Below are 144,179 nucleotides of genomic sequence, written 5' to 3'. Positions count from 1 at the left end.
GAGGGACATCCCCCTCCAAGTGGACTCCCCTAAGTTGATGGACAGGTTCATCGGACCCTTCAAAATCCTCAAGATCCTCAGCCCTGCCGCAGTGAAGCTCCAACTCCCAGCTTCACTGCGGATCCATCCTGTTTTCCACGTGTCCAGATTGAAACCACACCACACCTCACCCCTCTGTGCTCCCGGACCGGCGCCGCCTACTTCCCGGATCGTTGACGGGGAGCCGGCCTAGACAGTACGCCGGCTCCTGGACGTCCGTCAAATGGGCCGGGGGTTCCAGTATTTGGTGGACTGGGAGGGGTATGGACCTGAAGAACGCTCCTGGGTGAAGAGGAGCTTCATCCTGGATCCTGGCCAATTTCTACCGCCAACACCCCGATAAACCTGGTCGGGCCCCCTCAACGTTGAAAAGCCTCTCACCCAGCTGCTGTGTGCTGCAAACAACCATGGCAAAAATAAATCCCATGTGATAATCCAACCAACACTGTGGTGCACACAGTTGCGTTGTGCTGCTGAAGTGAGCAAAAAGAAATTAAAGTTTGCTGGAAAGGCTGCGTCTGACGAATAGTGTGAAAGCCTGGCCCACTGCCAGCAAACTTTCAGCAAAGGTGTCCAGTGGCTGGCAGCAGTGCGCATGTGCGCCCCACGTGCACACATAGTGGCTCATTCAGCCATTGTGAACACACACACACACACACACACACACACACACACACACACACACACACACACACACACACACACACACACACACACACACACACACACAGCGGGTGGGATCATCACGACGAAGTGTGCGAGAGTGTGGAGCCAAAATGTGTACAAGTGTCAGGGCACCTTAAGAATGTGTTTTGAACCCACTCTGTGTGTATTAGCTTTCAAATGCAGGTCAAATGTAGTTAGAACACAGCAGGAATACCTAGAATGCTGTTAGAACGCAGTAAGAATATTAAGAATGCACTATGAGCGCGGGTCGATTGTCACACGAAGTAATGAAAAGTTACCGTAGCGGAAGCTAAGTGGTCCGCTGATGGTTTTCAGAGTTATCTGAAAAGATAATCTGCTAATGAAAAAGCATGCCTTAGTCCATCACTCCATCCTGTTATTCATCTGGGTTCCATCACGCATCATCAAGTTTTTAATCTCGTAAAGTCCACTAAATGCACAACCTGTCTTTTCAATCCCACACCAACTAAACTGTTTAAGGACCTGTGGCCTTCACTCGGGCCTACAGTACTGGAAAATACTAACCTATTACAAACGTCAGGATCTGTTCCTAAATGTTTTAAGTCTGAAGTGTTTGAACCAGTACTTAAGAAATGTAACCTAATCTGATCTATGGAAAAACTAGACTGATATCGAACCTAAATTTTTTTCTAAAATTCTTGAAAGTGTTTTCACAGCAGCTCGTGAACCACCTTAATGGGAATAACCTCTCTGAGCCACCGCAGTCTGCATTTAGAACGCACCATTCCATGGAGACGCCGCTCACCAAAGTGGTAAACGATCTCCTACTTGCAATGGATTTGGACACCAGTATGGTTCTGTTACTGTTAGATTTAAGTGCTGCGTTCGATACGGTGCATCGTCATATCGTACTCGATAGGCTGGAATCACTTTAGGATTGCTGGGAATGTCCTTGTGTGTTTAAAAACCTAGCGAACCAGCCATTCTCACTGTGTCCTGTACAATAACATCAACTTAAACCTTGTTCTCATGAAACATGGAGTTCCACAGGGGTGTATTTTAGGCCCCCTGCTTTTCTCCCTTGTATATAGCACCCCGTGGGCACATACTGTGACAGTATGGGATTACTTGTCACTGTGATGCTGATGATACTCAGCTGTACATGTCAATAATTGCTGGTAATTTAATACACATCAAGACTTTAGAGGACTGCCTTGCTATGGATGTCGAGCAATTTCTTACTTTTAAATTCAAAGAAGACTTAAATGATGGTCCTTGGTCCAGCGAGATAGACACTAGATTGACAAAGGTCTGTCCAACATCCAGGGCACACGCATGTACCAATGTGGTTAACTCATGGGCCCCACATCCTGAAGAGGGTAAAGCTGTGAGCCCATTCATGTGAGCGCTTTACTGCTCTGGACAGGGGGGCGTGTTGCTGAAAAGAAAAAAGACAGAGAGGGCGCTGTGTGATACTGTGATTACAGAATCTGCTTCACCTGTCCTCTGGATTATGTCTTTGATCCACTATACAAGGTCTGTTAGAAAAGTATCGGACCTTTTTATTTTTTCAAAAACCTGATGGATTTGAATCACGTGTGCTTGCATGAGCCAACCTTGAACCTTTGTGCGCATGCGTGAGTTTTTTCACACCTGTCGATTGCGTCATTTGCTTGTAAGCAGCCTTTGTGTGAGGATGGGTGTTGTCTCTCATTGTTTTTTCTTTGCAAGGAAATGGCGGAACAACTGGAGCAGCGCGACTGCATCAAATTTTGCCAGAAACTGGGCGACAGCCAGGTGGAAACCATTCGGATTATTCAGGCGGCTTTCGGTGACGATCCTCTGGTCATCACACAGATTAAGGAGCGGTACAACCGGTTTAAAGACGGCCGCACAACAGTGGAGAGCGCGCCGCGCTCCGGGCGGCCATCGACATGCTGAAATGACCAGATCATTTCCAAAGTGAACGCTGTGGTGATGTGGGACCGTCGTGTGACTATCCGAAAATTGCGGAAGAGGTGGACATCAGCACTTTTTCGGCACATTCCACTGTGAAAGAAGATTTGGCCATGAAAAGATGTGAAATTCATTGGCATGAAGCTGATGGCGCAGCAAAAGCGCCTTCGTGTTGAAGCCTCACAGGACATGTTGTGACTGCCCACCTCTTCCACCATTCGGAAGATTCAGACGGCTTTCCGTGGCTTTTCAGTCGTGTGACTATCCGAGAAATTGTGGAAGAGCTGGGCATGTCACAACATGTCCTGTGAGGCTTCAACACGAAGGCGCTTTTGCTCCGCCGTCAGAAGCAGCATGAATTTCACAGCCACTCTTTTCATGGCCAAATCTTCTGTCACAGTGGAATGTGCCGAAAAAGTGCTGATGTCCACCTCTTCTGCAATTTCTCGGATAGTCACATGATGGTCACGCATCACCACAGCGTTCACTTTGGAAATGATCTGGTCATTTCAGCATGTTGATGGCCGGCCGGAGTGCGGCTTGCTCATCACCGTTGTGCGGACATCTTTAAACCGATTGTACCACTCCTTAATCTGTGTGATGCCCATAGCATCGTCACCGAAAGCCGTCTGAATCTTCCGAATGGTTTCCACCTGGCTGTCGCCCAGTTTCTGGCAAAATTTGATGCGGTCGCGCTGCTCCAGTCGTTCCGCCATTTCCTTGCAAAGAAAAAACGACGAGAGACTCCACCCATCCTCACACAAAGGCTGCTTACAAGCAAATGACGCAACCGACAGGTGTGAAAAAAATTCACGCATGCGCACGAAGGTTCAAGGTTTGCTCATGCAAGCACACGTGATTCAAATCCATCAGGTTTTTGAAAAAAATAAAAAGGTCAGATACTTTTCTAACAGACCTCGTATAACTTTAATGGATAGATTTTATGTTGCTTAAACCAGAAGAAGGGTCATTGTCACTGTACATAGATGAATACTAACAACAAAATGTGTCCTGTTCATTTAACCACCCAAATTAAAGTTAGACACAATCCAACCACTTGGAGCAGTGGGCAGCCACAGTCTGGCACCCAGGGACCAAAGCCAGCTTTGGAGAAGATGCCTTGGTCAGGGGCAGAGAAAGACCCTAATAAACTTGTTTCTGATATCAATACCAAGGAATGTGTTCAAGGCGAGGTGCATTTTATGCAGAAAGTCCTTCAAACAACAGAAATCAAGCCAGCGCACTCTCACATGCAAAGTGAAAAACATAACTCTGTAAAATCAGTGTGCCAATGATATGTTTCAGTTCTGCCCTTGACTTTTCTCTATGTCTTCCTCCATCCCACAGACAGGCACCAGTGCGAGCAGGTCTTCAAACCACACTTGGCTGTACACCCACCTTACTGTGATGGTGGTCTTAAATTTCATGCCAACTGGCAGTTAAAAAGTCTTAGATCAGTCTTTCTTTGAGCTGTAGGAGACCCACTCAAGGTCACGCACAGCATAAAGTGACACTATGAGTATTACGACTAATCAGCTTTATTAAAGAAAAAATACAAACATGCAAATCAGTCTCAAAATGAACTTCTTGGGCATCAGGGTCAAGAAGGCGTTTGTGTTCTGTATCTGTTTCCTCATGTTTTAGGTTCACACAGTGAGCCCACAAAGACGCGTCGCTACATCAGAACATGCACTGGTGCCATGCTTTGCCACATCTACAACACCACAGGACCACATTCAATCGGATATGGCAACCACCCAGACAGACAACCGGCCCATCCTCACCTCATCTCATCTCATCTTCAACCGCTTATCCAAGATCAGGTCGCGGGGCAACAGCTCCAGCAGGGGACACCAGACTTCCCTTTCCCGGGCCACACTGACCACCTCTGACTGGGGAATCCCAAGGTGTTCTAAGGCCAGTGTGTAGATATAATCTCTCCACCTAGTCCTGGGTCTTCCCTGGGGTCTCCTCCCAGATGGATGTGCCTGGAACACCTCCCTATGGAGGCACCCAGGAGGCATCCTTACCAGATGCCCGAACCACCTCAGCTGGCTCCTTTCAATGGAAGGAGCAGCAGCTCTACTCCGAGCTCCCCAAGGATGACCAAACTTCTCACCCTAAAAATTTTCACCTCTCAAAAATAATCATCTATCTGCTGCAGCCAGGTGAAAGGTGGGTGTGTTCTTCTCCAGCCTCTGTGGTCCTCAACACTAAGGCACATGTGCTGCTGTAACACTGTGAATTTCCCCATGTGGGACTAATAACTGAATAACTGACCTGGAAGCTAACCATCCACAGCCTGACCTGCTCCCAGTGCTTCTGACTCCTCACGAGCCTCATCCCTGGTTCCACATTTCAATAAACACATTTGCTGTTTTTATTCCTTTTCTGCCTCATTGCGTTTGAGTCAAATTATTTGTCCCTGGTTGCACCTAACAGAGACAGAGGCAAAGCGACCAGCTGTCTTTCATTTTCAACCAGAGTGGGTGTTTTACAGCAACAAGAGACAAGCGGTTGCCACGCCGTCAGCTAGGATGGCCCAAAACAGACTTACAAGACATCTTACAGAGATGTTAGAATGCTACCTCGCAATACAGGAATGTCACTGTGAAAAGATGTTTGAATGAAGCAAATCAAGCGAACTTTGGTTATATCAACCAGTTTAGCGCGGAATAAAATTTCCGAGTGACAGTGTCTAGTTTCCCTGTTTTATAATCTACTAGCTGGGGTACCCGGGCGCTGCCCGGGTTAACCTGTTTTAGACATAAGCCAACTGCCAATCATTTTAATCAAAACAATTGACCAACATTTGTTTTTGTAATGCTGTCTTATAAATATAATATTTAACGGGCTAAAGTTTGTCCAGTAGAACTATAAGAAGTGGACTCCCCAAACTAAGTGGAAATACTTGGTTAAAAGACAAACACATTTAAATTCTTCATGCAGACTTTGTTTTGCAATCAAATTTATAACAAAATTACATACAAAAGGTAGGTAACAGTAAATGTAAATATCAATGAATCAAAATTGAGGTAGTGGTGTATTTCACTGTTTTTACATTGCAATTTTACAAACATAAAATGAATGTATTTAGACAGGAAAGTAAACTGGGTTGTACCGGACAGTCAGGTGCTTAACAGTTGAGAACGTAAAGTAGCTGAAGGAAGGGATTAAATAAACAGAGATGGCCAACACTGAATGAAGCAGTGCACTCTTATGTCCACATCTGCTGGCCCAGTGCGTCCAGCTGGCGTATCCAGCCGGACGAATATCTGGCCAAACACGTGTGTCCTGTGATGGTGCGCAGCAGGACAGACACCGTATCATATGGAACAGAGCTTATGTGGGTGACGTGGCATTCAGACTGCCCTCTGCGTGTTACGATCTGACAGTCCGTTTCACCTGGGACAGCCTAACAATGTGCGTGCTGTGCACTCGCTCACTGCAGCTCATCGCAACAGCAATATATGTTTTTATTTATGTCTGCGTGAGGACAGCAAGCAGACACATGTGGACAGTTGTCAGTTCATGTCCGTCAAAGCACAGCTGGGATGTCCAGAACCAGATCTCAACAGGAGTTGCTGTCGGCGGACACACCCCAGTGCATACACCAACGTGTCACTCTGTTTCTGTGTTATGTGATCTTTTTTTATAGTTATTTGTTATGTAATTGTGTATGTCGGTAGTGTAGTACTTATTAATATACCTGTTCTGGCTGTGGTCTTTGTTTACAATGTGACACGTCGTGTGCACTGAGCCGTCATCCAGCTGTCAGTGTGCTATGAACAGCTGACAGACACCTCCTCATGCTGTGTGCGCTCAGACATGGCTGTTCACTTCAAGTGTGCTCCTCCCGCATGCCACATGTGTAGGGGGGTGCGGGGAGCATGAAACACCCATACGTCACATGTGTTTTGTGGGGCACGACACACGCGCACACTTGCGAGACACATGCACCATGTGTGTTGCTTTCTGCAGCACCACACTTGTGGGGGCACTTAGACAAATTTCATATCCAGCTCGAAAGTGATCATCTGCTCATTGTTTTCGGGCTAACAGTGTGAACACACATTTTCCAAGTGTCAAGCAAGTGATGTTGGATGTTTGTGTACGTCACCTAGAATTTGGCTGACACCTGTTACGAGAGGGATCGACCGAGCTCTCACAGAGCACTCTTTCAGCCGTAGGTGTGTGCGAATAGTTGTAGCAACAGCTTGTACGAAGCGTTGGAGGCAGCTACGATTTTTCAGGAATGGCATGCAATTCCTCCTTCATGTGCTAGTCGGCTTAAATCGTGCTATGTGTGAAGGGGCCCTAAAGTAAAATGGAACCACTTTTGTCTTAACATATGAGAGGTGATTAAGAAGCTCTCAGACTGACCCAGAAAAAGTACCGTGTGGTTCTCCATCTTTTGCATTTGGAGAAACCAACATTTCTTAAGACTCAAGAATGCAATACATGAAGAACCACACCCTACTTTTTCTGGGTCAGGCTCAGAACTTCCCAATCGCCCCTCGTAGCATAATCAAAGTGAAACTTTATGACTTAACAGGGTCCGCTACACAAAAAGGCAGTCCAAATCCTGACAAACAAAGATGAACCAGTTGAGAAAGTCCTGGAGGACATCGTTCACTAAGTCATGGAAAATGGCGGAAGTGTTAATGAAACTAAGGGCATGACAAAGTATCCAAAATGTCCTAACAGTGTGTTGAAAGAAGTCTTCCACTCATCTCCCTCCATGATGCAAAGCAGGTGATATGCAGTGCAGAGATCGAGTTTGGTGAAGATTCCATCCATCCATCCATCCATTTGCTTCTGCTTTATCCGGAGTCGGGTCACGGGGGCAGCAGCTCAAGCAAAGCCGCCCAGACCTCCCGATCCACACACACCTCCCCCAGCACCTCCGGGGGAACCCCAAGGCGTTCCCAAGCCAGCCGAGAGATGTAGTCCTGTAGTCTGTAGACCGCATCACTGCAGATGCTGCACCAATCCGTCTATCGATCTCACGCTCCATCCGTCCCTCACTCGTGAACAAGACCCCGAGATACTTAAACTCCTCCACTTGAGGCAAGGACACTCCACTGACCTGAAGAGGGCAAAGCACCTTTTTCCAGTCGAGAACCATGGCCTCAGATTTGGAGGTGCTGATTTTCATCCCGGACGCTTCACACTCGGCTGCAAACCGCCCCAGTGCATGCTGAAGGTCCTGATTTGACGAAGCCAACAGAACTACATCGTCCGCAAACAGCAGAGACGAGATTCTGTGGTTCCCAAACCAGACCCCCTCTACACCCTGGCTGCACCTAGAAATTCTGTCCATAAAATAATGAACAGAACCGGTGACAAAGGGCAGCCCTGGCGGAGGCCAACGTGCACTGGAAACAGGTTTGACTTACTACCAGCAATGTGAACCAAGCTCCTGCTGCGGTCGTACAGGGACCAGATAGCCCTTAGCAAAGGAACCCAGACCCCATACTCCTGGAGCACTCCCCACAGGGTGCCCCGAGGGACACGGTCGAACGCCTTCTCCAGATCCACAAAACACATGTGGACTGGTTGGTCGAACTCCCACGAACCCTCGAGGACCCGATGGAGCGTGTAGAGCTGGTCCAGTATGCCGCGACCAGTACGAAAACCACACTGCTCATCCTGAATCCGAGGTTCGACTATCGGTCGAATTCTCCTCTCCAGTACTGTGGAATAGACCTTACCAGGGAGGCTGAGGAGTGTGATCCCCCTATAGTTGGAACACACCCTCTGGTCCCCCTTCTTAAACAGAGGGACCACCACCCCGGTCTGCCAATCCAGAGGCACTGTCCCCGATCGCCACGCGATGTTGCACAGGCGTGTCAGCCAAGACAGTCCCACAACATCCAGAGACTTAAGGTACATCCACCCCAGGAGTCTTGCCACCGAGGAGCTTTCTAACCACCTCGGTGACTTTGGCCTGGGTAATGGATGAGTCCGCCTCTGAGTCCCCAGTCTCTGCTCCCTCTTTGGAAGACGTGATGATGGGATTGAGGAGATCCTCGAAGTACTCCTTCCACCGCCCAACAAGATCCCCAGTCAGGGTCAACAGCTCCCCACCCTCACCGTAAACAGTGCTGGTGGAGAGCTGCTTCTGCCTCCTGAGGCGTTGGATGGTTTACCAGAATCTCTTCGAGGCTGACCGATAGTCCTCCTCCATGGCCTCCCCGAAGTCCTCCCAGACCTGAGTTTTTGCCTCTGCGACCGCACGGGCTGCGGCATGCTTGGCCTGCTGGTACCTGTCAGCTGCCTCTGCGGTCCCACCTACCAACAAAGATAAGTAGGACTCCTTCTTCAGCTTGACGGCATCCCTTCCTTCCGGTGTCCACCACCGGGTTCGGGGATTGCCGCCGCAACAGGCACCAGAGACCTTGTGACCACAGCTACGAGCGGCTGCATCGACAATGGAGGTGGAGAACATGGTCCACTCGGACTCCATGTCTCCAACCTCTCCCGGGATGTGGGAGAAGCTCTCCCGGAGGTGGGAGTTGAAGACCTCGCTGACAGAGGGTTCCGCCAGTCGTTCCCAGCAGACCCTCACGATACGTTTGGGCCTGCCAGGTCTGACCGGCTTCCTCCCCTCCCAGCGGATCCAACTCACCAACAGGTGGTGATCGGTCGACAGCTCTGCCCCTCTCTTCACTCGAGTGTCCGAGACATGTGGCTGAAGGTCAGATGATACGACTACAAAGTTGATCATCGACCTCCGACTCAGGGTGTCCTGGTGCCATGTGCACTTATGGACACCCTTGTGCTCGAACATGGTGTTCGTGATGGACAAACTGTGACTAGCACAGAAGTCCAACAACTGAACACCACTCGGGTTCAGATCGGGGAGGCCATGCTTCCCGATCACCTCACTCCAGGTCTCACTGTCGCCGCCCATGTGGGCGTTGAAATCCCCCAAGAGAACAATGGAGTCCCCAGTCGGAGCGCTATCTAGTACCCCTCCCAGGGACTCCAGGAAGGTCGGGTACTCTGCACTGCCGCTCAGCCAGTAGGCCGAGACAATGGTGAGAGACCTGTCCCCGACCCGAAGGCTTAGGGACACAACCCTCTCATTCACCGGAGTGAACTCCAACACATGGCGACTGAGCTGGGAAGCAATAAGCAATGTGATCCCAGCACTCCGCCTCTCCCCGTGGGTAACGCCAGAAAAATGAAGCATCCAGCCCCTCTCCAGGAGTTGGGTACCAGAGCCCAAGCTGTGCATGGAGGTGAGCCCAACTATCTCTAGTCGGTATCTCTCAACCTCCCGCACAAGCTCAGGCTCCTTCCCTCCCAGCGAGGTGACATTCCACGTCTCAACAGCCAGGGGCTGTGAGCATGGACCGGGCCGCCGGGCCACCCGCCCTTGACCGCCACCTAATCCTCTCTGCACCCGACCCCCATGGCCCCCTCTGCAGGTGGTGAACCCACAGGAGGGCGGGCCCACTTCGCTATTTCGGGCTGAGCCCGGCCGGGCCCCATGGGCTAAGGCCCGACAACCAGGCGCTCGCTCGCGAGCCCCAACCCCAGGCCTGGCTCCAGGGTGGGGCCCCAGCTCCGCGATACTGGGCGACGTCTCGGTCCTTGGTTTTTTACTGGTCATGGAGGTTCTGAACTGCCCTTAGTCTGACCCGTCACCTAGGACCTGTTTGCCTTGGGAGACCCTACAGGGAGCACAAAGCCCCTGACAACATAGCTCTTAGGATCATCCAGGTACGCAAACTCCCCCACCACGATAAGGTGGCAGCTAGAGGGGGAGTTGGTGAAGATTGATGTGTTTAATTGTTCAAATGCAGAATTTAGGAGTGGGAGCGAAGAATTGTTTGTTGTAGTTATTTCAGTGAAGCCCCTGAAGTCAATACACGGCCGCAAGGTCCCATCCTTCTTGCCAATAAAAAAACCTAATGGAGATGATGAGGGACGTATAATGCCTGCTGCCAGGGAATCCTCGATGCACTGTTCCATCGATTCCCTTTCCGGGCATGACAGGTTTAACAACTGACTAAGTGGAAGAGAAGTGCCCAGAAGCAAATAAATGGAACAATCATATTATTGATGAGATGGAAGCGACAGAGCTTGGTCCTTGCTAAAAATCTCCACTACATCGTGTTATTCGATGGGGATGATGGACAGGTTTGAAGGTTTGAACTCTGGCTCCTTGGCACTGTCAGTGTTGGGAATGGCTGCATTTAAGATGGCAGGTCTCACTAAAACTGGGTGGTTGTGCTGTTCAGTCAGTCACAGACGGAGTTTGATGATGAAGCCAAATATGATCGCTCATTTTTCCAGAGGGCCGTCACCCAGGCCCCTGTGTCGCCCCAGAGCAGGTGAATAAGGTAAGCGACTTTGGACTGGTCTGTGGAGTAAATGAACGGGTGCTGAGAAAAAACAAGGAAACACTGTAGGAGGAATGATCAACATGTATCTTTGGCACCAGAGTAAGGTTCAGGACTGCATATAAATGGTTCGTGAGCAGATTGTGGCTTTGACAGCTGTGGTGCTGTGGGGTGAAATGACAAAGTTTATTGAATCGATGGTTGATTGAAATTGGATTGATTGGACTGGTTAGAACTAAGCAATAAGACTGGAAGCACCAGGACCCAGAAGACTTGGACCTTCATTCTCCTCCAAAGGTAGTGCATCACCAAACACATCTGTCTTACAACCACATGACAGAAACGGCCTTGTGACTGGAAAAGTGTCAGAGAAACAAGCACACACAGCACTGGAACATGGACAGTCCCCAGGACAAACCTCCAGGGGACCACGATGGTATAGAGTGAAGAAGGAGGGACATCACTGTACAGAGAGACGGAGGAGTGTCTGGATGAAGGGAACTTCAGAAAGAGATAAATCAGCTGTGTGACTGAGTTTCGGTCAGAAAGCTGCCAGAGCTCAGCAGCTTCTCCTCTCTGATGATGGAGACTCAGGACAGAGCAGAGCTCTGCTTTCCACAACTCCTCAACACCTCCTGCAGGAAGCTGAGTCACCCTCGGACTGAAGTCCTGCTGATACAGATTCTGATGTCCTCCGTCTCTGTGCTCACTGTGACTCTCAACCTGCTGGTCATCATCTCAGTCTCACACTTCAGGTACAAACTCTTTGTTTTAGAGCTGGATTTACTGTATTTAAATATGTAGATGGTGAGATTAGTCGACTCAGCACTGTTTTATTGTTAGTTGAAAGATTGAATTCTAATGTTTTCAGTTTATAATAACACTATACGAGCAGGATTTATGGTGTCGTGTTCTGATGCTCTTTTCTCTGCAGGCAGCTTCACGTTCCCTCTAACCTCCTCCTCCTCTCTCTGGCCGTTGCAGACTTCCTCGTGGGCCTCGTTGTGATGCCTTTTGAAACTCTACGGCATTCAGAGTGCTGGTTTCTTGGTCCGTTAATGTGTTCTTTCAGTTTGTTTGTCACCATCACTGCAACCTCTGCTTCAATAGGAGACATGGTCCTCATAGCAGTGGACCGTTATGTGGCTGTTTGTCATCCTCTGCATTACTCCACCAGAGTCACTGTGAGAAGAGTTCAAATTTGTATTTTTCTGTGTTGGATCTGTTCAGTTTTATACAACACTCTGTTTTTAGGTGCTGGTTTGGTTCAAACGAGCAGCCACGATTCCTGTCAGGGTCAGTGTGAGATCAACACCTTCATTGTAGGAATAGTTGATATTGTAATTTCCTTGTTTCTTCCTATTGCCGTCATTGTGGTTCTGTACGTGAGAGTGTTTGTGGTGGCTGTGTCTCAGGCTCGCGCCATACGCTCTCACGTTCAAGCTCTCACACAGAAACCATCCGTGAACGTAAGAACCATGAAATCTGAGCTGAAAGCAGCCAGAGCTCTGGGTGTGGTTGTAATCGTGTTTATCATGTGCCTGTTTCCGTTTTACGGTGTTGTTCTTTCAGGAAATAACTTCTTGAATACACCATCTGGCTTCATCGTTCACTTTATGTACTTTTTTTAACTCCTGTCTAAACCCTGTGATTTATGCTTTATTCTACCCCTGGTTTAGAAAAACCATTAAATTCATTGTTACCCTTCAGATCCTGAAGCCTGGATCCTCTGGAGCAAACATCCTGTGAGGGGACTGTGTCATGACATTACACCTGCTTTTATGATCACAGCAGACAGGCTTTAGTTCCAAATACATCCCATTTGAAAAATAATGACTGGCACAGTTTAATTGCTGTTGTGCATTAAATACCATATAATTAAAATCATGTGTGCTTTGAAGTCGACGGGTCAAAAGCCATGATGTAACAAATAGTTTTTTCAAATATTGTTCCAATGCAATGATTTTCCTCATATGTGGTGATCGATCAGTCAGAAACAGGCTGTCCACAAATTAAAGAGCTGCTGCTTCTGTTCTGGACTGTGGATGACTGACTGTATGAGTAAAAACTTTGAAGCTGTTCAGTCTTGTGGCATATTTTCTCAGTCAGTGTGGAGTCATGATGGGGAGTCAGAGGAAGTGTTACCTCACAAGAACTGCACCGACAAAGTAAATAATGCAACTTGTAAAATATAAGCAACAATTTCTATACCTGCTTATTCTGACTAAGGGTCACAGATATGTGACCTACTGTATCCCAGCGGTCATTGGGAGAGAGGTGAGACACACCCTGGACAGAACGCCAGTCTGTCACAGGGTCATACACAGACAGACACATTCAGACCCAATTTAAAGTGTCCACTTCAACTAACCTGCATGTCTCTGGAAATGGGAGGAAGCCGGCTCACCTGGAGGGAACCCACACAAACACGGGGACACATCCAAACTCCACACAGAAAGGCCACAGGTGGGAATCGATCCCAAAACATTCTTGCTGTGAGGCAACAGTGCTAACCACAAGTCCACCATGCCACAGAAGGATAATTCCAAACAAATTTATTAATTTTGTCCAAGGACATAAAACCATCAGCATTCATTTATTTGTCTGCCTGTTAGCAGGATTACATCAAAACTACTGCACTGATTTTGATGAAATTTTTACCACAGATGCATATTAGGTCATGGAAGACTCCATTAAATTTTGGAGGTGATCCAGACTTGGATTCTGGAACAAGATTTCACTTTATATAGGCTTTGAATGATTATGTCAAAACTACTTTATGGAATCTCACCAAATTTGCACCACAGATAGATATTAGGCCGTGGAAGACTCCACTGAATTTTGGAGGTGATCCAGATGTGGATTAGCAGACGTCATTGCTCTTGTTTATATCGCACTGAATCACAACACAGGTCACCTCAAGGTGCTTTACAAAGGTAAAGTCTGACCTTACCCACCCCCAGAGCAAGCACATTGAGAAATGTGGAAAAGGGGGAAAAACTGTCTCAGGCTCTTTTTGATTGCAGGAAGAAACCTCAAGCAGACCAGACTCTGTAGGGTGGACCATCTGCTCTGGCCATACTACCAACAATAACAATTAAAGTACAACAAAGAATTGTCAAACATGCGGGACAGAAAAGCTACAGCTCATCATCCAGTGACTCATAAAGGGTACGGTGCTGGCCCCTCTTCTCTTCACCCTCTACACCTCTGACAAACAAGAGGTGACACTAGATAAGAGACTAAATATATATAAAAGTTGAAGTAATATTATCTATGTTAAAATGTGTTAGTTATGTCAAATAGTAAAAAACACACTGAAATGTTTAAATGAGATGAGATATACTTTATTGATCTCACAGTGGAGAAATTATGTTTACACTCCAGTTACCTCAGACAGCAATTAGTCCACAATTATTACTTGTTTACCGTAATAATGGCACACATCAGAATTAAAGGCAACACATACACATTTGACATTGTTTATGTGCACTAAGTTTAAAGAAGTCCGTTATCCAAATTGAGGCAAGTGGGTGAAGGCCACGCAGCAACTCTGAGATGCGCCGCCGTCAGCTTGGGGGGAAGAACGGGGGCTGCAGCTAAAACTGCACCGCCCCCACCGAAGGGGAAAGGAGTGACATTAGCAGTCACCAGAGAGGGGGGTGTTGATGAGAGATAGGAGGTGGGTGGGGGGAGGTAATGGAGCATGCTTCAGTCCTGTGAAAAGCAGTTTATTGTCTTTGTGAGTAGAGATAAGAAACAGCCAATGTTCCCCAGGCCGAAAAAATTCCTCTGGAGGAAAACAGTCGGACAATTTGACCTTCAGGCTTGATAAGCCTGTAATGTTATGGTTTGAGCAGTGGAAAACACTTTTTAACAGTTCCACTTGCACAACCAAATCCCAATTATGAATTAAGAATATTCACCGGCCTCTGAAATCTTCAACTTCAACTGTAAGGCACGCATCTGCTCCAAGATGTCATCCAATTTGCGTCTGAGTTCAAGAGTCATCGCAGTCTGAGAATGCACTGCCTTGCCAACCTCGTTAATCATGATGGATAAGCGAGGGGCCGTTGTTCTTGATGCTGCGGTCTTGCCAATTTTCCGATAGATCAGGGCAGCACATAAGCCAAACAGTACCAGCCCTGCTACCATAAGACCAAAAATGAATAAATCCTTGACGTCCTCAACGGAGTAAGGCACCAAGCATGCAACACGTCAGGAACTCCAGGAGTCGAGAACATAGCCCGCAGGATACGTTCCATCTGGGCAGGTAGGATCCCCCGGTCCTGACCTTCTTGTAGAAAAAATGGTGTCAATAGCGTTCAGAGACCAGCTGATCAAATCCATGGTTAATCCAATAGTAGTCCAATAGATCCAGAATCCAATATAATTTGAGGAATTCACAGTCTGGTGAAGTAGGGACTTGAAGGTTAAAGGCAGAGAACAGAGATAAGGGAGAGTGGAGGAGATGCAGCTTTGTGCCGAAGCCATTGGCATGATTTTCATCGCCTCTCTTTTCATGGCCAAATCTTCTGTCACAGTGGAATGTACCGAAAATGTGCTGCTGTCCACCTCTTCCGCAATTTCTCGGACAGTCACACTATGGCCCCACATCACCACAGCGTTCACTTTGGAAATGATCTGGTCATTTCACCGTGTTGATGGCCGACCGGAGCATAGCGCGCTTCCCACCATTGTGCGGACTTCTTTAAACCAGTTGTACCACTCCTTAATCTATGTGATGCCCAGAGGATCGTCACCGAAAGCCGTCTGAATCATCCGAATGGTTTCCACCTGGCTGTCACCCAGTTTCTGGCAAAATTTGATGTGGCGCTGCTCCAGTCGTTCCGTCTTTTTCCTTGGAATGAAAAAACGCCGAGCGCACGACACACACCTCACACAAAGGCTGCTTACCAGCAAATGATGCAATCAACAGGCGTGAAAAAGTTCACACATGTGCATGAAGGTTCAAGGTTTGCTCATGCAATCACACGTGATTCAAATCCATCAGGTTTTTATAAAAAATAAAAAGGTCTGATACTTTTCTAACAGACCTCGTATAATGTAAAAGAAAGATGTTTAAAATATGACAAAAAAAATTAGAAGAATGGAAAGTTTTTTAAAAACATGTTTAAAATGTTTGAAAAGGGTGTAAAATGTGTGAAAGAATAGAAAGTTTTTAACAAATATATTTAAAATGTTTATAAAGGCTGTAAAATGTGTAAATGCATAGACAGTTCCTTAAAAATGCAAATACTTTTAAAATGTGTTTAATGTGTAAAAGAATAAAAACAAACCCACGAAGATGTTGAAATTGTGTGTATGTGTGTCGGTTGGGGGGAGCGGCGATTCATTTGGTCTCTGGGGGGGGGGGCTCACTCTCCCACACTTTGAAAACCCCGGCTTTAAATAATTTGTCTGTGAAATGTCGTCCACGGTAGGTGGGTACCTGGAACATCATTTCCCTGAGTAAAGATGACCATTTTCTCATTTTCTCACAACATTTTACCATTTTCTTAGTGGCTTAGTGGTTAGCACTGTTGTCTCACAGTAAGAAGGTCGTGGAATCACTTCCCACCCTTTCTGTGTGGAGTTTATATGTTCTCCCGGTGTCTGCATGGACTTCATCTGGTTACTCCAGTTTCCTCCCACAATCAAAAGCATGCTTATTTACGGTCTCCTCCTTTCTCTACCCCTGACCAAGGCAGCATCTCCACATCTGGAGTTGGTCCACGGGCACCAGAATCAGGTTTGATGGACAGAGACGTATGGACACAAATGCAGGACTCAATAAAGCAGCTCTGGTTTTTAGGATTGTTTACTGATGGAATCAGCAGGGTGTGGTACACAAAAAGGCAGTCCAAAATCAGCAAACAAATCCAGAACATCAGGCAAAAGGTGTGGTCAAAAAACAGGCAGTAGGTCAAAAACACTAGGAAGCAGGCAAGGCGAGAAAAATACAAGGAATAGAGCTGGAAGTGATGGCACAAGGCCAAATGATCTGGTGTGGAACTAGTGCAACCACTCAAGCTTATATACACCCTGGTGATGAGCTACAGATTAGAAACAGGTGTGTGGACAGCTCCAGAAGAGGGTGTGGCCCAGACAGTGTGCCCCACCCACCACCAAGAGAGAGACAAGAGAGATAGGGAAAGACAAAGCCCAAGCAGGAAAACCACAAGAGAAATCACACATAGAAAAACAAACTAAACTAAAACAGAACAAAGCATAATGACAGCCAGTGTAGTAGGTGTACAGTTCTATCCTTTGCAGACAAAGCAGAGCTAGTTTCAGGAGAAACCACTCTATCCTCTACAGACAAAGGAGAACTAGTGACAGAAGAGAAAGAAAGCAAGAGAACAAAAAAAACAAAAAAAACAAAAAAAAATTATTTTGACACTTTACTGACTTGCTGGCAATACCACCCAAGTCATCCAGTTTTAACATGGTTAAAATTTTAACCAAACTACTTTCGGACAAGTTATTTAAATTAACACCACATCTGAAGTTTTATAAAGTGAAAATATCAGCTATATGTTTTATTGTTAAAGTAATGCACAAATTTTGAAGGTTTTAGTGTGGACATGCTGGCTCCACAGTGCATTATGGGTAAAAGTTCACGACAGGAGAAATGCATTTGAGACGCTCTGATGAGGCTCCACACAGACAACAGCATTAAACCCTTTGTATATTGTGCCTAAAACTCTCGTGAATATATTCTCTGGGTTTATATACATTGTTATTGTGTTGATGTAAAAATGCCAGAAGAAGATGAGGTTGCTTCTCCATTATTGTCAGTTGGAATCACTGTGAGCTGCAGTCGCTTCCTGTTTGCTCTTTAACATCCTGCTTATGTCAAACACTGTTTGTCCTCTTTGTTCCAGAGTAATATACTATATTCCACACAGATTATATATTATTTCCATGCAGATTAAATGTAGCAGACACGGATTACTTATTTGGAAAATTTGTTTTAGCAAATTTTCAGGGTCTCTACTGCCAGCTCCTGGCCAGCAGTGTTCATGGCAGTATTTGCCATAAGTACTGAGATATCCCATAATCCTTTGCATGCCAGAGATTGCTGCAGCCTCTTGCTGCAGTGGATGACAAGCATACAAATGTATATTTTGGTTGTATAATGTTCATTTACAATTGTCGTCGTGTGGATTCTCTCTGTACTGTTTAAACTGCAGCAACTTTCTGGTGTCAATCAATTCAATCAATTTTATTTATATAGCGCCAAATCACAACAAACAGTTGCCCCAAGGTGCTTTATATTATAAGGCAAGGCCATACAATAATTACGTAAAAACCCCAATGGTCAAAACGACCCCCTGTGAGCAAGCACTTGGCGACAGTGGGAAGGAAAAACTCCCTTTTAACAGGAAGAAACCTCCAGCAGAACCAGGCTCAGGGAGGGGCAGTCTTCTGCTGGGACTGGTTGGGGCTGAGGGAGAGAACCAGGAAAAAGACATGCTGTGGAGGGGAGCAGAGACCAATCACTAATGATTAAATGCAGAGTGGTGCATACAGAGCAAAAAGAGAAAGAAACACTCCTAATCTTAAAGTAGAGAGGGTGTCTGTCTCCCTGATCTGAATTGGGAGCTGGTTCCACAGGAGAGGAGCCTGAAAGCTGAAGGCTCTGCCTCCCATTCTACTCTTACAAACCCTAGGAAATACAAGTAAGCCTGCAGTCTGAGAGCGAAGCGCTCTATTGGGGTGATATGGTACTATGAGGTCCCTAAGATATGAAGGGACCTGATTATTCAAAACCTTATAAGTAAGAAGAAGAATTTTAAATTCTATTCTAGAATTAACAGGAAGCCAATGAAGAGAGGCCAATATGGGTGAGATATGCTCTCTCCTTCTAGTCCCCGTCAGTACTCTAGCTGCAGCATTTTGAATTAACTGAAGGCTTTTTAGGGAACTTTTAGGGCAACCTGATAATAATGAATTACAATAGTCCAGCCTAGAGGAAATAAATGCATGAATTAGTTTTTCAGCATCACTCTGAGACAAGACCTTTCTAATTTTAGAGATATTGCGTAAATGCAAAAAAGCAGTCTTACATATTTCTTTAATATGCACTTTGAATGACATATCCTGATCAAAAATGACTCCAAGATTTCTCACAGTATTACTAGAGGTCAGGGTAATGCCATCCAGAGTAAGGATCTGGTTAGACACCATGTTTCTAAGATTTGTGGGGCCAAGTACTATAACTTCAGTTTTAACTGAGTTTAAAAGCAGGAAATTAGAGGTCATCCATGTCCTTATGTCTGTAAGACAATCCTGCAGTTTAGCTAATTGGTGTGTGACCTCTGGCTTCATGGATAGATAAAGCTGGGTATCATCTGTGTAACAATGAAAATTTAAGCAATGCCGTCTAATAATACTGCCTAAGGGAAGCATGTATAAAGTGAATAAAATTGGTCCTAGCACAGAACCTTGTGGAACTCCATAATTAACCTTAGTCTGTGAAGAAGATTCCCCATTTACATGAACAAATTGTAATCTATTAGATAAATATGATTCAAACCACCGCAGCGCAGTGCCTTTAATACCTATGGCATGCTCTAATTTCTGTAATAAAATTTTAGGGTCAACTTTATCAAAAGCAGCACTGAGGTCTAACAGAACAAGCACAGAGATGAGTCCACTGTCTGAGGCCATAAGAAGATCATTTGTAACCTTCACTAATGCTGTTTCTGTACTATGATGAATTCTAAAACCTGACTGAAACTCTTCAAATAGGCCATTCCTCTGCAGATGATCAGTTAGCTGCTTTACAACTACCCTTTCAAGAATTTTTGAGAGAAAAGGAAGGTTGGAGATTGGCCTATAATTAGCTAAGATAGCTGGGTCAAGTGATGGCTTTTTAAGTAATGGTTTAATTACTGCCACCTTAAAAGCCTGTGGTACATAGCCAACTAATAAAGATAGATTGATCATATTTAAGATCGAAGCATTAAATAATGGTAGGGCTTCCTTGAGCAGCCTGGTAGGAATGGGGTCTAATAGACATGTTGATGGTTTGGATGAAGTAACTAATGAAAATAACTCAGACAGAACAATCTGAGAGATAGTTAAAATTTTATTAGCAAAGAAAGTCATGAAGTCATTACTAGTTAAAGTTAAAGAAATACTCGGCTCAATAGAGCTCTGACTCTTTGTCAGCCTGGCTACAGTGCTGAAAAGAAACCTGGGGTTGTTCTTATTTTCTTCAATTAGTGATGAGTAGTAAGATGTCCTAGCTTTACGGAGGGCTTTTTTTTATAGAGACTCTTTTTCCAGGCTAAGTGAAGATCTTCTAAATTAGTGAGACGCCATTTCCTCTCCAACTTACGGGTTATCTGCTTTAAGCTGCGGGTTTGTGAGTTATACCACGGAGTCAGGCACTTCTGATTTAAAGCTCTCTTTTTCAGAGGAGCTACAGCAGCCAAAGTTGTCTTCAATGAGGATGTAAAACTATTGACGAGATACTCTATCTCACTTACAGAGTTTAGGTAGCTACTCTGCACTGTGTTGGTATATGGCATTAGGGAACATAAAGAAGGAAACATATCCTTAAACCTAGTTACAGCACTTTCTGAAAGACTTCTAGTGTAATGAAACTTATTCCCCACTGCTGGGTAGTCCATCAGAGTAAATGTAAATGTTATTAAGAAATGATCAGACAGAAGGGAGTTTTCAGGGAATACTGTTAAGTCTTCAATTTCCATACCATAAGTCAGAACAAGATCTAAGATATGATTAAAGTGGTGGGTGGACTCATTTACATTTTGAGCAAAGCCAATTGAGTCTAATAATAGATTAAATGCAGTGTTGAGGCTGTCATTCTCAGCATCTGTGTGGATGTTAAAATCGCCCACTATAATTATCTTATCTGAGCTAAGCACTAAGTCAGACAAAAGTTCTGAAAATTCACAGAGAAACTCACAGTAACGACCAGGAGGACGATAGATAACAACAAATAAAACTGGTTTTTGGGACTTCCAATTTGGATGGACAAGACTAAGAGTCAAGCTTTCAAATGAATTAAAGCTCTGTCTGGGTTTTTGATTAATTAATAAGCTGGAATGGAAGATTGCTGCTAATCCTCCGCCTCGGCCCATGCTACGAGCGTTCTGGCAGTTAGTGTGACTCGGGGGTGTTGACTCATTTAAACTAACATATTCATCCTGCTGTAACCAGGTTTCTGTAAGGCAGAATAAATCAATATGTTGATCAATTATTATATCATTTACTAACAGGGACTTAGAAGAGAGAGACCTAATGTTTAATAGACCACATTTAACTGTTTTAGTCTGTGGTGCAGTTGAAGGTGCTATATTATTTTTTCTTTTTGAATTTTTATGCTTAAATATATTTTTGCTGGTTATTGGTGGTCTGGGAGCAGGCACCGTCTCTACGGGGATGGGGTAATGAGGGGATGGCAGGGGGAGAGAAGCTGCAGAGAGGTGTGTAAGACTACAACTCTGCTTCCTGGTCCCAACCCTGGATAGTCAGTTTGGAGGGTTTAATAAAATTGGCCAGATTTCTAGAAATGAGAGCTGCTCCATCCAAAGTGGGATGGATGCCGTCTCTCCTAACAAGACCAGGTTTTCCCCAGAAGCTTTGCCAATTATCTATGAAGCCCACCTCATTTTGTGGACACCACTCAGACAGCCAGCAATTCAAGGAGAACATGCGGCTAAACATGTCACTCCCGGTCCGATTGGGGAGGGGCCCAGAGAAAACTCCAGAGTTCGACATTGTTTTTGCAAAGTTACACACCGATTCAATGTTAATTTTAGTGACCTCCGATTGGCGTAACCGGGTGTCATTACTGCCGGCGTGAATTACAATCTTACCAAATTTACGCTTAGCCTTAGCCAGCAGTTTCAAATTTCCTTCAATGTCGCCTGCTCTGGCCCCCGGAAAACAATTGACTATGGTTGCTGGTGTCGCTAACTTCACATTTCTCAAAACAGAGTCGCCAATAACCAGAGTTTGATCCTCGGCGGGTGTGTCGCTGAGTGGGGAAAAACGGTTAGAAATGTGAACGGGATGGCGGTGTACATGGGGCTTCTGTTTAGGGCTACGCTTCCTCCTCACAGTCACCCAGTCGGGCTGCTTTCCCGGCTGCTCGGGATCTGCCAGAGGGAAACTAACGTCGGCTAAGCTACCTTGGTCCGCACCGACTACAGGGGCCTGGCTAGCTGTAGAATTTTCCACGGTGCGGAGCCGAGTCTCCAATTCGCCCAGCCTGGCCTCCAAAGCTACGAATAAGCTACACTTATTACAAGTACCATTACTGCTAAAGGAGGCCGAGGAATAACTAAACATTTCACACCCAGAGCAGAAAAGTGCAGGAGAGACAGGAGAAGCCGCCATGCTAAACCGGCTAAGAGCTAGTAGCTGCGCTAAGCTAGCGGATTCCTAAAAACACGCAAAGTGAATAACGTATAAATAATTTAGAGGTGATTCAGCAGAGGGAGTGCTTTAGTTAAGGCACGTGAAGATAACACTGTAAAACAAATCGTTATCTAGGTAACTAGCTCAATCTAACTGCGCAGATTAAACAGCTAACAGATACAGCAAAACACCGCTGTGCTCCGGAACAGGAAGTGATACAATACCGCAGTGAGAGCCAACCACCAGTAGAGGCAAGCAAGAGCTTTGGTGTGCGAAGGATTATGGGTTAGGGTCTGAGGGTCTGGGCGCCAGTAGATGGCAGTGTTCTATGCATTTTGACCCCGGTTATATCAGACGGTTGTCTAATCATAACTTGACTTTTGGCTTTTGCAAATGGCTTTTTTCTTACAAATGAAAAAAACGGCATATTTTACAAAAGCACATTTATATGTAAACATCAACACACATGACATCACATTAACGTGTTGGTTTTTACATAGAATGAATGACTCAATCAGTGTTAGCGAAGGCTCATTTTACCCATAATCCCTTTGGCATCTGTGTGTGCTTGTTATAAAACTTCAGAATTAGTGCATTATTTAAAATGAAAAGATATGTATTATATTTTAACTTTCTATTAATGGCAGAATTGACATTAATGGAGTTATTGTATCCAGATTAATTTGATTTATAAATCAAAACCATAAGTCAAAACTGCTTCATTTTCCAAGACCTCACGGTGGGACAGCTGTATGCTGTTAAGGAAGAATGACTTTGTGTGTGTGTGTGTGTGTGTGTGTGTGTGTCAGCCTGGGGGTCAGTCTTCTTTTGCTGGGGTAGAGTTGATCTTAGCACCTCTCAACTGCTTCACTGCTGCAAAATACGGAGCAAACCGGAGCTTCCAGCAGTCGGCAGGGCCGACAAAGACAGAAGTGCTGACTCATTGTTTGGGCTTGTGATTACCTTTGACTCTAATCAGCTTGTTAGTAGTTGCAAGTGTACCGGAGACAATACTGAAAGTTATCGGTTAGCTGTAGCTTCTGATAAATGTTTAGGTGGTTTATCGGTTTAGCTTTATAAAAGATAACTTTTCAGTTAGCTGATTAGCTGTTACCAAAGCTAACTTTTTGGTTAGCTGTGCCCACCACTGGTTACTGGTTTGTTTTTAATTAAAAGTTAAAAAATAGTATGGAGCGTGAAAGACTGTTCAGCTCAGTGTTGTAGATAAGAACAGAAACAGGCTCACAGCTGATAAGACAGAGAAGCTTCTTTTCATCAAAAAAGAATCAGCCCCTCACATTTTCAAAAAAGGCTTTTAGTCCTCAGAGAGACAAACTTATTGATGGACAGTTTCAGTTCTGTTGCTGGTGTTGTAGATTTTGTAGTGCTGAAGTTCACAGGTTACATTTCAGTGAGATGTCTGTCAGTGTGACGTTTGTTAAGAAACACACAATTAATGTTAAAAGACAATTTGATGTAGTGAAGAAGTGAAGTTACATGATTTAAGTGAAATGTTTGAAAATAAAAACAAAGCTAATTATTTTGGTAGCAGTTACGGTCAAAAAGTAATGAACAACTGATGAATAAAACATGTTTTCAAAGTCATCATAAAACTGTAATGTATCATTAAGTATTCGTATCAGTACTCTGTATCGACAAGTACTCAAATGTAGGTACTTGTACTTGTGCTCAGTCTGGAAAAAGTGGTACAACCCCTGGCAAAAATTATGGAATCACCGACCTCGGAGGATGTTCATTCAGTTGTTTAATTTTGTAGAAAAAAAGCAGATCACAGACATGACACAAAACTAAAGTCATTTCAAATGGCAACTTTCTGGCTTTAAGAAACACTATAAGAAATCAGGAAAAAAAATTGTGGCAGTCAGTAACGGTTACTTTTTTAGACCAAGCAGAGGGAAAAAATATGGACTCAATTCTGAGGAATAAATTATAGAATCATGAAAAACAAAAGAATGCTCCAACACATCACTAGTATTTTGTTGCACCACCTCTGGCTTTTATAACAGCTTGCAGTCTCTGAGGCATGGACTTAATGAGTGACAAACAGTACTCTTCATCAATCTGGCTCCAACTTTCTCTGATTGCTGTTGCCAGATCAGCTTTGCAGGTTGGAGCCTTGTCATGGACCATTTTCTTCAACTTCCACCAAAGATTTTCAATTGGATTAAGATCCGGACTATTTGCAGGCCATGACATTGACCCTATGTGTCTTTTTGCAAGGAATGTTTTCACAGTTTTTGCTCTATGGCAAGATGCATTATCATCTTGAAAAATGATTTCATCATCCTCAAACATCCTTTCAATTGATGGGTAAGAAAAGTGTCCAAAATATCAATGTAAACTTGTGCATTTATTGATGATGTAATGACAGCCATCTCCCCAGTGCCTTTACCTGACATGCAGCACCATATCATCAATGACTGTGGAAATTTACATGTTCTCTTCAGGCAGTCATCTTTATAAATCTCATTGGAACGGCACCAAACAAACGTTCCAGCATCATCACCTTGCCCAATGCAGATTTGAGATTCATCACTGAATATGACTTTCATCCAGTCATCCACAGTCCACGATTGCTTTTCCTTAGCCCATTGTAACCTTGTTTTTTCTGTTTAGGTGTTAATGATGGCTTTTGTTTAGCTTTTCTGTATGTAAATCCCATTTCCTTTAGGCCGTTTCTTACAGTTCGGTCACAGACGTTGACTCCAGTTTCCTCCCATTCGTTCCTCATTTGTTTTGTTGTGCATTTTCGATTTTTGAGACATATTGCTTTAAATTTTCTGTCTTGACGCTTTGATGTCTTCCTTGGTCTACCAGTATGTTTGCCTTTAACAACCTTCCCATGTTGTTTGTATTTGGTCCTGACTGTGAACAACCAACATCTTTTGCAACATTGCGTGATGATTTACCCTCTTTTAAGAGTTTGATAATCCTCTCCTTTGTTTCAATTGACATCTCTCGTGTTGGAGCCATGATTCATGTCAGTCCACTTGGTGCCACAGTTCTCCTAGGTGTGATCACTCCTTTTTAGATGCAGACTAACGAGCAGATCTGATTTGATGCAGGTGTTAGTTTTGGGGATGAAAATTTACAGGGTGATTCCATAATTTATTCCTCAGAACTGAGTGAGTCCATATTTTTTTCCCTCTGCTTGGTCTAAAAAAGTAACCGTTACTGACTGCCACAATTTTTTTTCCTGATTTCTTATAGTGTTTCTTAAAGCCAGAAAGTTGCCATTTGAAATGACTTTAGTTTTGTGTCATGTCTATGATCTGCTTTTTTTCTACAAAATTAAACAACTGAATGAACATCCTCCGAGGCTGGTGATTCCATAATTTTTGCCAGGGGTTGTATCAGTGCATCCCTAGTGTCTAACTGTCATTAGGATGAGTTAAATGCAGAGGAAAAATATTGTTGTATGTACAATGACAAATCCACTCTATTCTATTCTATTGTATAAGATTTTCTATAGAGGAACCCGGAACAGCTGACAAGAAGCCCATATCTGGGCGATGCCATGTCGACAGCAGCGGCAGCGCTGATTCTGCTTATGTCAGGATGAACTCATTAATACATAAAGGGACGGAGCATGGGTGGCGCAGTGTGTGATGAAAGACGTCTAAACATGCCCCCTCTTTGAGTCCAAACCAGCAAAGCGAACATCTTAAGCTGGGTTCGGGTGTTTATTAAATCATATGTTTGGTGAATGTGCAGTGGTTCTCCTAACAGTTTGGTTTGGTGAGGACATTCAAAGTTATGAGCCGCTTATTTTCTCACTAAATGTGCATTAAATGGACCTGCCTGGATCAGGCGACTGATAGTTGTTAAAGTGTAAATAACATAAGTATTGTTGAGGGAAAATTTCTGTTCCCTCATGTCTGCAGGAACAAAGCGTACTCAGCCAGGGTCACCCCTGCTGGCCTTCATCTTTGTTGATATAACACGTTGTGTTTCTACAATTTCATGACTAAACATCTCATCGTGGCCCAGACTAGCCAAAGGCCATGTTTTTATCATGAATTATGTTTACATTATTGGAGGGGGCCTGAACATGGCTCTCTGTATGTGGAGGGCAGAAGGCTCTGTGGATATGTTAGCATGCAGTATCCAGGGGGGTCTCCTACAGGTGCACCTGTTTTCTGCTTCAACTGTAAATAAATATCTCTGTGCATCGTGTCTCTGAATCCTGGTGGTCCTTGCTCGCCAGTCTCATTTTCAGCTGACGTCAACTTGAAAAAAAATTCCACAACAAGTGTACAACAATAAATACAAGGAGAATTTCACTCAGCATTTGCTCAGACATTTCACCACAAAACAAGCCAGATCATTCCAGGTGTCTGTAATAAAACACTCAAAACAACAGACACAGGAACAACACAACAGAGAGCAACCACATCTATCGAGCAGACACTGAGGTTACAGACACAGTGAGTCAGGATTGGCTAAGCCATGGTCACTCAAAGCAACTGGCAACTGACACTTTGGCTATTTGGCCCGTTCCTCTGTGCATGATTCAGCACACCGATGCCTGAGTGTTGAGGACCCCAGTATTTGGAGATGGCCAAGGAGACGATCATGTCTCACCTGACTGCAGAAGATAGAGGTTATCTTAGATATGTGGGAATGGACTAGATGTCTGTCTGTCTTAACCCCATACTGATACGCGGGCAATATCACCCAAGTCATCCAGAGGCATACATTTTTAACTTATGGTTCAATTTTTAACCAAATTAATGTCAGACAAGTTATTTAAATTAATGTCATTTACCATTTGTACAGATCAGTGGTTTCTGCCACTAGTCTTCCGTGTTTTGGCCCGACACGTCGTTCCTATTGGACAGCGCGAAGCTACGTCACAGCTCAGAGTGCCGAAAGTTCAAAAGTCAACTTGAAAAGTAAAAGGAAAAAAAAAAAAAAACAACTGACAGTCCTCAGTGACCCTCTTACAATTCCATCTCTTTTTCCCAAATTCACTGCGCAACTCTTGTTCCCTTTTCTCCTCTGGAATCGGTTTCAGCTGCACGCGTATGCAAGAATGTCTGGTTCAACTTATGTTTTTTTTGTTCAATTAAAAAAAAAAAAAAAAAAAAAAACACTGGGTTGAGCTTTGACTGCGTCAGCCTGCCGACAAGCGGCAATGCGTGCTCCCGTCCTCTAAAAAGCTACGTGTCTCATGCCTCTGATGCTTCCGACGTGTGAAAGGCCCATTAATCTGCAATAATGAGCTTGAAATAGCAAGGATCAAAATAATGAGGATAAAATCTATATCTAATTCCTGATCGGGATGCAACGTCCGATTTCGATCAAGTTTCGATCGGATCGGGACATCCCTAGTTTATAGACGTTGTTATTGTGTCTGTGTTTATTAAATTCCATGCATCTTAAATGTAGCAGACACGGATTATCTGGAATTTTGTTTTGGCAAGTTTTCAAGGTCTCCACTGCCATCTATTGGCCAGTAGTGTTCATTCGCCCTATTGAAGTATCCCATAATCCCTTGCATGCCAGAGTGTCGCTGCAGTCAAACAATATAGAGAATCAACACGATGACAGTTGTAAATGAATATTATACTACAAAAATGTATTTTTTAATGCTTTTCGTCACGTTAATAAGACTGCAGCATAATACCCTGAAAACTTGCTAAAACAATTATAACAAATAATCCGTGTCTGCTACATTTAATCTGGGTGGAATTTAATAAACGCAAACCGAATTTCAGACATATTATATATATTAGTCTGGAACAAAGAGGACCAACAGTGTTGTAAAGAACAATAATCAAGACGTTAAAGAACAAACTTCACTTTCTCCCACAACGACATGATCAGGAAGTGAGCGAAGCTCACAGCAGCTCCCATTGAAAATAATGGAGAGACAGCCTGTGATTCTCACGTTTACATAAAATAAACAATAACAATGTCTATAAACCCAGAGAATATATTCACAAGAGTTTTAGGCACAATATAAAAGTAGTTTTATGTTGCGATGTTAATGGTGTTGTCTGTGTGCAGCGGTTAAAGTGCAGCGTGATCAGAGAGTCTCAATGCAGTTCTCAATGTTACTGAGATCTTGCAGCGTGGCGACCTCTCCGAGGTTTTGTGGGATTTGAAATGTCAACAGGGCGGCCAACATTTATGTGTCAAGACAATATTGAGTGCACGTTTTACAATATAATAAAACGTGTGCACAACATCATAAAATGAGCACACAACATCATAAAATGAGTGCACATTCTCTCCACATGCATTTTGCGATGACACTTCCAGGGCTCCGTAAAAATGCCTGATTTTACAAATAAAAAAATGGAATATTTTACAAAAGCACATTTATCTGTAAACACCAACACACGTCACATTAATGTGTTGGTTTACATAATGAATGACTGAACCAATCAGTGTTTAGAAGAGGCACATTTTACCCAGAATCCTTTGCAATCTGTCTGTTTGTTACAAAACCTTAGAATTAGTGCATTATTCAACATTAAAAGATATATGTTATACTTTAACTTATCCATAACTTGTACAAATGACAGAATTGACATTAATGGAGTTATTGTATCGGTATTAATGTAATTATAAATCAAAACCATAAGTCAGCACTGCTTTATTGGATTTCTTGCTTGCCTCTACTGGTGGTTGACTCTCACTGCGGTATTGTATCACTTCCTGTTCCGGAGCTACAGCAGTGTTTTGCTGTATCTGTTAGCTGTTTAATCTGCGTAGTTAGATTGATCTAGATAACTAGATAACGATTTGTTTCACAGTGTAATCTTCACGTGTCTTAACTAAAGCACTCCCTCTGCTGAATCAAATCAAATCAATTTTATTTATATAGCGCCAAATCACAACAAACAGTTGCCCCAAGGCGCTTTATATTATAAGGCAAAGCCATACAATAATTACGGAAAAACCCCAACGGTCAAAACGACCCCCTGTGAGCAAGCACTTGGCGATAGTGGGAAGGAAAAACTCCCTTTTAACAGGAAGAAACCTCCAGCAGAACCAGACTCAGGGAGGGGCAGTCTTCTGCTGGGACTGGTTGGGGCTGAGGGAGAGAATCAGGAAAAAGACATGCTGTGGAGGGGAGCAGAGATCAATCACTAATGATTAAATGCAGAGTGGTGCATACAGAGCAAAAAGAGAAAGAAACACACAGTGCATCATGGGAACCCCCCAGCAGTCTAAGTCTATAGCAGCATAACTAAGGAATGGTTCAGGGTCACCTGATCCAGCCCTAAGCTGAATCACCTCTAAATTATTTACATATTATTCACTTTGTGTGTTTTTAGGAATCCGCTAGCTTAGCGCAGCTACTAGCTCTTAGCCGGTTTAGCATGGCGGCTTCTCCTGTCTCTCCCGCACTTTTCTGCTCTGGGTGTGAAATGTTTAGTTATTCCTCTGCCTCCTTTAGCAGTAATGGTACTTGTAATAAGTGTAGCTTATTCGTAGCTTTGGAGGCCAGGCTGGGTGAATTGGAGATTCGGCTCCGCACCTTGGAAAATCCTACAGCTAGCCAGGCCCCTGTAGTTGGTGTGGACCAAGGTAGCTTAGCCACCGTTAGCTGTCCCCCAGCAGATCCCGAGCAGCCGGGAAAGCAGGCCGGCTGGGTGACTGTGAGAAGGAAGCGTAGTTCTAAACAGAAGCCCCCTGTACACCACCAACCCGTTCACATCTCTAACCGTTTTTCCCCACTCAGCGACACACCCGCCGAGGATCAAACTCTGGTTATTGGCAACTCTGTTTTGAGAAATGTGAAGTTAGCGACACCAGCAACCATAGTCGATTGTCTTCTGGGGGCCAGAGCAGGCGACACTGAAGGAAATTTGAAACTGCTGGCTAAGGCTAAGCGTAAATTTGGTAAGATTGTAATTCACGCTGGCAGTAATGACACCCGGTTACGCCAATCAGAGGTCACTAAAATTAACATTGAATCGGTGTGTAACTTTGCAAAAACAATGTCAGACTCTGGAGTTTTCTCTGGGCCCCTCCCCAATCGGACCGGGAGTGACATGTTTAGCCGCATGCTCTCCTTGAATTGCTGGCTGTCTGAGTGGTGTCCAAAAAATGAGGTGAGCTTCATAGATAATTGGCAAAGCTTCTGGGGAAAACCTGGTCTTGTTAGGAGAGACGGCATCCATCCCACTTTGGATGGAGCAGCTCTCATTTCTAGAAATCTGGCCAATTTTATTAAACCCTCCAAACTGACTATCCAGGGTTGGGACCAGGAAGCAGAGTTGTAGTCTTACACAGCTCTCTGCAGCTTCTCTCCCCCTGCCATCCCCCCAATACCCATCCCCATAGAGACGGTGCTTGCTCCCAGACCACCAATAACCAGTAAAAATCTATTTAAGTTAAAAATTCAAAAAGAAAAAATAATATAGCACCTTCAACTGCACCACAGACTAAAACAGTTAAATGCGGTTTATTAAACATTAGGTCTCTCTCTTTTAAGTCCCTGTTAGTAAATGATATAATAATTGATCAACATATTGATTTATTCTGCCTTACAGAAACCTGGTTACAGCAGGATGAATGTTAGTTTAAATGAGTCAACACCCCCGAGTCACACTAACTGTCAGAATGCTCGTAGCACGGGCCGAGGCAGAGGATTAGCAGCAATCTTCCACTCCAGCTTATTAATTAATCAAAAACCCAGACAGAGCTTTAATTCATTTGAAAGCTTGACTCTTAGTCTTGTTCATCCAAACTGGAAGTCCCAAAAACCAGTTTTATTTGTTGTTATCTATCGTCCACCTGGTCGCTGCTGTGAGTTTCTCTGTGAATTTTCAGACCTTTTGTCTGACTTAGTGCTTAGCTCAGATAAAATAATTATAGTGGGCGATTTTAACATCCACATAGATGCTGAGAATGACAGCCTCAACACTGCATTTAATCTATTATTAGACACAATTGGCTTCGCTCAAAATGTAAATGAGTCCACCCACCACTTTAACCATACTTTAGATCTTGTTCTGACTTATGGTATGGAAATTGAAGACTTAACAGTAATCCCTGAAAACCCCCTTCTGTCTGATCATTTCTTAATAACATTTACATTTACTTTAATGGACTACCCAGCAGTGGGGAATAAGTTTCATTACAGTAGAAGTCTTTCGGAAAACGCTGTAACTAGGTTTAAGGATATGATTCCTTCTTTATGTTCTCCAATGCCATATACCAACACAGTGCAGAGTAGCTACCTAAACTCTGTGAGATAGATTATCTCGTCAATAGTTTTACAACCTCATTGAGCACAACTTTGGATGCTGTAGCTCCTCTGAAAGAGAGAGCCTTAAATCAGAAGTGCCTGACTCCGTGGTATAACTAACAAACTCGCAGCTTAAAGCAGATAACCCGTAAGTTGGAGAGGGAATGGCATCTCACTAATTTAGAAGATCTTCACTTAGCCTGGAAAAAGAGTCTGTTGCTCTATAAAAAAGCCCTCCGTAAAGCTAGGACATCTTACTACTCATCACTAATTGAAGAAAATAAGAACAACCCCAGGTTTCTTTTCAGCACTGTAGCCAGGCTGACAGAGTCAGAGTACTACTGAGCCGAGTATTCCTTTAACTTTAACTAGTAATGACTTCATGACTTTCTTTGCTCATACAATTTTAACTATTAGAGAAAAAATTACTCATAACCATCCCAAAGACATATCGTTATCTTTGGCTGCTTTCAGTAAAGCTGGTATTTGGTTAGACTCTTTCTCTCCGATTGTTCTGTCTGAGTTATTTTCATTAGTTACTCCTCCAAACCATCAACATGTCTATTAGACCCCAATCCTACCAGGCTGCTCAAGGAAGCCCTACCATTAATTAATGCTTCAATCTTAAATATGATCAATCTATCTTTATTAGTTGGCTATGTACCACAGGCTTTTAAGGTGGCAGTAATTAAACCATTACTTAAAAAGCCATCACTTGACCCAGCTATCTTAGCTAATTATAGGCCAATCTCCAACCTTCCTTTTCTCTCAAAAATTCTTGAAAGGGTAGTTGCAAAACAGCTAACTGATCATCTGCAGAGGAATGGTCTATTTGAAGAGTTTCAGTCAGGTTTTAGAATTCATCATAGTACAGAAACAGCATTAGTGAAGGTTATAAATGATCTTCTTATGGCCTCAGACAGTGAACTCATCTCTGTGCTTGTCCTGTTAGACCTCAGTGCTGCTTTTGATACTGTTGACCATAAAATTTTATTACAGAGATTAGAGCATGCCATAGGTATTAAAGGCACTGCGCGGTGATGGTTTGAATCATATTTATCAAATAAATTACAATTTGTTCATGTAAATGGGGAGTCTTCTTCACAGACTAACACTCGGAGGTCCAAGCTTTTCTCTTCTACCTGTAAAGCCCACGGAGAGTCAAATGACCCTGGCTAGCTGACTTGGCTAGCCACATTCTTGTGTTTGCATATTTGCTGTCGGTGTGTTCTGAGATTTCCTTGTTTACAAAACAGAAGTAGCTCTCCACAGGGGATCTTGGAGTCACTTCCCTGCTTAGCTGAAAGGGCTGCGTATGAAGCAGGAGTTGTGTGCAAAACGTGTAAAATTACAGCTGCCTAGTACACCTATTGCTACAACTATTTGTGCACCACAGCGGCTGAAAGATCTGTCATTCCTGATGTCCCAACTGGACAACATGTACTGTGTTTGGATAGACATGGACTAACAACTGCCCACTGTGACGCATGTGTGTCTGCTTGCTGTCATCATGTGGACATAATGACATAATAACAGTGTGGGGACTGTTAGTCATTGTGAGTGACTGTAACCTGTACCTATTGTATATATTTTGGTTTTCTGGTGTGTTTTTTGGTACATTTTGATACATTTCAATAAAATCGAGAAAACAAAGTTTTCTTTTGGTGTGTTTTTTGGTACATTTCAATACAATTCAGAAAACAAAATTTCATCTCTCCCCCAGGGTAAAGTTATTTATCCACCTAAGCACAAATCAGCAGCCCTTTCAGCTAAGCAGGCACACAGACAGCAAATACAACCCCTGGCAAAAATTATGGAATCACCGGCCTCGGAGGATGTTCATTCAGTTGTTTAATTTTGTAGAAAAAAAGCAGATCACAGACATGACACAAAACTAAAGTCATTTCAAATGGCAACTTTCTGGCTTTAAGAAACACTATAAGAAATCAAGAAAAAAAGATTGTGGCAGTCAGTAACGGTTACTTTTTTAGACCAAGCAGAGGAAAAAAATATGGAATCACTCAATTCTGAGGAATAAATTGTGGAATCACCCTGTAAATTTTCATCCCCCAAACTAACACCTGCATCAAATCAGATCTGCTCATTGACATTGACCCTATGCCATGACATTGACCCTATGTGTCTTTTTGCAAGGAATGTTTTCACAGTTTTTGCTCTATGGCAAGATGCATTATCATCTTGAAAAATGATTTCATCATCCCCAAACATCCTTTCAATTGTCCAAAATATCAACGTAAACTTGTGCATTTATTGATGATGTAATGACAGCCATCTCCCCAGTGCCTTTACCTGACATGCAGCCCCATATCATCAATGACTGTGGAAATTTACATCTTCTCTTCAGGCAGTCATCTTTATAAATCTCATTGGAACGCCACCAAACAAAAGTTCCAGCATCATCACCTTGCCCAATGCAGATTTGAGATTCATCACTGAATATGCCTTTCATCCAGTCATCCACAGTACACAATTGCTTTTCCTTAGCCCATTGTAACCTTGTTTTTTTCTGTTTAGGTGTTAATGATGGCTTTCGTTTAGCTTTTCTGTATGTAAATCCCATTTCCTTTAGGCGGTTTCTTACAGTTCGGTCACAGACGTTGACTCCAGTTTCCTCCCATTCGTTCCTCATTTGTTTTGTTGTGCATTTTCGATTTTTGAGACATATTGCTTTAGGTTTTCTGTCTTGACGCTTGGATGTCTTCCTTGGTCTACCAGTATGTTTGCCTTTAACAACCTTCCCATGTTGTTTGTATTTGGTCCTGACTGTGAACAACCAACATCTTTTGCAACATTGCGTGATGATTTACCCTCTTAAGAGTTTGATAATCTTCTCCTTTGTTTCAATTGACATCTCTCGTGTTGGAGCCATGATTCATGTCAGTCCACTTGGTGCAACAGCTCTCCAAGGTGTGATCACTCCTTTTTAGATGCAGACTAACGAGCAGATCTGATATGATGCAGGTGTTAGTTTTGGGGATGAAAATTTACAGGGTGATTCCATAATTTTTTCCTCAGAATTGAGTGATTCCATATTTTTTCCCTCTGCTTGGTCTAAAAAAGTAACCGTTACTGACTGCCACAATCTTTTTTTTCTTGATTTCTTATAGTGTTTCTTAAAGCCAGAAAGTTGCCATTTGAAATGACTTTAGTTTTGTGTCGTCTGTGATCTGCTTTTTTTCTACAAAATTAAACAACTGAATGAACATCCTCCGAGGCCGGTGATTCCATAATTTTTGCCAGGGGTTGTATGCAAACACAAGAATGTGGCTAGCCAAGTCAGCCCCTCCCCTGAGGTGTTCTGAGACTTCCTTTTTTACATAACAGAAGTAGCTCTCCACAGGGGATCTTGGAGTCATTTGACTTTCCCTGGACTTTAGAGGTAGACTGGTCATTTGACCAGACCTTGGCCTTCTCTGTGCTAAGGTTAATTATGGAGTTCCACAAGGTTCTGTGCTAGGACCAATTTTATTCACTTTATACATGCTTCCCTTAGGCAGTATTATTAGAAAGCATTGCTTAAATTTTCATTGTTACGCAGATGATACCCAGCTTTATCTATCCATGAAGCCAGAGGACACACACCAATTAGTTAAACTGCAGGAATGTCTTACAGACATAAAGACATGGATGACCTCTAATTTCCTGCTTTTAAATTCAGATAAAACTGAAGTTATTATACTAGGCCCCACAAATCTTAGAAACATGGTGTCTAACCAGATCCTTACTCTGGATGGCATTACCCTGACCTCTAGTAATACTGTGACAAATCTTGGAGTCATTTTTGATCAGGATATGTCCTTCAATGCGCATATTAAGCAAATATGTAGGACTGCTTTTTTGGATTTGCGCAATATCTCTAAAATTAGAAAGGTCTTGTCTCAGAGTGATGTTGAAAAACTAATTCATGCATTTATTTCCTCTAGGCTGGACTATTGTAATTCATTATTATCAGGTTGTCCTAAAAGTTCCCTGAAAAGCCTTCAGTTAATTCAAAATGCTGCAGCTAGAGTACTAACGGGGACTAGAAGGAGAGAGCATATCTCACCCATATTGGCCTCTCTTCATTGGCTTCCTGTTAATTCTAGAATAGAATTTAAAATTCTTCTTCTTACTTATAAGGTTTTGAATAATCAGGTCCCATCTTATCTTAGGGACCTCATAGTACCATATCACCCCAGTAGAGCGCTTCGCTCTCAGACTGCAGGCTTACTTGTAGTTCCTAGGGTTTGTAAGAGTAGAATGGGAGGCAGAGCCTTCAGCTTTCAGGCTCCTCTCCTGTGGAACCAGCTCCCAATTCAGATCAGGGAGACAGACACCCTCTCTACTTTTAAGATTAGGCTTAAAACTTTCCTTTTTGCTAAAGCTTATAGTTAGGGTTGAATCAGGTGACCCTGAACCATCCCTTAGTTATGCTGCTATAGACTTAGACTGCTGGGGGGTTCCCATGATGCACCCAGTGTTTCTTTTTATTCACCTCTTTTTGCTCTGTATGCACCACTCTGCATTTAATCATTAGTGATTGATCTCTGCTCTCTTCCACAGCATGTCTTTTTCCTGACTCAGCCCCAACCAGTCCCAGCAGAAAACTGCCCCTCCCTGAGCCTGGTTCTGCTGGAGGTTTCTTCCTGTTGAAAGGGAGTTTTTCCTTCCCACTGTAGCCAAGTGCTTGCTCACAGGGGGCTGTTTTGACAGTTGGGGTTTTTCTGTAATTATTGTATGGCTTTTGCCTTACAATATAAAGCGCCTTGGGGCAACTGTTTGTTGTGATTTGGCACTATATAAATAAAATTGATTTGATTTATTTTCCAAGACCTCCGTCTGACCGGAGTGTTGTGATTGGGTAGAGAGCTGGGCTTTGTGGCTGCGCTTAGCTTGCTTCTGTGCTGGAAGCCATGTCGTAAACAAGAGCTTCCAGCAGGGGGCATGATGTTCAAAGACAGAAGCATGGGTTTATTGTTTGGGTCTGTTGTCGCTTTTGATGCTACCAGAAGCAATCATGGCATTAAAACTCAAACTCAGTTTCTTAGTAGCTGCAAATGTACCAGAGACGATACTGGAATTTATTGGTTATCAGTTATCTGTAAATTCTGAAACATTTTTGGGTGGTTTATTGTTTTATCTTTATCAAAGATAACTTTTCAGTTTTCTGATTATCTGTTATCTAAGTTTAATTTTTGGTTATCTGTGGCCACCAGTGTCCAAAATGGATTAAATTAATTTTTTTTCCCCTCAAAATTCTACACATAATACCCCATAATGACAATGAGAAAAAGTTTTTTTTTTTGTAAATTTATTAAAAATAAAAAAAATGCTAAGAAATCACATGTACATAAGAATTCGCAGCCATGAAGCTAAAAATTGAGCTCAGGTGTCTTCTATTTCCACTGATCATCCTTGAGATGTTTCTGCAGCTTAATTGGAGTCCACCTGGGCTAAACTCCGTTGATTGGACATGATTTCGAAAGACACAAACCTGTCTACATATAAGGTCCCATAGTTGACAGTCAGAGTACAAACCAAGCATGAAGTCAAAGGAATTGTCTGTAGACCTCAGAGACAGGATTGTCTCAAGGCACAAATCTGGGGAAGGGTACAGAAACATTTCTGCTGGTTTCAAGGTCCCAATGAGCACAGTGGCTTCCATCATCTGTAAATGGAAGACGTTCGGATGCACCAGGACTCTTCCTAGAGCTGGTCGCCTGTCTAAACTAAGCTATCGGGGGAGAAAAACCTTAGTCAGGGATGTGATCAAGAACCCGATGGTCACTCTGTCAGAGCTCCAGCATTTCTCTGTGGAGAGAGGAGAACCTTCTGCAGCAATCCACCAATCAGGCCTGTATGGTACAGTGGCCAGACAGAAGCCACTCCTTAGTAAAAGACACATGGCAGCCCGCCTGGTGTTTGACAAAAGGCACCTGAAGGACTATCAGACCAGGAGAAACAAAATTCTCTGGTCTGATGAGACAAAGATTGAACTCTTTAGTGTCATGTTTGGAAGAAACCAGGCACCATCCCTACAGTGAAGCATGGTGGTGGCAGCATCATGCTGTGGGGATGTTTTTCAGCAGCAGGAACTGGGAGACTAGTCAGGACTGAGGGAAAGATGAATGCAGCAATGTACAGAGACATCCTGGATGAAAACCTGCTCCAGAGCGCTCTTGACCTCAGACTAGGGCAACGATTCATCTTTCAGCAGGACAATGACCCTAAGCACACAGTGGTCAGGGGAGGAGAGTTTCAAGATTTGGTGGGCTCAGGGTCTCATCACTGCTTTTTGCAGATGATGTGGTCCTGTTGCCTTCATTGGCCTGTGACCTCCAACACTCACTGGATCGTTTCGCAGCCGAGTGTGAAGCGGCTGGGATGAGGATCAGCACCTCTAAATCTGAGGCCATGGTTCTCAGCAGGAATCCGATGGATTGCCTACTTTGGGTAGGGAATGGGGTCTCACCCCAACTGAAGGAGTTCAAGTACCTCTGGGTTTTGTTTATGAGTGAGGAGACAATGGAGCATGAGACTGGCCAGAGAATCGGCACAGCAGGTGCGGTGTTGCATTCACTCTAACGTACTGTTGTGACGAAAAGGGAGCTGAGCCAAAAGGCGAAGGTCTTGATCTACTGGTCAATCTTCATTCCTACTCTCACCAATGGTCATGAGGGTTGGGTCATGACCAAAAGAACTAGATCGTGGGTACAAGCGGGTGAAATGGGCTTCCACACCGGGCGCGACCAGACACCACAAATTCGCATTGGTCGCATGGCGATGGACACGCCACCATTGCCCGGTGTGTCGCTCTGCTATCACTGCAAAAATTCACTCCAGTGCGTCATCAAATAGGAGGAGCTTCCATTCCGCTCGCCGGCTCCGGCTGTCAGTCAAGTTAACATGACGGACCTTGATCACACGGAGCGAGTTGTTGTGGAAAGCTGACAAACGTCATGAGACGTTCCCAATTCGGGGAGTATCATTATTTGCTGCAGGAGCAGCGTCTGGATAACGGCCGCTTTCAGCAGTCCTTCCGCCTCTGCAGGACCCAGTTTGAGGACCTCCTGTACCGTTCACGCGCGCACATGTAAACAATTAAAAAAACCCTCCGCTCCCCCTGCTGTGGGGCTGCTGCTCACTCTAAAAACTGTCATAATTGTGTTTAGAAACCAGTCACCATTTATTTTATTATACATCTGTGTAGTTAATTAATAAAATAATCTTCAGGGACGATTCGCTCACGCGCACACGTAGAAGAAAAAAAACCTCTGCTGCTTGCTGTGGGGCTGCTCTCGCTCTTCCCCCAAAAAACTCTGTCATAATTGTGTTTAGAAACCAGTCACCATTTGTTTTATTATACATCTGTGTAGTTAATAAAATAATCTTCACGGACAATTCGCTCGCGCGAGTACGTAAAAAAAAAAAGAGAAAAAAAAAAAACTCAGCTCCTGTTGGGAAAGTGTAAGTACACGGACCCACAACAGGGGGCGCAAATGAACGGACAATGGAATAGGTCAAATAACAACACTTTACTGTTGCGAACGTGCACAACAAATACAACAAATTACAACAATGGACAAAATTCAATTCACAATGGTGTCGTGTGGGCAGGCTCGAAGATAGGAGACGCCTCTCCAAAGTAGAACCGGAACCATACGGTTTCCTCCGCCACAGGACCCCGGGAATACTGGAGCCGCCAAGTTCCGAACGCCCAGGTGGCCACTGCCTCCGCGTGTCGGACCTGGTACTGCTGGCGAGGAACAAGAACACAATTAAACGTGGGCGCATCTGCACCCAGCAACCTGCACGGCAGGGAAGCTACCTCCACCTCTCGGAGAAAAAAGTCTGCAATCACTCACAAAAATCACAAAGGTTACTGTCAAGCAGTCAGCTGAGATTATTACCTTCCAGGTAGAACGATATCTCGGCAAAGAGGTGGAGACGTCGTCCTGCTGATATACCCCTGCCGATCAGATGATTGGTAACAGCTGTTGCCGGTGATGTGTGACAGCTGTCACCCTGGCTGCTCCTGTGAGGCGGCTGCGCCCTCTGGTGCCTGGAGCCCGCACTCCAGACAGGGCGCCCTCTGGTGGTGGGCCAGCAGTACCTCCTCTTCTGGCGGCCCACACAACAGCTCCCCCTGCTGTGGGGCTGCTGCTCGCTCCAAAAATTCTGTCATAATTGTGAAATAAAGGACAAAAGGCACATAAGTCCTGCTCACAGGCTGCTACCAAATACAGGACATGTTCACATCCAACTCAGTCAAACTCCAGACATCTCCACGTCACTACATATTCAGTCTCTGATTAGTTATCGCGGCGTGACAAGATGAAAAAGTTCAGATTTTTCAACTTGGGGAGGAGGGCAACGAGATGTGACGTGACGCAATATCGTGCCACAAATGCGCCAGTCGCTCAAAATCGCTTCACTTGCGTCGCTTCATTCACGTCCATCGCATCATGCTGCACAGCTTGGTGCCAAAACGTGTCCTTCCATAGGGATCACATGGCAACCTGTTGCTGCTGTTGCTCGCGTTGCGCCCGGTATGAACGCGGCATTAGAGATAGGGTGAGAAGCTCAGTCATCTGTGAGGTGCTCAGAGTAGAGCCGCTGCTTCTTCACGTTGAAAGGAGCCAGCTGAGGTGGTTTGAGCATCTGGTAAGGATGCCTCCTGGGTGCCTCCCTAGGGAGGTGTTCCAGGCACATCAATCTGGGAGGAGACCCCGGGGAAGACCCAGGACGAGGTGGAGAGATTATATCTCCACACTGGCCTAGGAACGCCTTGGGATCCTCCAGTCAGAGGGAAGTCTGGGGTCCCCTGCTGGAGCTGTTGCCCCCATGACCCAATCCCAGATAAGCGGTTGAAGATGAGATGAGATGAGACTGGGTTCAGGATGGGGACAAAAAAGTTAACCAAGACATCCTCAATTATTATTTTTGTTCCTCTTATGACTGAGAAAAGGTAAAAGTTCAGACTGCAAAGAGAGGATGATGAAGCCGATGATGCAAGAATAATGAAGGAAGAGGACACCAGTGTCCATAGAGGAGTGTCAGGATGAAGGGGACGTCAGAAAGAGATAAAGCAGCTGTGACTGAGTTTTGGTCTGAAAGCTGCCAGAGCTCAGCAGCTTCTCCTCTCTGATGATGGAGACCCAGGATGGAGCAGAGCTCTGCTTTCCACAACTTCTCAACACCTTCTGGTTCTGAAGCCGTGCTCCTGCCCATCCTGATGTCCTCCGTCTCTGTGCTCACTGTGACTCTCAACCTGCTGGTCATCATCTCAGTCTCACACTTCAGGTACAAACTCAAACTACAGCTTTTGGCTGTAAAATACAGTCAGTAAACATACTGCGAGACGTGTTGGGTTTATATTCAGCACTTTAATTATGTTCACATTAAAATGCAAATTATAACCAGCTGTTTCTAATGAGCTTGCTGTTAATTATGATCTGATCTTACGTTTAGTGATTGTGCGTTCTGCTTTTCTCTCCAGGCAGCTTCACTTTCCCTCAAACCTCCTCCTCTCTCTGGCCGTCTCAGACGTCCTCGTGGGCCTCGTTGTGTTGCCCGGTGACATTTTACAACATTCAGACTGCTGGTTTTTTGGTGACCTCATGTGTTCTGTGTATAATTTTGTGTCCTTAATCATTATCTGTGCCTCAGTAGGAGACATGGTCCTCATATCAGTGGACCGTTACATTGCCGTTTGTCATCCTCTGCAATACTCTGCCAGAGTCACTGTGAGAAGAACCTCACTGTGCATTTGTCTGTGCTGGTTTTATTCTCTTTTCTACACCAGTTTGGTTACCAAAGCTGAGCTGAGTCAACACGACAGCTATCATTCCTGCCGTGGGCAGTGTTTCATTCCCTTTAACAAGACCACCGGACTTGTTGACCTCGTTGTGAACTTTATCGGTCCCGTCTCTGTCATCATGGTTCTGTACGTGAGAGTGTTTGTGGTGGCTGTGTCTCAGGCTCGTGCCATGCGCTCTCACGTTACAGCGCTCACACACAAACCATCAGGGAACGTAAAAACCAAGAAATCAGAGCTGAAAGCAGCCAGGACTCTGGGTGTCGTTGTCGTCGTGTATCTAATGTGTTTCTGTCCATTTTATTGTTTCTCTCTTGCAGTTGACCTTGCTCTCAGTTCTCCGGTGGGGGCGTTCATGAGCTATCTCTTCTGTTTTAACTCCTTTCTGAACCCTCTGATCTATGCTTTGTTCTACCCCTGGTTCAGAAAATCCATTAAACTCATTGTTACAGGTCAGATCCTGAAGCCTGGATCCTCTGAGGACAACGTACGGTGAATAGAAGTGACGTATATATCAAAATATTTAAATAGAATGCTGACAGAGGACGAGTACAGTTCTAATTTAAGACAACACTGCAGAAAGCAAATACAAAGCACCTGCTGCATCAGTTCAACTGGTAACTACATTACAAATGTTCACAAACACAGACAACACAAATATCTGCAGCACATACGACAATTTCATTTCATAATGTGACTGTTGTAAATTCACACAAAAACATAACACACTGTAAACAGGTCAAACATGACAAAAGTACGAAGAACAGAAAAAGACGTTTCTGCCCAGAGGACTTTAATGCTGCATTTGGATGTCGGGCCGGACACCTGGGACTCTACACTATGAAGACAAAAGGAAAATATCAATGAGAAGTTGATGGATAAATTGTGCCACCTCGGGCAGTGCGTGCAGCAACCCCGCACTGCAACAGCACTTGCCAACAAAAGTTACAAATTTTCAACTTTTGCCTCTCAGTCCAGCAACAAGGACAAGCCCAACTTTATCTTCACTGAGGAGGAAGAATGGACAGTCAGGAGATGGATTATTTAACAGGCATTACTCAGTCAACACTACATGTTGCAAATTTTTATACCAGATTATAAATCATTTCTGCAAGTTCTTTAACTTGCCCTAATACAAGTGAAGCGCCACGCAGTGGCACGAAGCTCGATGGTACACTGAGCCCCAAACAGGAAGTGCCAAACTTTGATTCCACAGTGAAGCAGGAAATGTCAAATGTTGAACAGTTCCTGCATCGACAGTACGAGGTCTGTCCATAAAGTATAGGTCCTTTTTATTTTTTTCAAAAACTATATGGATTTCATTCATATGTTTTTACGTCAGACATGCTTGAACCCTCATGCGCATGCGTGAGTTTTTCCATGCCTGTCGGTGACGTCATTCGCCTGTGAGCACTCCTTGTGGGAGGAGTCGTCCAGCCCCTCGTCGGAATTCCTTTATGAGAAGTTGCTGAGAGACTGGCGCTTTGTTTGATCAAAATTTTTTCTAAACCTGTGAGACACATCGAAGTGGACATGGTTCAAAAAATTAAGCTGGTCTTCAGTGAAAATTTTAACAGCTGATGAGAGATTTTGAGGTGATACTGTCGCTTTAAGGACTTCCCACAGTGCGAGACGCAGGACTAGAAGCAGAAACGTGTCAAATCACAGCCTTTTGTGTCTGATTTACAGGTGCACGTCAGGCTTCAGGTCCCAGTCTGAACATGGTTTGAAGAAAGAAAAAAAAAAAAAAAAAAAAAAAAGAAACTGTCGGACTTTTAATCACAGAAATGACTCCGATCCCACTTTCCACAAATCAGGGCGTGTCAGAGCTGAACTTTAATCGGTACCTCTGCACCTCCAGACTGACTGCTTGGGGTTTTTAATGGAAATACAATGTGATCGGACGGGACATTTATCCGATGTGACATATGTATGTAACATTAGTTACAGTCAGGAGGCACCGAACATCTACAGTGAATCCTGCACCTCATCAATGACCGGGTCAAATTTCATCTTCCTTTTTTTTTCTGCCAAACGTATTTGATCCATTATCAAAATGTTATCTGCATGCGCACTGTAAAAACTATAAAACTAATAACTATTGATGAGTGGTGTCTCTTCGTAGACCAAGTTATCACCGTCACAGCAGCAAAAACTGACGAGCGGTGTCTCTTCGTAGACCAAGTTATCACCGTCACAGCAGCGAAAACTGACGAGCGGTGTCTCTTCGTAGATCAAGTTATCACCGTCACAGCAGCGAAAACTGACGAGCGGTGTCTCTTCGTAGATCAAGTTATCACGGTCATCGCAACAAAAACTGATGAGCGGTGTCTCTTCGTAGATCAAGTTATCACGGTCATCGCAGCGAAAAGTGATGAGCGGTGTCTCTTCGTAGATCAAGTTATCACGGTCATCGCAGCGAAAAGTGATGAGCGGCGTCTCTTCGTAGATCAAATTATCACGGTCATCGCAACAAAAACTGATGAGTGGTGTCTCTTCGTAGATCAAGTTATCACGGTCATCGCAACGAAAACTGATGAGTGGTGTCTCTTCGTAGATCAAGTTATCACCGTCATCGCAGCGAAAACTGACGAGTGGTGTCTCTTCGTAGACGAAGTTATCACGGTCATCGCAGCGAAAACTGACGAGTGGTGTCTCTTCGTAGACGAAGTTATCACCATCATCGCAGCGAAAACTGATGAGTGGTGTCTCTTCGTAGATCACGTTATCACGGTCATCGCAACAAAAACTGATGAGTGGTGTCTCTTCATAGATCAAGTTATCACGGTCATCGCAACGAAAAATGATGAGCGGTGTCTCTTGGTAGATCAAGTTATCACGGTCATCGCAACAAAAACTGATGAGTGGTGTCTCTTGGTAGATCAAGTTATCACGTTAATCACAACAAAAACTGTTGAGTGGTGTCTTTTCGTAGATCAAATTATCACAGTCATCACAACAAAAACTGTTGAGTGGTGTCTTTTCGTAGATCAAATTATCACGGTCATCGCAACAAAAACTGTTGAGTGGTGTCTTTTCGTAGATCAAGTTATCACGTTAATCACAACAAAAACTGATGAGTGGTGTCTTTTCGTAGATCAAATTATCACGGTCATCGCAACAAAAACTGATGAGTGGTGTCTCTTGGTACATCAAGTTATCACGTTAATCACAACAAAAACTGATGAGTGGTGTCTTTTCGTAGATCAAATTATCACGGTCATCGCAACAAAAACTGATGAGTGGTGTCTCTTGGTACATCAAGTTATCACGTTAATCACAACAAAAACTGTTGAGTGGTGTCTTTTCGTAGATCAAGTTACATGTATCATGGTAAATAATTCACAAATAGGAAAACAAGTTGTTTTAAAGAAATCATTTTATTTAAATTACAAGTTTTATTCTGTGAAAATGTGATTCATCAGAGCAGTACATGTACTAGAACAAGTAAATATACTGTAGTTAAATGATGCATGTGAAAGTCAACGCAAGTCCAGATTTCTTGTTTCGGTTTGGCTTCAGTGTCCTTCATTAGTGCCATGTGACCGGGGCTTTAGATCGATATTCAGACCACGGCAGCACTCCTCATTCCTTGTGGGTTAACAACAATGACAACAAAATTACTTTCCGATATGGCGTGGAATTTGCCTCCAGTGGCCATTTCACTCCGTGGAAATCTGACAGCTGAGTTTCTAATGATGCCAAACGCAAGCGAGAGGCTCACGAACTGGAAGTCTTGGTTTCAAGATGGCGGCGCATCTTGAAAATTGTCCATTATAATGGACAAAATTTGGTCATCCACATGAATCCATTATTTTAAAATATTACATACAATTTGGTGCAATCTGGTGAAATGAATAAAGTACATGAGAGCTATTTCTCAAGCCCATTTTCTTGCTCATGTTAGTCATAACAGCATATTTTCCCATATTGGCAAGATGGCAGAACTATAATACACAGTCTGTCACATGGATTAGAATACAGTGTTATTACTATTTCATGAAACCACATATTTGCATTGGACTGGAACTGTTCCATCTCTACATTTATCTAAACATTTGACTACAGCAATTTGTGCTTTTATAACAATTAATAGTGTCTTAAAATGAACAAAAATAAAATTTGATACAAGTAAAGCTGCACTTACTGTTCATCAAGTAACCAATAAATAAATATATACAGTTTGCATGGAGACAGTTTGAAGTAAGAGGTCTGTTAGAAAAGTAACGGACCTTTTTATTTTTTGCAAAAACTATATGGATTTGAATCATGTGTGATTGCATCAGCCAAGCTTGAACCTTCGTGCGCATGCGTGAGTTTTTTCACGCCTGTCGGTTGCGTCATTCGCCTGTGAGCACACCTTGTGGGAGGAGTGGTCCAGCCCCCTCGGCGGATTTTCATTGTCAGGAAATTGGCTGATCGACTGCCGCTTTGCTTCATCAAAATTTTTTCGGAAAGTGTGATAGACAGCCAGGTGGAAACCATTTGGAAGATTCAGATGGCTTTCGGTGAAGATCTAATGGGGATCACAGAGATTAAGGACAATTACAACTGGATTAAAGACGGCCCACAGCGGCTGAGGGCGCGCCGCGCACCGAGCGGCGATTGACAGGCTCAAAAGACCAGATCATTTCCAAAGTGAACGCTTTGTTGATCCGGGACGTCATCTGACTACCAGAGAAATGGCAAGACAGCTGGACATAGCACTTTTTCGGCACATTCCACTGTTACAGGAGTTTTTGTAATGGAAAGAGGAGCGGAGAAATTCACCATGGAGCCGCTCATGGTGTGGGACAAAAGCACCTCCGTGTTGGTCTCATAGGACAAGCCCTAACATGCCCAGCTCTTGCACCATTCAGAAGATTCAGACGGCTTTCGGTGGCTTTTCAGTCGTGTGACTATCCAAGAAATTGTGGACGAGCTGGACATGCCACAACATGTCCTGTGAGGCTTCATCACGGCGTTGCTTTTTGTTCTGTGCCCTGCGCCTCCGTCCCGACGTGCGAATTCCTCCACGTCTTTTCATGACAAAAAACTCCTGTTAACAGTGGAATGTGCCGTTCATTTCCAAAGTAAACGCTTTGTTGATCGGGACGTCGTCTGACTACCAGAGAAATGGCAGGAGAGTTTGACATCAGCACTTTTTTGTCATGAACAGAAGTGCAGAGGACTTCGCGCGTTGGTATGGAGCCGCACTGCACAGAAAAAAAGCAACGCCGTGATGAAGCCTCACAGGACATGTTGTGGTATGTCCAGCTCGTCCACAATTTCTCGGATAGTCACACGACTGAAAAGCCACCAAAAGCCATCTGAATCTTCTGAATGGTGCAAGAGCTGGGCATGTTGGGGCTTGTCCTGTGAGACCAACACGGAGGTGCTTTCGTCCCGCGCCATGAGCGGCTCCATGGCGAATTTCTCCACTCCTCTTTCCATTACAAAAACTCCTGTAACAGTGGAATGTGCCGAAAAAGTGCTATGTCCAGCTGTCTTGCCATTTCTCTGGTAGTCAGATGACGTCCCGGATCAACAAAGCGTTCACTTTGGAAATGATCTGGTCTTTTGAGCCTGTCAATCGCCGCTCGGTGCGCCCTCAGCCGCTGTGGGCCATCTTTAATCCAGTTGTAATTGTCCTTAATCTGTGTGATCCCCATTAGATCTTCACCGAAAGCCATCTGAATCTTCCAAATGGTTTCCACCTGGCTGTCTCTCACACTTTCTGAAAAAATTTTGATGAAGCAAAGTGGCAGTCGATCAGCCAATTTACTGACAATGAAAATCCACCGAGGGGGCTGGACCACTCCTCCCACAAGGCGTGCTCACAGGCAAATGACGCAACCGACAGGCGTGAAAAAACTCACGCATGCGCTCGAAGGTTCAAGCTTGGCTGATGCAATCACATGATTCAAATCCATATAGTTCTTGCAAAAAATAAAAAGGTCCGTTACTTTTCTAACAGACCTCGGAAATTCAGTCAAAAGATAGATTCTGATTTGAGTGAAATAAATTGAATAATGTCAAATGACAACGAAGTCCATCAAAAACATAATAAGATCAAAGACTTATGGCCCTGTCTCACCTTGATGATTTACTTTCCACTGAGAGGTCCGGGTCGGTATAGCTCGGTATGGTGCGGGTTGGAAGCTTCAAGTCTGGCTTGGTTTGGGTTTTCTGCCGGTGGCAGAACCCTTTTGTTTGGCAGGTGGTGCATGTACAGCGGTGTTCAGAATAATAGCAGTGCTATGTGACTAAAAAGATTTATCCAGGTTTTGAGTATATTTCTTATTGTTACATGGGAAACAAGGTACCAGTAGATTCAGTAGAGTCTCACAAATCCAACAAGACCAAACATTCATGATATGCACACTCTTAGGGCTATGAAATTGGGCTATTAGTAAAAAAAAAAAAAGTAGAAAAGGGGGTGTTCACAATAATAGTAGCGTGGCATTCAGTCAGTGAGTTTGTCAATTTTGTGGAACAAACAGGTGTGAATCAGGTGTCCCCTATTTAAGGATGAAGCCAACACCTGTTGAACATGGTTTTCTCTTTGAAAGCCTGAGGAAAATGGGACGTTCAAGACACTGTTCAGAAGAACAGTGTAGTTTGATTAAAAAGTTGATTGGAGAGGGGAAAACTTATACGCAGGTGCAAAAAATTATAGGCTGTCCATCTACAATGATCTCCAATGCTTTAAAATGGACAAAAAAAAAAAACCAGAGACACGTGGAAGAAAACGGAAAACAACCATCAAAATGGATAGAAGAATAACCAGAATGGCAAAGGCTCAGCCATTGATCAGCTCCAGGATGATCAAAGACAGTCTGGAGTTACCTGTAAGTGCTGTGATAGAAGACGCCTGTGTGAAGCTAATTTATTTGCAAGAATCCCCCGCAAAGTCCCCCTGTTAAATAAAAGACATGTGCAGAAGAGGTTACAATTTGCCAAAGAACACATCAACTGGCCTAAAGAGAAATGGAGGAATATTTTGTGGACTGATGAGAGTAAAATTGTTCTTTTTGGGTCCAAGGGCCGCAGACAGTTTGTGAGACAACCCCCAAACTCTGAATTCAAGCCACAGTTCACAGTCAAGACAGTGAAGCATGGTGGTGCAAGCATCATGATATGGGCATGTTTCTCCTACTATGGTGTTGGGCCTATATATTGCATACCAGGTATCATGGATCAGTTTGGATATGTCAAAATACTTGAAGAGGTCATGTTGCCTTATGCTGAAGAGGACATGCCCTTGAAATGGGTGTTTCAACAAGACAATGACCCCAAGCACACTAGTAACCGAGCAAAATCTTGGTTCCAAACCAATAAAATTAATGCCTCGCAGATGTGAAGAAATCATGAAAAACTGTGGTTATACAACTAAATACTAGTTTAGTGAATCACAGGATTGATAAAAACGCAGTTTGAACATAATAGTTTTGAGTTTGTAGCATCAACAGCAGATGCTATTATTATTATTGTGAACACCCCCTTTTCTACTTTTTTTTTACTAATAGCCCAATTTCATAGCCTTAAGAGTGTGCATATCATGAATGCTTGGTCTTGTTGGATTTGTGAGAATCTAATGAATCTACTGGTACCTTGTTTCCCATGTAACAATAAGAAATATACTCAAAACCTGGATTAATCTTTTTAGTCACATAGCAGTACTATTATTCTGAACACTACTGTAGATATTGACAAGCACGTCATCGAGCACATGTATGCTGTCGCACGTCCTCTTCGCTCCACACGGAGGCAAAAAGAGTAATTTAACATTTTAAAAATTTTATTTTACTTTTGTCATGGTGGATCATGAGATTAATCTTCATCGCATACAGAATGCTGAAGAGTCTACTGATGTCTGTGGAAAACGCGGACATGAATGAATGAGGCGCTGTGACGTTCTCTGGTTCAGGCTGAGAATGCACCAGGAGCAAACACACAAAGGAACTTCTTTTAAAACACTACGTTTCATTAGCCACGACAAGGAACCAAAATATTCTCAGACGTCGTTTTCCAAAATCAGGGCATTGTATGTAGATACGTTTTTGTCAGGCTGTGATGATAAATCCAACTGAAACAGGTCAGATTAAGACTTTATATTTTTAATATTTGTAACACTCTAAACTTTTCTCATGAGGACTGCAGCTTTCAGCCAATCAATGGACAGCATCAATGGACATATTTCAATTTATGAGTAATTTACAAGATACGTGTGTCAATAATCGCATAACCTACCTGCAACTTATGGCCTGCGTATGAGGTGTTTATCAACCATACACTCGCATGCTTCGAAAAAATTGTGCATGTCCAATTTTTTTTCAATGTACCTGCAGTATAATGACGTATATCAGCGCGCTTCAACGTACTTTTAGGTTATACAAAACTTAACTATAACGTATTAGACGTACACCTGCGTATGCCAATGTTTTTAATATGGTCAGCTAAAACTAGCTAAAACGTCAAGGTGTGACGGGGTGTTACAGTGGATATGACACCTAAAAAACTAGGTAAAATTGATATAAATATCAAAACTATACATACAGTATAGTAAGTTGAAAGGGGTTTTAGTCATTATCACTGAGAAATAAAGTTTGCACAGCTTCTCAAAAGTGTGTTTCTTGGAAAGCGAGATGGCAGCGTTCCACCAGCGGTCACATGATGCCATTAAGTCACAGCCTGTAGAGTCCCATCTTTGTCTGTTCGATTGACAACAAGAACAGAGAGGCCTCAGCATGGACAGTGATGAGATCGAGAACTTTTCTGACTTCAAGTGTGGATTGTTTCTGTGAGGAAATCGAGACTGACTCGGATCCTGAGGATGTCGCAGCAGTGATTAGATCCTACAGATTCGAGCCGTATCTTTCGGACAAACATTCAAACCGAGCCGATATGGTCTACAGGCAGTGAGGTATTTCTGGTTTTGTGCTTAGCAGGAAGCTGGTCACGGGGTGTGCAGATTTTTACGTGGCGGGGACGTTCAAATGTTGTACATAACGGGAGAACTGCGTCCATTTTCCCAAAACGCTTAGGTTGACTGAATTATATAACCTTTGTTACATGTAATAAGACTATGTTGTCTTTAAGTGTCATATCCACTTTAATATGAGTGTCAGCCGTTCTAAATAAACTATGATTAAAAAAGTGAAATCAGCATTTTGGACCTTTTGAATTTATTTCAGATGAACTTTAAATCGTCTCCCTGCAGCAGAACATTTTATCAGTTCGGTTTGTAGTTTCAACACGGCACGGAATTGACGTGTAATGGCGTTTCTCATTAGCTGCTGTGTGGATGAGCGGAAGCACATGACATTTATCCTTCAGTCTCAGATCAGGATGCAAAACCCTGAGACTTAACATCCACAATGGCGTCTCATCAGAGACGTTTCCAAATGCTTTTACATATACAAGCATCAAGAAATGAGACCACAGTCTAAATCTGGCACGGGCCAGGAAAACAAAAATAGCTCGGAAACACTGGCCACAGAAGTAAATACCCGGATTTCTAGGAATACTCAGAAAATTCCCCATCACTGGTGGCACAGTATTCCTCTTCCTTAGTCTGGTTCCTCTTCTCTTTAAATATTCTGGGGTGAATTTACTCTTTGGATCTTTTTGTCCTCCTTCAATTTGATCAGTTTAAGATGCTCCTGCATGTCCATTATTCTTGTTTCCTCAGTCTTGTTGACTAATTCTCCTTGGAATTCCCACTGCTGTGAGTCTGAGTACGTCTGTGTATTGTTTTGTGGTTGGGGTGGTGAATAATTCCTACTTCTCCTTTTTGTTCTCACTGCAGTATTCTGTGATCACTGAGGAGGGTTATTTTTGGTGATGCAGTGGGGGCTATGTGAGAGGACATATGTTGTCCTTGACTATTTGGTTAAGTTCATCTTGCACCACTTGTATTTCCTCATCCATGAAGTGTTTTGTGGGACAAAATTGTGTCTTTGGGTGGTGAGTTACCGTCTTTTTATGTGTCTTTCTTACTTGGGCAGTGGTGGTGGAATATCTTCTGCCATTCTCTACATCTTTCTCTCTGGTTGGTTTATTTCACTTTGGCATATTTTACTGCCCACAGCAGTACACAGTCTTCTATGGACTCCTTTCAAACTCAACCTGTTTCTTGAGATTGGGTCCACCCAGGTCCTGTGGGACCCAATGCAAATATCACGGGAGCAGGTGGCTAAAGCTTTGCTGTGGGTGTGAGCAGGCAGATGAAAGAAAGAAAAACAAAAAAAAACAACAAAAACCTGCGGGTTCATAAGCAACAGGATGACTCAGTCAACAAAGGAGAATAGTGTAAAGTATGTGGTGTCCACAGGGGTGCCAACTCTCATGCATCTCACGTGACAGTCAGGCTTTCAACATCAATCTCACGCACAAGTAAGAAATGTCATGCCAAAATAATATTTCCTGTTTATTTTCTGTTGATGACTAGACCCAAACAGTCCAACTGTCAACCCCACTGAGGTCCTTAGTCTGGGTCTCATTAACATAACATCACTATCCTCAAAATCATTGTTGATTAATGATCTAATTATGGATCATCACCTACAGCTGTCCTCCCCTTAAATGAGGCCTGCCCACTGGCGTACACATTTAGTCACATCCCTCGTGATGTGATGCAAGGCGGGGGTATTGCTCTTATTTATAAATCTAGGTTTAGCTTATTAGCTGTTGGAGGTCACAAATATAATTCATTTGAACGTCTGATTCTCTGCTCTGCCCACAATGTTATGCATTGCCAAGGTCAGAAGAATAAAAATCAGCCGTATTATTTTGTCACTGTATACAGGCCTCCTGGCCCATATTCTGAATTCTTAGATGAATTTGGTGCGTTCATCTCTACCTTGTCAACTAGTGCAGATAACGTTCTGATTATTGGTGACTTTAATGTTCATATAAATAAGCCTTCTGATCCCCTCTGCAAATCATTTATGGAAATTGTGGATGCATTATGATTTCAGCAATGCATTCAGGACTCAACGCACATTAGTGGAAATACCCCGGATTTGGTTCTCGCACGTGGTATTGCTGTCACACTGACACACATTGACATCATGACTCTTCCATCGGTGGTCTCTGATCACTCACTTAAGTTTACAGTTTCGCTGCCGTCTTTAGTGGAACAACAACCTTATATATCACTACGGCGATGCATCAAAACTACACTAGACATGATTGCACCACCGATGTTAAAACCATGCCCCCAAATCACAGTCACCTTGGTTCAATGACTACTTGCGTGACCTCAAGCATAAGGCTAGAGGTCAAGAACGGAAATGGTGTAGTTCAAAATTAGAAGTATTCCACCTTGTGTGGTGTGATGCTATCTTAGACTATAAGCATGCACTACTGGCTACAAAGCAGACCTACTACTCTGATTTGATCAACAAAAACAAGCATATCTTAAAGTTCTTGTTCGACACGGTGGCAACACTTATATATGGACAACCACCTGTATGTTGCTCTACTTTAACAGCACAAGATTTCCTGGATTACTTGAAGAAGAAAATAGACATTAGGGATGTGAATCGTACAACAACTCACGATTCAATTCGATTCTGAGTCTTGGGGTGATGATTTGTTTCAGAATCGATTTTCGATTCAAAGAGCTCTGAGAAATAGTTATATTACTTAAAAATGTTTATGTTTAAGAAAATGCAGCTTTACAAGGTTAATCAAGTGATTCTAGATGTAAATTTACTTATCTGCTTTGCTCGTATGGAGTTGGCTTGCAGTTTTGCGAAGCGCTGGTCAGTAGTCGGCAGAGACCGCTGCCCCCCTCTTTTAGCTCCAGGTGATAGTGTAGCATGTGGGCTTGTGGATTTGAAGTGTTTCCAAAGTACTTAACTTTTATTTTGCAGATTTTGCACACTGCATAAGTCATGTCAAGTTCCTTCTTACGCAGCAAATAAAATCCAAAATGCACCCACACATTTACCTTCAGCAAAGACGGTGCTGGCTGAATTCGCTCTTCATTCTCCATGCTAAGCTACAGCCACTGAACTCTGCAGCTCACGAGTGTTTGAAGCATGCCGGACCCCCCCTCGCGGGGACGCTGTAGTATGGAAGCCGTGGCCTGACAAACAGTACACACAGCGAGTAAGCAAGAAAATGTAAAAAAAAAAAAGGTTTTTAAAAAATCGATTTTTGGACATTTTGAATCGATTCAGAATCATAATAAATAAAAATCGTGATTCGGATGTGAATCAATTTTTTCTGACACCCCTAGAAGACATTAGATTGAGCATATCCCAGCATGCCTTAACCCAGCCACTACACCCTGCTAATGAGGTGGGCGCCATTACTGAGGTATTACCTAGATTTACAGAATTTGATATCTCACTAGGCGTGCTGACAAAACTCGTAACGTCTACAAAAAGCACAACCAGTCTGTTTTTCTTCTCTCCAGTTTTGGAGAAGACTCACATGGGAACAGAAGCTGCTGGCATATGAAGATCGATTTTGTCCAGCTTGTAAAGAGCTGGATAAACTGCTGCCTCCATCCTCCCTAACTTTCCTTGCAAAGTCACTGCAGAAAATGGTTCTGGAGAGCATTAGCATGGCTAAAACCCTTTGGCATTGCCCCCAAATCCCCCCAACCAGGACTATCATGACCGCCAGCCATTTTAAGTTTTTTTTTTTTTATTTGCATCTCACACGCTTGTAGATGTGCTTACTGAAATATTTCAGAAAAAGAAAGGAGGATGGATGTGGAGAGGAGAAGAATCAAACAGAGTTTCCCTTCTATTATTATTTTTATTAGTAAACAAGGACTGTTTGTCTTTTAAAGTAGGGTTACCAAAAATTTTCTTGGCGCGCAATCTCATTCCGGCTGAGGTCCCAAAGTTGGCAACCCTGTGTCCACATGCTACTTTCAGCTTAAATAGAACGACTTTAATTAGACGGGAGCAGCAGGTACACATACAGAGAGAGACACAGAGAGTTACCACAGCAACACTGCATGCCCATATATAACACACACAAGAAACTCTTTAAATTAAATAAAAACAACGAAACAGGAGCATATTCTGACCAGTACCACGGAAACAAAACAACTGACATGTTTTCTCCTGTGGGACGGGAGACGACACAATATCAATGCGTCTCTATTATTGTGTGGGCATAAATTCTCAGAGTTTCGTGGGTGAGGGCGGGACTGGACATACACACTGCCAGAATGGCAGGAGTGTAACACACATGCTGCGGGTGGTAATAGTTCAATTTTAGCGGGAGCAGGATGAAGAAATTAGTCCTGCACAGCGCTCTACCCGTTTCCCTTCCTCTAACAAATGGTGATCATTCATTGTTTTTTTCATCTTCTTCCTTTATACTGCCTATTGTTCTGTTTTATATTTTGAGATCTGAGAGGCAATCGATTGTAGTTTTTCGGGTGTGGTGTTTTCTTTTTTTCCTCTAATGGTAGACCCACTTTTATTCTTTCTTAAAATACTGCCCATTTTTCCCTTCCCCACTTCTCATATCTTGAATAAGTGAAGCAGTGTAAGATGTTTTTTTTTTTTTTTCCTCCTCAATGGACCAATTTACAGTGCTGTAGTTGGCTTGTTTCTTTTGGCCATTTAAGGCTGTTATTGCTGGGGTCCAGGATCTATAGTTTGGTGATCTGGTGGGTTATCCAGCTGAATGCTGGCACAGGAGAAATTACTCCCTGCAGCAAGGATAGGGGTTGTATGAAGTATCATGTGTCTGTTCAGGTGGCTATTTCGTCCAAATCTTTGGCCACATTCAGAACAGCCAAATGGTTTTTGTCCCGTGTGTATTATCATGTGTCTGTTCAGATTGCTCTTTAGTCCAAATCTTTGACCACATTCAGAACAGCCAAATTGTTTTTGTCCTGTATGAATTATCATGTGTCTGTTCAGGTCACCCTTTTGTCTAAATCTCTGATCACATTCAGAACAGCCAAATTGTTTTTGTCCTGTATGAATTCTCATGTGTTCGTTCAGGTGATTCTTTTGTCCAAATCTTCGACCGCATTCAGAACAGCCAAATAGTTTTTGTCCAGTATGAATTATCATGTGTTTGGTCAGGTGGCTCTTTCTTCTAAATCTTTGACCACACTCAGAACAGCCAATTGTGTTTCGTTCTGTATGAATAATCATGTGTCTGATCAAGTGGCTCTTTCGTCCAAATCTTCGACCACACTCAGAACAGCCAAATGGCTTAAGTCCTGTCTGAATTATCATGTGTTTCTTCAGAGAGCCCATTTGTTTCTGTCTTTTACCCTGGTCAGAACAGCCAAATGGTTTTCCGCTTGCTTGCCTCACTTTATGATGCACTGAGTTGTTAATGTGATCAGACGCTTTTCCATATTTGGAGCAATTAAATTGTTTCTCAGCAATATTGCAAATGCTTGAACTAACAACACTGGTATTGTTTCGACAGTTAAAACTTGACTGAAGTTTTCTGCTTTGTTTCCAGTCATAAAGGTCATCTGTCTCAGTTCCAGAACTGTCTGAACTCCTGCCACTGGTATGTTTTTGTAAAAGACTGGTTGGACCTGAGTTGCGGACTGGTTGTGGTCCTCCATCATCCTCTCCTTCAGCTTCTGCTGTCAGTACTGTGTGTACAGATGAGCTGCTGGCTACAGGCTCAGCCTCTGTGCTCTCATCAGTTTGGCTGTGATGAAGCTGTGATGACTCTGGCTTTTCATCATTTTCATTCTTCACAAGGACGGTGGTGAAACCAAACTTGGTGACATCTGCCTCCTCCAGCCGCTCTCCCTGCTGCCTTATCCACAGCTTCTCTTCTTCTTTAATGTCCTCTTGGTCAACACTCAGATCCCATTCCTGGTGTTCAGGCAGAATTTCTTCTTTACTCACCAACAATGTCTGCATGTCTGCAAAGAAATTAACAATACATGTTAAAACAGCACTCATTACAATAAAGTAGTAGAGTGATGAGTCTGACCTGATAACAGTAAGTTGTTGCACTGACGGAACTGATCAAGTGGAAGGGCGTATCAGGAGGGTTTGTTTTAGAATGCACCATTTTAATTCAAGCTTTCATCTTCCAGAATCAACTATTGTAATGTTTTATTTTCTGGATTGCCATATAAGAGTATGAGATGTCTACAGATGGTACTAAAGACTACTGCTTGAGTTTTGATGGAAACCAGGAGATTTGATCACAGCCATTCTGGCTTCTCTTCATTGGTCCCATGTGACTCAAAGAGCAGATTTCTGGGTTTTGTTGCTGACATACAAGGCTATAAATGGTCACAAACCCAACTATCTTGCTCACCTTGTTCAGCCTTATGTACTTCCGTGTTCCCTGTAGTCCTCAGATGCAAACTAACTCTGTTTCCAAACGGTTAAAAAGAAGTCTGCAGGCTTTTCTTGCTGTGCTCTTACCTTGTGGAACAGTTGATAGGTGTATTTTATAACTTAAAAATGGGAGCGATGCTAACACGTTAGCATGTCTATTGCATTTTCAATGTTAAAGTTTGCATTAAGCACATCTGTGTGCATTTGTTTTCTGTGTAACTATTAATGACTCAGTATTTGTTGTTGTAAAAGAGTCAAATGCATTACAAATTGTAATTTTTTTCATTTACTTTTATTTCTACACTCAACAAAAATATAAACGCAACACTTTTGGTTTTGCTCCCATTTTGTATGAGATGAACTCAAAGATCTAAAACTTTTTCCACATACACAATATCACCATTTCCCTCAAATATTGTTCACAAACCAGTCTAAATCTGTGATAGTGAACACTTCTCCTTTGCTGAGATAATCCATCCCACCTCACAGGTGTGCCATATCAAGATGCTGATTAGACACCATGATTAGTGCACAGGTGTGCCTTAGACTGCCCACAATAAAAGGCCACTCTGAAAGGTGCAGTTTTATCACACAGCACAATGCCACAGATGTCGCAAGATTTGAGGGAGCGTGCAATTGGCATGCTGACAGCAGGAATGTCAACCAGAGCTGTTGCTCGTGTATTGAATGTTCATTTCTCTACCATAAGCCGTCTCCAAAGGCGTTTCAGAGAATTTGGCAGTACATCCAACCAGCCTCACAACCACAGACCACGTGTAACCACACCAGCCCAGGACCTCCACATCCAGCATGTTCACCTCCAAGATCGTCTGAGACCAGCCACTCGAACAGCTGCTGAAACAATCGGTTTGCATAACCAAAGAATTTCTGCACAAACTGTCAGAAACCGTCTCAGGGAAGCTCATCTGCATGCTCGTCATCCTCATCGGGGTCTCGACCTGACTCCAGTTCGTTGTCGTAACCGACTTGAGTGGGCAAATGCTCACATTCACTGGTGTTTGGCACGTTGGAGAGGTGTTCTCTTCACGGATGAATCCCAGTTCACACTGTCCAGGGCAGATGGCAGACAGTGTGTGTGGCGTCGTGTGGGTGAGCGGTTTTCTGATGTCAATGTTGTGGATCGAGTGGCCCATGGTGGCAGTGGGGTTATGGTATGGGCAGGCGTCTGTTATGGACGAAGAACACAGGTGAATTTTATTGATGGCATTTTGAATGCACAGAGATACCGTGACGAGATCCTGAGGCCCATTGTTGTGCCATACATCCAAGAACATCACATCATGTTGCAGCAGGATAATGCACGGCCCCATGTTGCAGGGATCTGTACACAATTCTTGGAAGCTGAAAATGTCCCAGTTCTTGCATGGCCGGCATACTCACCGGACATGTCACCCATTGAGCATGTTTGGGATGCTCTGGACCGGTGTATACGACAGCGTGTACCAGTTCCTGCCAATATCCAGCAACTTCGCACAGCCATTGAAGAGGAGTGGACCAACATTCCACAGGCCACAATTGACAACCTGATCAACTCTATGCAAAGGAGATGTGTTGCACTGCATGAGGCAAATGGTGGTCACACCAGATACTGACTGGTATCCCCCCCAATAAAACAAAACTGCACCTTTCAGAGTGGCCTTTTATTGTGGGCAGTCTAAGGCACACCTGTGCACTAATCATGGTGTCTAATCAGCATCTTGATATGGCACACCTGTGAGGTGGGATGGATTATCTCAGCAAAGGAGAAGTGCTCACTATCACAGATTTAGACTGGTTTGTGAACAATATTTGAGGGAAATGGTGATATTGTGTATGTGGAAAAGTTTTAGATCTTTGAGTTCATCTCATACAAAATGGGAGCAAAACCAAAAGTGTTGCGTTTATATTTTTGTTGAGTGTATATTGTAATTTCACACTGATCACAGAAAATATCTCAAACTTACCTGGTGACATCTCAAACTTACCCGCCTCTTGATCCCTGAACAATTTTTGTAGTTTTTTTTTTTTTTTTTGGTTAAAAGGTTCTTTTTTTGCTTGTACAAGATCTGTGCTGTTTGGAATTTTACTATGTTTGTTAATTTTAATAGTTTTAACTTTAAGAAGAGTAAGGAGTCTGGTCTTGAGAGTCAACATTATGAAGGACCAGTATTGCCCTTTTTTGAAGAATAGTTAGTGATCAATCAATCAATCAATCAATCACACCATTGACTTCATGAATGAAGCTCAGTGAACAAAGGAGAATCGTGTAGAAGCAGTGTTGCCACATTTACTTTGAAAAAGTAATCCAATTACTGATTACTCCTTGAAAAAGTAACTTAGTTACTTTACTGATTACTCAATTGTAAAAGTAACTAAGTTAGCTTACTAGTTACTTTTTTAGTTACTTTCCCCAGCTGCCGACAACAACCCACGTCAACATGACAATGATACCTGTTTTGCCAAAACTCACTTTATAGTCACCCTTTCTTGACTTCAATGAAAACAAATACTTGTTTTATAAAAAGTAAAATAAAGACGTCTTTCTTGACCTCATATTTAACTGTTGACAGCACTGTAACAGTAAAACTTGCCATTTCAAACCTACATTGTTTATAAATGTAACTATTAAATTCTAACACTTTTCTAACATTTAAATTCTCTAAACATTTTACTTGTCGAAATTATTATTATTTTAAGCAGTATTAGTAGTTGTAGTAAAAAACGGCTTCAAAACTTTAATCTAGGGGTGTTGTGGGGGAGGGGGGCACATCCTTGCCCCACGCCCCCATCCCATCTGGATTCGCCCCTGCTTTGGCCTTTGAGCACAAAGAATGGATAAGATTTATTTATACAGAAAACAGGACCAGATTTACAGGTAAGAAAGTTTTATTGCATTTTCACATCATGTGGTCCTCAGAAAGAGAGTTTAGGTGCATTTGAGTGGAAAATAGTGTTAGTTGTTGACGCGTCGCGGAGGATCAGCTGTTTTTAACGAGACGATACGGAGCGGCTCAGCTCAGAATTCTAAATAAAGGAGGAAAAAAAGTATAAAAATGTCTTTGTAAAGCTCAGTGCAGGTGTGCTGATCACCGCGCTTTAAGAGGTGAGGACGAGTCGAGCAGCTGCAAAAAAACGCGGATGAAAAGCTCACAGCTCACTGAAAGTGTGCAGTTCAGTCGAACCCCGACCTCCTGCCCACAGACCAAGTTTAATGCTGCTGTCGACCCACAATGAAAAATAATAGTAACGCACAGTGACATGGAGAAGTAACTTTAATCTGATTACTGATTTGGAAGATAACGCGTTAGATTACTCGTTACTAAAAAAAGTGGTCAGATTAGAGTTAACGGCATCACTGTGTAGAAGTACATATGGTGTCCACACTAGAGCTGAAACGATTAATCGAATAACTCGAATAATTCGATTATAAAAAACATTCGGGGCAAATTTTGTGCCTCGAAGCTCCATTTAACATTATCGTACATATGCCAGGCCTGTGTGTGGCGCTGTATTGTCCTCAGAAAAAAACAGAAGACTAGAGCATGCACATAAGCCGTGTAAAAGCTAATCAACGTAGTACCAAAAGCTACAGCTTTCCAACACTGCACACAGAATAAAATAAAGCCTTTTAAGAGAAAGAGGGTCCACGCTGATCATCTAAAACACACTGACTGCTGTTTGCTTTAAATACGCACTGCATATTTAAAGTGAACCGCAGTCAGTTGTTTAAATGGCTCTCGCCTTTGCAGACATGCAGTGGGACACACTGCTGCCTCATAACTGCTCGTAATGTCAGATCTTAAAGTTCAGAGTCTGTTGTATGTCTCCCCCTTCCCACCCCAAAAATTGCCAGTACTCACTTGCAAATGTACTTAAACATCCCTTGTTTATTGTTTCAGCATTCTAAAGAGACAGCGAGAGAGAGAGAGAGAGAGAGAGAGAGAGAGAGAGAGAGAGAGAGAGAGAGCGCTTCATGTACTGTTTTGAGAACAGAACGCATTTCCAAAAACAAACTATCTCTTTTAGTCATATTTGGAGTCACTTCGGGTAAATTGTTTGGGTGAGTCTGGGTGAGTTTGGGGAAATTGTTTGGGTCAGTCTGGGTGAGTTTGGGTAAATTGTTTGAGTCAGCCTGGGTGAGTTTGGGTAAATTGTTTGAGTCAGCGTGGGGTGAGTTTGGGTAAATTGTTTGAGTCAGCCTGGGTGAGTTTGGGTAAATTGTTTGAGTCAGCCTGGGTGAGTTTGGGTAAATTGTTTGGGTCAGTCTGGGTGAGTTTGGGTAAATTGTTTGGGTCAGTCTGGGTGAGTTTGGGTAAATTGTTTGGGTCAGTCTGGGTGAGTTTGGGTAAATTGTTTGAGTCAGCCTGGGTGAGTTTGGGTAAATTGTTTGAGTCAGCCTGGGTGAGTTTGGGTAAATTGTTTGGGTCAGTCTGGGTGAGTTTGGGTAAATTGTTTGAGTCAGCCTGGGTGAGTTTGGGTAAATTGTTTGAGTCAGCCTGGGTGAGTTTGGGTAAATTGTTTGAGTCAGCCTGGGTGAGTTTGGGTAAATTGTTTGAGTCAGCCTGGGTGAGTTTGGGTAAATTGTTTGGGTCAGCCTGGGTGAGTTTGGGTAAATTGTTTGAGTCAGCCTGGGTGAGTTTGGGTAAATTGTTTGAGTCAGCCTGGGTGAGTTTGGGTAAATTGTTTGAGTCAGCCTGGGTGAGTTTGGGTAAATTGTTTGAGTCAGTCTGGGTGAGTTTGGGTAAATTGTTTGGGTCAGTCTGGGTGAGTTTGGGTAAATTGTTTGGGTCAGTCTGGGTGAGTTTGGGTAAATTGTTTGGGTCAGTCTGGGTGAGTTTGGGTAAATTGTTTGAGTCAGCCTGGGTGAGTTTGGGTAAATTGTTTGGGTCAGTCTGGGTGAGTTTGGGTAAATTGTTTGGGTCAGTCTGGGTGAGTTTGGGTAAATTGTTTGAGTCAGTCTGGGTGAGTTTGGGTAAATTGTTTGAGTCAGTCTGGGTGAGTTTAGGTAAATTGTTTGGGTCAGTCTGGGTGAGTTTGGGCAAATTGTTTGGGTCAGTCTGGGTGAGTTTGGGTAAATTGTTTGGGTCAGTCTGGGTGAGTTTGGGTAAATTGTTTGGGTCAGTCTGGGTGAGTTTGGGTAAATTGTTTGAGTCAGCCTGGGTGAGTTTGGGTAAATTGTTTGAGTCAGTCTGGGTGAGTTTGGGTAAATTGTTTGGGTCACTCTGGGTGAGTTTGGGTAAATTGTCGCACTGCTGTGCTCATGTTCAGGTGCAGCCTGACTGACTGAGGATTACACTGACCGCCTGCACTTACGGTCCGGTGTCAGGGGAGTGCTGAATAATTACACAGGACAACAAAAAGGGATACACTAAGTTTGACAATCTGTGTGGTGGTACTGTGACATTGTGCCATTGCTTAGGGAGAGACCTGGACTGTTGATGTTGTTTAAAAACTCAAAACTACTTTTTATCCAATTACTCAATCACCAGAATAATCTATAGAATTCTTGAGTACTAAAATAATCAATAGCTGCAGCCCTAGTCCATTTTATATTTTTAGCTTAAATAGAATGTTTTTAACAGGAGCAGCACACAGAAGAGGAGCAGAACAGGCCCCAACAAAAAGTTTCCTAGATTTGATTGTTGATGCGAGGTGTAGAAAATAATAAAGGAGTATTAACTGAGCGTGAGGTCTCTACGGGAAAATATCAGACAGAGATATAGACAGTGCGAAAAAACACAGATCTGATAGTCCACTACAGGTCGAGCAAGCAAGGTTAATAATTAGTTTATCTAACAGGTGGTCCAGTTGTTAGCTGGTAAACTTTCAATCTGTGTTTTTTCTGATGCTGTTTAGATATTTATGGAGTATGTTCATGTCCAACTTGGTTTTTCTAATCGTGTTTTCAGCTTTCTGGTTTGTAACAAATGTGATAAACGTTCTGGACCAACTGGCATGGTAAGCCATATCAGACCCGAAATCGCAGCCATATAAAAATGGATCTTATTCACTGAGTCCTGTTGATTTTAATTCATATTGCACTGATAAATTCTGGGAGCCAAGATAATTCTTCTTCATCTGCTCATAACCAGAGCTGCTCTTACCTGTGTACAATAGGTTGCTGATGTTGACCTTTTAGTGCCAAGTGTTAACCAAACCTCTGTGTGCCAGAATACACAAACCACTGCCACATCATCTTCCAGTTACCTTTGTTCATTTCTAAATTCAAAGTCCTGGGTGATCATCGAAATATTGAGGGTGGTGATGTCACTTTCCTTCAGTTAAGAAATTATTCAGAGATTTTACATATAGAAATATAGAAATTTTACGTGCATTTCTGATCAAAAGCCTCCTCATCCTATTGTTAAGTATTCACAGAAGCACCCGATGAAGAAAATATTTGAGCATTACAGCATGTTATAAACTGGGCTGTGAAATGAAAATTGTGAAAGCCGAGGAAAACCTGCGGGGGGTGGGGGGGCAGCCCCCCAGGAGCCGGGGTCTAGGGCGCATGGGGCCTCAGAAAGCACATTAATCTTGTATCTAATGATACATCATCATCATCATCTCCTGGAAGAAAAAAAAAATCTCAAAAGAAGTGCACATTTAAATGACCCTGTATTCAACCTTTCATTTGAACTGTCAATTTCAATTTATTTTCATTTATATAGCGCCAAATCACAACAGAGTTGCCTCAAAGCGCTTCACACAGCGGAAGAAACCTCAAGCAGACCAGACTCAAAGGGGTGACCCTCTGCTTGGGCCATGCTACAAACATAAATTACAGAACAATTCACAGAACAATTCACGGACGAATACACAAGAAATGCTGTTGGCGCACAGGACAGGAGGATCGCCAACACGAACACAGCTCCCATCTCTGGATGGAGCTGCACCTTAAACAGAGAGAAAAAAACAGAATCAGGCATCAGAAAGACAAAAAACACTGTATAATTTGCCAGCATTAAACAACAAGAAAAACAGAGAAATGCTAAGGTGATCGCCGCCCACTAGCCCTAAACTTCACTAAAAGACCCAGAATTTAGGTAAAGCTGAGGCCGCAGCCCGCTCCAATTACCGTATTTTCCGGACTATAAGTCGCACCAGCCACTTTATCCATTATAAAGAAAAATAAACCATAAATAAGTCGCACCGGAGTATAAGTCGCACCAGCCACTTTATCATTATAAAGAAAAATAAACCATAAATAAGTTGCACTGGACTATAAGTCCCATGGACATACAGGTATGTTAACTTAACATGAAAAGTTCAGATGATAATATTGTGACGGCTACCGTTTTCAGATGCATATTTCACCAGTCGTAACTTACAATCTGCAGAGTATGATTTTCTTTTTGGTGGCATTTTTTCGGGCCTTCTCCGTTGTCTTGTTAAGTTATCAGTAACGTTGAAATTTATATTTTTCTATGGTAGTCAGAAGTCACAGGAACAGTCACACAAGCCTTGAGCGCCCTCTCGTGAGCTGCATTTTACCTACAGATATGTTTGTATTTTGCGGACCACATTGCGAGCCGAACCATGCAGCACCTACATGCACAGCTCATGACCACCCAGCGTTGTCGATCCAGCTCCTTCCAAGTGCAGACGCTAATCCTCCGCCGTCGCTCAGTGCTCCCATGCAGCTCTCAGCGTCAACTCTGCTCACACTGATATCCAAGGGTTGAAGCTGTTTTGTTAGCCGTCCCGGAATAAACACCATGTTCGTCTGCTTCAAACGCTATTCACAATCTTCGACGCCAGCTCCTTCCAAGTGCACACACTAATCCTCCGCCGTCGCTCACCCGGTGCTCCCACGCAGCTCCCACGCAGCTCTCAGCGTCAACTTAAACACTCTGCTCACACTGATATCCAAGGGTTGAAGCTGTTTTGTTCGCCATGCCGGAATAACAGCAAGCACCGTATTCGTCAGCTTCACACGCTGTGGGTGAGGTGAGGAATACGCGTCCAACGTTCTGTTCTCTGATCTATCCAGGGTTGGGACCAGAAAGCAGAGTTGTAGTCTTACACACCTCTCTGCAGCTTCTCTCCCCCTGCCATCCCCCTATTACCCCATCCCCGTAGAGACGGTGCCTGCTCCCAGACTACCAATAACCAGCAAAAATCTATTTAAGCATAAAAATTCAAAAAGAAAAAATAATATAGCACCTTCAACTGCACCACAGACTAAAACAGTTAAATGTGGTCTACTAAACATTAGGTCTCTCTCTTCTAAGTCCCTGTTGGTAAATGATATAATAATTGATCAACATATTGATTTATTCTGCCTTACAGAAACCTGGTTACAGCAGGATGAATATGTTAGTTTAAATGAGTCACACCCCCGAGTCACACTAACTGTCAGAATGCTCGTAGCACGGGCCGGGGCGGAGGATTAGCAGCAATCTTCCATTCCAGCTTATTAATTAATCAAAAAAACCCAGACAGAGCTTTAATTCATTTGAAAGCTTGACTCTTAGTCTTGTCCATCCAAATTGGAAGTCCCAAAAAACCAGTTTTATTTGTTATTATCTATCGTCCACCTGGTCGGTTACTGTGAGTTTCTCTGTGAATTTTCAGACCTTTTGTCTGACTTAGTGCTTAGCTCAGATAAGAGTAATTATAGTGGGGCGATTTTAAACATCCAACAGATGCTGAGAATGACAGCCTCAACACTGCATTTAATCTATTATTAGACCTATTGGCTTGGCTCAAAAAGTAAATGAGTCCCACCACCACTTTAATCATATCTTAGATCTTGTTCTGACTTATGGTATGGAAATAGAAGACTTAACATATTCCCTGAAAACTCCCTTCTGTCTGATCATTTCTTAATAACATTTACATTTACTCTGATGGACTACCCAGCAGTGGGGAATAAGTTCATTACACTAGAAGTCTTTCAGAAAGCGCTGTAACTAGGTTTAAGGATATGATTCCTTCTTTATGTTCTCTAATGCCATATACCAACACAGTGCAGAGTAGCTACCTAAACTCTGTAGTGAGATAGAGTATCTCGTCAATAGTTTTAACATCCTCATTGAAGACAACTTTGGATGCTGTAGCTCCTCTAAAAAAGAGAGCTTTAAATCAGAAGTGCCTGACTCCGTGGTATAACTCACAAACACGTAGCTTAAAGCAGATAACCCGTAAGTGGAGAGGAAATGGCGTCTCACTAATTTAGAAGATCTTCACTTAGCCTGGAAAAAGAGTGTTGCTCTATAAAAAAACAAACAGCCCTCCGTAAAGCTAGGACATCTTTCTACTCATCACTAATTGAAGAAAATAAGAACAACCCCAGGTTTCTTTCAGCACTGGTAGCCAGGCTGACAAAGAGTCGAGCTCTATTGAGCTGAGTAATTCCATTAACTTTAACTAGTAATGACTTCATGACTTTCTTGCTAACAAAATTTAACTATTAGGGAAAAAATTACTCATAACCATCCCAAGACGTACGTTATCTTTGGCTGCTTTCAGTGATGGCCGGTATTTGGTTAGACTCTTTCTCTCCGATTGTTCTGTCTGAGTTATTTCATTAGTGTACTTCATCCAAACCATCAACATGTTTATTAGACCCCAGTCCTACCAGGCTGCTCAAGGAAGCCCTACCATTATTTATGCTTCGATCTTAAATATGATCAATCTATCTTTGTTAGTTGGCTATGTACCACAGGCTTTTAAGGTGGCAGTAATTAAACCATTACTTAAAAAGCCATCACTTGACCCAGCTATCTTAGCTAATTATAGGCCAATCTCCAACCTTCCTTTTCTCTCAAAAATTCTTGAAAGGGTAGTTGTAAAACAGCTAACTGATCATCTGCAGAGGAATGGTCTATTTGAAGAGTTTCAGTCAGGTTTTAGAATTCATCATAGTACAGAAACAGCATTAGTGAAGGTTACAAATTATCTTCTTATGGCCTCGGACAGTGGACTCATCTCTGTGCTTGTTCTGTTAGACCTCAGTGCTGCTGTTGATACTGTTGACCATAAAATTTTATTACAGAGATTAGAGCATGCCATAGGTATTAAAGGCACTGCGCTGCGGTGGTTTGAATCATATTTGTCTAATAGATTACAATTTGTTCATGTAAATGGGGAATCTTCTTCACAGACTAAAGTTAATTATGGAGTTCCACAAGGTTCTGTGCTAGGACCAATTTTATTCACTTTATACATGCTTCCCTTAGGCAGTATTATTAGACGGTATTGCTTAAATTTTCATTGTTACGCAGATGATACCCAGCTTTATCTATCCATGAAGCCAGAGGACACACACCAATTAGCTAAACTGCAGGATTGTCTTACAGACATAAAGACATGGATGACCTCTAATTTCCTGCTTTTAAACTCAGATAAAACTGAAGTTATTGTACTTGGCCCCACAAATCTTAGAAACATGGTGTCTAACCAGATCCTTACTGTGGATGGCATTACCCTGACCTCTAGTAATACTGTGAGAAATCTTGGAGTCATTTTTGATCAGGATGTGTCATTCAAAGCGCATATTAAACAAATATGTAGGACTGCTTTTTTGCATTTACGCAATATCTCTAAAATCAGAAAGGTCTTGTCTCAGAGTGATGCTGAAAAACTAATTCATGCATTTATTTCCTCTAGGCTGGACTATTGTAATTCATTATTATCAGGTTGTCCTAAAAGTTCCCTAAAAAGCCTTCAGTTAATTCAAAATGCTGCAGCTAGAGTACTGACGGGGACTAGAAGGAGAGAGCATATCTCACCCATATTGGCCTCTCTTCATTGGCTTCCTGTTAATTCTAGAATAGAATTTAAAATTCTTCTTCTTACTTATAAGGTTTTGAATAATCAGGTCCCATCTTATCTTAGGGACCTCGTAGTACCATATCACCCCAATAGAGCGCTTCGCTCTCAGACTGCAGGCTTACTTGTAGTTCCTAGGGTTTGTAAGAGTAGAATGGGAGGCAGAGCCTTCAGCTTTCAGGCTCCTCTCCTGTGGAACCAGCTCCCAATTCAGATCAGGGAGACAGACACCCTCTCTACTTTTAAGATTAGGCTTAAAACTTTCCTTTTTGCTAAAGCTTATAGTTAGGGCTGGATCAGGTGACCCTGAACCATCCCTTAGTTATGCTGCTATAGACGTAGACTGCTGGGGGGTTCCCATGATGCACTGTTTCTTTCTCTTTTTGCTCTGTATGCACCACTCTGCATTTAATCATTAGTGATCGATCTCTGCTCCCCTCCACAGCATGTCTTTTTCCTGGTTCTCTCCCTCAGCCCCAACCAGTCCCAGCAGAAGACTGCCCCTCCCTGAGCCTGGTTCTGCTGGAGGTTTCTTCCTGTTAAAAGGGAGTTTTTCCTTCCCACTGTAGCCAAGTGCTTGCTCACAGGGGGTCGTTTTGACCGTTGGGGTTTTACATAATTATTGTATGGCCTTGCCTTACAATATAAAGCGCCTTGGGGCAACTGTTTGTTGTGATTTGGCGCTATATAAAAAAATTGATTGATTGATTGATTGATTGGTTATCGCGACCAGCGTGACTTATAGGACGGCCGCCATACTACAGTGTCCATGATGCATTGCATTTCCTTTTCTGGTGGCCATTTTAAAACATAGATTGACTCTGTCACGTAAAATTGTCTCCACAGAATCTGACTGTTTTATTGACGCAGGGAGATCATTCCACAGAACAGGGGCACGATAAGAGAAAGCTCTGTGACCCGCAGACTTCTTATTCACCTTAGGGACACAAAGTAGTCCTGCACCCTGAGAACGTAAAGCCCGGGCTGGTACGTAAGGTTTAATTAGGTCAGCTAGGTAGGGAGGTGCCAGTCCATGAATAATTTTATAGGTTAGTAGCAGAACCTTAAAATCTGATCTCACTGGGACAGGAAGCCAGTGAAGGGATGCCAAAATGGGTGTAATGTGGTTGAATTTTCTGCTTCATGTCAAAAGTCTGGCTGCAGCATTTTGAACCAATTGGAGACCCCTAATGCTGGTAAAGTAGTCCAATCTAGAAGAGATGAACGCATGGATCAGGGTCTCAGCATCAGCCATAGACAGGATGGGACGAATCTTCGCTATATTTCGCAGGTGGAAGAAAGCAGTCCTAGTAATATTTCTAATGTGGAGGCCAAAGGACAATGAAGGATCAAAAATTGTCTGAATTTTTGATCAACATTATCACTGAACTGTCAATGATAATGTTGAAATAACAGAATATGACGTGGAAGTAGGATCTGGAATGATTTTCCTTTTAATTGTAAACCAAATTCTGGATTAACTCAGAACAATTAAACTTCATGAAATTCATGAAGACTGAAAAGACTGTTAAAGCATTTCAAAAACCACAGCTAAAGCTTGTAGAATATTTTGAAAATCAGGGTAAAATATCAGTAACATACTTTATAGTAAAAAAGTCACATGTAAATTCCTGTAAATCCATTCACAGCCACAATATCTTTTTCCAGTGAAAGAAAGTCCAGATTAATTTTAAAAGGTCACATAATCTTGTCTGAAATCCCGTTTGAATAGCATGTTTATTTTCGAGAGTCAAAAAAAAAAAAAAAAATTCTTACCTTGTTTCCCGAAGACACAAGATGCAGTTCGCTTTTCCCGTCTCTTATCTTTCGGATGTGTTCATGAAGCCAAACTTTAAATTCAACCCAGTGCCGCCAATTTCACAGATTCTTGTCTTTATTAAACTTTTTACAACTGTGTTTCTTGCCATCTTCCCTCTCTCTGACATCCCTCCGTGACACAGACATGCCGCAAAATTCTTCTTTTAAAAACTTGATGGCTCTGAAAGTGTGCAATGTCCACATGCTACATTTAGATTAAAGAACAGTGTCTTGCAGCGGGCACACAGCATCGCCGTAACAACAAACCAGTCATGCTTTACGACAACTGTCATAACAGCCACACTTTGAGAGAGTCATTTTTCTCAGTGACGATCACAGAGTAAAATAATAACTCCCCCATGATGAAATTTGCGGCAGTTTTCACAGCCCTGTATAAAGTATCAGCACTACAAACAAAGTTGAGTCAACAAACCTGTTCTGCAGAAGAGATTTGGAGGATTAAAACAGCACCCAGCCCTTTACCTGTTTTGGTCTCTTCTTTTAAATGACACAGTTCTTCCTGGTCTGTGATCATGCCTTCATCAGCAGGTGTTCCCTGTAGTTTCAAGATGGCCCTCAGTTGCTGGACTTCAGATATATTTGTAGAAAACCTTTAAAAACACACAAAACGACAGAGAGTCAATGACCAAGTGGAGGAAAGACTAAAAACAGGACGATTTAATCATTGGCTGCTCTACTGCCCAGGCTGACCGATCATAAGTGTGAGACAACACCGAAACGTCTCTGTGCTGGGACAGACGTCCTAAAGCAGGAGACACCAACCCTGATCCCAGAGATCACCTGATGTGAACGTTTTCCTCTCGTACCTGCTGTAACCAGCTGATCAGAGAGAGAGAGAGGGAGAGAGAGAGAGAGAGAGATTAATGTCCATAAGATGTTTGTTCAAATAAATTAATTTTATTTAATATTTAATTAATAAATTAATTGAATAAAGCAAATTAATGAGAATCTTAATTGACAAATATCACGGCAACAAATTTATAACTTTAATTTTACACAAACCTTTGTTTAGTTTTCTTTTAAATATGTTGTATGTTTAGTTGCCTCAATGGTCAAACTTGCAGTCTTGTTGAGTGAATTACATTTTCTAGGTTTGTTGTAAAATAACTCAAAGGCTCAGTTTGGGCTGGGCCATATGGCAAAAATGTAATCACTTTTTTCCATACTGATCAATTTTGATCTTCAATATGATACATAATTTGACTGAAGTCTAAAGAAACAGTGTCAGATTGAAAAAACAATGTTCTATTAAAATAATTTGTCATGTTGTATCAAATACGCTCTCAAAGAATTTTGTAATTACCTCCGCCAATGAAGCTGAGTGGAGGTGATGTTTTCACCCTTCTTTGTTTGTTTGTTTTGTAGCGAACCTGGCCTCATTCAGAATTAATCCTAAATAAAGTACATTGATTCTGTTTCCCAAAATTGCTTATGTCTCAAGCTGAAAAGGCTGGTGTTACACTTTTGACCTGACTCCCTGTTCCACCTGGAGGATGTCTCCTCAACACTCCTTCAGCCATAATATTCCAGCAGAGTGACAATTCAGTTTTTCTTCAAAGGCGTTCCTGGAACCTACCAGGGAGTGTAATCGGACATTTTAACTGCCACACATCAATGTGAAAAGCTTTCCAGACCAGCCAGAGTGTCTCTCCTCAAAGATAACGGCAATAAACTCAGAAAAACTCAGAACCTTGACGAAACCACAGCTTCCCCTAGAGTCAATAGTTAGACGGACAAATAATTATTAAATCTTAAAGTTGTTAATTATGTTGGTGCCGCACTGGTGGGGCCCCATTTCAATTTTTTGAGCTGCTTCAGTCAGTGCAGAGTGAGAGAGAGAGTGCGCACGGAGCAGAGAGGAAGCAACACACAAAACTGACGGTACGTTCTGTTCACACCATGTGCACGTGTCGGTGACAGTTATACTGAATTTATGAGATGAAATAATTGGTCAAAATTCCTTAAAAAAATGAGAATATAGGACTGAACGTTATAAAAATCACACACGTGTGTTTAAAAAAAACCCTGATGTGGAGAAACTCTGCAGTGATGTTCAAAGCAGAAATCACAGAAAGCAGCTGAGAACTCTGAACTTTAACAGACTGTTATTTTCCACAGATATTTATTTTAGATGACTTAATGTAGTTGTTTAATGTTCAAGCACAAAACGTGACTGAGGAGAAAAAAAGAGGAAATGAACTCTATTCTGAATAAAAATACAAGCTGCTGATTTTTATTATTTTTCAAAGTTATTAGGCTGCAGTTATGCATTTTATTTATTTCAAAGTAAGTTACCGCTTATTATTTTCAAAAATCATGAGAGACAAATCAGTCTGCAGTGTTCAGTTTTTCCTGCACATTTGTGTATTTTTTTTTCCTCCTTTATAAGAGTTTGGTGTTTACATTCATTCTACAAAGTTTTAAAAACAATAAAATGTTCACACTTTTCTTTACTACAACCCCTGGCAAAAATTATGGAATCACCGGCCTCAGAGGATGTTCATTCAGTTGTTTAATTTTGTAGAAAAAAAGCAGATCACAGACATGACACAAAACTAAAGTAATTTCAAATGGCAACTTTCTGGCTTTAAGAAACACTGTAAGAAATCAGGAAAAAAAAATGGTGGCAGTCAGTAACAGTTACTTTTTTAGACCAAGCAGAGGGAAAAAATATGGAATCACTCAATTCTGAGGAAAAAATTATGGAATCATGAAAAACAAAAGAACGCTCCAACACATCACTATTATTTTGTTGCACCACCTCTGGCTTTTACAACCCCTGGCAAAAATTATGGAATCACCGGCCTCGGATGGATGTTCATTCAGTTGTTTAATTTTGTAGAAAAAAAGCAGATCACAGACATGACACAAAACTAAAGTCATTTCAAATGGCAACTTTCTGGCTTTAAGAAACACTATAAGAAATCAAGAAAAAAAGATTGTGGCAGTCAGTAACGGTACTTTTTTAGACCAAGCAGAGGAAAAAATATGGAATCACTCAGTTCTGAGGAAAAAATTATGGAATCACCCTGTAATTTTTCATCCCCAAAACTAACACCTGCATCGTATCAGATCTGCTCGTAGTCTGCATCTAAAAAGGAGTGGAACACACCTTGGAGAGCTGTTGCACCCAAGTGGGACTGACATGAATCATGGCTTCCAACATGAGAAATGTCAATTGAAACAAAGGAGAGGATTATCAAACTCTTAAAGAGAGTAAATCATCACGCAATGTTGCAAAAGATGTTGGTTGTTCACAGTCAGCTGTGTCTAAACTCTGGACCAAATACAAACAACATGGGAAGGTTGTTAAAGGCAAACATACTGGTAGACCAAGGAAGACATCAAAGCGTCAAGACAGAAAACTTAAAGCAATATGTCTCAAAAATCGAAAAATGTACAACAAAACAAATGAGGAACGAATGGGATGAAACTGGAGTCAACGTCTGTGACCGAACTGTAAGAAACCGCCTAAAGGAAATGGGGATTTACATACAGAAAAGCTAAACGAAAGGCATCATTAACACCTAAACAGAAAAAAACAAGGTTACAATGGGCTAAGGAAAAGCAATTGTGGACTGTGGATGACTGGATGAAAGTCATATTCAGTGATGAATCTCGAATCTGCATTGGGCAAGGTGATGATGCTGGAACTTTTGTTTGGTGCCTTTCCAATGAGATTTATAAAGATGACTGCCTGAAGAGAACATGTAAATTTCCACAGTCATTGATGATATGGGGCTGCATGTCAGGTAAAGGCACTGGGGAGATGGCTGTCATTACATCATCAATAAATGCACAAGTTTATGTTGATATTTTGGACAATTGAAAGGATGTTTGGGATGATGAAATCATTTTTCAAGATGATAATGCATCTTGCCATAGAGCAAAAACTGCAAAAACATTCCTTGCAAAAAGACACATAGGGTCAATGTCATGGCATAGGGTCAATGTCAATGAGCAGATCTGATTTGATGCAGGTGTTAATTTGGGGATGAAAATTTACAGGGTGATTCCATAATTTTTTCCTCAGAATTGAGTGATTCCATATTTTTTTCCTCTGCTTGGTCTAAAAAAGTAACTGTTACTGACTGCCACAATCTTTTTTTCTTGATTTCTTATAGTGTTTCTTAAAGTCAGAAAGTTGCCATTTGAAATGACTTTAGTTTTGTGTCATGTCTGTGATCTGCTTTTTTTCTACAAAATTAAACAACTGAATGAACATTCTCTGAGGCCGGTGATTCCATAATTTTTGCCAGGGGTTGTATAACAGCTTGCAGTCTCTGAGGCATGGACTTAATGAGTGACAAACAGTACTCTTCATCAATCTGGCTCCAACTTTCTCTGATTGCTGTTGCCAGATCAGCTTTGCAGGTTGGAGCCTTGTCATGGACCATTTTCTTCAACTTCCACCAAAGATTTTCAATTGGATTAAGAGCCGGACTATTTGCAGGCCATGACATTGACCCTATGTGTCTTTTTGCAAGGAATGTTTTCACAGTTTTTGCTCTATGGCAAGATGCATTATCATCTTGAAAAATGATTTCATCATCCCCAAACATCCTTTCAATTGATGGGATAAGAAAAGTGTCCAAAATATCAACATAAACTTGTGCATTTATTGATGATGTAATGACAGCCATCTCCCCAGTGCCTTTACCTGACATGCAGCCCCATATCATCAATGACTGTGAAAATGTACATGTTCTCTTCAGGCAGTCATCTTTATAAATCTCATTGGAACGGCACCAAACAAAAGTTCCAGCATCATCACCTTGCCCAATGCAGATTCGAGATTCATCACTGAATATGACTCTCCAAGGTGTGATCACTCCTTTTTAGATGCAGACTAACGAGCAGATCTTATTTGATGCAGGTGTTAGTTATGGGGATGAAAATTTACAGGGTGATTCCATAATTTTTTCCTCAGAATTGAGTGATTCCATATTTTTTTTCCCTCTGCTTGGTCTAAAAAAGTAACCGTTACTGACTGCCACAATTAGTTTTCCTGATTTCCTATTGTGTTTCTTAAAGCCAGAAAGTTGCCATTTGAAATGACTTTAGTTTTGTGTCATGTCTGTGATCTGCTTTTTTTCTACAAAATTAAACAACTGAAAGAACATCCTCCGAGGCCGGTGATTCCATAATTGTTGCCAGGGGTTGTAGCAGTTCTGTAATTTCAGAAATGCAACAGAAACAACCACAAATCAGAAAAAAGTAGGGACTGTATGTAAAATGAAGATAAAAATAAACATGCTGCACTATTCCCAGTTTCTCCACTCACACCCACAGAAGCCAAAAAATTCTTCCAGAGTTGTGTGTTGGTGGCTTCCCTCACGTGTCTCCTTCCAGTGTGAACTTTTAGTTTTTGAGAACTGCCTACCTGACACAGATTTACCATAAAGTACCACACTGTTTGTATTTCTGAATGATTGATACGTGGTGTGTCCATAAAGTAACGGTACTTTTTATTTTTTTTAAAACTATATGGATTTCATTCATATGTTTTTACGTCAGACATGCTTGAACCCTCGTGTGCATTCGTGAGTTTTTCCACGCCTGTCGGTGACGTCATTCGCCTATGAGCACGCCTTAGGAAGGAGTGGTCCCGCCCCCTCGTCGGATTTTCATTGTCTGGAAATGGCGGAATGAAAAGGACTTTTTTTCCATCAGAATTTTTTCAGAAGCTGTTAGAGACTGGCACCTGGAAACCATTCAAAAAATTTATCTGGCTTTTGGTGAAAATTTTATGGGCTTCACAGAGAATAAGGACTTTAACTACAGCTTTAAGGACCCCTTTAAGGACGGTCGGTAAGCCGCGCTCAGAGCTGCAACGTCGTGGCACAAGCCGCCGGACCATTTCTAAGCTGATGGCTCTGTGGATACGAGACCGTCGTGTGCTCTTTCTCTGGTTATCACAAGAGCTGGACATCAGCCATTTTCCGGCAGATTTCACTTTTAACAAGAGATTTTGTCATGGAAAGCCGCGCGGAGGCTTCGCGCGTCACGACCGATTCGCTGATGAAGCGAGACAAAAACACCTCCGTTTCGGAGTGTTAGAGGACAAGTTTGGACATGTCCAGCTCTCCACAAGTTCTCTTATACTCACTCGACTGGTAAGCACTGAAAGCCGAGATAGACATAGAGATAGAATGTCTGGGTAAAATTCGCAAGTGTGCTACAATTAATCTTGCGTTAATTTTTATAACGCTTTAATTTGCGGTGTAGTTAATTAATCTAATAATGTGTTAAAGTGACAGCCCTAGTATTAATTAATTCTTACATTTAGAATAAACTGCCCTGTCCCAACCTTTTTTTCTTGGAAAAGACTGCAGGCCTTAAATGTAGGAATGGATATATATATATATATATATATATATATATATATATATATATAAAATACTTTTTAACAAATAAAATAAAGCTGACCACATAAAACATGAAATATGTTGGTTTCATTCAGTCTGCAGTAAATAGAAGTCAAAGTAAATGTCAGGATCATTATGAATTTAGAAGGTGATCCGGATCTGGATTCAGATTCTGGATCAAGATTTCACTTTATACAGTTGTAGGCAAAAGTTTGGTCACCCCTGATAATTTTCATGATTTTCCTTTATAAATCATTGGTTGTCTGGATCAGAAATTTCAGTTAAATATATCATACAGCAGAGGAACACACTGATATTTGAGAAGTGAAATGAAGTTTCTAGTATTTACAGAAAGTGTGCGATAATTATTTAAACAAAATTGGGCAGGTGCACAAATTTGGACACCCTTGTTTATTGATTTGACTACATTTAGCACTAATTATTGGAACACAAAATTGGTTTGTAAGCTCACTGACCCTTGACCTCCTTACACAGGTGAATCCAATCATGAAAAAAGGGTATTTAAGGTGGCCGTTTGCAAATGTTTCCCCTCTTTGCTTCTCTTCTAATGAGTGGCAACATGGGAGCCTCTAAACAACTCTCAAATGACCTGAAAACAAAGACTGTTCAACATCATAGTTTAGGGGAAGAATACAAAAAGCTATCTCAGAGATTTCAGCTGGCAGTTTCCACTGTGAGGAACATAGTGAGGAAATGAAAGACCACAGGCACAGTACTAGTTAAGGCCCGAAGTGGCAGGCCAAGAAAAATCTCAGATACTCTGAAGTGAAGGTTGGTGAGAACAGTCACAGTCAACCCACAGACCTGCTCTAAAGAAATACAACATGATCTTGCTGCAAAAACTGTCTCTGTGGATTGTTCAACTATACTGTGCACTTTGCACAAAGAGATGCTGTATGATGCTGTAATGCAGAGGAAGCCTTTTCTGCGTACACGCCACAAACAGAGTTGCTTGAGGTATGCTAAAGCACATTTGGACAAGCCAGCTTCATTTTCAGTCCCTGTTTTATTGTTTTTATTTAACATGTTTGTGAAGCGTCGTGTGTTTCCCGAAAAAAGCGAACACTCGTGAGTCTGAGCAAAACACAAAACAAAGAGTGGACTTCTGCTGAGAGTATCTTCTTTCAGAGACTGTTTGTCAGTGTGTCTGGGGACAGAGCTGTGACTTGTCCGGTGTGAGGGGAGTGCTGAGCCCCTCACAACAGGCAAATCAAATCAATTTTATTTATATAGCACCAAATCACAACAAACAGTTGCCCCAAGGCGCTTTATATTGTAAGGCAAAAGACATACAATAATTACAGAAAAACCCCAACGGTCAAGACGACCCTCTATGAGCAAGCACTTGGCGACAGTGGGAAGGAAAAACTCCCTTTAAACAGGAAGAAACCTCCAGCAGAACCAGGCTCAGGGAGGAGCAGTCTTCTGCTGGGACTGGTTGGGGCTGAGGGAGAGAACCAGGAAAAAGACCTGCTGTGGAGGGGAGCAGAGATCAATCACTAATGATTAAATGCAGAGTGGTGCATACAGAACAAAGAGGTGAATAAAAAGAAACACTCAGTGCATCATGGGAAACCCCCCAGCAGTCTAAGTCTATAGCAGCATAACTAAGGGATGGTTCAGGGTCACCTGATCCAGCCCTAGCTATAAGCTTTAGCAAAAAGGAAAGTTTTAAGCTTAATCTTAAAAGTAGAGAGGGTGTCTGTCTCCCTAATCTGAATTGGGAGCTGGTTCCACAGGAGAGGAGCCTGAAAGCTGAAGGCTCTGCCAACCATTCTACTCTTACAAACCCGAGGAACTACAAGTAAGCCTGCAGTCTGAGAGCGAAGCGCTCTATTGGGGTGATATGGTACTATGAGGTCCCTAAGATAAGATGGGACCTGATTATTCAAAACCTTATAAGTAAGAAGAAGAATTTTAAATTCTATTCTGGAAGTAACAGGGAGCCAATGAAGAGAAGCCAATATGGGTGAAATATGCTCTCTCCTTCTAGTCCCTGTCAGTACTCTAGCTGCAGCATTTTGAATTAACTGAAGGCTTTTCAGGGAACTTTTAGGACAACCCGATAATAATGAATTACAATAGTCCAGCCTAGAGGAAATAAATGCATGAATTAGCTTTTCAGCATCACTCTGAGACAAGACCTTTCTAATTTTAGAGATATTGCGCAAATGCAAAAAAGCAGTCCTACATATTTGCTTAATATGTGCATTGAAGGACATATCCTGATCAAAAATGACTCCAAGATTTCTCACAGTATTACTGGAGGTCAGGGTAATGCCGTCCAGAGTAAGGATCTGGTTAGACACCATGTTTCTAAGATTTGTGGGGCCAAGTACAATAACTTCAGTTTTATCTGAATTTAAAAGCAGGAAATTAGAGGTCATCCATGTCTTTATGTCTGAAAGACATTCCTGTAGTTTAACTAATTGGTGTGTGTCCTCTGGTTTCATGGATAGATAAAGCTGGGTATCATCTGCGTAACAATGAAAATTTAAGCAATGCTTTCTAATAACACTGCCTAAGGGAAGCATGTATAAAGTGAATAAAATTGGTCCTAGCACAGAACCTTGTGGAACTCCATAATTAACCTTAGTCCGTGAAGAAGACTCCCCATTTACATGAACAAATTGTAATCTATTAGATAAATATAATTCAAACCACTGCAGCGCAGTGCCTTTAATACCTATGGCATGCTCTAATCTCTGTAATAAAATTTTATGGTCAATAGTATCAAAAGCTGCACTGAGGTCTAACAGGACGAGCACAGAGATGAGTCCACTGTCTCAGGCCATAAGAAGATCATTTGTAACCTTCACTAATGCTGTTTCTGTACTATGATGAATTCTGAAACCTGACAAACTCTTCAAATAGACCATTCCTCTGCAGATGATCAGTTAGCTGTTTTACAACTACCCTTTCAAGAATTTTTGAAAGGAAGGTTGGAGATCGGCCTATAATTAGCTAAGATAGCTGGGTCAAGTGATGGCTTTTTAAGTAATGGTTTAATTACTACCACCTTAAAAGCCTGTGGTACATAGCCAACTAATAAAGATAGATTGATCATATTTAAGATCGAAGCATTAATTAATGGTAGGGCTTCCTTGAGCAGCCTGGTAGGAATTAAAATTTTATTTGCAGAAAGAAATAAAGTCATGACGTCATTACTAGTTAAAGTTAAAGGAATACTCAGCTCAATAGAGCTCTGACTCTTTGTCAGCCTGGCTACAGTGCTGAAAAGAAACCTGGGGTTGTTCTTATTTTCTTCAATTAGTGATGAATAGTAAGATGTACTAGCTTTACGGAGGGCTTTTTTATAGAGCAACAGACTCTTTTTCCAGGCTAAATGAAGATCTTCTAAATTAGTGAGACGCCATTTCCTCTCCAACTTACGGGTTATCTGCTTTAAGCTACGAGTTTGTGGGTTATACCACGGAGTCACGGACTTCTGATTTAAGGCTCTCGTTTTCAGAGGAGCCACAGCATCCAAAGTTGTGCTCAATGAGGATGTAAAGCTACTGACGAGATAATCTATCTCACTCACAGAGTTTAGGTAGCTACTCTGCACTGTGTTGGTATATGGCATTGAAGAACATAAAGAAGGAATCATATCCTTAAACCTAGTTACAGCGCTTTCAGAAAGACTTCTACTGTAATGAAACTTATTCCCCACTGCTGGGCAGTCCATTAAAGTAAATGTAAATGTTATTAAGAAATGATCAGACAAAAAGGGGTTTTCAGGGAATACTGTTAAGTCTTCAATTTCTATGCCATATGTCAGAACAAGATCTAAAGTGTGGTTAAAGTGGTGGGTGGGCTCATTTACATTTTGAGCGAAGCCAACTGAGTCTAATAATAGATTAAATGCAGTGTTGAGGCTGTCATTCTCAGCATCTATGTGGATGTTAAAATCAGCCATTATAATTATCTTATCTGAGCTAAGCACTAAGTCAGACAAAAGGTCTGAAAAATCACAAAGAAACTCACAGTAACGACCAGGTGGACGATAGATAATAACAAATAAAACTGGTTTTTGAGACTTCCAATTTGGATGGACAAGACTAAGAGTCAAGCTTTCAAATGAATTAAAGCTCTGTCTGGGTCTTTGATTAATTAATAAACTGGAGTGGAATATTGCTGCTAATCCTCCCCCTCGGCCTGTGCTTCGAGCATTCTGACAGTGTGACTCGGGGGTGTTGACTCATTTAAACTAACATATTCATCCTGCTGTAACCAGGTTTCTGTAAGGCAGAATAAATCAATATGTTGATCAATTATTATATCATTTACTAACAGGGACTTAGACGAGAGAGACCTAATGTTTAATAAACCACATTTAACTGTTTTAGTCTGTGGTGCAGTTGAAGGTGCTAGATTATTTTTTCTTTTTGAATTTTTATGCTGACGGAGCAGGCACCGTCTCTATGGGGATGGGGTATTGGGGGGATGGCAGGGGGAGAGAAGCTGCAGAGAGGTGTGTAAGACTACAACTCTGCTTCCTGGTCCCAACCCTGGATAGTCACGATTTGGAGGGTTTAATAAAACTGGCCAGATTTCTAGAGATGAGAGCTGCTCCATCCAAAGTGGGATGGATGCTGTCTCTCCTAACAAGACCAGGTTTTCCCCAGAAGCTTTGCCAATTATCTATGAAGCCCACCTCATTTTTTGGACTCCACTCAGACAGCCAGCAATTCAAGGGCATGCGGCTAAACATGTCACTCCCGATCCGAATGGGGAGGGGCCCAAAGAAAACTACAGAGTCCGACATTGTTTTTGCAAAGTTACACACCGATTCAATATTAATTTTAGTAACCTCCGACTGGCGTAACCAGGTATCATTACTGCCGACGTGAATTACAATCTTACCAAATTTACGCTTAGCCTTAGCCAGCAGTTTCAAATTTCCTTCAATGTCACCTGCTCTGGCCCCAGGAAGACATGTGACTATGGTTGTTGGTGTCGCTAACTTCACATTTCTCAAAACAGAGTCGCCAATAACCAGCGTTTGTTCCTTGGTGGGTGTGTCGCCAAGTGGGGAAAAACGGTTAGAAATGTGAACGGGTTGGTGGTGTACAGGGGGCTTCTGTTTAGAACTACGCTTCTTCCTCACAGTCACCCAGCCGGCCTGCTTTCCCGGCTGCTCGGGATCTGCTGGGGGACAGCTAACGGTGGCTAAGCTACCTTGGTCCGCACCAACTACAGGGGCCTGGCTAGCTGTAGGATTTTCCAAGGTGCGGAGCCAAGTCTCCAATTCGCCCAGCCTGGCCTCCAAAGCTACGAACAAGCTACACTTATTACAAGTACCGTTACTGCTAAAGGAGGCTGAGGAATAACTAAACATTTCACACCCAGCACAGAAAAGTGCGGGAGAGACAGCAGAAGTCGCCATGCTAAACTGGCTAAGAGCTAATAGCTGCGCTAAGCTAGCGGAGTCCTAAAAACACACAAAGTGAATAATGTGAGAATAATTTAGAGGTGATTCAGCAGAGAGAGTGCTTTAGTTAAGGCACGTGAAGATTACACTGTGAAATAAATCGCTATCTAGTTATCTAGATCAATCTAACTACGCAGATTAAACAGCTAACAGATACAGCAAAACACCGCTGTGCTCCGGAACAGGAAGTGATACAATACCGCAGTGAGAGCCAACCACCAGTAGAGGTCCAAAGCTCCAAAGTCTGATTCATCACTGATTTATCACTTTGAGTAGATGGAATCAATTAATGAGTGAAATCACCTGGGGAGTCAGTGGCTGCAAAGAAAACCTGCACCCTCTTGGCCCTTTCTGGAACAAGTTGCCCACCCCTGGTGTACATGGACATAAATGTCTGTGCGACATTGTTTTTCACAGGCCGATCACACAGCTACACAAATATATTTTGATTTTTCAGTTAAATACAACACTTATCAGCATTTTGTTTCGATTTTAACAGGCTTCATTTGACTAATGGCCATGCAGATGCACGAGAGCTTCTCATAGCTGCTGCTTTTACTGTGACTGTATCAAAATGAACAGCTATCACTTACAAACGAATCACCATAACACAACATCACACTTTTGTAAACTTTGTAATTAACCTGTGGCCTCAGTTCTTAACACTAGCAGCTACATTCCATTGAAGCGTGCGTTGGGACGTTTCTAATAGTCACGTCACTGCTGTTGGAAACACACGAGTACTCACGCATACTTTGTTTTCGGAATTCTCCGTAGCCATTTGTTGTGAATGCTGTATACTTTGAAACCAGTCACAGAAGTGCACAAAGTAATCCCGCTGGATTATCGAATGGTCACTAACAGCCTAAATCTAAATGGTTATGATTTCAGTGCGACGTGTCCTTTAAAGTTATCTTATCCTAACAGAGCTTCAATTTTATTTTCTTCTCATGTGGATATTTTTTATTGTAGGGCAGTGTGTGCGCTTGCTTCCAAACCAGAAGGTCACTGGTTCAGGACCACACGTGCCCATTCCCCATGTCATGTGGAGTTGTGTCGGGACGAAGAAGAGTTGCTGGTGTTGTGTGTTCGCCGCTCGTCTGATTTTCTCCAGTTTTCTCGTGTACGTATAATTCGGTTTTTAGTGGCTTGAGTGTAATTTTTATTTTGGATATGTACTTAACGTGGTTTTTGGTCCTTCAGTGTGCACAATGTGGAGTCCTTTAAATCACGTTTAAAGACTCATTTATTTTCCCTGTTTTATCATTAATGATATGATGTGTTTTTAATCTTGTATTCTTTTACTGCTGCCTTTCTTTTATGGTTGTTTTATTGTGTTTTAAATTTTTAATTGTTTTTTATGTTGTGAAGCGCCTTGAGACGATTTTGTCGTGAATTGGCGCTATATAAATTAATAAATTTGAATTTGTGTCAGGAGGGGCATCCGATGTAAAACATGTCCTAAATCAACATACAGATCTATATGAGATCCACATTTTCCTTCAGGATAAATTAAAGGCAGGTTATATTTTCCCGGATATGGCAAACACGCACCTAGCAATATCTGACCGGATCTCCTCGCTGATTGGCTAGTTCAAATGACATCATCGTAGAGTTTATTCCAACATGGCGGTCCCCTCTGCAAAGTTGAACTAGATGACATTTCACCGTACGCGGCACTGGCAAAATGGCGGATTGCGCTGTTTTGCCGGCCGTCTAAATTTATTCACGACGGAACGGAACAGTCGCAGTCGGGCGGGAATTTAAAGGCGATGGGAGTTTAAGATCTCCTTATTTCACATTCATGATAGTAGGTCGATATTGGTGATTTACCATACCATTACCATTCGCTATTTTCAGGGGTGGACTGATCAAAGGTTTTGCAGACATGACAGGGTCAGTCCATCTCAAATCACCTCATAAAATGCCATTTTTAAACCTCACACCCTCCACTTTTTATGGAATTTGGTATATAGGTAACTCATAGCCAGAAAAGCCAGAATTTCAAATCTTAACTTGATCGGACCAGTAGTTTTTGAGATATCACAATTTCATTTTTTTACTTTTTCGCGAGAAAGGGCGGGGCCACCAAACCACTGGTCCGATTTTAAGAAACAAGACATTTCTGTAATGGGGAGAACAAAGAGAATGTAAAACTGGCATTGTTTTGTGCATCTGGATACTTTTGAGTTGGATGACCTTTTGACCTATATTTTGACCCTGAAATTGACACTGAGGGACACGCCTGATCACTTCAGCTTCAGTATGACAAATGTAGCCCTATATGTCAACTAGAACATATACAAAAAATTGGAGGGGATTTCTTTTTCATACTTGAGCAAACTGGGATAGAATATAGGGTTACCTCAAGACATGTGGTAAATTCTGTGTATACAGAGTGCAGAAGATATGCATACAGAGCCAATATGTATGTCATTCAGCTGTGGTACCACCTTGCATTTTTAACAGTTCTAAACAATTGGAACCGAAGGACGAATTTATCAAAAATTTAGCTGAGAAAACTGTTACCCTGACAAGAAACAGCTTCACTGCAAAATCTCAAAGTGCCTACATGAACAATCTGAAAACCAACTTGAAACCAATGGAAGAAATCATTTTGCAAGGAAACTTTGCTGAGAATTTTTCTTATGTAGTGCAGGATGAGATTCAAAGTTTTTATTGGGAAAACAGCCAGGCAACCTTGCATCCATTTGTGGACTACTGTCGTTTAGAAGATTTCACCCTGGAGCACATAAACATATGTATCATAAGTGACTGTACGGACCACACAACATTGACTGTATATGTCTTTTTGAAGGTCGTCATGCCCTACCTAAAGAAAAAACTACCAGACATGAAGAAAGTCCACTACTTCACAGAAGGATGTGGTGGGCAGTATAAAAACAAAATATAACTTTATCAACCTCTGCCACCATCACATGGATTTCGGTTTGGAGGATGAGTGGAATTTCTTTGCCACATCACATGGCTCCCCCTCTAGCTGCCACCTTATCGTGGTGGGGGAGTTTGCGTACCTGGATGATCCTAGGTGCTATGTTGTCAGGGGCTTTGTGCTCCCTGTAGGGTCTCCCAAGGCAAACAGGTCCTAGGTGACGGGTCAGACTAAGGGCAGTTCAGAACTTCCATGACCAGTAAAAAAAAAAAAAAAAAAAAATAAAAAAAATCAAGGACCGAGACGTCGCCCGGTATGGCGGAGCCGGGGCCCCACCCTGGAGCCAGGCCTGGGGTTGGGGCTCGCGCACGAGAGCCTGGTGGTCGGGCCTTAGCCCATGGGGCTCGGCCGGGCTCGGCCCGAAAGAGCGACGTGGGCCCACCCTCCTGTGGGTTCACCACCTGCAGAAGGGGCCATGGGGGTCGGGTGCAGAGAGGATTGGGTGGCGGTCGAGGGTGGGTGGCCCGGCGGCCCGGTCCATGCTCACAGCCCCTGGATGTTGGGACGTGGAATGTCACCTCGCTGGGGGGGAAGGAGCCTGAGCTTGTGCGGGAGGTTGAGAGATACCGACTAGAGATAGTCAGGCTCACCTCCATGCACAGCTTGGGCTCTGGTACCCAACTCCTGGATTGGGGTTGGACGCTTCATTTTTCTGGCGTTGCCCACGGGGAGAGGCGGAGTGCTGGGGTCGCATTGCTTATTGCTCCCCAGCTCAGTCGCCATGTGTTGGAGCTCACTCCAGTGAACGAGAGGGTCGCGTCCCTACGCCTTCGGGTCAGGGACAGGTCTCTCACCATTGTCTCGGCCTACGGGCCGAGCAGCAGTGCAGAGTACCCGACCTTCCTGGAGTCCCTGGGAGGGGTACTAGATAGCGCTCCGACTGGGGACTCCATTGTTTCCTGGGGGATTTCAACGCCCACGTGGGCGGTGACAGTGAGACCTGGAGGGGGGTGATCGGGAAGCACGGCCTCCCCGATCTGAACCCGAGTGGTGTTCAGTTTTTGGACTTCTGTGCTTGTCACAGTTTGTCCATCACGAACACCATGTTCGAGCACAAGGGTGTCCATTAGTGCATGTGGCACCAGGACACCCTGAGCCGGAGGTCGATGATCGACTTGTAGTCGTATCATCTGACCTTCGGCCACGTGTCTCGGACACTCGAGTGAAGAGAGGGGCAGAGCTGTCGACCGATCACCACCTGGTGGTGAGTTGGATCCGCTGGGAGGGGAGGAAGCCGGTCAGACCTAGCACGCCTAAACGTATTGTGAGGGTCTGCTGGGAACGACTGGCGGAACCACCTCGGGAGAGCTTCTCCCAGATCCCGGGGGAGGTTGGAGACATGGAGTCCGAGTGGACCATGTTCTCCACCTCCATTGTCGATGCGGCCGCTCGTAGCTGTGGTCGCAAGGTCTCTGGTGTCTGTCGTGGCGGCAATCCCCGAACCCCGGTGGTGGACACCAGAAGTAAGGGATGCCGTCAAGCTGAAAAAGGAGTCCTACTTATCTTTGTTGGTAGGTGGGACCCCAGAGGCAGCTGACAGGTACCATCAGGCCAAGCATGCCGCAGCCTGTGCGGTCACAGAGGCAAAAACTCGGGTCTGGGAGGAGTTCGGGGAGGCCATGGAGGAGGACTATCGGTCGGCCTCGAAGAGATTCTGGCAAACCGTCCGACGCCTCAGGAGGTGGAAGCAGCTCTCCACCAGCACTGTTTACGGTGCGGGTTGTGAGCTGTTGACCCTGACTGGGGATGTTGTCGGGCGGTGGAAGGAGTACTTCGAGGATCTCCTCAATCCCATTGTCACGTCTTCCGAAGAGGAAGCAGAGACTGGGGACTCAGAGGTGGACTCATCCATTACCCAGGCCGAAGTCACCGAGGTGGTTAGAAAGCTCCTCGGTGGCAAGGCTCCTGGGGTGGATGAAATCCGTCCTGAGTACCTTAAGTCTCTGAATGTTGTGGGACGGTCTTGGCTGACACGCCTCTGCAACATCGCGTGGCGATCGTGGACAGTGCCTCTGGATTGGCAGACCGGGGTGGTAGTCCCTCTGTTTAAGAAGGGGGACCGGAGGGTGTGTTCCAACTATAGGGGGATCACACTCCTCAGACTCCCCGGTAAGGTCTATTCCAGAGTACTGGAGAGGAGAATTCAACCGATGGTCGAACTTCGGATTCAGGAGGAGCAGTGTGGTTTGCGTCCTGGTCGCGGCACACTGGACCAGCTCTACACGCTCCATCGGGTGCTCGAGGGTTCATGGGAGTTCACCCAACCAGTCCACATGTGTTTTGTGGATCTGGAGAAGGCGTTCGACCGTGTCCCTCGGGGCACCCTGTGGGGAGTGCTCCAGGAGTACGGGGTCCAGGGTCCTTTGCTAAGGGCTATCCGATCCCTGTACGACCGCAGCAGGAGCTTGGTTCGCATTGCCGGTAGTAAGTCAAACCTGTTTCCAGTGCACGTTGGCCTCCGCCAGGGCTGCCCTTTGTCACCGGTTCTGTTCATTATTTTTATGGACAGAATTTCTAGGCGCAGCCAGGGTGTAGAGGGGGTCTGGTTTGGGAACCACAGAATCTCGTCTCTGCTGTTTGCGGACGATGTGGTTCTGTTGGCTTCGTCAAATCAGGACCTTCAGCATGCACTGGGGCGGTGTGCAGCCGAGTGTGAAGCGTCCGGGATGAAAATCAGCACCTCCAAATCCAAGGCCATGGTTCTCGACCGGAAAAAGGTGCTTTGCCCTCTTCAGGTCGGTGGAGTGTCCTTGCCTCAAGTGGAGGTGTTTAAGTATCTCGGGGTCTTGTTCACGAGTGAGGGACGGATGGAGCGTGAGATCGATAGATGGATCGGTGCAGCATCTGCAGTGATGCGGTCGCTGTATCGGACCGTCGCAGTGAAGAGAGAGCTGAGTAGGGGGCAAAGCTCTCAATTTACCGATCGATCTACGTTCCGATCCTCACCTACGGTTATGAGATTTGGCTCATGACCGAAAGAACGAGATCGCGAGTACAAGCGGCCGAGATGAGTTTCCTCCGCAGGGTGGCTGGGCGCTCCCTTAGAGATAGGGTGAGGAGCTCGGTCACTCGGGAGGAGCTCGGAGTCGAGCCGCTGCTCCTCCACGTCAAAAGGAGTCAGTTGAGGTGGCTCGGGCATCTTTTCCGAATGCCCCCTGGAGGCCTTGCTGGAGAGGTGTTCCGGGCACGTCCCATTGAACCGTGAAAAGGTTTGTCACTATGAGAAGTTTACAGCGTTTGTCCGAAGTCATATTCTTACATCTCTCGCCATGTTTGACTACTGTGTAGAGAATATCCCAGGCATCCACTTCGTCCATGTACCAACAGATGAGCTTGCCAGTTGTGAAGATGAACCCAAGCCTTGATTCGACCTGGCTCAGACCATTAAGGGAACATTACAATTCCATCATTTTGTCCCTGTTTCATTGTCAACGATGCATGTCTATAAACTCAGTGAACAGATGAACCCTCCAGATTTGGTGGCAGTTCCAGGACTCTTGTGGAATGAACATGAAGGCAGTGCTGAAATGCCTCTTGTTGTTCAACCTCAAAACTTTGCATGCTGCAGCTATGATAATGTACCATGGATTGGTTTGGTGGAGGAGGTCTCAGAGGAGTTTGGTGACTATAGGATTAAGTTTATGCACCCTCATGGACCAGCTAAAACCTTCTACTGGCCATCCAGAGATGATTGTTGTTGGATTCCTGAATCTGATGTACATTGTGTGATAAGCGCTCTATTCTTGAAATCATCTTTATCAACCAGAAATTACAGTATTTCTCACAATGACCTAGCCAGAATTTCTGACCACTGTTTGAATTGGCCTGTTAACAAGGAGCAAAAATCATACACCTAGTGTTCATAAGACTGAGACATTTGTGAATTTTTCATTTACTTTTGGTTTGTGATTGACAATATTTTGTGGAATACATCAACTTGAGACACTACGTATATAAATGTAGTGAAGTATACAGAATGGACACTGAATGGATCTCTGAAGGAATGGGTATGTAAACTTCCACAAGGTACTGCATTAAAAAGAAAAAATAAAACCCCTCCATTTTTTATATGTTGTAGTTGACATATAGGGCTACATTTTTCATACTGAGACCGAAGTGGTCGGGCTTGTCCCTCAGTGTCAATTTCAAGGTCAAAATATAGGTCAAAAGGCCATCCAACTCAAAAGTACCCAAATGCACAAAACAATGCCGGTTTTAGATTCCCTATGTTCTCCCCATTACAGAAATGTCTTGTTTTTTAAAAAACGAACCAGTGGTTGCTGAGTTACAGTAATTTGAAATTTGGTGGCCCCACCCTTTTTTCCGAGAAAAAAGTAAAAAAAAAAATGAAATTGCGATATCTCAAAAACTACCGGTCTGATCAAATTAAAATATGAAATTTTGGCTTTTCTGGTTATGGGTTACCTATATACCAAATTTCATAAAAATTGGAGGTGGGATTTAACTCATTGGTTGATCTGCTGCTTTTAGCGTCCGAAAATCCCGCCGGCAGTAGGTGATTTTCTGTTCCAATTCAAACGACTTCACGGCACCCAAAACGGCATTTAAAGATGAAAAATTTGCGCCAACACTCAATGCCGAGGACGCCGCCACGTTGAAATACCCTCTACGATGATATTATTTGAACTAGCCAATCAACGAGGAGATCCGATCAACTATCACTAGGTGCATATTTGCCTTATCCGACAAAATATACACTTCGTAAATTAAATCTTGATTCTAGCTGGTTATCAGGGTGCTGCATTTTAAAGTTCAGTCTTTCTATAACAAAGTGAGCAAAGTTTGATAAATGATGCTTCTTATATTCAAAGGTTTACATCACTGTGATTTAGAAAGCACAGTTTATTTATTTATTTTTGCTGATATTTGGTGTTCAGTCTATATTAAGAACTCCAACACAAACTCACAGCTATGATTTGGATGTGGTGGAGTTGGTCTGAAATAGCTAAAGTTTAGCGACAAACCTGCTGTGGATCAGCGAACTTCAGGCTTGTAAACAGCATCCAGCACGTTGACTAGTTTCTTCTCTTCTTTAAATCCACTCGTTTCTTCTTGCTGCTCTGCGATGTCTTTGTTTCTACAAACTCAAATATCTCGGCTTCATTAGCAGCAGTTAGCCGCTGTTTCAACAACCTTCTCAGCTCTTCCACCTTTTCGCGCTAACGTCACCTTTTTTTCTTCTTCCGGTTTACTGTCGACCTTTGTGCTTCTGGGACTCTTCAAAAAACATATTCGAGGATCACGGAGAGACGTTTGATCTGTTCAGAGAAGAATTTCCAGCGTATCCAGCTAACTAGCCATGGAAGCTAACGGGAAAGAGTTCTTCTTCGATGGATTCTAATGACTACGTCGTCGTCTTCTTCTTCTTCTCCTTCTGTCGAGTTTATTGGCGGTTTTCAAACCGACACAGTGCATTACCGCCACCAACTGTTTGGGTGAGGAGCATTAATGGAGGAAATATTGAGATCAGGGGGAGTGGAGGAAATTACACGGTACTATATTTTCTTAATGGGTTTCAGTTTTCAGATCGCGTCACAGTGCTACTCCAATTTTCCACCTGGTGGTTAGTGACCGTCTCTACACTAAATGAGACAAATTCAACCCCCCCCCCCCCCCGCTTTGAGCTGCAGCCGCTGCAGCAAGACACGCACTCTGCAGAAAAACAGAACAACTAAATGTTCAGCAGCTGTACAAAACGGATAGTTACTGATGTTCAGCCACAGTGCTGGTGTTCTCTCGTCATCTAACGACAATACTGTATTTGTATGTAAAGACAAAGCTTCCGTGGGTTTCCTCAGTGGGAAGCTGAACTGGACGGATGAGGTTTCCCTTCTTCAGTCACAGCACAGCTGGATTTGTGAAGATGCTCAGGTACAGACGGTTGTCCAGTTCCGGATCACTTTTTTAAAGTCCCACTATACGGAGCCATAATGCAACTGAATGTCCTTTATTGTGTATTGGGTATTTATTTAGGTGAAAAAGTCTGGGTGGAGTAGACCTTCTACTTAAAGCGTGAAGCCACATTATGTGTGGTGCAAATATTTGCCGGAAATGGATCACTTTGCCCGGTTCTGGATCAAGACGCTCTGCTTCACTTTGGGTTCATTTCTGGCATCTGGCTGGAGCCCTTCTAATGCAGAATGATACACACTGTGCCCGAGAATGTGTTTTGAACACAAAATGATGTTTATTAAATGAGAATTTACTTAGTTTCGAAAGGCACTGTTATACGTTTTTACGAGCAAAAAATGAAGTGTGGAGGTGAGATTTCTCCCAAATTAAAAAGTAAAAGCCCCCACATTCATGCCCATTTGTTATGTTGAGATGAGCCCCAAAGTCCACATGACTCACAAGTACTGACACAAGGCTGCTGCTTCAGTGATCCACAACCGGCAAATTTTCACATCGGAGATAAATGTGTGCAGCAATTAAACAGCAAGACATAACACACTGACATTTTCTGCCCCAGTAAGTAAGTATTTTCCCACTCTAGAACCAAAAACACCGAACAGCTAACTCACCTTTGCTACGTTTTAGAGATCGTTACAGACACCGGGATGTTTTGATTCCTCTGCTGATCACAAGGATGGCTGGATCCGGTAGAGCTTGTGGTCGTTTGTAGACAAAACATCAATCTTTCCATTGGTACCAAGTATTAACTTATTCACGCTGACTGCGAAAAACGGCGGCGCAAATACTACAGCAGTGATCCAGAACCAGCAATGATCCGGAACTGGGCAAGTGACTGTATCATCTTGAGGGGAGCTCAGAGAACTAAATCGTCATCTTCCTAAAATAATGGCCAAAGTCATGTTTTGGAAAATATGACTTAGGCCATTATTTTAGGAAGGTGACGAAATACATGTCATTTTTTTTTTTTTTTCAACTTCATCCCACAGCTTGCAAAGAAAGGATCATGAGAAGAAAAGAAATAATTTGCTTGCTAAATGAAGCAAAAAAAAAAAAAAAAAAGCATTCTTTTGCATATTTAACAAAACATGGTCACAACTTGGACATTCATGTGATGGTACAAAAATAAAAACTAACATCTTTTGTTGGTCAGACAGTGAAGCATGGTGGTGCAAGCATCATGATATGGGCATGTTTCTCCTACTATGGTGTTGGGCCTATATATCACATACCAGGTATCATGGATCAGTTTGGATATGTCAAAATACTTGAAGAGGTCATGTTGCCTTATGCTGAAGAGGACATGCCCTTGAAATGGGTGTTTCAACAAGACAATGACCCCAAGCACACTAGTAAACCAGCAAAATCTTGGTTCCAAACCAACAAAATTAATACCTCGCAGATGTGAAGAAATCATGAAAAACTGTGGTTATACAACTAAATACTAGTTTAGTGATTCACAGGATTGCTAAAAAAGCAGTTTGAACATGATAGTTTTGAGTTTGTAGCATCAACAGCAGATGCTACTATTATTGTGAACACCCCCTTTTCTACTTTTTTTTTTTTTACTAATAGCCCAATTTCATAGCCTTAAGAGTGTGCATATCATGAATGTTTGGTCTTGTTGGATTTGTGAGAATCTACTGAATCTACTGGTACCTTGTTTCTCATGTAACAATAAGAAATATACTCAAAACCTGGATTAATCTTTTTAGTCACATAGGACTACTATTATTCTGAACACTACTGTATATACACTGTGACCGTGGACTTAGCCTAAACTATTATAACCCTGAATATACAAGAATGGTTATCACATAAGAAACACTGATGACTAAGTAGGCCCGCTGACAAGAGCAAGATTAGCAAAGATCAACTCATCAACATGACAACACGAAGATATTTATATGATAACATCTATCTTATGCAGCACTGTCGTAAATATGTAGATACTTACCATTTTGATCACCAGCTAATGCAGCTGATTGATATTGAAAGTCCAAATACGAGGTAATCAACCTCAACTGCCCACAGCCATCAGCAGAAATCCTGTGGAACTGACCGCCACTGACAAGTGACATTGAATGCTGCACCATGTGCTCACTGTGCATGTGTGTTAACATCTGCAGAATACCAGCACGACACAAAGCTAAAATGCATCTGTTAACATCTGAAAATGTTTTATTGTGAGGAATGCAGCATACTTTTCATGTTCAGGTCAACTAAAATAGAAATAAACCTGCATTATATTTTTATTGTGACCTCGTATTTTAAGTTGGCAACAAAGTGACTGCACAGCCAAACCCACATTCATTGTGAAAAATGATTTATTTCAAGATACTGCGATGAAATAAAAACCAAAGCCATCAATAAAATTAAAGGAACAGGCATATCACCCCTGTATGCCCACATTACAATCTGAATGTTCATGTTTCTGGATCACAGCAGGTCACAGTGTCACAAAAATATTTTTGAACATTTTTCAAAACCTCCACGATGGGTTACAGCAGTCTGTGACACCAGGATTGCCACAGATTACTGACGAGATGATGGTCTAGTGCAGTGGTCTCCAAACTATTCCAGAAAGGGCCGAGAGGGTGCAGGTTTTCCTTGCAGCCACTGACTTCAGCAGGTGATTTCACTGATTAACATCCCTTTGAACAGGTGGGATGAGTTCATCAGTGAAATCACCTGCTGAAGTCAGTGGCTGCAAGGAAAACCTGCACCCTCGTCCCTTTCTGGAATAGTTTGGAGACCACTAGACTAAAGTTAATTATTGGTATCTGTAGATATGCACTGGTCTCAAGCCCAACGCTTAACACTAGTTAAGCGTTGGGCTTGAGACCAGAGGATCCTCGGTTGAAATCTCAGCCTGACCGGAAAATCACTCAAAAACTTGTTCATTGTGCCAAAATGGTGTGCTCTCCCCACTGCTCTTCTCCATCTATACAAATAACTGCATCTCAGGGAACCTCTCTGTTAAACTCCTGAAGTCTGCAGCCAACACCACCATCATTGGACTCATCCAGGAAAAAAGGCACAGCAGAGGATGGGCTTCCTCAGACAGCTCATGAAATTCAACCTGCCCCAAAAACTGCTCATCATCTATTACACATCCATCATTCAGTCTGTCCTGTGCATCTCAATCTGTCTGGTTTCCTTCTGCCTCCAAAACATGACAAGCACAGACTTCAATAGGGATGGGTCTTGATAAGATTTTATCAACATCGATGCCATTATCAATTCTGCTTATTGATCCAATTCCTTATCGATACCCCTTGTGAATTTTCTGTGTACTAAAAGTAGGCTTTACAGGTTTTCTATGTCGACAACATTTTAAAATGGTCACTGGACCCTTGATCTTTGCACATAAATAAAAATAAATAAAATCCTTTCAGACATTTTGGCATCAATGTCTCTCCGTACCTCTGAGCTGAGCTCAGCCGGCTGCTGCACGTCAGCACAGGACGTCTCATTTTGGGAGGAAAAAAAAAGGTTTTGTCGATTGCAGTTTGTTTGTATTACAACATTTGTAAAGAGGTGTTATTTGATTTAAATGGCATTTTGCTTTGAAGTTATTAATTCCGACTGGACTCTATCGTTCTAACTTGACTCGGAAGAGAGCCGCGCAGTGTTTGGAGCTGTGTGAACAGAACGGAGGACGATTCTAGTTTCTTTCCCACAACAAGACAGGAGTCCCAGTTAGTAACTTTAATCTGCACAAAAGTGACTCACGATTGACATATTCAGGGATGAAAGTGGTGAAAAACAAAAAAAGCTGAAACCCAAAATTACCCCCCAAACACCACCTGCATGAAAATGTTTGAATTCTAGAAGCTCTGAAATGCAATCTGGGACTATTCCAGACGATAAACTGCAGTGAGTACAGCATCTACGAGGGCTGTCAATAAAGTATAGGTCCTTTTTATTTTTTTTCAAAAACTATATGGATTTCATTCATATGTTTTTACGTCAGACATGCTTGAACCCTCGTGTGCATGCGTGAGTTTTTCCACGCCTGTCGGTGACGTCATTCGCCTGTGAGCACTCCTTGTGGGAGGAGTCGTCCAGCCCCTCGTCGGAATTCCTTTGTCTGAGAAGTTGCTGAGAGACTGGCGCTTTGTTTGATCAAAATTTTTTCTAAACCTGTGAGACACATCGAAGTGGACACGGTTCGAAAAATTAAGCTGGTTTTCGGTGAAAATTTTAACGGCTGATGAGAGATTTTGAGGTGATACTGTCGCTTTAAGGACTTCCCACGGAGCGAGACGTCGTGCAGCGCTCCCAGCCGCCGTCGTCAGCCTGTTTCAAGCTGAAAACCTCCACATTTCAGGCTCTGTTGATCCAGGACGTCGTGAGAGAACAGAGAAGTTTCAGAAGAAGTCGGTTTCAGCATTTTATCCGGATATTCCACTGTTAAAGGAGATTTTTTTTAATGAAAGACGTGCGGACGGGTCCGCGCGTCGGGACGCAGCCGGCGTGGTGCGGCGGCATAGGAAAAACACCTCCGTGTTGATAACCATTTGTAAAATCCAGGCGGCTTTTGATGGCTTTCAGTGGAGTGAGTATATGAGAAATTGTTTAACAGCTGGACATGTTCCAACTTGTCCTTAAGGCTTTCAACAGAGGTGTTTTTCCTGTGGCGGAGCGTCGCAGTGGCTGCGAGCCGACGCTGCAATCCGTCCGCACGTCTTTCATTAAAAAAATCTCCTTTAACAGTGGAATATCCGGATAAAATGCTGAAACCGACTGTTATGTGTCGACGCGGGTTGAGGAGCGGACCTGCGTCTGACGGAACCCAGCGCCAAAACAACCAGAAAGCGGTTCAAATAACAAAACAATTTATTTTCCCCCTTCTGTGCAATACAAAGTGTACAAACGTAAAATGCGTCTGTCTGGCGGAGTGAAGGACGGCACGCTCTCCAGCGCCCAAAAGGATCGAAGCCCGGTGCTTCTGGACCCACGTTCACCGCCAAACACCCCCCAGGTGGACACGACAAACCGACTCTGCGAAGGATAGAAAAGGTGAGGTAAGTCAGCAGCTACAACTAATATCCTTCAAAGGCACACACTATCAGCAACACATTCAGGTCTGAATTTAAGCTTTATATAAATGAGCAGCTTCTCACAACAGGTGGAGGATCATCAGTCCGCATGCCACGGCCGTGAGAAGCGAGCTGCACAATTCTCATCAATATTCACATATACTGCATAACAAAATACCAAATTACTGTTAACAATTATTCAGACAATCAAATCACCTCTGATGTGTGCTGACAGCATGTGTCCCTCACCCGTCCTCCTTCACAGGCACGATGTGTCAAACCCAGGCGCAGTCCTCAGCGTCTCACAAACGAACATCACAAGGTCGAGTTCCCGGCAATTCTGCTTGAATCACACATGGCTTAAATGCAGAACGCCATCTCATTATATGCTTCAGCTGAAAGTCTTTAAGGTTGCACGTGAGCATCATCCACAGGTGCTGCATATCACGTTGATGAGGGTGAAGGACTCTTCTGCCAGCACCTTCTCCACAGACAATAAATCAGTTTGCATACCACCTGGAGAGCAAAGAAAAGAAAAGAACACCCAAATGTCCAGCCAAACCCCCCCCCCAACACACAACAGACTTCTTCTGAAACTTCTCTGTTCTCTCACGACGTCCTGGATCAATAGAGCCTGAAATGTGGAGGTTTTCAGCTTGAAACAGGCTGACGACGGCGCCTGAGAGTGCTGCACGACGTCTCGCACCCTGGGAAGTCCTTAAAGCGACAGTATCACCTCAAAATCTCTCATCAGCCGTTAAAATTTTCACCGAAAACCAGCTTAATTTTTCGAACCGTGTCCACTTCGATGTGTCTCACAGGTTTAGAAAAAATTTTGATCAAACAAAGCGCCAGTCTCTCAGCAACTTCTCAGACAAAGGAATTCCGACGAGGGGCTGGACGACTCCTCCCACAAGGAGTGCTCACAGGCGAATGACGTCACCGACAGGCATGGAAAAACTCACGCATGCGCACGAGGGTTCAAGCATGTCTGACGTAAAAACATATGAATGAAATCCATATAGTTTTTGAAAAAAATAAAAAGGACCTATACTTTATTGACAGCCCTCGTATTTAGTGAGGGGAAAAAAACAAAACAACTTTCAATCAATCAATCAATCAATCAACTTTTTTCTTATATAGCGCCAAATCACAACAAACAGTTGCCCCAAGGCGCTCCACACTGCAAGGCAAGGCCATACAACAACCATGAAAAACCCCAACGGTCAAAACGACCCCCTATGAGCAAGCACCCGGCCACAGTGGGAAGGAAAAACTCCCCCTTAACAGGAAGAAACCTCCAGCAGAACCAGGCTCAGGGAGGGGCAGTCCCCCGCTGAGACTGGCCGGGGCCGAGGGAAAGAACCAGGAAAAAGACAAGCAAAAAGACTTTCCTTATTCAAATTCATTCCAGCAGTATTCTGCTCTTACTAGGATGCAGCAGTTTTCTAGTTTGGCAGAAAGTTATGGAGGAAATCACTGAAGAAATGAACACATTGAAAATATGGTTTGACCGAAACAAACTGTCATTAAACTTAAATAAAACAGGGATGAAGTGGAGGTGTAAGAGTCACTAGGTGTTCACAGGAAACACTTATTTCTATATATATTTATTTATGTTCATTGTTAGTTGGCTTTATCTTTTCTGTTGTTTTGTTTCATCAGGTTCTTTTTGTCTGTCTCTAAAATTGTGTTGTAACATTACTGGTTATCGAGTTACTATTATTGTTGCTGTTGCTATTATTATTAATATATGAATAATAATAAAAAAATACAATTAGACTCTTTTACAACAACAAATGCTGAGCCATTAATATTATACAGAAAACAAATTCACACACAACCTGCTGAGATGTGAACAGCTTAATGCTAACTTTAACATTGAAAATGCCATAGACATGCTAACACGTTAGCATCGGTCCCATTTTTAAGTTATAAAATACATCTATCAACTGTTTCAGAAGACCATAACAGGTCGCTTTAACATAAAAAGGTAAATAATACTCACAGACATATGCTCTTTAGGGTTTTAGCAGGGAAAATTAAGATGAAGCAAAATAAAATAATGAATCAACAAAGCACCAGGTCAAAGCACTGCTTCAATCTGCGAATCACTGCTTCGATTGGTTCAAGGTTCAAAGCAAACCCGCGCTGCAGAAAAGTTTACAGACCCGCTGCAGTGTCTGTAATCAATGTAGAGAAATTATCATTTTCCTGACAAACACCCCCCAAAACAGCGGCCACTGTGAAGGACTGATAAGGGAATCATTAAGCAAAAAGCTTATTGATGCCGGTGGATCGATTTCTTAATGATACCCGAAAGGAACTGGTTCCTGATACCCATCCCTAGACTTCAACCAACTGTCAGGTCTGCAGAAAAAAAAAGCAATGGAGCCAGCCTGCCCTCCATCCAGGACTTATACTGGTCCAGGACCAGGAAGTGAGCTGGTAACATCTCTGCAGACTCTTCCCACCCTGGACACACTCTTGTTTAAACTCCTCCCCTCTGGTCGACGTTACAGCTTTGTACGTCAGAACAACCAGACCCAGGAACAGTTTCTTTCCAAAGGCATTCACACTGATGAAGAATTTAACCTGCTAAAAAACTCACTCATTCATCCACCTCATGTATAACTTCAATCTGTTTGCCTGTTTATCCTTTGCACTAATTTTTATTGCACATTTTATTCATACATTTTTACTGTGATTTAGTGTATATTTATACGAGGTATCTTATAAAACTAACCGGCAGTTTTATTAAAAAAAAAAAAACTATATGGATTTGAATGACATGCGATTACACCAATCATGCTTGAACCCTCGTGCGCATGTCGGTGACGTCATTTCCCGGTGGGCAGGCTTTGAGTGAGCACTGGTCCTGGCCTCTTGGCTGAATTCCTTTGTTTCACACACTGCTCGAGACGGCGCGCGTTGCTTTATCAAACTTTTTTCTGGACCTGTGAGGAATATCCAAGTGGACACTATTCGAGAAATTCAGCTGGTTTTCGGTAAAAAGTTTAACGGCTAATGAGAGATTATGGGGTGTTTCTGTCACTTTAAGGACTTCCCACGGAGCGGGACGTCGCGCAGCGCTCCCAGGCGACGTCGTCTGGCTGTTTCGAGCTGAAATCATCCTAATTTTAGGCTCTGTTGACCCAGGACGTCGTGAGAGAACAGAGAAGATTCAGAAGAGGCCGGAATGAGGAGTTTATGCGGACATTCCACTGTTAAAGGTCATTTTGTAATGAAAGAACGTGCGCGCAAATTCTGTGTGCGCCACGACAGGAAAAACACCTCCGTGTTGAAAACCATTTGTAAAATTCAGGCGGCTTTTGATGGCTTTCAACAAGTGAGTAACTGAGAAATTGTTTAACAGCTTGGGCATGTTCCAACTTGCCCATTAAGGTTTTCAACGGAGGTGTTTTTCCTGTCGCGACACCCCGCGGTCAGGTGCAGCCCGACATGCGACTCTGCCCGCACGTTCTTTCATTACAAAATGACCTTTAACAGTGGAATGTCCGAATAAACTCCTCATGCCGACTTCTTCTGAAAGTTCTCTGTTCTCTGACAACGACCTGGGTGAACAGAGCCTGAAATGTGGAAGTTTTCAACTTGAAACAGCGAGATGACGCTGCCTCAGAGCGCAGATCACCGTCAGGCGCCGTGGGCCGTCCTTAAAGCGACACTACCAGACCAAAATCTCTCATCAGCCGTTAAAATTTTCAACGAAAGCCAGCTGAATTTATCGAATGGTGTCCACTCAGTTGTGCCTTACAGTTTTGAAAAAATTTTGATCAAACAAAGCAGCAGTCTCTGAGCCATTCCTAAACAATGAAAAAAATCGACGAGCGGGTGGACGACTCCTCACTCAAAGACTGCCCACAGGCGAATGACGTAACCGACAGGCGTGAAAAAACTCTCGCATGCCCACGAGGGTTCAAGCATGTCTGATGTAATCACACGTGATTCAAATCCATATGGTTTTTGAAAAAAATAATAAGGTTGGATACTTTTCTAATAGACCTCGTACATGCTTGTATTCTTGTAGATACTCGGTGAATAACAGCTATTTTGATTCTGAAATACTACGATACTGAGATATTGAACACCAACACTATCAGACAATTTTATCAGCACAAATGTGCATATCTACAGATACCAATAATTAACTTTTGAATTTTGAATGGATTTTTTTCTGATATAATCATGCATCCTCACTAAGAGTCAAATGGTTTTGTTCCGTCAACCTTTTGCAAATTTTCTTGCATTTCCTTTTAACAGAGTACTATGGGCTACAGTATAGAAGTCCCATGAGGTGAAGCCCTGATGTGTTTTAGATAACAGCCACTAGCAGAGCTGTGGAAGCGCTGCCACCATCTTGGAATGTTGATCTTAACAGTAGCAGTCCAGACAGATATAACCGCAAGAGCATGGATACCTGACCCGGGCTCAACGGGGCCCAATGGGACCCAACAGGTCGAGCCAGGTTCAGACAAATATTTCGAAATGATAATTGGGTTCAGGTCTGGTCACATCAGCACAAAGACACTGAACTTACAGAAATTTTTGAAACAATGTCATAGACCCGCCTCTCTAAGCTCAGCCGCACATAATGAATGACATGTTGTTGTCAACGGTGTAATTTAATACTTTTTTTGTCTTTGTGGGTCATTAATTAATTAATTTTGATCAGGATATGTCATTCAAAGCGCATATTAAACAAATATGTAGGACTGCTTTTTTGCATTTATGCAATATCTCTAAAATTAGAAAGGTCTTGTCTCAGAGTGATGCTGAAAAACTAATTCATGCATTTATTTCCTCTAGGCTGGACTATTGTAATTCATTATTATCAGGTTGTCCTAAACGTTCCCTGAAAAGCCTTCAGTTAATTCAAAATGCTGCAGCTAGAGTACTGACGGGGACTAGAAGGAGAGAGCATATCTCACCCATATTGGCCTCTCTTCATTGGCTTCCTGTTAATTCTAGAATAGAATTTAAAATTCTTCTTCTTACTTATAAGGTTTTGAATAATCAGGTCCCATCTTATCTTAGGGACCTCATAGTACCCTATCACCCCAATAGAGCGCTTCGCTCTCAGACTGCAGGCTTACTTGTAGTTCCTAGGGTTTGTAAGAGTAGAATGGGAGGCAGAGCCTTCAGCTTTCAGGCTCCTCTCCTGTGGAACCAGCTCCCAATTCGGATCAGGGAGACAGACACCCTCTCTACTTTTAAGATTAGGCTTAAAACTTTCCTTTTTGCTAAAGCTTATAGTTAGGGCTGGATCAGGTGACCCTGAACCATCCCTTAGTTATGCTGCTATAGACTTAGACTGCTGGGGGGTTCCCATGATGCACTGAGTGTTTCTTTCTCTTTTTGCTCTGTATGCACCACTCTGCATTTAATCATTAGTGATTGATCTCTGCTCCCCTCCACAGCATGTCTTTTTCCTGGTTCTCTCCCTCAGCCCCAACCAGTCCCAGCAGAAGACTGCCCCTCCCTGAGCCTGGTTCTGCTGGAGGTTTCTTCCTGTTAAAAGGGAGTTTTTCCTTCCCACTGTCGCCAAGTGCTTGCTCACAGGGGGTGGTTTTGACCGTTGGGGTTTTTACGTAATTATTATGGCCTTGCCTTACAATATAAAGCGCCTTGGGGCAACTGTTTGTTGTGATTTGGCACTATATAAAAAAAATTGATTGAATTGATTGATTGATTAATGAGATTTATATTTGTCGTGAGAATGCTAAAGAGACAACAGATAGCTGTGGTGAACACTGATCATGACTAAATGAAACACTTTGACACTGATAAAACAATTGCAGAAAGGTCTTTCAGCTTTTAAAATGTTTTTTTTTCCTTCTTGTTGGCAGTGGGGAAAAAGCAGGACTGCACTTATTCACAAGCAAATCCCACAATAAGGAATTAAAGTATTTCCATCTTCTAGAATATCTTATGTGAATAACAATTTTTGTCACGCTGTGATGACACCTCCAGTTGAAAGTAGATTACAGGTTAGATTAAAAAACTGTTTTTGCTCTGTGTGCGGGGTAACAGGTCCAATAGAACAGGTCTGCATCACATGATGCAAACTTAATTAATTAAAAAGAAAAGAAAATACAGGCTGTAACAGCTTTCTTCCTGTTTGTTAGCCAGGAATTTCTTTAGAATGGAAATAGAGACATTAACAGTGTCAGGTTCAGGCAGAAATATGAGGTCCAAACGGCAGTTACCACACATTAGAGAAGTTGAGACAATGCAAAGCAACGCAAATGCAAAAAGTCTAAAATTCCAATGTCAGCTTTGATTTCAAAGGAAGTTTCACAAAGCTCGATTTCACGAAGCATCATTTTATGGATGTGTCCAGTTTGCACCAACAGTTTGATTTCACTGTGGTGTTGGCTGAGTGGGGGCTCATTACATGTTATGTGTAATTTATGTAGTTTTGCATCACCAGTTATACAGCTTCATGATGAAGTGGTATAGAGGTTTTTATTAAAAAACAAAAAACAACACTTGAAGGTTCAAGTACAATTTGCCAGAAGGCACATCAGCGATTAAAGCTTACATTTGATCTGTTTTGTTGAAAGAAAATTCTTTTCTGTGCAAGTTCACTATGAAGGTATGAGTGGTGATGCAAAACGCAAAACTTGCACTTTGCACAATTTCTTGAATAACAGCCACAGAAGTCTGTAACTTCTTCAGGGTTGTCTAATCTCCTTCTTATACAGTCGCTCAGTTTTTGAGAAATCCTCCACACAGATTTACCAGAGGACCATACAGACCTGACTTGTCTGAAGAAAACTGGATGTAAAATTCATAGTTTACACACATGCTATCCTAAAAGGGGGTCTTACTTATTCACACCATCATTTTGGCTTTTAGATTTTTATTTCTTTTAATTCATGATGTAAAGATTACTTTTCACTGTGAGATTAAAGGGCATTTTTTTGTACAAGCTCAAGGGGGCAAACACTTTTTCACACCACTGTATTTCTTTCAATGACCATGTTGTTCAGAGGTTATTTTTGAGGTCTTTGCATATTGTATTTTTCTCAAAAAATGTTATTCCCTTTTCAGCTCTGTTGACATCATAGTGATTGGGGCTTGTTACATCTATAGTTTATGGCTGTTTTCTTCTTGCTTCTTCAAAGTAACTATCAGGTTTTATTGCATCTCTTTCTATACATTTTCCTGTTGGAATCTCTGTCATAGAAAATACTCTTCTGTTTGACAAGACTGGAGGTGGTTCATGTACATAGTTGTTTTCCTTTACATCCACCTCCAGTTCCTTGCACTTTCCAGTGTATACAAATTTACAGATAGTGTGTCAGGATGGAAATTATCTGCCTGTCAAAGTGCCTGACAGCCTGAAACAAGATAGCTTACACTTTCAACAACTGTATGGCAGAAACTACATTAATCATTTAGTGAAATCCCCACCATTTTTAAAATCATTTGTGAGAAGAGCCCTGATCTTGTGCTCCAACCACCATTCTTTCACCTTCAAAGCCCAGCTATTTTTTATGTCACTGTATTTGTTCTTCTTTCTCTATGTATTCTCAATGTTTTTATTTATTTATTTTTTTTAAGGATTTATTTTTAAAAGTACAATGGGCACCAGACCCGGGGTCTATAGTTGCACCCTCACCATTGGTAGCATTGTATCCAACCATTTCCTTAGTTGGTAAATCCGCTTCTTTTATCCGCTCCTCATGCTCTCACGCTTTGAGTAAGCGAAGCAGTAAAAAATCTTTTTCTTCTCCTCAAGGTCCAATTTTCAGTGGTGTAGTTTCGTAGATTTCTTTTGGCCCTTTGAGGCTGTTGTTGCTGGAGTCCAGGATCAGAACTATGCTGATCTGGTGGATCATCCACCTGAGTGCTGCCACAGGAGAAATCATTCCCTGCAGCACTGGGAGAAGTTGTACCATTGCTTTCCTCACACACTCTGGTGCCTAGGCGTGATTTGGGGACCTTTTTATCCTGGGTGACATCTGGCCAGTACAATTTATCATTATTAGACTTTTTCATATTTGCTTTGTGGAGTTTTTAGCTGGGGTTCATTTTCATTGAAACGTCCTCATACAGAGATCCCTCCTTAATTGCTGATATGAATTCTCATGTGTCTGATCAAATGACTCTTTCGCCAAAATCTTTTACTACATTCAGAACAGCCAAGTGGTTTCTTTCCTGTATGAACTCTCATGTGTGTGATCAGACTGGTTTCATCTCTAAAGTGTTTCTCACAGTTAGAACATTCAAATGGTTTTTCTTCTGTGTGCTTGGTCATGTGGGTGATCAGGTGGCTCTTTTGCACAAATCGTTTACCACACTCACAACAGCCAAAAGGTTTCTCTCCTGTATGAATTCTCACGTGGGTGATCAGATGGCTCATTTGTCCAAATCGTTTCCCACACTCAGAACAGTCAAATGGTTTCTCCCCTGTGTGAATTCTCATGTGTGTGATCAGATGGCTCTTTAGTCCAAATTTGATACCACACTCAGCACAGTCAAAAGGTTTGTCACCTGTATGGATTCTCCTATGTGTGATGAGTTTACTTTTCTGTACAAATCTTTTACCACAATCAGAACAGTCAAATGGTTTCTCTCCTGTGTGCATTTTCATGTGTGTGATCAGACTGCTCTTTTGTACAAATCTCCTATCGCACTCAGAACAATCAAATGGTTTCTCTCCTGTATGACCTCGCGTGTGTCTGATCAATTTACTCTTGTGTATAAATATTTTACCACACTTAGAACAGTCAAATTTCTCGCCTGCATGACCCCTTGTGTGTCTGATCAGTTTACTTTGGTGTACAAATCTTTTCCCACACTCAGGGCAGCCAAATGGTTTTTCACTTGCTTGCATTCCTGTGTGCTGTTTTGAATACTTCATTGGACTACACGGAGTAAAATTTATTTTTTTCTTAGTTACGTTGCACCTGCTATTTGTCTGACAGTTAAAACCTGAATTCATTTCTCTGGTCTGCTTCCATTTACAATAGTCAATCTCAGGTTCAGAGCTGTCAAAACTCCCACCACTGGTATCTCGTTGTAAATGACTATACGGAAGTGAGTTGCAGAATGGTTGTGGCTCTCCATCAGTTTGTGCTGTCAGTGCTGTATGTACAGTTGAGCTGCTGCCGCCTACAGGATCATCTGTGTTCTCATCACGTTGATGAACCTGTGATGACTGTGGCTTTTCATCATCATTTTCACTCTTCACAAGGACGGCAGTGAAAGGGAACTCGGTGATATCAGCCTCCTCCAGGTGGTGAAGCTGCTGTCCCTGCTGACTTATCCAGAGTTCCTCTGGTTTCTTTTTAATGTCCTCCTGTTCAACACTCACATTCCAATCCTGCTGTTCAGGGAGAACTTTTTTAATCAGCAAAAACTGCTGCATGTCTGTAAAGGAGCAAATTGATAACATTTAGAATAACATTTATGAAAATAAGATGAAATAAGATAAAATAAGAACACTATATTCTGATTCTACATTCTTGCACTGAACAAACATTCTTTGAAATAGCACATCTGAAGTTTTCTTTTTCACACATTCTTGAACAGCAGCCGAGCATCACACCATTGAGTTTTTCAATCAAACTCTGACAGAGAAGTGACAAGAGCAACCACAGCTGAGGACAGTATGAGTTCCTGTCAGATATTCTGGCTGCACCAACTGTTTTTTAGACACATCTACTTTGCCTCAGTCCTCCCAGCTGATAAGCAGTACCACTTTGGTTGGCTGCTTGGATCCTGATGATCGCTGCTTGTGGCTACATTCTTTATGGCTACAGACAGCATGACAGCGATCAAAATCTGATCCCAGTCACATAAAATGATTGTGATTCAAACAAACATTCAAATATGTCTAAATCAACCTTTTCATAAATGATGTGAGAACAGCTCAGTCAGCACGAGAGAGAGTCTCTGTGAAGGTGAATTCTTGCAGAGCTTCTGCTCTGTTTTTCCGATGACTGGCTTCTGCAATAAAGAGTTACAAATTCCCATCTTCTATGAGGTGAGTTGGTGCCAAGAATCACAGTGTTGATGCTGCAGACCTTCATGATGACTTCACTGTGTTTACCTCCTCTTCCTCTCTGCCTTTTCCATTTTGCATGCTCTCTCCAAAAGATCACTGGTAGACACTCCTCTGTCATCCTGAACAAGCGTCCAGCAAATGTTCCAGAGTATGACCATGATGGTTATACATGCAACCAAAATCTGTAAAATGCAATGAAGCATTTTCATGACTGACACTGAGCGTGCGTATGTGTGTGGCTACTTTATCTCCTGCCCTACTCTTCCTCTGAACCTAATGTCTTTCACTGAATATGACCCAGCTCCAGTTATTGAAAATGAACCAAACACAGAAGTGCCAAATCTTACAGTTCCTTATATGGCCACATGAGGCTGGCTCCAAAGTGAATCACTGCATCCAGCAGTGGCTCACTCTGGCCAGCCTGGAACAACAACTGTTCTGGTCTACAGTCCTCATTCACGACAACTGTACAGGAGGTGAATGTTTTTATAACTCATTGCTTTCAGCTTTTTAAACCATTACATTATGAAAAATAACGTGAGTGATGGCTTTGAGTGACAGGTAATGTGAGCTGATGATGATGATGATTCAAGGTCTTGCTCGTAGCGACTGCTAACTGCTGTGGACTCAAATGTGTTTGTACTTTCTGAGCATTTTTGTACAAACATACAGTAGTGTTCAGAATAATAGTAGTGCTATGTGACTAAAAAGATTAATCCAGGTTTTGAGTATATTTCTTATTGTTACATGGGAAACAAGGTACCAGTAGATTCAGTAGATTCTCACAAATCCAACAAGACCAAGCATTCATGATATGCACACTCTTAAGACTATGAAATTGGGCTATTAGTAAAAAAAAAAAAAAGTAGAAAAGGGGGTGTTCACAATAATAGTAGTGTGGAATTCAGTCAGTGAGTTCGTCAGTTTTGTGGAACAAACAGGTGTGAATCAGGTGTCCCCTATTTAAGGATGAAGCCAGCACCTGTTGAACATGCTTTTCTCTTTGAAAGCCTGAGGAAAATGGGACGTTCAAGACATTGTTCAAAAGAAAAGCGTAGTTTGATTAAAAAGTTGATTGGAGAGGGGAAAACTTATACGCAGGTGCACAAAATTATAGGCTGTTCATCTACAATGATCTCCAATGCTTTAAAATGGAAAAAAAAAAAACAGACGCATGGAAGAAAACGGAAAACAACCATCAAAATGGATAGAAGAATAACCAGAATGGCAAAGGCTCACCCATTGATCAGCTCCAGGATGATCAAAGACAATCTGGAGTTACCTGTAAGTGCTGTGACAGTTAGAAGATGCCTGTGTGAAGCTAATTTATTTGCAAGAATCCCCCGCAAAGTCCCTTTGTTAAATAAAAGACATGTGCAGAAGAGGTTACAATTTGCCAAAGAACACATCAACTGGCCTAAAGAGAAATGGAGGAATATTTTGTGGACTGATGAGAGTAAAATTGTTCTTTTTGACTTTTTTGGCTGCAGACAGTTTGTGAGACGACCCCCAAACTCTGAATTCAAGCCACAGTTCACAGTGAAGACAGTGAAGCATGGTGGTGCAAGCATCATGATATGGGCATGTTTCTCCTACTATGGTATTGGACCTATATATCGCATACCAGGTATCATGGATCAGTTTGGATATGTCAAAATACTTGAAGAGGTCATGTTGCCTTATGCTGAAGAGGACATGCCCTTGAAATGGGTGTTTCAACAAGACAATGACCCCAAGCACACTAGTAAACCAGCAAAATCTTGGTTCCAAACCAACAAAATTAATGCCTCGCAGATGTGAAGAAATCATGAAAAACTGTGGTTATACAACTAAATACTAGTTTAGTGATTCACAGGATTGCTAAAAAAAGCAGTTTGAACCTAACAGTTTTGAGTTTGTAACATCAACAGCAGATGCTACTATTATTGTGAACACCCCCTTTTCTACTTTTTTTTTTTACTAATAGTCCAATTTCATAGCCTTAAGAGTGTGCATATCATGAATGCTTGGTCTTGTTGGATTTGTGAGAATCTAACGAATCTACTGGTACCTTGTTTCCCATGTAACAATAAGAAATATACTCAAAACCTGGATTAATCTTTTTAGTCACATAGCACTACTATTATTCTGAACACTACTGTATGAAATCATATAACTTACTTTGTTACTAATTACTAACTCATGGCCAATTTAAGAAATTCATTCTCCAGTATTTCTGTTGAGTGAAATTTTAGTATTTAATTCATAGGTTAGCACTGTAATTAGCAGAACCTTGCTAACATTAGGTCTACTGATGATGCAATGGTTACTGAGGGAATATACTGGTCATACTTTGAAACACCTGCATCCATCCATGATGGAAAATCTGCAATCAGTCCACAGAGGAGGAGGAGTAGAGGAGGGTTTTCTTAAAAAGATCTGAAAGTTCACCTACAATTTGCCAGAAGGTACAGCTGAGATGCAAGCCTAGATATGATGTTTTAGTGAAAGAAGACCCTCCTCTGTACCACTTCATCATGAAGCTGTATAACTGGAGATACAAAACGCAGAATTTCTCCAATCACAGCCACAGCCACAGAAGCCTAAAACTTTTTCTTGGTTGTCTGGGTGTCTTTCCTCACTCTTCTCCTTCTTGCACAATCACTGTTTTTGAGAACTGTCTACTCCACACAGACTTACCATAGAGTGTCGTACTGTTTGTAGTTCTTCATAACTGATATAAATAAAGTTCTAGACATATTCAGTGACTTGGAAATGTTCATGTATCCATCTCCTGACTTGTCTGAAGAAAACTGCCAATAAAACTGATTATTTACAGGTATTATACCAAAGGGGCTGATTACTTATACAACCCATCATCTTGGCTTTTATATTTTTAATTAATTTATATGAGGTTGTAGAGATTTACATTCTGTTTGAATTTAAGAAAGATAATTTTAGAAATTTTTATATTGCGAAACCTGATTTACTTTTTGTATTTGAAATGCCATAAACAAATTAAAATGTTTTGAAATACCAAGAGGCTGAATACTTTTACAAGCCACTGTATACATCATGTAGGGCGGCAGCTATCGATTATTTTAGTAATTGAGTATTCTATCAATTATTCTGGCGATTAATCAAGTAATCGGATAAAAAGTACTTTTGCGTTTTAAAACATTAACAGTCCAGGGCTCTCCCAAAGCAATGGCACAATGTTGCAGCACCATCACGGAGACTGTCAAATTTAGTGTATCCCTTTCTGTTAGTGTAGTTTAGTGTATCCTTTTCTGGGTATTTATTTTTTCACATCTTTACAAGTTTTGGATCTTTCCTGGTGTCAGGAGTTCAGCCAGTCGGGCCAAAGTCTTGACATTTTGCTGAAATGGTGATGGGATGTGGCTTTCTATGGGTCACTGCGTGATTTATTTTTTTTAATCCTCTCTTTCTCTGCAATTCAACAGATGCATTTCAGCTGGAGGTTGACCATGCAAGCATCCACAGTCAGGTTTTATTATTATTATTATTTTATTTAAAGTTACCTTGTTTTTCAAGTGTTGTGCGTTGCCCACAAAAGTGAAAATTGAAAAGCGAAACACTCAGTGCAAGTCTGAGCAAAACACAGAAGAAAGAGAGGCTCTTCTTTCTGGGGCTGTTTGTCCGTGTGTCCAGGGCCGGAGCTGTGACTTGCCCAGTGTGAGCTGAGTGCTGAGCCGCACACACCGGGCAGAGAGAGACCGTAGCCGGCCGCCGTGTGAATAGTCGCTCCCCACATAGAGTGGAGAGCAGCCATTAGACAAAACAGTGTTTTTAAAAAAAACAAACACACTGCTTCGCTTTAAACGCACGATAAGCTATTTCAGATGATCAGTGTGGACCCTCTTTCTCCTAAAAGGCTTTATTTCACTCTGTGTGTCACGTTGGAAAGATGTAGCTTTTGTGCTAAAGTGATTAGCTGTTACACGGCCTATGTGCATGCTGTAGTCTTCTTCTGCTTTTTTCTGGGGACATTACAGCACCACACACAGGCTTGGAATGGGCACTACAATGTTAAACGAAGCTTTGAGGCACAGAATTTGCCTCCATCATTTTTTGTAATCGAATTATTCAAGTTACTCGACTAATCGTTTCAGCCCTAATATGATGAATGATATTCACATTTTGTGAGACCCGCGTTCACGTTTTGGGAGATAATTCAGTATTCACATTTTGCAATTAACAGTTTGCGGATAATTCATGATTTACAGCTGATTCAAGTTTTGGGGGTAACAGTGCAGATCCGTGTAATTTTCAACACTAATATTTGTGAATGTGTGTGTCAGAGTAAGTTTAATACTTTCCTGACATGATTTAATGTTAATTAATTTTACTGGCTCGATATCCAGGTCAGAATGGCATTTGAACATGTACTTTGCGAGTATTTTTCTGAGTGCGTTCATTCGTGAATCCCCATTGAAAATGCATAATATCTGGGAACTCTGTCAATATTTTTGCCCAGTTAGGAGGCATCATGTCGCTGTCCATGAAGGGACGTTCACGTTTAGTGGGCAGCATTGGAAGTGCGGACTCAGGTACTCATATATAACCTCTTTGTTGGTGCCTCTGGCAGGGAATCTCAGACGAGGCTCATCTTCCCCCCAACAGGGATGTGAAATGAAAACTGTGAGATCCGAGGAAAATTTGCAGGGGGTCTGGGGGGGGCACAGGCCCCCAGAAGCAGGGGTCTCGGGCCCTGTGGGATCCCAGAAACCAAATAAATTTTTTATCTAATGATATATTTTTAGCATCTCCTGGATCAAAAAAGTTTCAAAATTAGTGCACATTTAAATGACCCTGTATTCAACCTTTCATTTGAACTGTCAGTGATCATGTTGAAATAACAGAATATGACGTGGAAGTAGGACCTGGAATGATTTTCCTTTTAATTGTAAACCAAATTATGCATTAACTCAGAACAATCAAACTACATGAAATTAATGAAAACTAAAAAAGACTGTTACAGCATTTTAAAAACCACAGCTAAAGCTTGTAGAATATTTTGAAAATCATTGTAAAATATCAATAACATACCTAATAGTAAAAAACTCACATATTCTTGTGTAAAGTCCTGTAAATCCACTCATAGCCACAGTGTCTTTTTTCCCATGAAAAAAGTTGACATTAATAAAAACTCATTTACATTCTTGTGTAAGTTCCTGTAAATCCATTATTCAAAGCCACAGTCTTTTTTTTCTAATGAAAGAAAGTCTAGATTAATGAAAAAAGTCAATCTTTTCTAAAATCCTGTTTGAACAGCACAATGTTTATTTTCCAGAGAGAAAAAAAATTCTTACCGTGTTTCCTGATGGCACAGTTCACTTTTCCCGTTTCTTTTATCTTTTAGGTGTGTTGATGAATTCGGTGATAATTCCACGGATTCTTGTCCTTATCAGAGTTTTTCAAACAGTCTTTCTCGCCATCTTCTCTCTGTCCGACGTCGGTCCATGACAGAGACATGCTGCACAATTCTTCTTTTAAAAACCTGAGAGGCCTAAAAGTTTGTGAAGTCCACATGCTACGTTTAGCTTAAGTGTCGCACAGGAGACACACAACATCGCCGCAGCAACCAACCAGTCCCGCTTTACGACAACTGTCACAACAACCAAGCTTTGAGAGAGGAATATTTCTCCTCGAAACTCTGCGGATCCGAGGCCACTGATTTGTATCTGTAACACACAGATCAGTGTCCTGAATATTTAAACTTTTAAAGCGCCAGTCGACCGCGATCAGGTGTGATCAGGTCCGATCACATCGACAACGGAGCTTTAAAAGTCATGACAGTGTTTCAGGACCTGATCGATCAGGTTGTCTGATGATCACACCGACACAGCGATAGTGCTTTTAAAGAGTCACAGTGCTTATTCAGGTTTGATCAGACCTGACTGTAGTCGACTGGCACTTTAAAAGTTTAAGTCATCATGGTGCTTCTGTCTGACCAGATGTCATTCAAAGTGCAATATTAAACAAATATGTAGGACTGCTTTTTTGCATTTACGCAATATCTCTAAAATTAGAAAGGTCTTGTCTCAGAGTGATGCTGAAAAACTAATTCATGCATTTATTTCCTCTAGGCTGGACTATTGTAATTCATTACTATCAGGTTGTCCTAAAAGTTCCCTGAAAAGCCTTCAGTTAATTCAAAATGCTGCAGCTAGAGTACTAACGGGGACTAGAAGGAGAGAGCATATCTCACCCATATTGGTCTCTCTTCATTAGCTTCCTGTTAATTCTAGAATAGAATTTAAAATTCTTCTTCTTACTTATAAGGTTTTGAATAATCAGGTCCCATCTTATCTTAGGGACCTCATAGTACCATATCACCCCAATAGAGCGCTTCGCTCTCAGACTGCAGGCTTACTTGTAGTTCCTAGGGTTTGTAAGAGTAGAATGGGAGGCAGAGCCTTCAGCTTTCAGGCTCCTCTCCTGTGGAACCAGCTCCCAATTCAGATCAGGGAGACAGACACCCTCTCTACTTTTAAGATTAGTCTTAAAACTTTCCTTTTTGCTAAAGCTTATAGTTAGGGCTGGATCAGGTGACCCTGAACCATCCCTTAGTTATGCTGCTATAGACTTAGACTGCTGGGGGGTTCCCATGATGCACTGAGTGTTTCTTTCTCTTTTTGCTCTGTATGCACCACTCTGCATTTAATCATTAGTGATTGATCTCTGCTCCCCTCCACAGCATGTCTTTTTCCTGGTTCTCTCCCTCAGCCCCAACCAGTCCCAGCAGAAGACTGCCCCTCCCTGAGCCTGGTTCTGCTAGAGGTTTCTTCCTGTTAAAAGGGAGTTTTTCCTTCCCACTGTCGCCAAGTGCTTGCTCACAGGGGGTCGTTTTGACCGTTGGGGTTTTTACGTAATTATTGTATGGCCTTGCCTTACAATATAAGGCGCCTTGGGGCAACTGTTTGTTGTGATTTGGCGCTATATAAATAAAAATAAATTGATTGATATTTACTCCATGTGAAAGAAACAGTCTGTCTGCATGAAACAGATTGCAAAGTTCAGAGTCCGTTTTGTGTCCCCCAACCCCCCCCCTTTAAAAATACAGTTTCTTGTCAGCATTCTAAAGAAAGAGAAAGAGAAAGAGAGAGAGAGAGAGAGCGAGAGAGAGAGAGCGAGAGAGAGCACACTGAGGCGCTGCAGATTGCATGATCATGCAGCCACACACACACTCTACACCTGTTGTACATTTGATTCGCTCTGGATGAACGCACTCAGTTTTTGGATGTGTACAGCAGCGCCATGTTGCACAAACCTGCTTAAAAACTGTATGCTTTCTTCATCCAGTGCTCTACGCAGAAAAATTAAAAGGGTTTAATTTTTTGGGTCCTCTTCATGTAGACCTCAGCATACCTGCGCAGAGCTGCTTAAAACTGACGTAAAGCTGCATAAATCAGCACAGACGTTACACCACAATACGCATTTCTAATTTGGCCCCGGTGTGAAAGGGGCTCTACAACAACAATAAAGAATCTGTATCTGTATGTGCAAGCAATTGTTAATAACGCTGTAGGAGACAGGAATAACATTGTGGGAGGGACAAAAAGTGAGTAAAAAACACCCCACACGTTTAGAAATAAAAATTAACTTTCTTCTGTTGATTCTTAAACTTTGAACTGACAAAAGTGACCCAAAACAGACACTCTAGTGGAGTTACTTGTGGTTTTTTTCTTTTGCTTGTTTTAACTGCGCAAGTGGAGGAGGCGGGCGGTCTCCGGTGAGTGCTTTGTTACAGCAGCACCCACTGCTCATTGAGGAGAAATATGCCTTCACATCAGTCTCCAATAACACCAGGAAAAGTTGCTAGATTTCTCGCTATTTGTTTTTTAAAGAAAAAAACTCACCCGTGGAGTCTGAATAGTCGCTAAATTTAGTGACAATGTTGCTCTTCTTCTATGGTGTTTCTTCTTCTTTGGCATTTAACGGCAGCCGGCATCCTTATTGGTGCATTGCTGCCACCTGCTGCATCAGACAGATTTAGCAGCACTAAATCCTCTCGAGTCCAGATTTTTTTATTTTCTTCATGCAATCGACTGGAACTCAGCCCGCGTTCAACGTGTCGATTCCAATCGGCATGCCGATTGTGATCGACTGGTTGGGCACGCCAGCTGTAAGATACGAATATACAGACCATGGGCAATACGTAAAATCCACTACTGAGATAAGTCATGTTACACTTTTTTGGATGGGCTTGTTGGAAAGCCCCAGAGTGCTATTCTTGGTGGCTACGAACATTAGGCTACGTACATTAGGCTACAAACATCGTACATTAGGACTCGAGCACGAAACTAACATCAAGGGAATAAATGATGACTGTTACTTCACTGTTCAACAAAATTCAATCTCCCCCATGGGTTTAAGGCTCTCAAGAGTGGTGCCTTCGAACAACACAACTGGAGCTTTATTTATTGAATATATTAGCAGCTTAGGAACATGGGTTTTAAAAGTAACAGACCGGGACACCATGGGTTACATTTGACATCACATTTTTGGCATGCTCTCTGCAGCTGTACCGAGTGACTAAGACACTGGTCTATGGGGGAAATTAATTTTACCTTGTACCCATCAAATCAGAAGTAAATTCAGATGAATTAGTTGAAGGGATTTTTGTTTGTTTGTTTATTTATTTATTTATGTCACAAATTTGCTGTGCTCTTCAGATAAAAACTCAAAAAAGAAAAATTCCAAGATAATTATCTCCTCAATGTTATCACAGTTATTTAATCAATATACAGAGAGACAATGATTTTTTATTTTTTCCCTGCACACAGGGCTGTTCTATTTTTTAATGACCAATAATGCTGGGGTGTGTAATGGTGACCCCTTTTCATGAAGTGGCCCATTTTGGGCCAAGGATGAATGTTGCGAGAACAGAAAGTTGATCAGAAAAATATTTTTGGAGAAATTAGCAATTTTAGCCAACCAGCAAACAATGGACATTGTACTGCAATGCACCATGAGAGTTTGGGGTTTTGAGATTTTAAATGTTACTGTGGTTCATGTTAGTTTCAGAGTGTTGCTAGTATTATTAATTTGTTGTGTTTTTGTAGTTCAATTGGTTTAGTCAGTTTAGTTAAGTGTTATGTTTCTCTGACCATGAGCGAGTTAACTTTCATGCTGGTACCATGAGTGAAATGCTTAGTGGTTTTAATGTCTTCAGCCACTGTCTTTTTATTTGTCAAATTAAAAACACCTGCTTACAGCAGATGTGCATGCATGCATGCATGCAACTTCAATCAAGGACAAACTGGGGACAGCTGACATTTGCTGTTTGGTATGCTTATGTATTTTGAGTCAAGGATGAATGCTGCCAACATGGAACGTTGGTAGGACTAATATTTTTGGAGAAGCTACAGATATTAGCAAACAACACTGAGCAATGGCTGTTGCAAACTACTTTCTGTACTCACACGCCATTCCAACTCATTATACAAGCTTTACTTAATTTATTACCACCCTTGAAAAATGTCAGCTACCTATTTTATAAACACTACCCAATCTAGAGCGTGTGGCTCCCCACGGGCAACACACTATTTATTATTAATTTTTTAATTTGAATATAATCATAACACTGAGTTTCTTCTTTATCAAATGTTCAGGTTAAGGCATCATATTAACTCCATATGTCACCAGGCTCAATGTGAGAAAAGTCAGAGCTCTTACCATCATTATGTGGTTGTAAATGACTGCATGGACCAGAGTCTCTGGCTGGTTGTGATGCTCCACACTCTTCTCCTTTAGCTTCTGTTTTCGGTGTTTGGTATTCAGTTGAGTTGCTGGAAAGAAGTTCCACTTCTGTGCTCTCATCTCTTTGGCTGAAATGATGCTGTGATGATGACTGTGGTTTTTCTTCATCTTCACTCTTCACAGAGACAATAGTGAAATCAGCCTCCCCCGGACCGTGAAGCTGTTTTCCCCCCTGATTTACCCAGAGATCCTCCTGTTCCTGTTTACTGTTTGGAGGCTCCGAATCCTTTTGCTCCAGGCTCTGATTCTCTTCCTGCTGCTTGGGGAGAATGTCTTCTTTACTCACTAATGGCTGCTGCATGTCTGCAAAGAAGAATTTAAATGGAATATGAACAACAATAAAGTCAGAAACAGCAACCACTATAATAAAGATAAAACAGCACAGTGGTGTTTGTGTGTCCTGCCCACAGCACTTTATCACGACTAAGGGAATTAACTGAGGTCTGGGAGAATGCTCTGGTGTTTATGTTGCTCCATCCACCACACTACAGAATGCTGACAACCTACCAGCTATACCACCATGCCATCACCACCTCGCAAGCCATCCATTTCAAAATGAGCAAATATCCATCCATCCATTTTATATTATATTTATTATATTTAAAGCGGCAATTCGTTTTGAAGTTATTAATTCCGAGTGGACTCTGTCTCAGCAAAGAGCCACACAGCGTTTGGAGCTGTGCCAATGGAATGGAGGATGATTCTCGTTTTTTGACTGCGACAAGACAAAAGTCCCACTTAGTGACTTTAATACACACAAAAATGACTCATGATATTTTAATGGGTTTGAGAGGGGTTAAGAAGCAGACTTACTGCTTCTGAAGAGCAGCGAATCAAAGAGCCACGAGCCATTGAATCGAAGCATTGCTTCATTGATTCACACTTCAAACTGGAGTCACGCTGCAGAAACGGTTGATTACAGACCCGTTATGCAGTATTGAAAATAAGCGCAACGGTCCAAAATAAGCTTAACGGTCCAAAATGATATCGTAACGGGCCATAATGCAAGTTTGCAAATTTGGAGGTTTTGCGCACATTTTCTAAAACAATTTTTTTTTTAGAGTGAGAGAAATGCTGAATAAATGCATTGTGTAACTAAAAAATAATAATCGTTGGAATAATCGTGATTTCAGTATTTACCTAAATAATCGTGATACTGATTTTTTCCATAATTGAGCAGCCCTATTACCAACACAATCAAAATTCACAGTCTAGAAAAAAAATTCTAAAAAGTTCCCCTGAAGGGTAAATATTCAAAAGAACAGACAGCCTTAAACTACTTATAGCAGCAACGGTAGAGACCCATACAGTCGATGACAGTGACGTCACAGACCATGTGGGAGCTTCCCCAGACTTGTGCAGGTATTGTGGGAAGGTCACAATGACAGCTAATCAGAGTAGAGCGGCACTGTGACATCACTGGCTGGTCTCTCTCTAGCTGCTAAGCCGACATAGCAGAAAACACTCAAACTGCTTTTCAGTGTACATCTAATATGGTTCTCATAAATTATGTAAAAGTAAGCGAGAAATAAACACTTCTAAAAACGCTGTTCTTGTAACCTGATAACAACTCTGAAGGGATTAACAACACATGTCACGGGACATCATCAATCATGTTACATGCGCATGCATCACCCACAGTCCAAGATAACGTCTAGTCTTTTCAAAAGTTCATGCAGACACCTTTAAAATGTACAGAAAATATTCATTGTGGAATTCCCCACAGAGTCTAATGTGAGAACTAGAGTCCCCAATCCCAATGCTGCCTACTAAATGTGAATATCCCTTTATGGAGTCACGCTGCAGAAACGGTTGATTACAGACCCGTTATGCAGTATTGAAAATAAGGGCAACGGTCCAAAATAAGCTTAACGGTCCAAAATGATATCGTAACGGGCCATAATGCAAGTTTGCGCTAGCCAGAACCCTGAAAGATAAATAGATAAAGAGAATAGATTAAAGCATTCATTTTTTGGTTACATTCAACTTTTAAAAAAATAGTACCAGTTTGTTCCCCAAGTCATGAGGATTCAGAATATAGGTTTTAGGGCTACATATTATAGTTTGGGAGTTTATCCTCAACAGACAGACAGACAGAATTAGCCCTTTATGTATATAGATTTAACTGAAATTTCTGATCCATGCAACCAATGATTTATAAAGGAAAAGCATGATAATTATTGGGGTGCCCAACCTTTTGCATACAACTGTATATGCATGGCAGCCTTTCATTAGCTGTATAGGGAGTCCTCACTCTAGCTTTCATATATGTAACAACAAGGAGTGCCCAAACCTTTGCATACAGCTGTATGTGTTTAATTTCTAGTCAGGATATCTCATTACACTTCATATAAGACAAAGTCATGTCAATTCAATTTCCTTTGGCAGCACTATAATTTTATTTTATTAGCCTTTAAACAGGAGATTCATAATATGGCATTGCCAACTAGGGCTGTGCAATTAACCGAATTTCGATCGCGATATCGATATTTGTATCAAACGATCGTATAATCGAGTGAAACGAATTAAGGGCCTTTCATCAGGCCAATCCGTCAACGCGTCCCAAGACGCATGACATCAGACGCGTCGCTTCGGAAGCGGCAAGGGGGCGGGATTGCTATGTCACACTCTGGCTGTTTCCACAACCTGAAAAAAGTTCAGCGATCGCCTTCTTGAATTTGCGTCGCCTGAACCACAAAAAAGCTTTAAAAAACAGCAGTAGAACGATTCTCCCATCACCCTGCTGGGAGAAGCTTTTTTTCAGCTACTTGTCAGAGTGACGCCGACCGAGGGAGGACTGACGACTTGGTGGGATATCGATCGAACCGCGACAGCGAGCCGACCCGCACGGAGAAGCCGGCCTTCAGGCATCATTCCTGAGCAGAGCGAGGCAGGCAGCCGGGGTGATGGAGCAAACCCACTCAGTCCGAAATCTCCCACTTTTTGGATATATGCGAAGTCCCAGTTTGCCCAACAGAGTTTAGTTCTGCAGCTTTATCGAGGTGAGAATAATGTAAAAATAAAATGTGACGTTTACTGAACTGTGAAGGTTTAATGATCGGCTAACATTAGCTTAGCCTTTTAGCACAGTTGAACGCTTTAATTTGTAAATGGTTCAGTCTTTTTTATTTTTACCAAATAAAGCTACAGCTTTTTTCACACACCACAAAAGCTCAACTTTAAATAACTTATTTTTTCGGGCGTTTTTTTTTTTCCTTTTTTATATATAAACTGTTTAGGGTTTCTTTATATTTAAAGAAATATTTTTATTTGTCCCAATCAGGAACATTTGCTGTGCAGACAACCAAACCTCCATTGATGAGCTGAACACCACGAAGTCCAATCGAAAGAAAACATCTCTGCTCTTCAGCAACACCACCAGAGTGCAAATGTGCAGAAGAGACCTTCATCTGGTACCGAGAATTCAGCATAACATCACCTACTTCTAAATAAAAGGCTCTTTCAACAGCAACTATTTTATTATTTTTTAAAAAGCTGCTTCATTTTACATTTTAACAATAAATGAACTGATCATTAAAAATGTCCACGAATCAAAGTCCAAAGACATTTGCACAGGTAGAAGATCGCCACTTATTGTGCTCAAATTCATATTTTAGAAATAACTCTGTCCTGATAACAACATTAAAGGCAATTACATATTGTGGCAAAATTACAAGTTGAAATGACCATTAAAAAAATTCATCATGATTCATGAGGTTTATGTCACAGAAATCCTACTTTACAATCACACTGCAGTCATTGTTAATTATTTCCTGTTGCATTTATAATAAATATTTGTATTTATGTACAGTGTTTGTTTTTCCCGTTGAAATGAGATATAAATAATCTACCAGACTTAAAAAAAATGTACAAATTTCCATGTTATTTTGTCTAAAAATAAATGTCAGAGGTTCCTTCTGTTAAACAAGAAATTATCTAATCTGAAATAACAGGTGGTTTTAATTTACAGATGAAAGGTTTCTAAAGAACCATTTATTGATTTATTTAGCTATTTTAATTACAAGTGAACATAAATTGAAACAAAAACAATGCAGCTACACTATGTCCTAGTAGCACAAGTCAGGGAGATGCCCAAAGACGCTGACCAACTGGTCAGTGATAACAGGGAAGGGAGAGGAAAACAGAAAAATAATATATAATATGATATTTTTAATATTTCTTTTATTCATTTTATGTTTTATACAGGTAAGGTACAGTACATTTTCAATTTGGAGGTTTTGCGCACATTTTCTAAAACAATTTTTTTTTTTTAGAGTGAGAGAAATGCTGAATAAATGCATTGTGTAACTAAAAAATAATAATCGTTGGAATAATCGTGATTTCAGTATTTACCTAAATAATCGTGATACTGATTTTTTCCATAATCGAGCAGCCCTATTACCAACACAATCAAAATTCACACTGTCTAGAAAAAAAATTCTAAAAAGTTCCCCTGAAGGGTAAATATTCAAAAGAACAGACAGCCTTAAACTACTTATAGCAGCAACGGTAGAGACCCATACAGTCGATGACAGTGACGTCACAGACCATGTGGGAGCTTCCCCAGACTTGTGCAGGTATTGTGGGAAGGTCACAATGACAGCTAATCAGAGTAGAGCGGCACTGTGACATCACTGGCTGGTCTCTCTCTAGCTGCTAAGCCGACATAGCAGAAAACACTCAAACTGCTTTTCAGTGTACATCTAATATGGTTCTCATAAATTATGTAAAAGTAAGCGAGAAATAAACACTTCTAAAAACGCTGTTCTTGTAACCTGATAACAACTCTGAAGGGATTAACAAGACATGTCACGGGACATCATCAATCATGTTACATGCGCATGCATCACCCACAGTCCAAGATAACGTCTAGTCTTTTCAAAAGTTCATGCAGACACCTTTAAAATGTACAGAAAATATTCATTATGGAATTCCCCACAGAGCCTAATGTGAGAACCAGAGTCCCCAATCCCAATGCTGCCTACTAAATGTGAATATCCCTTTATGGACAGCAACATGACGCCTCCTAACAGCACAAAATACTGATGAAGTTGTTGTGTGGGCCGCCAGAAGAGGAGGTACTGCTGGCCCACCACCAGTGGGCGCCCTGCCTGAAATGCGGGCTTCAGGCACGAGAGGGCGCTGCCGCCACGGACACAGCCGGGGGTGACAGCTGTCACTCATTATCTCTTGACAGCTGTCACCCATCTACTCTACATCATCTCACTCCATAAAGACCAGACGTCATCTCCACCTTGTTGCCGAGATATCGTACTTCTTTGGAGGTAATAGACTCAGTCATTTGTGTTTTGCAATATATCTGTATATTGTGAGTGTTTGCAGGAGTACCGGTTCCTCTTTCTGTGGAAGCTGAGTGAGTGCAGGACGGCACTCTTTTCCCCTGAGGAATCACTGCGGTACTCTACAGAATATTGAGTGAGAGGTGGAGGTGGCATTCCCACTGTTGTTGTTACTGGGTGTACACACACCCACACTTGACTGTCTTTGTTCTTCGCCAGCAGTACCAGATCCGACAGTCGGGACGGTGATCACCTGGGAATTCGGGACTTGGCGGCTCCAGTATTCACCGGGTTCGGTGGCGGCGGAAATCGTGTGGTTCCGGCTCTTCTCAGGACACATGTCTTCTATCCTCGAGCCTGCCCACACTTCACCTTTGTGGATTGACTGTAATCATATTCTGAGATTGTCTGTATGTTCGTTGTGCACATTCACAACATTAAATTGTTATTTTTTGGCTCATCTATTGACCGTTCATTTGCGCCCCCTGTTGTGGGTCCGTGTCTCTACACTTTCACAACAGAAGTGCCCGGATGTTGAATGTTTCATGTGCATTTTCAATGCAGATACGTGAGTGAACACACATGGAAAAAAGCTTGCAAAATATATGTTAAAATACCGTTCTGACCTGAATATCGAGCCAGTAAAATGAATTTACATTAAATTATGTAAGGAAAGTATTAAACTGACACCTGCACATTCCGAAATATTAGTGTTGAAAGTTGCACGGATCTGATCTGTTCCAGCTGTGATAAATCAGCAGCTCAGCAGCTGTGTTCAGCACTGCACTGCTCATCAAGCCATTACTATATATATATATATACACCTGTAGCTATAAACAATTTCTGATTCTATGAGCAAATGGTTTCATCAGCCAATAGTTCTGAAAGTAAATGCGTAATCAGCTACAAAATTATTTTATTTTAGAGCTGAACATTTAAACAGATCTGATGTGTTCCAGCTTCCAAATTGTGCTGACATGAAGGCACAATCCAGACTGGGCACACAGAGTGCATTAAATTAATTCCACATGGTCCACATTAATTAAATCCTTTTTTCTATAGTACTGAATAAATTCAGCTTTGAAAATTCTACTGAAGGTGGTTTCTAAATCCTCAGATTTGGCACACAGACATGATGCTTTACACCAGTTTATTGCCCAAAAGTCACGGAAAAAGTTATACTACAACCGACCAAAGCTGTTTTCCCCCAAAATGAGACGTCCTCCATTTCCTGGGGGAGAACTTTTCCCGGTGTCAAAAATCTCAGTGCTCCACTCTGATACCACACCCACGCAGCAGCAATCCAGGCGCGAGTATTGTAGGGGAGGCCGGGGCCAAAGTTTACATTTATATCCCTCTGAATCTGCTCGGCTATAATGCCACATTCACACCGGGCGCAACCAGATGCCACAAATTCACGTCCGCCACCATCGCCCGGTGTGTCGTTCTGCTTTCGCTGTGAAAATTCGCCCCAGTGCGTCAGCAAATAGGAGAAGATTCCATTCCGCTTGCTGGCTCCGGTTGTCAGTCAAGTTAACATGACAGACCTTGATCACATGGAGCAAGTTGCTGTGATCTTAATTGTTGTGGAAAGCTGACAAATGTCGCCAGCGGTGCCGTCCCTGGGTTCACAACATCCTCACAGGGAGTTTCATTATTTGCTGCAGGAGCTGCGTCTGGATGACGGCCACTTTCAGCGGTCCTTCCACCTCTGCAGGACCCAGTTTGAGGACTTCCTGTCCCGTTCACGCGCGCACATGTAAACAATAAAAAAAAAAACTCCACTGCCCCTGCAGGGGCTGCTGCTCACTCTTCCCACAAACTCTGTCATAATTGTGTTTATAAACCAGTCAACATTTGTTTTATTATACATCTGTGTAGCCAGGCTGACAAAGAGTCAGAGCTCTATTGAGCTGAGTATTCCATTAACTTTAACTAGTAATGACTTCATGACTTTCTTTGCTAACAAAATTTTAACTATTAGAGAAAAAATTACTCATAACCATCCCAAAGACGTATCGTTATCTTTGGCTGCTTTCAGTGATGCCGGTATTTGGTTAGACTCTTTCTCTCCGATTGTTCTGTCTGAGTTATTTTCATTAGTTACTTCATCCAAACCATCAACATGTTTATTAGACCCCATTCCTACCAGGCTGCTCAAGGAAGCCCTACCATTATTTAATGCTTTGATCTTAAATATGATCAATCTATCTTTGTTAGTTGGCTATGTACCACAGGCTTTTAAGGTGGCAGTAATTAAACCATTACTTAAAAAGCCATCACTTGACCCAGCTATCTTAGCTAATTATAGGCCAATCTCCAACCTTCCTTTTCTCTCAAAAATTCTTGAAAGGGTAGTTGTAAAACAGCTAACTGATCATCTGCAGAGGAATGGTCTATTTGAAGAGTTTCAGTCAGGTTTTAGAATTCATCATAGTACAGAAACAGCATTAGTGAAGGTTACAAATGATCTTCTTATGGCCTCGGACAGTGGACTCGTCTCTGTGCTTGTTCTGTTGGACCTCAGTGCTGCTTTTGATACTGTTGACCATAAAATTTTATTACAGAGATTAGAGCATGCCATAGGTATTAAAGGCACTGCGCTGCGGTGGTTTGAATCATATTTGTCTAATAGATTACAATTTGTTCATGTAAATGGGGAATCTTCTTCACAGACTAAAGTTAATTATGGAGTTCCACAAGGTTCTGTGCTAGGACCAATTTTATTCACTTTATACATGCTTCCCTTAGGCAGTATTATTAGACGGTATTGCTTAAATTTTCATTGTTACGCAGATGATACCCAGCTTTATCTATCCATGAAGCCAGAGGACACACACCAATTAGCTAAACTGCAGGATTGTCTTACAGACATAAAGACATGGATGACCTCTAATTTCCTGCTTTTAAACTCAGATAAAACTAAAGTTATTGTACTTGGCCCCACAAATCTTAGAAACATGGTGTCTAACCAGATCCTTACTCTGGATGGCATTACCCTGACCTCTAGTAATACTGTGAGAAATCTTGGAGTCATTTTTGATCAGGATATGTCATTCAAAGCGCATATTAAACAAATATGTAGGACTGCTTTTTTGCATTTACGCAATATCTCTAAAATCAGAAAGGTCTTGTCTCAGAGTGATGCTGAAAAACTAATTCATGCATTTATTTCCTCTAGGCTGGACTATTGTAATTCATTATTATCAGGTTGTCCTAAAAGTTCCCTAAAAAGCCTTCAGTTAATTCAAAATGCTGCAGCTAGAGTACTGACGGGGACTAGAAGGAGAGAGCATATCTCACCCATATTGGCCTCTCTTCATTGGCTTCCTGTTAATTCTAGAATAGAATTTAAAATTCTTCTTCTTACTTATAAGGTTTTGAATAATCAGGTCCCATCTTATCTTAGGGACCTCGTAGTACCATATCACCCCAATAGAGCGCTTCGCTCTCAGACTGCAGGTTTACTTGTAGTTCCTAGGGTTTGTAAGAGTAGAATGGGAGGCAGAGCCTTCAGCTTTCAGGCTCCTCTCCTGTGGAACCAGCTCCCAATTCAGATCAGGGAGACAGACACCCTCTCTACTTTTAAGATTAGGCTTAAAACTTTCCTTTTTGCTAAAGCTTATAGCTTATAGCTTATGTGACTGTCTAGCGTTGGGACCAGGAGGCAGAGCTGTGGTCTTATACACCTCTCTGCAGCTTCTCTCCCCCTGCCATCCCCTCATTACCCCATCCCCGTAGAGACGGTGCCTGCTCCCAGACCACCAATAACTAGCAAAAATCTATTTAAGCATAAAAATTCAAAAAGAAAAAATAATATAGCACCTTCAATTGCACGACAGACTAAAACAGTTAAATGTGGTCTATTAAACATTAGGTCTCTTTCTTCTAAGTCCCTGTTGGTAAATGATATAATAATTGATCAACGTATTGCTTTATTCTGCCTAACAGAAACCTGGTTACAGCAGGATGAATATGTTAGTTTAAATGAGTCATCACCCCCGAGTCACACTAACTGTCAGAATGCTCGTAGCACGGGCCGGGGCGGAGGATTAGCAGCAATCTTCCATTCCAGCTTATTAATTAATCAAAAACCTAGACAGAGCTTTAATTCATTTGAAAGCTTGTCTCTTAGTCTTGTCCATCCAAATTGGAAGTCCCAAAAACCAGTTTTATTTGTTATTATCTATCGTCCACCTGGTCGTTACTGTGAGTTTCTCTGTGAATTTTCAGACCTTTTGTCTGACTTAGTGCTTAGCTCAGATAAGATAATTATAGTGGGCGATTTTAACATCCACACAGATGCTGAGAATGACAGCCTCAACACTGCATTTAATCTATTATTAGACTCTATCGGCTTTGCTCAAAAAGTAAATGAGTCCACCCACCACTTTAATCATATTTTAGATCTTGTTCTGACTTATGGTATGGAAATAGAAGACTTAACAGTATTCCCTGAAAACTCCCTTCTGTCTGATCATTTTTTAATAACATTTACATTTACCCTGATGGACTACCCTGCAGTGGGGAATAAGTTTCATTACACTAGAAGTCTTTCAGAAAGTGCTGTAACTAGGTTTAAGGATATGATTCCTTCTTTATGTTCTCTAATGTCATATACCAACACAGAGCAGAGTAGCTACCTAAACTCTGTAAGGGAGCAAGAGTATCTCGTCAATACTTTTACATCCTCATTGAAGACAACTTTGGATGCTGTAGCTCCTCTGAAAAAGAGAGCTTTAAATCAGAAGTGTCTGACTCCGTGGTATAACTCACAAACTCGTAGCTTAAAGCAGATAACCCGTAAGTTGGAGAGGAAATGGCGTCTCACTAATTTAGAAGATCTTCACTTAGCCTGGAAAAAGAGTTTGTTGCTCTATAAGAAAGCCCTCCGTGAAGCTAGGACATCTTTCTACTCATCACTAATTGAAGAAAATAAGAACAACCCCAGGTTTCTTTTCAGCACTGTTAATTCTAGAATAGAATTTAAAATTCTTCTTCTTACTTATAAGGTTTTGAATAATCAGGTCCCATCTTATCTTAGGGACCTCGTAGTACCATATTACCCCATTAGAGCGCTTCGCTCTCAGACTGCGGGCTTACTTGTAGTTCCTAGGGTTTGTAAGAGTAGAATGGGAGGCAGAGCCTTCAGCTTTCAGGTTCCTCTCCTGTGGAACCAGCTCCCAATTCAGATCAGGGAGACAGATACCCTCTCTACTTTTAAGATCAGGCTTAAAACTTTCCTTTTCGCTAAGGCTTATAGTTAGGGCTGGATCGGGTGACCCTGGACCATCCCTTGGTTATGTTGCTTTAGACGTAGACTGTGGGGGGGTTCCCATGATGCACTGTTTCTTTCTTTTTTTGCACCGTATGCATCACTCTGCATTTAATCATTAGTGATCGATCTCTGCCCCCCTTCTCGGCATGTCTTTTTCCTGGTTCTTTCCCTCAGCCCCAACCAGTCTCAGCAGAAGACTGCCCCTCCCTGAGCCTGGTTCTGCTGGAGGTTTCTTCCTGTTAAAAGGGAGTTTTTCCTTCCCACTGTGGCCAAGTGCTTGCTCATAGGGGGTCGTTTTGACCGTTGGGGTTTTTCATGGTTATTGTATGGCCTTGCCTTGCAATATGGAGCGCCTTGGGGCAACTGTTTGTTGTGATTTGGCGCTATATAAGAAAAAAGTTGATTGATTGATTGATTATAGTTAGGGCTGGATCAGGTGACCCTGGACCATCCCTTAGTTATGCTGCTATAGACGTAGACTGCTTGGGGGTTCCCATGATGCACTGTTTCTTTCTCTTTTTGCTCTGTATGCACCACTCTGCATTTAATCATTAGTGATCGATCTCTGCTCCCCTCCACAGCATGTCTTTTTCCTGGTTCTCTCCCTCAGCCCCAACCAGTCCCAGCAGAAGACTGCCCCTCCCTGAGCCTGGTTCTGCTGGAGGTTTCTTCCTGTTAAAAGGGAGTTTTTCCTTCCCACTGTAGCCAAGTGCTTGCTCACAGGGGGTTGTTTTGACCGTTGGGGTTTTACATAATTATTGTATGGCCTTGCCTTACAATATAAAGCGCCTTGGGGCAACTGTTTGTTGTGATTTGGCGCTATATAAAAAAACTGATTGATTGATTGATTGATTAATAAATAAAATAATCTTCACGGACGATTCACTTGCGCACGTGAAAAAAAAAACTCCCCTCCCCCTGCTGTGGGGCTGCTGCTCGCTCTCCCCCCAAACTGTCATAACTGTGAAATAAAGGACAAAAGGGACATAAGTCCAGCTCACAGGCTGCTACCAGAGACAGGACATGTTCACATCGAACTCAGTCAAACTCCAGACATCTCCACTTCACTACGTATCCAGTCCCTGATTGGTCATCGCGGCGCGACAAGATGAAAAATTTCAGATTTTTCAACTTGGGGGGGGGGGGGGGCAACGTGATGCGATGCAATATTGCGCCACAAACGCGCCAATCGCTCAAAATTGCTTCACTCGTGTTGCTTCATTTGCGTCCATCACGTTGCACTGCGTGGCTTGGCGCCACAACGCCTCCTTCCATAGGGATTGCATGGCAACCTGTCGCTGCTGTCGCTCGCGTCATACCCGGTGTGAACGCGGCTTAAGACTAAATTGAACAATGGGTGACAAAACTAACACTACCCTTCTTCCTCCGTTTGTGGCTTTTGCACAGCTTTCCAGTATTCTGCACCAGTTTATTGACGAAACTCATTGAGCATCAGTGCGCGCTGCCCACTGAGTTGCTCTGGTCCAAAATGGAGACCACACCCCCTTGCCGGGACATGCACAGACATTATAAAGAGTAGATGCCACAATGTTGAGGCGCAAGAAACGCGGCCGCCATCTTGGACCGGTCATCATAGTCATTCCTTCACAAGGCACAGTGAAGGTTTGATTTTATATTTTTGTTTATTTAAATTTTTTTTATCTTTCTATAATAAAGTTGTTTATTCTTTGTTATTTTCTCTGTTCTGTAAAGTGTCTTTTAGCGCTGTGTAAAACGCTATACAAATATAATGCATTATTATTATTATTATTATCATTATTATAATAAGGTGCCGAGAGCTGCAGAGAGCTCTGTGTATGTAGTCCTCTATCAGGGCTTTTAACTGGAAAAGTTTCACAAGCAAGTTTGTACATGTGTAAATATGGTTTGAGGCGGGACATCATGTTCTTGTGTTAATTTGAAAATTTACATTTACATTGCATTTTATTCTCTCTTTCTGCTTTGTACAGTCTTGGAACTCTTTCCCCCCTCTGACCTGATATGAAGGATATTGATACACTATATTATATATATATATATATATATATATATATATATATATATATATATATATATATATATATATATATATATAATATAGTGAGCACTGGGGCCCCTCAGGGCTGTGTGCTCAGCCCCATGCTGTACACTTTGTACACCCATGACTGTGCACCAACCCACAGCAGCAACATCTTTGTCAAATTTGTGGATGACACTACTGTGGTTGGGCTGATTCACAACAACGATGAGACAGTCTACAGAGAGGAGGTCCTGAACCTCACTACCTGGTGCTCCCTGAATAACCTGGCACTTAACTCCTCAAAGACAAAGGAGTTGGTGCTAGATTTTAGGCGGAGGAGGGGTACCCCCCACCTCTTCTCCTTCAGGGAGACACCGTAGAGAGGGTCAGTGACTTCAAGTTCCTGAGAACATACATTTCTTAGGACCTTACATGGGGCACCAACACCAATCCCCTTGTGAAAAAGGCACAGCAGCGTCTGTACTTTTTAAGGTCACTGAGGAAGGTCAACCTGTCCCAGGAACTGCTGCTGTCCTTCTATAGGTGTTCTGTAGAGAGCGTCCTCACCAACAACATCTTGGTGTGGTACAGGAGCTGCTCTCAGGCTGACAAGAAGGCTCTGGAGAGAGTCAGGAAGTCACCCAACCACTAACGATGAATGAAAAAAATGGTCAAAGCATATGTCTAGGAAATAAATCTATGGCTGGATAGAAAGCTGAAGGGTTGAAGTTTTTCATACCAATGTCAATATTGGCCCTGCATTTTGTCAGTCTAGCATAAAGTCGCTGCACCTGTTTGACACTCTTGGTCTGGTGCCAAAACTCAATAATTTTTGTTTGCTGTAGTATGGTTAATCTTGGCATTTTCCTGTGTCTTGCTTGGCATCAACATAAACTTCAGGGTATCTGCAAGTAAAAAAGAAACATAAGTGATTAAGTTTGTAGCATTTAAGTGTCAGAGTGTTTTAAATGTCTATTTTTTGGGACACCCTATATATACAGTGGGGAAATAAGTATTTGAATCTGTCATTTTTGCAGATTTTCCCACCTACAAAGAATGGAGAGGTCTTCAATTTTTATTGTAGGTTCACTTCAACTGTGAGAGACAGAATCTAAACAAAATCCAGTAAATCACACTATATGATTTTTAAATAATTAATTTGCATTTTATTGCATAAAATAAGTATTTGACCCCTTAGAAAAACAGAGCTTAACAACTGCTTCAGAAACATTTGTCTGCCATTACAGAGGTCAGATGTTTCCTGTAGTTCTTGACCAAATTTTCACACACTGCAGCAAGGCTTGTGGTCCACTCCTCCATACAGATCTTCTCCAAATCTTTCAGGTTTGGAGTTTCAGCTCCCTCCAAAGATTTTCTTTTGAGTTCAGGTCTGGAGACTGGCCAGGCCACTCCAGGACCTTGAAATGCTTCTTACAGAGCCCCTTCTTAGTTGCCCTGGCTGTGTGTTTGAGGTCACTGACATGCTGGAAGACCCAGCCATGACCCATCTTCAATGCTGTTACTGAGGGAAGGAGGTTGTTTGCCAAAATCTTGCAATACATGACCCCATCCATCCTCCCTTCAATATGGTGCAGTCGTCCTGTCCCCTTTGCAGAAGAGCACCCCCAGAGTATGTTTCCACCCCCATGCTTCACGGTTGGGATGGTTTTCTTGGGGTTGTTCTCATCCTCTATACATGGTAAGTGGAGTTGATTCAAAAAAGCTCTATTTTGGTCTCATCTGACCACATGACCTTCTCCCATGCCTCCTCTGGATCATCCAGATCGTCACTGGAAACTTCAAACGGGCCTGGACATGTGCTAGCATGAGCAGGGGGACCTTGCTGCCCTGCAGGATTTTAAACCACGACAGCATCATGTGTTACTAATGTAATCTTTGTGACTGTGGTTCCAGCTCTCTTCAGGTCAGTGACCAGGTCCTCCTGTGTAGTTCTGAGCTTTCTCAGAATCATCCTTAATCCCACAAAGTGAGATCTTGCATGGAATCCCAGACCGAGGGAGATTGACAGTCATCCTGTGTTTCTTCCACTTTCTAATAAATAATCAGAACAGTTGTCTTCTAACAAGCTGCTTGCTTGTTGTCCTGTAGTCCATCCCAGCCTTGTGCAAGTCTACAGTTTTGTCCCTGGTGTCTCTTAGACAGCTCTTTGGTCTTGACTATGGTGGACAGGCTGGAGTGTGAGAAAAGGTGTCTTTTATACAGGTAACAAGTTCAAACAGGTGCAATTAATACAGGTAAAGAGTGCAGAATAAGAGGGCTTCTTAAAGAAAAATTAACAGGTCTGTGAGAGCCAAAATTCTTGCTGGTTGGTAGGTGTTCAAATACTTATTGTATGAATTTTATTGTATGTATCTTATTGTATGCTTATTATATGGTTTTCTGGATTTTAGTTTTTTTTAGATTCTGTCTCTCACAGTTGAAGTGTACCTACGATAAAAATTACAGACCTCTACATTCTTTGTAGGTGGGAAAACCTGCAAAACTGACAGGAGGTCAAACGCTTATTTTCCCCACTGTGTGAATGTGTGTATATATATATATATATATATATATATATATATATATATATGTGTGTGTGTGTGTGTGTGTGTGTGTATGTAAAAATTATATTGATACTGATTTATATAAATTTTCATTTTCTCTGATATATAACATATCTATTGTTGTTTTATATAGAAATATAATGACAGTATAATTAGTAATATTCCAGTATTATATATTGTAATTATTAATAATTAGAATATTATATAATTAGTCAGAATTCTGTTATATATCCAAATATTTATATATAGCCTAATCATATATTGCCTCTTCAAATTACTAAAATAGTTGACTTTACTGCCACTATCTGCTTCTCGATCATATATTATTGTGTGTTTATATATGTGTAATGTGTGTGATTCCAGTGTTTGCAAAATACCTGTCTACAGTTTAGGTTATATCAGAATATTCTATTACCGTTAATCCCACTATGAATGTTAAAATGGGACAAACCATTTGTCCTGTATCATAGCTACATGTGATGTTTGCAGAAAAAAAAAACATGTGAAAATCAGTTTAGTATTCAGAGAGTTATTGAGTGGAGCGGGTCAGATGACCGGTCTGATGGTGGCCCTACAGCTCGCCAGCGCCAATAGGCAGTAGCGGTCGATGCGTCTACTCTTTATAATGTCTATGGGGACATGTGTCAGTGGACTCTAGTTCTCATATGGCGTTCTGTGGTACAGAAGAAACTTTCTATTTTTGTGCATGTGCAGACAGAGTGTTGTGTGCTGGGGTGTTTGGCTGACTTGGTTTTTGTTTTTTTGTTTCTCCCACCAGGTGGTATGCATTCAGGACTGAGTGGCTGAGTATTAGGACCTCACCCTGAACACCTGAGGCTTGTTTTCATGTGCAGGTCATCAGGACTCACAGCTGTGGTGTATTCTGTCTTGATCAGAGATTGCTGCACTTAAACCTTGAATGCACAGTGTGTGATTGCCAGAGACTCGACCTTGTGAGCAGACGTGTGAGATCAGCATTGGGAGAACAATCTCACCATTACGGACGCAGAGACCGCTCCAGGTTTGACGCCACAGTCTGTGAAGGAGGATTGGGTGAGGTCTCACGCTCTTCAGCACACTTCCTGAGGTAATTTGGTTTTGGTGACTTTTATGAAGTAATGACAGTGGATTTGGTGTCCCTCACACCTTGTGTTAGTGAGCTGTCACGTTATGCTAATAGTCTAATCAGCTTCTGCTGCAGTGGAGATTTGAACTGAGTTGTTCTGTGCCTGCAGGGTGAGAAGCTGATATATATTTAAGCCAGGAAGTGTTTGCTGATTGTATGCACCTTTTGAGTTGTGTCTCTCTGGGTGGAGAGTGTTGGACTCACCTCATATTTTCTTTCTTCACAGACTTGGTTTGTCGCGGCCACCTGGGGGGTGTCGGCGGGGTCCCTGGGTCCGAACTGCTGTGGCTCCGGACCGTTTGCGCTGCTGAGAGCGCGCCGTGTTTTCACCTCACCAGACCGCGGTCATTTTTGGTTGTTTATCACTAAACTCACTATGATTATTAAATTCTGTTATCTTTTGAACCGTGCTCTGCTTATTTTATGCTGGGTCCTGTCAAACGCTGGGTCGGTGCTCCGACCGCGTCCGACACATAACACAGAGAATATACATGTCGGGTACGAGGTAATGTCAGTATGTGACATCTTAAATGAAAGCCCTGTAAACATCTTGTATTAGTCATACCTGGGGAAAAAAAAAATCTTTTTTGACTTACCATCAGATTGTTACGTTGCTGTGGTTTTTTGTAAAATATATTACAGATTAGCCAAAAAATAAAACTCAAAATGAGTGAATTTTGAAGTAAAAATTGTACTTGTTTCTTCCACTGGCAGATCTGCTTGTTAGTGTTTTTAACTTGAAAAACGTAATTATATTTTACTGAAATTTGACTCAAGATATTCTGTCTTATATTAAGTGTATAATTAGATAATTGGCTTTTTCACAGTTTTTGACTAAAATAAAATGTAGTGAACAAACCTGCTCTGTTTCAGCGAACCTCAGGCATGAAAACAACATCCAGGACTTTGAGTCGTTTCTTCTCTTCTTTAAAACACTGGTTTCTTTTTGGTCCTCTTCGATTATTTTCTTTCATAGTAACTCAAATCTCTCTTCATTAGCAGCAGTTAGCCGCTGTTTCAAACTTCTCAGCTGTTGGACTTTTTGCTCGAACTTCGTCCTTCTTGCGGTCTGTTGCCTGTTTTTGGAGGCCCTTTAAGAAATATGTTCGCGGTTTACAGAGTGAAGATTAAGCTTTTCACATGAGGCTGTTCAACATCTCCAGCTAACTAGCTACAGCTTCAAAGCTAACAGGAAACCACTCATCCGTTTTGTTTCTCCAGAAGGAAAACATCCGGCCTGAAAGTTGATTACTGCCACCTCGTGGCTGGAGTGAGGATAGGGAATTTAAACGAACCGTGAATTACAGCAAAATGTTTTAACATGTTGGCCAGCGCCCACTCACAGCCTGTGATTTTACCTTTAAAGGAATCTACAAACCCTTTTTTTTGGTGCACTAGAGTACAAAGAAAACATTTGTCAGGTCAACCAGCTAAAACCGTTGGTGTTGCTGGAGCAGGAACTGCTGCATTTACCCTTTGCAGATCCTGAACAAATTCTCCATTCATCTGGTTAGCCTTCATCTCCGAGACTTTTGATTTGAAAAAAGTGGCGTGTGCACTCATGATGTTGTTGACAAATCAGGAAGAACTTATAAGATGACAGATGCAATTATTCACTGTGATTGAAGGGATTGAAGGGACAACACAGCAGCCCACACTGGCTGCAGCCCTGGAAGGAAACACAGGGGATCCTCCAGCAGGTCACAGTCAAAAGAGTCCACAACACTCGGGATCAACAGAATCTCATGTTGTTGAGATATAAAGGAGCATATCGGTGTCAACATCCAGGACAAGACATGTCCTACACAGGTCCAGAAGCCCATCAAGCCAGTGCTGATCCTTGACTGATGCAGAAGAGAGTCCCTGACTCCCCCTGAGTGGGACACCAGTCCACCACAGGTTACTTACTCTCAAGCTTGTACCCATTTACAACTGGGGGGACAATGCAGCTGAGGTGGAAGATCCATGCAGCCAAGAAGGTGTATGGAGGGAAGATGGAGGAGCAGCTGGCCCAGAACAACGTCAGAGACGTGTGGAGATGCCTCAAGACCGCCTCCAGATTTGGGCAGTGTGCAAGCAGGACTGCAGATGAAGATTCTCGGTTCACAGAGGAGCTAAACAGCTACTTTAACTGTTTTGGCTCCTCCACACCTGCCCCCCTGCCTGCTCCCGGCTCTCCACATGTCTCCAGCAGCCAGCCCTCCAGTCCCTCTGACCCCCCACCTTCTACCCCCCAGTCACCTCCACTGCACCCCAGACCTTGTCCCTCCTCTCCCGGGACTGTATTCAGCACCAGCCCACCTCAGCTTCCCCCTCCCTCCCCCCTCACTGTAACGCCGACTGAGGTGAGAGGCCAGCTCCTGCGGCTGAAGCAGAGGAAAGCAGCAGGACCTGATGGGATCCCCCCGAGGCTGCTGAGGACCTGTGCAGATGAGCTCTGTGAGGTCCTCAGCCACATCTTCAACATGAGCCTCAGCCTGGGGGTGGTCTCCACCCTGTGGAAGACCTCCTGTGTGGTCCCGGTTCCCAAAACACCACACGCCAAGGAACCAGCCCACTTCAGACCAGTTGCCCTGACCTCCCACCTCATGAAGACCATGGAACGGCTCATCCTGTCTCACCTCCGCACCGTGGTGAGCGACACCCTGGACCCACTGCAGTTTGCCTACAGGCCCAACATCAGGGTAGATGACGCTGTCATCTACCTACTGCAGCGAGTGCTCACCCACCTGGAGACCGGCGGGAACGCTGTGAGAGTCATGTTTGATTTCTCCAGTGCTTTCAACACCATCAGAGCGGCGCTGCTGCGGGGGAAGCTGGAGGACGCAGGTGTGGATGGACACCTCGCCGCCTGGACCATCGACTACCTCACTGACTGCCCGCAGTACATGCAGCTGTCAGTCTGAAATGGTAAGATGCAGCACCGGGGCCCCCCAGGGCACCATCCTCTCACCTTTCCTCTTCACCCTGTACACCTCGGACTTCACCTACAACACGGACAGCTGCCACCTCCACAAGTTCTCTGATGACTCCGTCATTGTGGGTCGTGTGTCTGAGGGGAATGAGCTGGAGTACTGGTCGGTCATCACAGACTTCGTGGACTGGTGTGAGCGCAACCACTTGTGTCTCAACACCAGTAAGATGAAGGAGATGGTGATCGACTTCAGGAGGAAACCACCACCTCAGCCACCAGTGAACATCCAGGGGGAGGACATAAAGACTGTGGACAGTTTTGAATACCTGGGTGTTCACCTCAACAAGAAACTGGACTGGACTCACAACACTGACACCCTGTACAAAAAAGGTCAGAGTTGCCTCCACCTCCTGATGAGACTGAGATCCTTTGGAGTGAGCAGGCCACTGCTTAAGACCTTCTACAACTCTGTCGTAGCCTCTGCTCTCCTCTATGCTGTCGTCTGTTGGGACCCAGGCAGCACAGAGCGGGAGAGAAAGAGACTGAACAAGCTGGTCAGGAAGTCCAGCTCTGTCCTGGGCTGTCCTCTGGACTCTCTGGAGGAGGTGGCAGAGAGGAGGGGGTTAACAAAGCTCAACTCCATCATGGACAACTCCTCTCACCCTCTGCACCGGACTGTAGTGGAGCTGAACAGCTCGTTCAGTGACAGACTGAGGCACCCTCAGTGCAAGAAGGAACAATACCACAGGTCGTTCCTCCCTGCTGCTGTCAGACTGAACAATAACACTGTGAAATAACCACATGCAATAATATGTCCACAAATTACGTGCAATATTAATATGTCCACAAATCACGTGCAATGTTAATATGTCCACAAATCACGTGCAATGTTAATATGTCCACTATTAATATGTCCGCATTAAGATGCTCCTATCTCTTTTTCCATCCCAATCATGTTTATATACATGTATATGTACATGTGTATGTGTATAGGTATATATGTGTATGAGTGTATGTATGTATATGTATGTGTATGTATATGTGTATGTACATGTAGTAGTAGTAGTAGTAGTATACTTTATTTCAAACTCGAAGTCCATAAAAAATTAAAAAAATTAAAATAAAATAAAATAATAATATATACAATACAGACAATAACACACAAAACATACAGTTTATAAAAGCCTGTTGTACCAGTGCTTCCACAGAGCTGACTGGTAATGCACAGAACTGACATAGGGGCTCACCAGAGTCTGTACAAGGGACTTCTTACAATTATTTAGCCGGCACACAAATCTGTACATTAAATTTCTCATCAGCGCATCAAATGAGTTGACACGTGCCAGACAGAACAGCAGGCTGGCACTGCTGAACCTAGGCTGGATGCGAAAAGCATCATTATAGGCAACTTTAAGTTTTTGTAATGTTGTCTTCCTATATTTGCACCACAATGGTGCTGTGTAGAGTGGTGAGCAATAGGTCCTGAACAACTGGATTTTTACATTTTCTGTGCACATGTGAAATTTTCTCACCAAAATATTGGCTTGGGCATAAAGTGTTCGGTGCTGGCGACTGATATCATCCTCATCACAAAGCTTATCTGTTATAAAGTGACCCAAGTATTTCGTGTCACCACAGACTCTTAGTATTTGTCCAGACAACTAAAAGTCTGAAAAACAAAGGTCCTTGTCCTCTTTGGATCTACAAATAAGTACAGTACTCTTTTTTGCATTATACTTAATATCACATTCAAGCCCATAATCCGAGCAGACATTCAGCAGCTGTTGAAAACCAGCACTGCTTGGTGAAAGGACGACCAGATCATTGGCATACATGTAATGATTGATCAGTTTGTTACCAATCATACAACCTGTTTTACAGTGATTTAAGCGCTTGGACAACTCATCCATATACAGATTAAATAAAGCAGGAGACAACAGCCCCCCCCCCCCCCCCCCCCCCCCCGGCGGATGCCATTTTTGACACCAAAAGAGGCTGAGATGGTACTTCCCCACTTAACCTGCATCTTCTGACAAGAGTACCAGTAAACAAGTATTCTTATAATACTATCGGGCACATTCCTTTGCTTTAGTTTTACAAATAATTTTGAATGATTCACTCTGTCAAACGCTTTGGATGCATCAATAAACCCTAAGAGCATAGATGAGTTTTGTCTAAGATATGTCTGTGCTGTCTCCTTCAAGATGTAAATACATAAATCAGTCCCCAACTTTGATTTAAATCCAAACTGATTGTCAGATGTACTTATACAATGGCTCAGGCGATCCAGCAGTATATTTTCAAAAACTTTAGATATGACACTTGCTAAAGCTATTGACCTGTAATTGTCCAGACTCCCAACTTTACCAGCCTTATCCTTAATTACAGGCACTAAAGTGACAGACATTAAGGAGTCAGGAAGAAATCCATGGGTCAAAAACCTGGTAAAGCAGAGGGCCAACAGGACAGCAGCTTTCGGGCTAGCATATTTCAGGTGTTCTGCTGTTATTTTATCAGAGCCGGTAGCCTTGTTATTAGAAAGTTCATCTATTGCATCCTGGACTTCACACCAAGTACACTCAACAAAAATATAAACGCAACACTTTTGGTTTTGCTCCCATTTTGTATGAGATGAACTCAAAGATCTAAAACTTTTTCCACATACACAATATCACCATTTCTCTCAAATATTGTTCATAAACCAGTCTAAATCTGTGATAGTGAGCACTTCTCCTTTGCTGAGATAATCCATCCCACCTCACAGGTGTGCCATATCAAGATGCTGATTAGACACCATGATTAGTGCACAGGTGTGCCTTAGACTGCCCACAATAAAAGGCCACTCTGAAAGGTGCAGTTTTATCACACAGCACAATGCCACAGATGTCGCAAGATTTGAGGGAGCGTGCAATTGGCATGCTGACAGCAGGAATGTCAACCAGAGCTGTTGCTCGTGTATTGAATGTTCATTTCTCTACCATAAGCCGTCTCCAAAGGCGTTTCAGAGAATTTGGCAGTACATCCAACCAGCCTCACAACCGCAGACCACGTGTAACCACACCAGCCCAGGACCTCCACATCCAGCATGTTCACCTCCAAGATCGTCTGAGACCAGCCACTCGGACAGCTGCTGAAACAATCGGTTTGCATAACCAAAGAATTTCTGCACAAACTGTCAGAAACCGTCTCAGGGAAGCTCATCTGCATGCTCGTCGTCCTCATCGGGGTCTCGACCTGACTCCAGTTCGTCATCGTAACCGACTTGAGTGGGCAAATGCTCACATTCGTTGGCATTTGGCACGTTGGAGAGTTGTTCTCTTCACGGATGAATCCCAGTTCACACTGTTCAGGGCAGATGGCAGACAGCGTGTGTGGCGTCGTGTGGGTGAGCGGTTTTCTGATGTCACTGTTGTGGATCGAGTGGCCCATGGTGGCGGTGGGGTTATGGTATGGGCAGGCGTCTGTTATGGACGAAGTGTTGGGAAAGTGTAGTGACACGGACCCACAACAGGGGGCGCAAATGAACGGTCAATAGATGAGCCAAAAGGTAACAATTTAATGTTGTGAATGTGCACAACGAATATACAGACAATCTCAGAATATCATTACAGTCAATCCACAAAGGTGACGTGTGGGCAGGCTCGAGGATAGAAGACGTCTGTCCTGAGAAGAGCCGGAACCACACGATTTCTGCCGCCCCAGAACCTGGTGAATACTGGAGCCGCCAAGTCCCGAATTCCCAGGTGATCACCGTCCCCGACTGTCGGATCTGGTACTGCTGGCGAAGAACAAAGACAGTCAAGTGCGGGTGTGTGTACACCCAGTAACAACAACGGTGGGAATGCCACCTCCACCTCTCACTCAATATGGTGCAGAGTACCGCAGTGATTCCTCAGGGGAAAAGAGTGCCGTCCAGCACTCACTCAGCCTCCACAGAAAAAGGAACCGGTACTCCTGCAAACACTCACAATATACAGATATATTGCAAAAAACACAAACGGCTGAGGATATTACCTCCAATGAAGTATGATATCTCGGCAACGAGGTGGAGATGACGTCTGGTCTTTCTTTATGGAGTGAGATGATGTTGAGTAGATGGGTGACAGCTGTCAAGAGGTAATGAGTGACAGCTGTCACCCCCGGCTGTGTCCATGGCGGCAGCGCCCTCTCGTGCCTGAAGCCCGCACTTCAGGCAGGGCGCCCACTGGTGGTGGGCCAGCAGTACCTCCTCTTCCGGCGGCCCACACACAACACGAAGAACACAGGTGCATTTTATTGATGGCATTTTGAATGCACAGAGATACTGTGACGAGATCCTGAGGCCCATTGTTGTGCCATACATCCAAGAACATCACCTCATGTTGCAGCAGGATAATGCATGGCCCCATGTTGCAAGGATCTGTACACAATTCTTGGAAGCTGAAAATGTCCCAGTTCTTGCATGGCCGGCATACTCACCGGACATGTCACCCATTGAGCATGTTTGGGATGCTCTGGACCGGCGTATACGACAACGTGTACCAGTTCCTGCCAATATCCAGCGACTTCGCACAGCCATTGAAGAGGAGTGGACCAACATTCCACAGGCCACAATTGACAACCTGATCAACTCTATGCAAAGGAGATGTGTTGCACTGCATGAGGCAAATGGTGGTCACACCAGATACTGACTGGTATCCCTCCCCAGTAAAACAAAACTGCACCTTTCAGAGTGGCCTTTTATTGTGGACAGTCTAAGGCACACCTGTGCACTAATCATGGTGTCTAATCAGCATCTTATATGGCACACCTGTGAGGTGGGATGGATTATCTCAGCAAAGGAGAAGTGCTCACTATCACAGATTTAGACTGGTTTGTGAACAATATTTGAGGGAAATGGTGATATTGTGTATGTGGAAAAAGTTTTAGATCTTTGAGTTCATCTCATACAAAATGGGAGCAAAACCAAAAGTGTTGCGTTTATATTTTTGTTGAGTGTATATACACGAGGTCTGTGAGAAAAAGTATCCGCAGCCGCTCATGGCGCGAGACAAACAACACCTCCGTGTTGGAAGTCCCACAAGTTGGAACATGCCCAGCTGTTAAACAATTTCTCGGATACTCGACTGAAAAGCCACCGAAAGCCGTCTGAATCTTACGAATGGTTTCCAACACAGAGGTGGGCCGACGCGCGAAATCCTCCGCACGTCTTTCATTACAAATTCTCCTATAACTGTTGTGAAAGTGTAATGACACAGACCCACAACAGGGGGCGTAAATTAATGGACAATAGATGAGCCAAAAATACAACACTTTACTGTTGTGAAGCGTGCACAACGAAATACAGACAAATACAGAATTTGGACAGAGTCAAATGTACTAAGGTGACGTGTGGGCAGGCTCGAGGATAGAAGACGTCCGTCCAGAGAAGAGCCGGATCCCACACGATTTCCACTGCCACCGAACCCGGAGAATACTGGAGCCGCCAAGTTCCGAGTCCCCAGGTGGCCACCATCTCCGGCTGTCGGATCTGGTACTGCTGGCAGGAAGCAGAAACAGTTATGTGTGGGTGTGGGTACACCCAACAAATATAAGCAGTGTCAGTTCCTTAATGGTGGGTAAGACACCTCCACCTCCAAAACAGGAACACAAAAACAATACCAGTAGCACCTACTGAACACGGCTGAGAGTTTTACCTCCAAAGGCAAATGATATCTCGGCGACGAGGTGGAGATGTCGTCTGGCTTTTGTGTGTGTGGCTGATGACGAGGAGATTGGTGACAGCTGTCATAGTTGATGAGTGACAGCTGTCACCCCAGCTGTTCCTGAAAGGCGGCAGGGCCCTCTCGTACCTGAAGCCCGCACTTCAGGCAGGGCGCCCTCTGGTGGTGGTGGGCCAGCAGTACCTCCTCTTCAGCGGCTCACACAACAGTAACAGTGGAATGTGCCGCAAAAAGTGCTATGTCCAGCTCTCTTGCCATTTCTGTGGTAGTCACATGATGTCCCGGATCAACACAGCATTCAGTTTAGAAATGATCTGGTCGTTCCAGCCTGTCGATGGCCGCTCGGAGCGCTGCGCGCCCTCCGCCGCTGTGGGCCATCTTTAAAAAGGTTTTAACACTCCTTAATCCGTGTGACGCAGACAGAATCGCCACCGAAATCCATCTGAATCTTTTGAATGGTTTCCAACTGGCTGTCTCTAACAGTTGCTGAAAAAAATTTCATGGAGTAAAGCGGCAGCCTCTCAGCCATTTCACTGACAATAAAAATCCGACAAGGGGGGTGGACCAGTGCTCACTCAAACCCTGCCCACAGGTGAATGACGCAACTGACAGGCGTGAAAAAACTCATGCATGCGCACGAAGGTTCAAGCTTGGCTGATACAATCACACGTGATTCAAATCCATATAGTTTTGAAAAAAATAAAAAGGTCGGATAGTTTCTCACAGACCTCGTATATATATATATATATATATATATATATATATATATATATATATATATATATATATATATATATATATATATACAGTGAGGAAAATAAGTATAACACCCTGCGATTTTGCAAGTTCTCCCACTTAGAAATCATGGAGGGGTCTGAAATTAACATCTTAGGTGCATGTCCACTGTAAGAGACATAAACTAAAAAAAAAAAAAAAAAAAAACGGAAATCACAATGTATGATTTTTTAAAATAATTTACTTGTATGTTACTGCTGCAAATAAGTATTTGAACACCTACCAACCAGCAAGAATTCTGTCTCACACAGACCTGTTAATTTTTCTTTAAGAAGCCCTCTTATTCTGCACTCTTTACCTGTATTAATTGCACCTGTTTGAACTTGTTACCTGTATAAAAGACACCTGTTCACACAATCAATCAATCACACTCCAACCTGTCCACCATAGCCAAGACCAAAGAGCTGTCTAAGGACACCAGGGACAAAACTGTAGACCTGCACAAGGCTGGGATGGACTACAGGACAACAGGCAAGCAGCTTGGTAGAAGACAACAACTGTTATGATTATTTATTAGAAAGTGGAAGAAACACAAGATGACTGTCAATCTCCCTCAGTCTGGGATTCCATGCAAGATCTCACTTTGTGGGGTAAGGATGATTCTGAGAAAGCTCAGAACTACACAGGAGGACCTGGTCAATGACCTGAAGAGAGCTGGGACCACAGTCACAAAGATTACATTAGTAACACATGATGCTGTCATGGTTTCAAGGATTCAAAGGAATTTTATTGTCATATGCACAGAAGAACATGTTCCCTGCACAATGAAATGTGTCTACTGCATTTAACCATCCTAATTGCCAGTAGGAGCAGAAGTCGCCATTAGGCGCCCGGGGACCAGCTCCAGATGTACATCCCTGCCTTGGGCAACAGCAGGGTTGATCAAACCAAGACCGACCCATAACAAACGACACACACACAACACACAACACACAGGCCGGCCCGGTACATAAACATATATTGAAAAGCAAAACACGAGGCAAAAGGAGAAAAAAAAAACCCTCATAGCCGCTGCATTACACAGCAGCAATGAGGAAAAAAATCCCCATCAGCACAGAAAAACAATAATCACACAGACAAAACAAGGACGCAGGATGACAACCAAGATTTGAAGGTCCAGTTTATCAGAACACTCCGGAGGCAGCCTATTTGGCACCGTCAACGGCCTTGTCCGACAGTCCTGGAGGGGAGGAGCTCAGCCCCGAGCAGTCCACTGTCACAGTCAACGTCAGAGCTGGAGAAGCTGAGGGGAGGGGGGAAGACCAGCGAGGGAGGCTTAAGTGTTGATCTTCTAAGGTGGTTTTATCACAGCGATCTTGAAGTGCAGCTGTGTTAGGGAGGCCAAATGAAATAGCCAGATTAGCAGATGCCGGAAAAGATTCCACAGTTCTGAGAACAGAGTGGCTCTCAATGCATCTGAATGTAGAATGTGGTCTTCACAGACGGTCAAAGCGGGTTTCCAGGGCTGCGATTCTGCTCGAGATGTTTTCCAACGCGCGGTTAACCCCCGCCGACTGCGCAGCCACTGCCTTCCCAATCGAATCATCATGTAGGGCAGCCTGGAAGGACCAATCAAAGCTGCTTCCACTTTCTTGATTATCCGGTAAACCAGCGCCATGCCCGCTCCACACAGCAGAAAGCCGGTCACCACCAAGCCGAATATATACACATCTTCGACGTCCTCCACAGAAAGCATGTAAAGGCACATGAACCTGCCATCTCCTCCACGAGTCCATCACGTAACCCATCACATGCGTCCCGGCAGGACAGGTCGGGTCCTCCACCCCCGAATGTCTTGTAGAAAAAATAGTGTCAATTGCATTCAGAGACCACTTTAACAGATCCATTTTTGTCGTTTTCCCAGAAGAGCAAAGCTGCAGCCTCACAGACAACATGCCACAGAAGCAGGAAAGATAAGGAGGGAGGGAGAAGAGAAAAGTGCGTCCGTCTCGGCCGAAGTGCAAGCTGGCAAAAAAAAAAACCCCACGTGATTCAAATCCATATAGTTTTTTAAAAAAATAAAAAGGGTCGGATAGTTTTCTAACAGACCTCGTAGGTCGGTGAGCTGATGAGCTGCAGGTGCAGTGATCAGCTCCACGGCACGCCACCCGGAAGTCAGAGAGCAAGAGAAAGACAGGATCAGGCAAACACCAAGGCAGCACACACAACTCTCACCATTTTTGATCATTTTGTTCTACCTATAATGATGTCCCCCAAATCAAGTCACCAGAGTTCAAGTGTTTAAACATGTCAACACACCAACACCCCCAGAGTCCAGTTTGTTCATGAAGGACTTTGATCTAACAACATAACTGATACGTCTGCTTTACATATTTATGTCAGACGGTGTTTATGGTTTATTGTCCTTTCAACAGTTTCACATTATGCAGTAAAAACTAATGAAACACTGATTAATTACTGTTACAGTAACAGGGCTGTATACAGGAATGTGAAAGGGGGGTTCAAATCCTTGATTGGGGGTCCAGTGGGTCGCAGGGCCTCTGGTGGGGTCGAGGGGCAATGCCCTCATGGGGGGCTTAGGGGGGCAAAGCCCCCGAAGCAGAAGCTTTTTGAGGATTTCGAGGGGTAAAAAGCTACATAAATTTCATTTGAAACCCAAAATGTATCATTTTAGGAAATACATTTTATATACAAATAGTCCTTGCTTGGGATTGGATCAGTTGCCATAGAACCACCCGGAAGAACCAAGATAACATTAATGCAAAACTTTATACCTGCCTGTCGGTTGCGAATGACACAACCAACAGGCGTGAAAAAACTCACACATGCACACAAAGGTTCAAGCTTGGCTGATGCAAGCGCACATGATTCAAATCCATATAGTTTTTGCAAAAAAATAAAAAGGTCAGATAGTTTTCTAACAGACCTGTTGTGAAAGTGTAGGAACACGGACCCACAACAGGGGGCGCAAAATGAACGGACAATGGAGGAGTCGAATAACACTGCTTTTACTGCTGTGAAACAGGCACAACAAATACAACCGATTACAATATTGAAATGGAGTCCAATTACAACGGTGTCGTGTGGGCAGGCTCGACGATAGGAGACGTCTGTCCAAGTCGAACCGGAACCAACCCGATTTCCTCTGCCACCGAACCCCGGGAATACTGGAGCCGCCAAGTCCCGAATTCCCAGGTGGCCACTGCCTCCGCCCGTCGGATCCGGTACTGCTGGCAAGAAACAGAACCAGTCAGGTGTGGATGCGGCTGCACCCAGCAACACGGAGGGTGGAGAGTCCACCTCCACCTCTCGTCAACAACAATGTAGGAAGGTGAGTACTTATCCGAATGTTGTCTAGTAGTCAGCTGTCCTACAGATAATCAAACGAGAATACAATTAAGTTACACGTGTGTGCAGGCTGAGATGGTTACCTCTTTGGTAAGGCGATATCTCGGCAATGAGGTGGAGATGCCGTCCTGTTGATATACCTCCTTGTTAATTGGGATCAGCTGTCTCCAGTGATGGGTGGCAGCTGTCATCCTGGCTGCTCCTGTAAGGCGGCAGCGCCCTCCGGTGCCTGGAGCCCGCACTCCAGGAGGGCGCCCTCTAGTGGCAGTGGGCCAG

General features: G+C 42.7%; 4 protein-coding genes across 5 annotated transcripts; 2 read left to right on the top strand and 2 right to left on the bottom strand.

Annotated features, from left to right (window-relative positions):
- The first annotated feature begins 11,579 nt into the window (after positions 1-11,579).
- LOC117523476 (trace amine-associated receptor 13c-like) lies at positions 11,580-12,628 on the top strand. Its single transcript, XM_034185032.1, has 2 exons — positions 11,580-11,752; positions 11,932-12,628. Exons 1-2 carry the CDS (start codon positions 11,580-11,582, stop codon positions 12,626-12,628), a joined length of 870 nt encoding a protein of 289 aa, XP_034040923.1.
- A 28,161-nt stretch (positions 12,629-40,789) lies between these two features.
- LOC117523005 (trace amine-associated receptor 13c-like) lies at positions 40,790-41,939 on the top strand. The gene is made up of 2 exons (XM_034184422.1): positions 40,790-40,929; positions 41,126-41,939. Exons 1-2 carry the CDS (start codon positions 40,790-40,792, stop codon positions 41,937-41,939), a joined length of 954 nt encoding a protein of 317 aa, XP_034040313.1.
- Positions 41,940-54,914: 12,975 nt separating this feature from the next.
- LOC117523315 (zinc finger protein OZF-like) lies at positions 54,915-69,932 on the bottom strand. Its single transcript, XM_034184802.1, has 2 exons — positions 69,805-69,932; positions 54,915-56,300 (listed from the first exon to the last, which is right to left on the bottom strand). Exons 1-2 carry the CDS (start codon positions 69,854-69,856, stop codon positions 55,030-55,032), a joined length of 1,323 nt encoding a protein of 440 aa, XP_034040693.1. The 5' UTR covers positions 69,857-69,932; the 3' UTR covers positions 54,915-55,029.
- A 32,159-nt stretch (positions 69,933-102,091) lies between these two features.
- LOC117523314 (zinc finger protein 3 homolog) lies at positions 102,092-132,394 on the bottom strand. Of its 2 annotated transcripts, XM_034184801.1 has the most exons (4): positions 132,043-132,394; positions 114,812-115,198; positions 103,523-104,493; positions 102,092-102,987 (listed from the first exon to the last, which is right to left on the bottom strand). In XM_034184801.1, exons 2-4 carry the CDS (start codon positions 115,194-115,196, stop codon positions 102,802-102,804), a joined length of 1,542 nt encoding a protein of 513 aa, XP_034040692.1. In that variant the 5' UTR covers positions 115,197-115,198; positions 132,043-132,394; the 3' UTR covers positions 102,092-102,801. The 2 variants fall into 2 exon arrangements, with proteins under 2 accessions (XP_034040692.1, XP_034040691.1); XM_034184800.1 differs by having other exon boundaries at positions 102,889-104,493; positions 132,043-132,389.
- Positions 132,395-144,179: the final 11,785 nt, after the last annotated feature.

This window comes from Thalassophryne amazonica, chromosome 13 (genome assembly GCF_902500255.1).
Source record: "Thalassophryne amazonica chromosome 13, fThaAma1.1, whole genome shotgun sequence".
Classification (NCBI taxonomy): Eukaryota; Metazoa; Chordata; class Actinopteri; order Batrachoidiformes; family Batrachoididae; genus Thalassophryne; species Thalassophryne amazonica.
Note: the sequence above shows the minus strand (reverse complement) of the source record. Positions and strands in the feature narration are given on the sequence as shown.

Bases quoted from the DNA above. Each gene is read 5' to 3' on its own strand.
- LOC117523476 (XM_034185032.1), top strand. From the start codon at position 11,580: ATGGAGACTCAGGACAGAGCAGAGCTCTGCTTTCCACAACTCCTCAAC. The intron at 11,753-11,931 runs GTACAAACTCTT...TTTTCTCTGCAG, and splicing joins ATCTCAGTCTCACACTTCAG to GCAGCTTCACGTTCCCTCTA.
- LOC117523005 (XM_034184422.1), top strand. From the start codon at position 40,790: ATGGAGCAGAGCTCTGCTTTCCACAACTTCTCAACACCTTCTGGTTCT. The intron at 40,930-41,125 runs GTACAAACTCAA...TTTTCTCTCCAG, and splicing joins ATCTCAGTCTCACACTTCAG to GCAGCTTCACTTTCCCTCAA.
- LOC117523315 (XM_034184802.1), bottom strand. From the start codon at position 69,856: ATGATCACAGACCAGGAAGAACTGTGTCATTTAAAAGAAGAGACCAAA. The intron at 56,301-69,804 runs GTAAAGGGCTGG...ATTTCTTTGCAG, and splicing joins AAAAGAAGAGACCAAAACAG to ACATGCAGACATTGTTGGTG.
- LOC117523314 (XM_034184800.1), bottom strand. From the start codon at position 115,196: ATGCAGCAGCCATTAGTGAGTAAAGAAGACATTCTCCCCAAGCAGCAG. The intron at 104,494-114,811 runs GTAAGAGCTCTG...GCTCCTTTACAG, and splicing joins TTTACAACCACATAATGATG to ACATGCAGCAGTTTTTGCTG.